This window comes from Panthera onca, chromosome D2 (genome assembly GCF_046562875.1).
Source record: "Panthera onca isolate mPanOnc1 chromosome D2, mPanOnc1 haplotype 2, whole genome shotgun sequence".
In the NCBI taxonomy this organism is placed as follows: Eukaryota; Metazoa; Chordata; class Mammalia; order Carnivora; family Felidae; genus Panthera; species Panthera onca.
The window spans coordinates 23991375-24135553 of NC_138349.1; the positions used below are offsets into that span (position 1 = coordinate 23991375).

Consider the following 144179-nt stretch of genomic DNA (forward strand, 5'->3'; position numbering starts at 1 on the left):
AAAAGGTTTCTGAATGGAGGGCACAGACTTTGAATGCAGCACCTTCCAGAAAAACTGCCATGCACTTGCTGTCCACCAAGTCTGGTGTCTTGCCAGGCAAATCCCTGTAACAGCCTATGAATAGGTCTGAAGGATCACTCACCTCCCTGGAGCCAAGCTCATCCACAAGGATACGGTTTATGCCTCAACTTCATCTACTCTCCCTTCTGGTATTTTTGTAGTTATTATGCAATTCAGTATAGCCTACTTGGCTAAGTACATTCCATTTCCTTGTGATTCATGAGTCCTGTCTTCCTATACAGACAACTCTGTGCATGATTAATCCAGGCCCTATTTGCAGAATCATTTAGCTTCATCCTACATCAGTTCCCTTAAAGACATTAAATATCAGTGCACTGTGTGTGTATAAAATACATTATGTGTATATAATATATATATGTGTGTATATATATGTTATATTTTATAATATGTTATATGCATGTGTATATAACTAATAGGTATATATGTAACAAATATACATAAACATACACATATACACACACAAGTTTGCTAGATGCTTTTCTGAAACAAATTCTATATAAAGACAACTTTGAAAGATTTAGTAGAATGTTGGAGAAATACAGTTAATAAACTTCTAAGTCTAGAGTTTATCATTTTGTCTTGATTTTTTTATTTTATTCTTTTCTGTCTTGATTTTTAAAAATATCTTTACACTTTTATTCCTGTAAAATGAGACAGTCCTGGAATCAGCTGTCCCTGGATGACAATAAGAATTTTCTGTCCAAAAGCATGAGTACTCTCTTAAGTTCTTTTCATCTCTTTGTGGATGTAGTCAGCCCAGGAGTCTAACTTAGTGCCTCTCCTCTACAGTACAATATAGCAGCTTATGGTGGCATAGCATGGCCCATTTTCTAGTCATTAAACAAAAACAAACAAACAAAATAACCTAATTTTTACAAAGAAATACTATGCAAATGAAATATAGTATATAGTTACATGTGGTAAAGCCTGTCATATTTGCCACTCTCTGCAAGATGCAGGCTTCTCCCAAATCCACTTTCATTTCTGCAGGTGCTGCATCATCATCACTGCTCCTGTATCAGATTTCTAGTATGTACACAGTATGAGGAAATAAGGAGATTTGGAGTTTCTTTTGATCATGTAACCTCCATGGAAACCTCCCCAAGCTAGTAACTCTCCATTTCTTCCTATATTTTAACGTTTCAAAAATAAAAATGACTCTCATTTGCCCCCCAACCTCCGCCACACTATGCAAACCCCCTGCCTGGTGTAATCAGGGCTAGGGTCGTACTCCAACATTAACCAAAGGAGAAGGAGGATACAGCAAGCTGTGCTGTGGGGAGGTATTCAGACTGCATGACAACATTGGTTGCTGCCATTACAGCCTTGATGGTAACTACAAACATACCCAGGTAATATCATGAATTTGAAAGACGAGGTTAAAATGTACCAGTCCTGTGTCTGATCTTAGAGCCAACCCTTCCCTTCTACTGGATCATTGGTTCTGAGAACCTAGGTCTGTTCAATGAACTTAGAGCCCCTACAAACCATGAAAGAAGGCAGAGTAAATATACTAAAATGAATATTCTCCATATAAGTCAACAGGTGTGTAAATGAGGGATGGCAAATGAATGCTGGCAAGAGCATCTTAAACTTCTCTTGCAGACCTAAAATGAGGCTAATTTCTGCATGACATATTTCTTATCTTAAGTAACAAATCCTGAATATCAACTTAGCAGAAGGCAAGATGCTTCTTGGTCATTCAATGTTAGTGAGATTGTCTCGTGAGTCTCCTGGAGTTTGAGGGTATTTCTACCATATCAGTTGTGTCTTTGCTCTTACACCAGCCATGATCACATAAAAGGAATTTAGTATTTCCTTTTGAATGGAGGATTTGTAAACATGCCCTAACCTTGCCTCCTTCTTAAAGGAATACAGAGGTCATGCAAATGGAAGTGTCCCTGCAGGCCTGTCCCAAGGATTCTTTAGTTATTCTCCTTCTGTTATTCTTGGACATTGAATGACGAAGATATCTTGACACTTTGTCACCAGGCACTACTTGCTCAGACCCACATTTCCCATCTTTCTCCTGAGGGTGTACAGCTTAGCTGTAAATCTCAGGCCACTCTGTATGCAGTCTGTTGAGCAGCACAAGAGAGAAAGCATTTGCAAATAAAGCATCTGTCCTCTCAAAATCAATCCATGTGCCCAGAGCTGACAAATCAGAGTATGTAAACACAAGCAGTGCTATGTGAAACAGACATGGGCTCTAACCATAGCAGAGGGTTATTTTTATGGCACTTTTTAGCAAGAATTACTGAAGTGAAAATGATTTTAGGGTTTTTCTTTGGTTGTTTTTTTCAAGTATGTATTCTCTTGAAATAAAATCCATATGGGTACAAAAAGTACACAAGTCAAGTTTACAACCAGATGAATTTTCAAAAAGTAAATATACTCCCTCCAACATATACACAGATCAAGAATAAAAATTATCACTCCAGAATTTCCACTCATTTCTCCTTCCACTTATTTGTTACTCCTCTCACTGGACAACTATAGTCCTGAACTTTAAACACCGTAGATTGATTATGTCTATTTTTTTAAATTTTATGTAAAGAGAATCATGTAGGATGTCCTCTTTTGTGTCTGACTTATTTTGCTCAACACTGTGAGATTTGTGTTTATTTTTGCTTTCATAGCTTATTTATTCTCAACTCAGTCTAGTTTCTATTACCTGAATATACCACAATATATCCATTTGGACATTTGGGTTCTCTTCAGTTTGGGGGCTATTAAGAATAGTGTTGGCGTGTGGTACCTGGGTGGCTCAGTCGGTTGAGCTCCAACTTCAGGTCAGGTCATGATCCACAGTTCGTGAGTTTAAGCCCCACATTAGGCTCTGTGCTGACAGCTCAGAGCCTGGATCCTGCTTCAGATTCTGTGTCTCCCTATCTCTCTGCCCCTTTCCTGCTCATGCTCTGTTTCTCTCTCTCTCTCTCTCTCAAAAATAAATTAACATGAAAAAAATTAAGAAAATTAAAAAAAAAAGAATCGTGTTGGTGTGAAGTCTTGCATGCTGTTTTGGCAAGAAAAATACACATTTTGATTTGTTAGGCACAAAGGAATGGATTTCTGGGTAAAGGTTTATGATCACCTCTGCTGGTTCATGAGAAATAATTTTCAAAAATGATTGTACAGATATCTTATCCTTCAGAAGAATATGTGATTCCCAGCTGCTTCATTTCCTCACTATTGCTTGGGACATGGTCCCCATTCTGGCAGGTGTATAGTTCCAGGCATGGTGACTTTAATACACATTTCCCTAATGATGAGGGAAACTGAGAAACTTTTCAATGTATTTTTGTCATTTGAACATCCTTTTTGTGAAGTGTCGGAGTTGTTTGTCCATTTTTAATTGATCCGTTTTTCCCTATCTTACTGATTTGTGCTGTTGTGTGTGTGTGTGTGTGTGTGTGTGTGTGTGTGTGTGTGTGTATCTTTTGCTGTACTCATCCCATTTTATGACTTCCTATGGTGTATTTTGATTAACATAAATTCTTAAAGGAAAATATTTCATTTTATTACCTCATGGTGAGCACATATTGTATCGTGTTTATGAAATCTCTGTTTATCATCAGTGTCATAAAAATACTTTTTTTTGTAAAACTTCTATGTTTTACCTTTTATATTTATATCTACAATCTATCTAGAATTGCTTTTATAAATAGTGGGAGACAGGGAATCAAGATTTTTTTTTACCCTATGTATATGTCTAGTTAATCCAACAAAATTTATTGCAAAGACTGTCACTTGGGCCCCAACACAGCAGGATCACTTTTTATAAACTAAGTAGGTCTGTTTGAGAATCTCTATCTCATGACACTGGTTTATTTCTTTATCCTTGGATCAATAACATAATGTCTTAATTACTAAAGCTTTTTAATAAGTCTTGATATTTGGTGGCATAATATTCCATATTTATTATTCTTCTTCAAGTTTATCTGACCTATTCTTGAGCTTTTATTTTCACATAAATATTAGAATCACTTTGTCAATCTCCAAAAAAAAAAAATGGCAATACTTTTATTGGAATTCTTTCAAATCTATAGAGAAATCTAGTAAGAAATGACATTTTTATAATATTAAGTATTCAATTCATAACATGATATATCCCTCCATTTATTTAAGTCTTATCTGATTTTTTTCACAGTAATATTTGTAACTTTTAGCACAGAGGTCTTACAAATCTTTTGTTAGATTTAGATCTATGTTTTGATATTTTTTGAAGCTTTTGTGATGGATTTAGTTTTAATCTAAGAAATCATGAGCTACAACCCGTATCTGAGAAAGATACTAGCAAACAAAAGTCAAACAGTGACAGACCCACTATTCACTAACAGGTCATACTAAATACCTCGTGTGGAAAGATGCATGTGTAAGGAGTATTGGGATTCTGGAATTAGGCTGCCAGAATCTGAATGTTAATTCCACCATTAATACACCTGTACTATTGGACATTTTATTAATAGTCCTGCACATCTACTTCCTCACCCAGAAAATGGGAGTGATAATAATAATAATACACACCTCAATGTGTATTGAGAGGCTTGGAGATCGTGCATGTAAAACATCTGGCACAGATTCTGGCACAGAGTAAGTGTTGAATAGATGATGATGATGTTGACAGTCGTGGTGATGACAGTGATAACGATCATCATATATTTGTGAGTCTTAAGACTTTTTTTTTTCCCTCTGTCACTGATCTTGTTCAGAAGGCCCTGGTGTTATCTTTACCTGCTCTAAGCATACATCTGTAGTTCGTGAAGATAATGCATGTGTTTTTTTCTCTGACAAACCACATTCGGGGTTTCAGCAATTTACCATACACCTCCTTGGCAGCCATGTTAATCATAATGCTATACTGATACATTTAAACCAGACAACAGGATTTAGGAAGGAGATCTTTATATATTTACCTCCAAAAGTGTGACCCTTGATGAGAATGCAAACCGGTGCAGCCGCTATAGAGAACAGTATGGAGGTTCTTCAAAAAACTAAAAATAGAACCACCCTATGACCCAGCAATTGTCTTACTAGGTATTTATCCAAAGGATACAAAAATACAGATTCAAAGGGGTATATGCATCTCAATGTTTATAGCAGTATTATGAACAATAGCCAAGCCATGGAGCCCAAATGTCCATCAACTGGATAAAGACGATATGGTATATAAATAAATACAAGGGAATATTACTCAGCTATCAAAAAGAATGGAATTTTGCCATTTGTAATGACATGAATGGAGCTGGAATGTATTATGCTAAGTGAAGTAAGTCAATCAGAGATAGAAAAATACCATATTATTTCACTCAAATGTAGAATTTAAGAAACAAAACAGATGAATGTATGGGAAGGTAGGGGAAAAAGGAGGGAGGGAAACAAACCACAAGACACTCTAAAAGACAGAACAAACTGAGGGTTGATGGAGGGAGGTGGGTGAGAGATGGGCTGGATGGGTGATGGGTACTAAAGAAGGGCACTTGTTATGATGGGCACTGGGTATTAATGTGTAAATGATGAATCACTAAATTCTACTCCTGAAACCAAGATTGCATGGTGTGTTGGCTAATTAAAATTTCAATTAAAAAAAAAATGTGAAGCTTGATTCAGATTGGAAAAAACTACCCCTTAGAATGCTTTGAAATCAGTGGAAATTGAAAGTGCATTTGGAATCACCTTGGAAGGGGTTAGTAAACAGGTGTTTCTATGCTGTTCTCTTTGCATACTTTTTTTTTTCCTGTTTGTACAAAGACAGTTCCCTAGATGCATAATATTTTACAGATTACCAATTTATTTATTTTTTTAAAGTAGTCTGATAGAGATTGAAAGTCTAACTCTACTTGTATTTTAAAATATCCCCTTTAAGAATTTCTTCTGTTTCAACCAAGCCTAAATATGCGATGCTATACATAATAAAGCAGAAACCCTTGCACGTCTCTGCGTTTGCCTCTGCTGCCCCCTTTGCCCAAACTGGATGGCCCCATCCTCAGACACTGTCTGGCAAAGAACTGCCTTTCAATCACAAGCCTCGCCTCATCTCTAAAGTCCTTCCTAAACTAAGGTGTTTTCTTTCCTCTCCTACCACCTTATGCTACATGATTATGCTTATACATGCTTATGCTATATGCTTATGCAATCATAATTAAAACTAAAATATGTTGATTCTTTACCACAGGGCAAGCACTGTCTTAAGCACTTTACAAATAACATCCCATTAAGTCCTCGCCAAAAGCTTCAGAGGACAGACACCATTATCCTTGTTTTATATATAATTAAATACAGGCCCAAAAGCATGAGTAGGATTTAACGGAAACAAGTTCCATTTTCAGGATTTAGCTTAAAGAAAGTCCGTTGCTCTGAGATTCTTCTCTTTCTCATTGGTGTGTGAAGGGGAGAAAAGGGAAATAAGAGGGAAAATCCCTTAAAAATAAAGATATTTTCCAACAGATTGGTGAAGTGTGTACCTCTGAGTGTGTGTCTGTCTGACATGCACAGGCTCACCCTGGAAATTGTTATTGCTTTTGTTGTTTGCCTGTTAAGTCTCTTGAATCTTTGTACTTTTCACTCCCACAACTCTCCATGAACAAGAGACAGGGCCAACCCAGCAATGACTATATTACTCACCAAATGTGGTACATGTCTTTTGGGATTTCTGTCTGATCTAAGCCCCCCTATTTGTGAAAACGCTTCCATGGAAGGGGGCTTCTGTCGTGTTTGCGGCATCAGGCACTGACTCCGTGGAGGCCAAGGCGATTTATCCTGGGTATTTAGAAGCAGGATTCAGAGGTACTGGTCAGTTTGGGCAGGTTCTAAAATTGGGAAATTAAATTTTGAGATCAGAATGAGAGTGGCCGCATTTGGCATATTCACGCTAAGCACAGAAAGCCACTTTAGAGAAAGTGTATGATCCTACCTCACTGACAGAAATCAGAGACCAGAAGCCATGTGTCTCTAAACAAAGTGAAATAATAGTTTTGCTCCTAATTTTCTATGTGTTGCTTCAGTTCCTCATGACCTAATATTTACTGATTTACCCCTGGAATATCTGAACTATTCCCTAGATTCTTTCACCATCACCACCCTCACTTACATCACTTTCTTTTTGTATGTCAATTTGATGCTTTTCTGTTACTTGCAACCAAAAAGAGTCTTAAACATCACAAGACCATTCTTGAGAGAGCTGTCTTTTGTCCCTCCCTCACCTTGGAGCCCTTCCCAGACTGTCCCTTGGCAAACCCATGGAGGAGAAGAGGGACTCCATGTCAAACTCTGGCACCCTGGTCTTGCTGCTTTTCTCATTTCTTTCACTTCTGTCTGTTTCATCCTGAATGCACTCAGTGCACTCATGCTTCAAGTTTAAACGTTACTACTTTGGGAAAATGTGCAGCTGAAAACAGAAATCTGAAGATCAGGTGAATACAAATAAACCATTACTAATATAATCCACATAATAATACTTTCTCATATTTATTTAGGATTGTATAAGCATATACTTCACAGGGTTCACAAACCAATCTTGACATGGTTATTTTGTTTCTCAATTTTTGTGTGTTTGCTTCCAATGTTGGCTTTCTGGTAAGAAGGACAGAGTTGTCGATGCTACCTTCCACCCCCCACATAAAGACCAAAGTGTGGACAGTGTAGGAGTCACGAAGGTCTCAGCTATTATCCCTGTTTAACAGAGGGACATTAATGTACAGAGAAATGACATAATTTGCTCCTAGAAATATACATGGAAAACCGGTATAATAATTCTACCCATTCTTTTTTTTTTTTTTTAACATTTATTTATTTTTGAGACAGAGAGAGACACAGCATGAACGGGGGAGGGGCAGAGAGAGAGGGAGACACAGAATCAGAAGCAGGCTCCAGGATCTGAGCCATCAGCGCAGAGCCTGATGCAGGGCTCGAACTCACGGACCGCGAGATCATGACCTGAGCTGAAGTCAGAGGCTTAACCGACTGAGCCACCCAGGGGCCCAATAATTCTACCCATTCTTCAAATTCAGTGCTTCCATGTCATGGTTGCTTTCTCTAGCTATCGCAGTAATCTCTCTCTGTTCTGACATTTAGAGAGCTTGAACCCAATCGTTCAGGTCTCAGTTCTAGATTAGCTTCTTCCAAATGGGTTTTTCTGGAAAAGTATTTTTTTATGTTTTATTTATTTTTGAGACAGAGAAAGACAGAGCATGAGCAGGGGAGGGGCAGAGAGAGAGGGAGACACAGAATCTGAAACAGGACCAGGCTCTGAGCTGTCAGCACAGAGCCCGACGCGGGGCTCGAACTCACAGACCATGAGATCATGACCTGAGCTGAAGTCAGACGCTCAACCGACTGATCCACCCAGGCGCCCCATGGAAAAGTATTTAAGAGAATATTAGGTAGAATTCCCCAGGGAAGCCATCTGATCCTGGACTCTTATTTGTTGGGAGACTTTTGATAATTGATTCAATTTCTTCACTGGTTATGGGTCTGTTCAAGTTTTCTAGAGGAAGGGAGCCAAACCATAAGAGATTTTTAAAAAGTGAGAACAAACTGAGGGTTGATGGGGGGGGGGTGGGAGGGTGGGTGATCAGCATTGAGGAGGGCACCTATTGGGATGAGCACTGGGTGTTGTATGGAAACCAATTTGACAATAAATTTCATATTAAAAAAAGAATGTTAGATAATACTGGGGGGGGCGGGGAAAGGTGTGTGTGTGTGTGTGTGTGTGTGTGGTAAATGTGTGTTATCCCCTCCTATAAGCCAATTAAGACAGACTTGAACAAATTGCATTTATTTACTGTAGGACTTCTCAGAGGCTTTTATGTGTTAATATGCCCTGTGATTTATAAAAAACAAAAACAAAATCAAAAACAAACAAACAAACAAAAACCTATAATATCAGGTGATTACTAGACCCTGGAGTTGAGAAAAGTCGGAAATGGGTGTCTATCATGATTTCTTAAAACATTATTTCTGGTCAAGCCACTTTCATTTTTTCCCCTCAAATTACTTTGTGTGCATGTGTGTGTGTGTGTGTGTGTGTGTGTGTGCCTATGTCTGTGTCTGTGTTTAGCCACAACATCTCAAAGACTTAGAAAAATTACCGAAGTTACCCAAGGCTTTAATAATCTTTTATGGGCAAGGTTTCTAGAAAAATTCTCAAAGAATCATAGAATTGAGGGACTTATAGGGATCTTAGAAAATTATTTCACTAATGTTTTACATATAGTAGTTGTAGAATAACATCCCCAGTCTAGAAATGGTAAGCAACTTCCAAAATTACTGATGTAGCTAGTGATTGAACCACGGTGAGAATCCAGCTCCCCACCCTGGAGGCTCGTTCATCTTTCTGTCACTCCCCAGGACAGCTCACACTGTATTGTCTGGAGATGAATTGCTTTCCAGGGCCAGGATCCTTTAGAAACCTCTAGAACATATGCCTCATAGTCAGAAGAACTGAGCCGTGAATGAATCGGGTCACCCTTTCCTCTACTTCTTCCAGAAATAAGAGAAAGCCTTACTGCTTTTTCCCCATGGAAAATCAGTAACTTAAAATTTTAACTGGCAAATGAAATTTACTTTAGGACCACGGAGTGCGGGTGCAAAACAGTTATTGCTGTGTAGATTTTAGCATCTTTCCCAAAAGAAAACAAAACGAAACAATCAACAAACAAAGACATGCCAGCTTTACAAAATGTAGAGTAGAAATAGGAAAAGGTAGATTTCTGGAATGATAAGTAGCTAAGGAGTGAATTCTGAGCCCCATTCAAATAAATTTCAATCTGTGTAAAAATGTTTAAAGGGGGGAGGGGACCTCTACTCAGATTCATGATTTTTAAAATAAAAATAAGCAGCAGGGTCTATAAAGAGTTTTAGGAAGAGAGACTGACATGAATTCAGAGTTTGGGAAGGTATAAAGACAATGACTGCAAAGTTTCTCAATGAAAACAAGAAAACAGATGGTGTATATTTACACAGACACATAATGTACTGATTAATGGCTAAATGGCATCATTGTACGCGATAAACATTTTTTAATACATGGTCTTATTAATCCTCAGGGTATCACTGTGCTAGAGATCCCCGTGGGATCCCAGACCAGCATAATCAGCAGCACATGGTAGCCCATTAGAAATGTCAATTCGTGGTCCCCACCCGAGTTTTTGGGAATCTGAAACCCAGCAATTATCTGGTACCCAGAACTGAGCTCTCCGGGTGATTCTGCACACTAAAGTTTGACGATGTCTGCACTGTGTCCATCCTAAAGATGGGAACGCTAAGGATGAGGTAAGTCATATAATTTGTCCCAACATCACCCGGTGTGCATGTGGCGGGGGAGGCATTTGGACTCAGGTCTTCCTAACATTCAAACCCATACTCAGAAGGAACACAATCTGTAAACAATACAATGGATACAATCTACAACCTTCTTTGATGCAGTGTTTGTATTTCTGGCTTCCACGGAGGTTTGGCTCCTAAGCAAATAAGGTATTAGGATGGAAGCTGAATTCTCCCAGGAAAGGGAACAAGGGAAAGAAGGTAATAAAGCCTTCCTACCAGGCCACAGAAAGAGACAGCTGCAGAATCTATTCACCTCCATGAAACAACCCACCAAGAGGGAGGCGTTCAGCAAGGCAATTGGGGTGAAAGCCCTGAAAAATGCCCCAGTCTTTCCCTGCCGGGTTTATGAACCGCTTTGGCAGGCTAACAGCAGCACATTATATGTAATTGCTGGTTTACTCTACCTTGTCTGCCTTTTATTTTCACAAGGAATCCTTGTTATTCAGTGGAATTAGCAAAGGAATCCATTACATGCTGGCTACAAAGACTGCACAGTATTTATTCCAGTAATAAAAAGTCTAATTTTGCAATAACATGGCAATCTTTGGAAAGCGCTGGCTGATGGAATCCAAGTCTGGCAAAATTAGCCTCTTTTGGTGGTGCTTATTATTATCGTGCCTATGAGAAGGAGGGGGGGGGGGGTGCTGCTTGCCAAGTAAGCACTTTTACAAAACAAAACAAATTCTCTTTCACAGAATCCTAAATGGAAAAAATGGGGAAACTGCCATCAGGCTGAGAGAGCCGAAACATCAAGGGGGCGGGCTCGTGATTAATGTGGCTGAGGCTCACTGCATTTAGCGTCCTTGGCAAGTGCACTGCCTAGTTTGCCACCTGGTCTTACTCCTCCCTTCCTGAGCCATCGGCAGGTGCCTGGTGCCATCAACACGCCTGTGGTCTCTCAGAACCCGTTGTGATTCATGAAAACCGACCCGCACTAAGCGATTACAGAGTATCAGAGCTTAAAGGGACCTAAGAACCTGCCTCTTCCAACCCTCTTACTTTACAGGTAACTGACAAGTTATCAAAGACACAGCTCCAGGACTTTAAATCATGTCTCTCGGGTGTCTTTTCCCTTTCTTTTTCTCATAGTTTCATCAATTAATGTTGTTTTACACATCACCATTTCTCCATAGAACAGCGTTAACAGCAGATCCCTAGACCACATTAAAGTTGTACGGTAGATTCCAAATTCCTTATTTCATCAGCGGAAATCCCAGTGGAATTCATTGATTAGGATAGCAGTTGCTTCTTTCTTGATCTGAAAGATGTTTTAAAATTCAAATTTCTAGGCTGACAAAAAACAGCTGTGCATCTCTGTCTCAAAGTCTGCCAGCGCTAGACTGAGGACAACTTATTTTTCTCATCCTCCCCAGGCCCCCAGAGGCATTAACTACAAACTTGCTCGCCTTTGTTTCTGAAACAATGGCTTTGGTGCTCAAAGAATTTAATAAGTGTGCTGCAAAGCCTTAGTTTTGATTGCCAGAACACGAGACTGATCTGTTGCGACTGCATATAAAACTAGCATTCCAATTAACCCTGAGACCCTAGAAGCTCTGAGAGGCAGCTACATTCCAGAGAAAGAGATCCCCTCTAAAACACAAACTCGGACTGCTACCAATGGGAGGCGGCATTCTAAAAATTAACTGCAAACGACTAACCGCTGTCCAAACTAGAAACAGTGAACATTATAACTCACCTAAAATGGTAATGAAAATGTAGACAGACACCAAAAAGGGAGTAGGTCTTCTATTCTTTCAGGCCTCTTCTTAATTTAGCAGCTACTTCTGAATCTGCACAACCTGAACCCCAGAATTCAGAAGGTATGCGGCGCGGAGAGGTGAATTTGGGGAGCGAGAAGCCACGGAAGGTAGGGAGCCGCTTTTGCAGGTGGAGAGAGGAGCCGCTTTTGCAGGCGGGGGCCAGATACGGGAAAAGCACCCCTCCCCAAAAGCAGCTGGAGAGAAAGTGGAAAATTGGAAACAGCCGCAGGGACTAAACTAAAAAGGGAGAAAGGAGAGGGTTTAAATTCCATTAAGACTGTAAACACGGGGAGCACAAAGGCTGCAACTCTGCAGCTCCATACCTGGTGGTGCTCTGGTGGGAAGGGCGAATCCCCAGGAGCAGAGTGGGGTCCGGGAGGTTCTTGCGCCACACGGGGAAAAGCGGTTCCAGTGCTGGAAGGACATTCGTTAGAGACTGTTGAAGCCACGTGGTCCCAGCAGACCCCAGAAAATGGCCACATTCGCTGGTGCTGGGGCAAGGTCATTAAGGGTGGAGCCTGGTGCCAGACGTGTGTTGTGATTTTCCATAATCCCTGAAAAGCTGCTGCTATACTGTCTCGCGAACTTTTTCTGGGGCGGGCTGGCACCTGGCCGCAGTCTCGGGGCACCATCAACAGCAGGGTCCAGCGGGCGTTCCTGGGTGCAGCCAACATTCGGCCATTGCTCGTTTGGCCATTGCTCAGTGAGATCCTCCCGCAGAAGGGTGGAAAGCATCCAAGCCTCAGTCCTTCAAAAGTAAGGGCCCGGCCAAAATAGCCGCATCTGAGACAAAACTCGGGAGAGAGGTACTGCCTGGGGCCTGGTCACAGAGAGTGAAAAAGCAGGAAGTGGACGAAAGCTGAAGACAGAGGACAGGTGGGAATTGCTGACCCTGGAGAACAGACTGGGTGGCTGGGAGACGCCATCTTCACCACACCCGCACAGGCGCAGACGCACCTAGGAGCACTGCAACAATCCACCCCAGTAGGTTAGCAGCGCCATCTAGTGGAGAGCGGGGCCATTACACTGAGCCCCGCCCAACTGGGCCAACTTTGCTCTTCAAGAACACAAGTCTCACCGCCGGCTTGGTTTATGGACTATAAAGCGCTACCTAGACGGACTTCTAGGGGAAAACGAAGCAATTTCAGCCCTACGTCAATCTGTTAGTAGGTTCATCTATTCAATTTTCTTTCTTTCTCTTTTACACTTCTTTTCTTTTTCTTGAATACAGAGGAGAAAAAATTCATTTTTTCAATTTTTATTACAAATATCTTCTTTAATTTTTATTACTATATTTTTTACTTTTATGTAATTTTTTCAAATTCTATTTTACTTCCATCATTTTCTTTTAGTCTACTTCAGTGTATTCACCTTTTCAAATTTTCAATTTCCTTTTTTTCCTTTTCTTTCCTTTTCTTTTTATCACTTTTTCATTTCTTTTCTTTTTCTTGAATGCAGAAAGAGAAAAATTTCATTTTACTTTCAATTTCTAGTAAAATAATTTAATTTTTTTACTATATTTTTTGCTTCTATGTATATTTTTTCAAATTATATTTTACTTCCATCATTTTGTTTTAATCTACTACAGTGTATTCACTTTTTCAAATTTTCAAACAATTTCCTCTTATTTTCCTTTTTGTATCTTTTTTCTCTTTTTCATTTCTTTTTTCTTGAATACAGAAAAAGAAAAAATCATATTAATTTTTAATGTTTATTAAAAATATTTTCATTTAACTTTTTTCTACTATATTCTTTACTTTTCTGTAAATTTTTTTCAAATTCTATTTTACCCCCATCATCTAATTTTAGTCTACTTCAGTGTATTCATTTTTTCAAACTCTCAAGCGATTTCCTTTTTTTTCTCCCCCCCCCCCATTTTTTTCTCTAATCTGTCAAACCATTTTCAACACCCAGACCAAAACACACCTAGGATCTAGCATCATTTATTCAATTTGTGTGTGTGTGTGTGTGTGTGTTTAATTTTTAATTCTAATATTTTTTTTAATTTTAATTTTTTAAATTTTAATATTTCTACCTCATTAATTCTTTTTCTCCCTTCAAAATGACAAAATGAAGGAATTCACCCCAAAAGAAAGAGCACAAAGAAACAACAGCCAGGGATTTAACCAACACAGATACAAGCAAGATGTCTGAACCAGAATTTAGAATCATGATAATAAGAATACTAGCTGGAGTCGAAAATAGATTATAATCCCTTTCTGCAGAGATAAAAGTAAAAAGTAACCAGAATGAAATTAAAAATGCTATAACTGAGCTGCAAACATGGAAGGATGCAGCAGCAGCAAGGATGGATGAGGCAGAAGACAGAAACAGCGATATAGAAGACAAACTTGTAGAGAATAATAAAGCAGAAAAAAAGAGGGAGATTAAGGCAAAAGAGCAGGATTTAAGAATTATATAGATCAGTGACTCATTAAAAAGGAACAGCATCAGAATCATAGAGGTCCCAGAAGATGAAAAGAGAGAAAGGGGTAGAAGGGTTATGTGAGCAAATCATAGCAGAAAACTTTCCTAACCTGGGGAAAGACACAGACATCAAAATCCAGGAAGCACACAGGAAGAAATAGAAAGCTTGAACAGACCCATAACCAGCAAAGAAATTGAATCAGTTATCAAAAATCTCCCAACAAATAAGAGTCCAGGACCAGATGGCTTCCCAGTGGAATTCTACCAGACATTTAAAGCAGAAATAATACCTATCCTTCTCAAGCTATTCCAAGAAATAGAAAGGGAAGGAAAACTTCCAGACTCATTCTATGAAGCCAGTATTACCTTGATTCCTAAACCAGAAAGAGACCCCACACAAAAAAAAAAGAAATACAGGCCAATATCCCTGATGAATATGGATGCAAAAATTCTCAATAAGATACTAGCAAATTAAATTCAACAGCATATAAAAAGAATTATCCACCATGATCAAGTGGGATTCATTCCTGGGCTGCAGGGCTGGTTCAACATTCGCAAATCAATCAATGTGATACATCACATTAATAAAAGAAAAGATAAGAACCATATGATTCTGTCAATCGATGCAGAAAAAGCATTTGACAAAATTCAGCATCCTTTCTTAATAAAAACCCTCGAGAAAGTTGGGATAGAAGGAACATACTTAAACATCATAAAAGCCATTTATGAAAAGCCCACAGCTAACATCATCCTCAGTGGGGAAAAACTGAGAGCTTTTTCCCTGAGATCAGGAACACGACAGGGGTGTCCCCTCTCACCATTGTTGTTTAACATAGTGTTGGAAGTTCTAGCATCAACAATCAGACAACAACAGGAAATCAAAGGCATCCAAATTGGCAAAGATGAAGTCAAGCTTTCACCTTTTGAAGATGATATGATATTATACATGGAAAATCTGATAGACTCCACCAAAAGTGCTAGAAGTGATACATGAATTCAGCAAAGTTGCAGGATACAAAATCAATGTACAGAAATCGGTTGCATTCTTATACACTAACAATGAAGCAACAGAAAGACAAATAAAGAAACTGATCCCATTCACAATTGCACCAAGAAGCATAAAGTACCTAGGAATAAACCTAACCAAAGATGTAAAAGATCTGTATGCTGAAAACTATAGTAAACTTATGAAGGTAATTGAAGAAGATATAAAGAAATGGAAAAACATTCCGTGCTCATGGGTTGGAAGAATAAACATTGTTAAAATGTCAATACTACCCAAAGCTATCTACACATTCAATGCAATCCCAATCAAAATTGCACCAGCATTCTTCTCGAAGCTAGAACAAGCAATCCTAAAATTCGTATGGAACCACAAAAGGCCCCAAATAGCCAAAGTAATTTTGAAGAAGACCAAAGCAGGAGGCATCACAATCCCAGACTTTAGCCTCTACTACAAAGCTGTCATCATCAAGACAGCATGGTATTGGCACAAAAACAAACGCATAGACCAATGGAATAGAATAGAAACCCCAGAACTAGACCCACAAACGTATGGCCAACTCATCTTTGACAAAGCAGGAAAGAATATTCAATGGAAAAAAGACAGTCTCTTTAACAAATGGTGCTGGGAGAACTGGATAGCAACATGCAGAAGGATGAAACTAGACCACTTTCTGACACCATTCACAAAAATAAACTCAAAATGGATAAAGGACCTGAATGTGATACAGGCAACCATCAGAACCCTAGAGGAGAAAGCAGGAAAAGACCTCTCTGACCTCATCCGCAGCAATTTCTTACTTGACACATCCCTAAAGGCAAGGGAATTGAAAGCAAAAATGAACTACTGGGACCTCATGAAGATAAAAATCTTCTGCACAGCAAAAGAAACAATCAACAAAATAAAGGGCAACCAATGGAATGGGAAAAGATATTTGCAAATGATATATCAGACAAAGGGCTAATATCCAGTATCTATAAAGAGCTCACCAAACTCCACACCCAAAAAACAAATAATCCAGTGAAGAAATGGGCAGAAAACATGAATAGACACTTCTCTAAAGAAGACATCCAGATGGCCGACAGGCACATGAAAAGATGCTCAGCGTCGCTCCTCATCAAGGAAATACAAATCAAAACCACACTCAGATTTCACCTCATGCCAGTCAGAGTGGCTAACATAAACAAATCAGGAGACTATAGATGCTGGCGAGTATGTGGAGAAACAGGAACCCTCTTGCACTGTTGGTGGGAATGCAAACTGGTGTAGCCGCTCTGGAAAACTGTGGAGGTTCCTCAAAAAATTAAAAATAGACCTACCCTATAACCCAGCAATAGCACTGCTAGGAATTTACTCAAATACAGGAGTGCTGATGCATAGGGGCACTTGTACCCCAATGTTTATAGCAGCACTCTCCACAATAGCCAAATTATGGAAAGAGCCTAAATGTCCATCAACTGATGAATGGATAAATTGTGGTTTATATACCCAATGTTTACTACATAGCAATGAGAAAGAATGAAATATGACCTTTTATAGCAGCGTGGTTGGAGCTGGAGAATGTTATGCTAAGTGAAATAAGTCATACAGAGAAAGACAGATACCATATATTTTCACTCTTATGTGGATCCTGAGAAACTTAACAGAAGTCCATGGGGCAGAGGAGGGGAAGGAATAAAAAAAGAGGTTAGAGAGCGAGAGAGCCAAAGCATAAGAGACTCTTAAAAACTGAGAGCAAACTGAGGGTAGATGGGGGGTGGGAGGGAGGGAGGGTGGGTGATGGGTATTGAGGAGGACACCTTTTGGGATGAGCACTGGGTGTTGTATGGAAACCAATTTGACAATAAATTTGATATTTTAAAAAATCTAGTAAAAAAAAATCCAGAAAGCACAGAGGACCCCCATCAGATTCAAAAAAACCTGACCATCAACAAGGCATATCATAGTCAAATTCACAAAATTCTCAGGCAAGGAAAGAATCATGAAAGCAGCAAGGGTAAAAAAGTCCCTAGCCTACAAGGGAAGACAGATCAGGTTTGCAGCAGACCTATCCACAGAAACTTGACAGGCCAGAAAGGAGTGGCAGCATATATTTAATGTGCTGAATCAGAAAAATACTCAGTCACAAATTCTTCATCCAGTAAGGCTGTCATTCAAAATAGAAGGAGAGAGGGGCGCCTAGGTGGCTCAGTTGGTTAAGCATCCAACTTCAGCTCAGGTCACAATCTTGCGGTCTGTGAGTTCGAGCCCCGCGTCTGGCTCTGGGCTGATGGCTCAGAGCCTGGAGTCTGCTTCGGATTCTGTGTCTCCCTCTCTCTCTCTCTGCCCCTCCCCCGTTCATGCTTTGTCTCTCTCTGTCTCAAAAATAAATAAACGTTAAAAAAAAATAGAAGGAGAGATAAAGTTTCCCAGATAAACAAAAATTAAAGGAGTTTGTGACCACTAAACCAGCCCTGCAAGAAATTTTAAGGGGGACTCTCATACACACACACACACACACACACACACACACAGCAACAAAGATTAGAAAGGACCAGATGACAACACCAGAAACCAACTCTACAAGCATCATAATGGCAATAAATTCATATCTTTCAGTAGTCACTCTAAATGTCAATGGATTCAATGCTCCAATCAAAAGACATAGGGTAACAGAATGGATAAGAAAATAAGATCCTTCTATATGCTGTTTACAAGAGACCCACTTTAGATTTAAGGACACCTTCAGATTGAAAATAAAGGGATGGAGAACTATCTATCATGCTAATGGTCAACAAAAGAAAGCCAGAGTAGCCATACTTATATCAGACAATCTAGACTTTAAAATAAAGACTGTATCAAGAGATGCAGAAGGGCATTATATCATAATCAAGGGATCTATCCACCAAGAAGACCTAACACTTGTAAACATTTATGTGCCAAATGTATAGCACCAAAATATATAAATCAATTAATCACAAATACAGAGAAACTCATCGACAGTAATACCATAATAGTAGGAGACTTCAACACCCTACTCACAGCAATGAACAGATCATCTAATCAAAAAATCAACAAGGAAACAATGGCTTTGAAGGACACACTGGACCAGATGGACTTAACAGATATATTCAGAACATTTCATCCTAAAGCAGCAGAATATACATTTTTCTCCAGTGCACATGGAACGTTCTCCAGAATAAACCATATACTGGGACACAAACCAGCCCTAAGCAAGTACAAAAACATTGAGATCATACTATGCATATTTTCAGACCACAATGATATGAAACTCGAAATCAACCACAAGAAAAAATTTGGAAAGGTAACTAATACTTGGAGACTGAAGAACATCCTACTAAAGAATGAATGGGCTAACCAAACAGTTAAAGAGAAAATTAAATAGTATCTGGAAGTCAATGAAAATGATAACGCCACAAACCAAAACCTCTGGTCATAAGAGGAAAATATATAGCAATCCAGGCCTTCCTAAAGAAGGAAGAAAGATCTCAAATACACAACCTAAACTTATGCTTTAAGGAGCTGGAAAAAGAACAGCAAATAAAACCCAAAACCATCAGAAGACAGGAAATAATAAAGATGAGAGCAGAAATCAATGCTATTGAAACCAAAAAACAGTAGGTAGAACAGATCAATGAAACCAGGAGCTAGTTCTTTGAAAGAATTAACAAAATTGATAAACCACTAGCAAGTTTGATCAAAAAGAAAAAGGAAAGGACCCAAATAAATAAAATCAAGAATGAAAGAGGAGAGATCATAACAAACACAGCAGAAATAAAAACAATAAGAGAACATTATTAGCAATTATATGCCAATAAAATGGGCAATCTGGAAGAAATCAACAAATTCCTAGAAACATATACACTACCAAAACTGAAACAGAAAGAAATAGAAAATTTGAACAGACCCATAACCAGTAAGGAAATAGAATCAGTAATCAAAAATCTCCCAAAAAACAAGAGTCCAGGGCCAGATGTCTTTCCAGGGGAATTTTACCCAACATTTGAGGAAGAGTTAACACATATTCTCTTGAAGCTGTTCCAAAAAATAGAAATAGAAGGAAAACTTCCAAACTCTTTCTATGAAGCCAGCATTACCTTGATTCCAAAACCAGACACAGACCCTACTAAAAAGAACTGTAGACCAATTTCACTGATAAACATGGATGCAAAAATCCTCAACAAGATATGAGCCAACCGGGTCCAACAATACATTAAAAGAATTATTCACCACAACCAAGTGGAATTTATACCTGGGATGCAGGGCTGGTTCAATATCAGCAAAACAATTAACATGATTCATCACATCAATACAAGAAAGGACAAGAACCATATGATCCTCTCAATAGATGCAGAGAAAGCATTTGACAAAATTCAGCATCCTTTCTTGATAAAAACCCTCAAGAAAGTAGGGATAGAAGGAGCATACCTCAAGATCATAAAAGCCATATAAGAATGACTCAATGCTAATATGATCCTCAAAGGGGAAAAACTGAGAAGTTTCCCCCTAAGGTCAGAAACAAGACAGGGATATCCACTCTCACCACTGTTATTCAACATAGTATTGGTAGTCTTAGCTTCTGCAATCAGACAACACAAAGAAATAAAAGGCATCCAAATAGGCCAGGAGGAGGTCAAACTTTCACTCTTCACAGATGACATGATACTGTATATGGAAAACCCAAAAGATTCCACCAAAAAAAGTTAGAATTGATTCATGAATTCAGCAAAGTTGCAGGATATAAAATCAACGCACAGAAATCAGTAGCATTCCTATACACCAACAATGAAGCGACAGAAAGAGAAATCAAGGAATTGATCCCATTTACAGTTGCACAAAAAAACCATAAAATACCTAGGAATAAATCTAACCAAAGAGGTGAAAAATCTATACACTGAAAACTATAGAAAGTTTATGAAAGAAATTGAAGAAGACACAAAGAAATGGAAAAAGATTCCATGCTCCTGGGTAGGAAGAATAAATATTGTTAAAATGTCGATACTACCCAAAGCAATCTACATATTCAGTGCAATCCCTGTCAAAATAACACCAGCATTCTTCACAGAGCTAGAACAAACAACCCTAAAATTTGTATGGAACCAGAAAAGACCCCGAATAGCCAAAGCAATCTTGAAAAAGAAAACCAAAGCAGGAGGCATCAGAATCCCAGACTTCAAGTTATACTACAAAGTATAATCATCAAGTATATATAATCATCAAGATAGTATGGTACTGGCACAAGAACAGACACTCAGATCAATGGAACAGAATAGAGAACCCAGAAATAGACCCACAAACGTATGACCAACTAATCTTTGACAAAGAAGGAAAGAATATCCAATGGAAAAAAGACAGTTTCTTCAGCAAGTGGTGCTGGGAAAAGTGGACAGCGACATGCAGAAGAATGAACCTGGACCACTTTCTTATATCATACACAAAAATAAACTCAAAATGGATGAAAGACCTAAATGTCAGACAGGAAGCCATCAAAATCCTCGAGGAGAAAACAGGCAAAAACCTCTTTGATCTTGGCCACAGCAACTTCTTACTCAACACGTCTCCAGAGGCAAGGTAAACAAAAGCAAAAATGAGCTACTGGGACCTCATCAAAATAAAAAATCTTCTGCACAGCAAAGGAGACAACCAGCAAAACTAAAAGGCTACTGACAGAATAGGAGAAGATATTTGCAAATGACATATCAGATAAAGGGTTAGTATCCAAAATCTATAAAGAACTTATCAAACTCAACACCCAAAAAACAAATAATCCAGTGAAGAAATGGGCAAAAGACATGAATAGACACTTTTCCAAAGAGGACATCCAGATGGCCAACTGCACATGAAAAAATGCTCTACTTCACTCATCATCAGGGAAATACAAATCAAAACCACAATGAGATACCACCTTAGACCTGTCAGAATGGCTAACATTAACAACTCAGGCAACAAAAGATGTTGGTGAGGATGCGGAGAAAGAGGATCTCTTTTGCATTGTTGGTGGCAATGCAAGCTGGTGCAGTCACTTTAGAAAACAGTATGGAGGTGCTTCAAAAAACTAAAAATAGAACTACCCTACGACCCAACAATTGCACTACTAGGCATTTATCCACAGGATACAGGTGTGCTGTTTCGAAGGACACATGCACCCCCATGTTTATAGCAGCACTATAAATAATAGCCAAAGTATGGAAAGATCCCAAATGTCCATCGATGGATGAATGGATAAAGAAGAAGTGATATATATATATATTTATATGCACATATACAGTGGAGTATTACTCAGCAATCAAAAAGAATGAAATCTTTCCATTTGCAACTACGTGGATGGAACTGGATGGTATTATGCTAAGTGAAATTAGAGAAAGACAAAAATAATATGACTTCACTCATATGAGGACTTTAAGAGACAAAACAGATGAACATAAGGGAAGGGAAACAAAAATAATATAAAAACATGTAGGGGGACAAAACAGAAGAGACTCATAAATACAGGGAACAAACTGAGGGTTACTGGAGGGGTTGTGGGAGGGAGGATGGGCTAAATGGGTAAGGGGCACTAAGGAATCTACTCCTGAAAACGTTGTACTATGTGCTAACCAATTTGGATGTAAATTTTAAAAAATAAAATATAAAATTAAAAAAATTAATAAAAAAATTTAACAGCTACTTCTTAAAGAATAAAGAATAATTATTTCATATACCTTTTGGGGGATAAAATGCATAATCAATCCTTATGATTTTAGTATGACTAAATATCAACCTACCTTATAAAATTTATATTGAAATTAGTAAGCCTAGGGGTGCATGGATGGCTCAGTCGGTTAAGGGTCCAACTTCAGCTCAGGTCATGATCTCCCAGTTCATGAATTCAATCCCCACATTGGGCTCTGTGGAACCTGCTTGGGATTTTCCCTCTCTCTCTCTCTACCCCTCTCCCACTTGTATGTGTGCTCTCCCTCTCTCTTTCTCTCTCTCAAAATAATAAATAAGCTATAAAAAAAATTAGTAAGCCCAAATTATCTTAGATTCTATCCAGAGAACATCGAAGTGACATATTGACTCCTAATTTATGTTTATGATGAGGAATTAATGGTGTTCTTGTTCTCCTGATCACTGAAAGAAGTAATATATGAGTTGGGCTTATGAAAGCTCCTGTCTAGGTTATGGCCCTTAGTAGTCATTAGTAATACTTGTGTTTGAAATTTGTAAGTAATTCTTCATAGCATCTCAGTTCAGTCAATCAATTCATTAATACCTCTAATATAGCACAGCTCAGTTGAAGGACCATTTAGGTAACTTGTGTGTTACTAACAGTTACCTAACTGGTGTGTTTGCTTGTTTGTATTCACATGCTGTGGCCTTTATACCCCACAGCTTGGGTCCCTAATCTTTTCCCTCCCTTTTGACCTTCCTTGTGGCCTTCTGGAGAACATCATGGCCTTCAATAAAAGTTCTGGAATAAAAAGGCTGCATTGACCCACTAAACTCCACTCAGATCCCTTGCATATTATCAGGTCTGTGGAGTCAGTGTTAAGTGCTTCTAATAGCTTAGCTGTGTGACGAAAGGAAACTGTTGTATTTCAGAGCAAGCTCTCAGCCATCCCTCAGAAGGAACAGTTCAGAATCGAAGTGACATTTAATGGAAAAGACATACAAGGAACATGAAGTATTAGTTTCTTGGTAACTAGTGCCCTCCTAACCCACACAACCCTACCCGCTGCACACACACATTAACACCCATACATATGCCAATACACACACAGGAAAACATCTTAGAATAATAAAAAAAAATTGGTAACTTTTGTTATTAACACTATTAAAATTATAGTTATTTATGTTTCACGTAGATTCTAGGTGTTTCTACAAGGGACCATGACCCAAGGAAAATCTCGTGCCTCTACTTAGCGAGACGACATAAACAGTAAGGAGTAAGTAGCTCCTTCATTTATCTTAATCTGGACAGGAAAAAAGTGCCCACTGGTCAGAAACGGATGCAAGGCTTGATGCAAACAACCCATTCTAAAAAGAGAGGATCCTTTCACTACATGGTTCTTCTCAGATGATATGAAGAAATCTGTGATTTCTGTAAGGGATGGAAGAAATGTAATTGTGAGTAAACGAGCATGCCAGTAATCCCTTTTGAGACTCTGCTCTAATGAAACCACAACAGGAAGCATAAGAGAGTGTGAAGCTTAAATCACCGTGCTGTTCCCTTCCCCACATCCTTGCTTTGCAACAGCCTTGCTTTTTAACTGCTCCTCCTGCCACCCACATAACAACTTATTCATGTGTAAAGGTTGAAGCTGCATAATTACGGTAGAAACACAGAAAAGCTACACAGCCTGATGTGTTCAGCACATAATATTGGAGGGAGTAAGGGATGATTTATACACATGGAGCAAGAAGAGAGAAATAGAGACAGAGAGACATGAGAGAGAAAGGTGGAGGGTGTTGAGATTCTCTGCTTTGAACAGAATTGATTTCTGCAAAAAAAAATTTTTTAAGAATAATAAAAATAAAATAAAAGAAAGTTTGTGGCTCTGCATCTGATAATGGCCACGAGTTAGCAACTAGGCACAACTAACCCTATTATAGGGAGAAAGTTCTACTTTCCAGACATCCAACTACCATTCCTCCAAAGACAACACATGGTATCCTCTGATATTTTTAACTCAAAAACATGGATTCACTGATCTTAGGAAGATTCTTATAAGTGATCTGGTTTAGAATTTCCTCCCAGGAAAGGCACTCATTTAGGCACACAGTAGGGACAAAGTAACTGCTAGTTGAATGAAATGAATTGTACCTAGTGACTAATTATGTCAGAGATGTATTGTTGCGGTGCTTTAAACTATATATATATATATATATATATATATATATATATATATATATATATATATTTGGGGAGAGTTCCTGAAGTTCTTTAAATCATGGAGAACTGGTCACTGCTAATGAATTGGGAATGGGTCCTGGAAGATATTACTTCCAAGAAAGAGAATATAGATTGGCTAATGGTTGAAAACCACTTTAAAGCAGAAATTGTATGGCTAGGTTCACTTTTGTTACAAATACACAGGAAACCAGTGCCTGAGTATAACCCATGTATTATAGCTGAAAGTAGACCCTGATGGATGAGATGCCGGGTATTTATATTATGCATTCTTACAGTAAATTCTTTTTTTTTCTTACAGTAAATTCTGTTTGCTTTTTAAAGAAATATAATGACACCATATCATAATTTATTTTCTAAATGTTTATTTATTTTGAGAGTGAGAGAGAGTCAGAGAGAGAAACAGAAAGAGAGTGTGTGTGTGTGTGTGTGTGTGTGTGTGTGCACCAGAAAGGGAGGGGCAGAGACAGAGAGAGAGAGAGAATCCCAAGCAGGATCCTCACTCAGTGTGGAGCCCAATGCAGGGCTTGATCCCACAAACTGTGAGATCATGACCTGATCCAAAATCAAGAGTCAGATGTTTAACCAACTGAGCCACCCTGACACTCCAAGCTTCTATAAGCATAATCCCAGCAGCACCATTGTACTTCATGGAATAGCAGACAAGTTTCTCGAGAGCAACTGAATGAAAACTCTCAACACTTTGGCATGACATTTATTGATCCCTTACAACTAGTCCAATTTGAGAGACAAAGGAAGGGTAAGAAACTAAAACTCCAAGGAATATAATATTAGGATCACAAGAAATCTTATGATTTATTTTATAGGAAGCATTTATATTACAGCTGACATTAAGCCCTCAAATGATGCCTAATTCTGTAAGTGAGGAGATCGATGCTCCCCAAAGAACCAACTCTATACCTAAACCCCACTTCTGGATCATTTTTTAGAACTTATTTGCCATTTTAATTTTCTGAATTAGGAAAATGTAATCAGAGTCAACAATGCCCACAATGTGTGAAGGCAAAATTCTGGCTCCTGTTCACTGGATATGTTTGTCAGTCTCTGATCATTCTTCCCTAACTACTATTTATTTTTTAACCTAACTTATGGCACAATATTTTAAATCTATGGGTGTCTCTCTCTGTAGAGATTCATTGGCTCCTCTGAAACTAGAAATATAGGGCTACCTATAGACAAAGACATTCTGGGCTTAGAAATGCTTTTTGCGGTGGGGCAGCAGGGGGGAAAGCCTGGGTGGCTCAGTCAGTTAAGCATCCCACTCTTGATCTCAGCTCAGGTCATGATCTTGGCTCAGGTCATGATTTCACGGTTCATAAGATTGAGCCCAGTGTAGGTTCCACACTGACAATGTGGAACCTGCTTGGGATTCTTACTTTCCCTCTCTCTCTCAGCCCCTCCCCTCCCCTGCTCACTCTTTCTCTGTCAGAATAAAATAAACTTTAAAAAATGCATGCTTTTAGGATACTTGCTCATTTACAAAGCATTCACATGGGTTTCAATGGATGGACTTAAATGAGGAAAGGGTAATATTGATCACCCATGACATGATGATGACGATGGCCATAGCAGCTCACATATGTTTCAACCACTGTGCTAAGTCTATAATCATCATGACAGCTCTGTTATTACTCTCCATTCACAATGGAAACCAAGCTTTACAAAGTTTAAGTAAATGTATGTTAGAATCTAGGTCTAAATCCAGATATGACTGATTTTATATGCCCTTGATCACTATAACATGTTACCACCCAAATGAAGAAATCAGAAATAGTTTTTATGCTCCCACCAGCTACATCAATGGAAATTTCCTCAGAAATTCTCTTCCTGATGCTTTTCCTCCAAAAGGTATAGAGATATTCTTATTTCTTCTTATATTCTTCCTTAGTTTTCTTGAAAGCCACACAGTGGTGATGTGACATTGATCTTATTAATTAGGCAAGGAAATAGAAAGAAAACAGTATGATTAGGGTTACTGATGAGATATAGAACTAAATTACCCAAATTTTAGTCCAGTTTCCTAATTTGGGTATCTTCTCACAAAGAATTATTTATATACATATACAAGTAAATACTCTTTACTGTTTAATATTTTAGTTATAAAATTTTCCATTCCCAAAGTTATCAATAAATTACTGCACACCTGCCTTTCTTAAGCATGCTTATGGGTAACAAGGCTGCAGAGAAAATGAAAGTTTAAATAAAACTCAATGTTTGTGTGAAACCATGAGAGTGGAAATGAAATGTTCCACTTTTCTTTGTGACAGTGGAGGTATTACAAGACCCACAGGATTTCCCAACCTGATCCAGTTATATTGAAAATTCAATCAATTTCTAAAGACTTGGAATTTGTAGAATTCATCTCATTTCAGAAATCATCTCTTAATGTTTTTTGTCAGTCACATTATTCCTTTGGCATTATTGTCTAAATATGAGATGACCCACTGATGTCCCTCTGGCTCTACCAGGGGACTGGAGTCAGGTGGAGAAGGAGAAGAGGAACACTGGATCACAGCCTTGATCAATATCCTATATGGACTCCCGGCAGGACAAAATCCTCCCAGAAAACACTCTTACTTTCAATGGAGCTTAAACAAAGGCATTTCTTTTCTAATATTAACTTGGAGGACTCTAAAAAATGTAAGGCTTTTTATTCAGGGGGGTGGTGGGTAGTGGTTGAGATGGTGACGGTGCTTGAATGGAGATGTTCACTTTTGATTTTATTATTTTAACATTATACTTAGTTTTGTCACAGAAGTAACACATACAGTAAACCCTCCAAACAAAGCAGGAGCACTGGGAATAACTAAAATAAAAAAAAATAAATAAAAATCAAAATTATACTGAGACCATACCTATCTGACACTTATTTTTGTCTTTGCTCTTTTTTTCCTCTTTATTTATTTATTTATTTATTTATTTATTCACTTATTTATTTATTTTAAGAGACAGAGCATGAATGCTGCATGTGAGCGGGGGAAGAGGCAGAGGGAGAGAATCCCAAGCAGGCTCTGTGCTGTCAGCTCATTACGCAGAGCCCAATGAGGGACTTGATATCACAAATCTGTGAGATCATGACCTGAGCCAAAATTCAGGAGTCTGTCACTTTACCAATGGAGCCACACAGGTGCCCTGTTGTTCAATCTTCTGAGCACTTTAGATGGATTATTGTATCATTGAATCTCCACAGCTAACCCAGAAGACAATATTTTTACTGTCCTCATTTTATGGATTAGAAAACCAAGGGTTAACATGCTTAAATGTTTCATCTAAGACTTCACGACTAGTACATTGCAATTAAGCTATAACTTCGTACTTGTGTACTTTCAAAGTGAGTGCTATCAACCACTATTTTATTCTGGTTTTTTTTTGTGATCTTTGTTATTCTGTTTTCATTCAATCTCTCAAAATATGCACTCCTCCAAGCTAGCAACAGCACAAAGGAAGCCAAAGATACAACTTTGAGTGTAAATGTGATACTAATTTTTACCTAATTATTTTTTATAGCTTACTACTTCTTTTTAACTCACCTTTTTCACCTCCTTTACTAATTCCCTTGCCCCTCACATCCCCTGCTTCTGGCAACCACCAGTGTGTCCTCTGTCTCTATGAGCTTACTTCTTGTTATCATTCTTGTCGCTTAGACTCCATGTATAAAGAGATCATATACGTCTTCCATATACTTCCAAAATGAGTGCTATTAACTACCATTTTATTTTGTATATCTATGTATTCCATAGGAAGGATGCCAGGTCCCATTCTAAAGAGGTCCATCAGAGTTCCATCAAGGAAAGAAATGCAGACCAATCTAGTCTCCAAAGAAATTCATTCCAGTGGGAGAAATCACACATAAGAAATTCCAATCCCAACAAAATATGTAGGAGAAAGTTATGTGCAGAAATACAGGCTGTGTCCATAAGAGCCACCTTGGTCTTTATTCTGCCTGCCTCTAAATTTCATCTTAGATTCATAGCTCACACATTTCTAATACACCAGATATTCCCAGAAACATGTAATGAATGGATAGAAAAAGCTAGGATTTCTTCTCCCCTTGAAATATATGCAGAACTACCATTCATTTCCCTCCTGCTCTTCTTCTGCTGAATTCCAGGATTGAGTGAGATTTTGTAACTTGCTTCCAGAGTGACTGGAAATGGAAATTAAGAACGAAAATTAAAAGTTTTCAATTTCATCTTTTTTTCTTTCTTTACTTCTTTCTCTATGTTAGACATACTTTTACCTCCACTTCTTTCTGGACCTCAAGGACTTTCATATCTAAAAGCAGGAAGTAAGAAAGGTGTGGGACGGAGAGAAAGAGTAAAGTTTCTTTATTCCAGTCAACACTACCTCAAACAGAGATAAAGTATACTACTTTTTCTCTCATCGTAGTCACTGCCTCTTTAAGGCAAAAATAATGAATTTGACACATCTCGTTCACTCCACTACTTCTATGAGATGTTGCTTAGCAACCATAGGACATTGGTGAGAGGGAGATGTTAGAGCAGGTTGCAGAAAGAAGGAACTATCATTAACTCTGCAGATGTTAAATATGATCCATCCCTTATCTTCCTTTCTCTCATGTTACCTACTGGTCAGTTCAGACCCAGAACTCGGGGGTCACTATATAGTCCTTTACCCTTCAAGCCAGTGATCTGATCAAACCAAAGAAAAGAGATCTTTCACAGAGCCGAGGGACTTTTATGGTTACAAATAACAATGACCTGTATGCATATCATACCTCTTATTTTTCTCACATTTTTCAGGTGAGAAAAAAAAATAAACGAAAAACAAAATATTTCAGTAGTTTCAGTGGCTAATTTTCACTTTGCAGTTGGACCTATCCTCTTGCACATAAAATGGACTTGACCTCATTAGAAACTGATCCTATGAATTTTTGAGTCCATGGGATAACAACATTGGACTATTTCTATGAGATCCTGATTCTGCCACAGGATTCTGTTTTTATTGTTTTATATATTTAATGCTCTGTACACATCAATAATTATCATTAACCTTTATTTGACTATTATCGCTTGATGATTTCAAGTAGTTCTACTTTTTAGTTATGGAAATAGTCAATTAAAACAACTCAAAGATCATAAAGTCTGGGAGATCAAACTTACTTCATAAAATAAATGGTAACCAAGAGCACAAATTTTATTGTGTATTTTCTATGTACCAGGCTCAAGGCTAATTGCATTAGTAAAGTATTCCATTAAATTCTCATAGCAACCCTTTAAAGTAAGTCCTATTATTTTAGCCACTTTTTCAAAAAGAAACAACGGCTTACTATCTTGTTCAAGATCATAGCATTTTCAGTGGTGGAATGAGTGATTGAGCCTAAATCTGTTCACCCTAAGAAGCCAAGCAGAGAGCCCCACTGCCATTCTTTCTAAATGTTGACTGCTACACAACTTATTCTTCTAAGATAATAACAAAGGAAGGGAGGGAGGGAAATATATTATTACCTGGTAAAACCATGCCTTCATCTTCCAATAATCGTCTAGAAAATCATCATCTTACTTCTAGGTGATTGAAACAGGACACATAAGTGTGAACACATAAAAAAAAGATATTTATGGTATGATAAAAAAAACCACGCTTTTTGTTTGTTTGTTTGTTTTTGTTTTTTAGTCAGAACTAAATTCAGATCGGGTCTCTACCTAACTCTGTTTCCACAGTTGGGCTCAGTTTTTTAATCTTTCTACACTTCAGAGTCATAATCTATAAAATGGAGATTGTGATCCTAGCTTTGTATAGGCAATTGAGATTATAAAGTAAAATTGCATTCTTCATGTCCTATGCATATAAGACATCCAACACATATTGGTTAATATTATTTTTAGAAAATAAAATTATGGGTAAATAAGGATCTATGAAAATCTTAAATAGGACAGTAAGTAATCTGTGTTAATGGTATGAGAAATCCACAAAACCTGTTTATGACTGATTTCCATGGCTCTGTAATCATTGGCTCTTATGTCATTTTCTAAAAATTGTATAACCAACTCTTCAAATCCAAAAAACAATCTGTGAACACAATAATCATCCCTTCTTAAGAGCACACCTTCTGTATGGAACACACTGTGCTATAGTCTATGTTCAATTCAGGTGCAAATACAACAAAGGGCCTTTCATGGAGGATTATAACAGAGAGAAGGCACACGCACAAGTAAATATGACAAGACAAACAAACAAAAGTGCTTAACTGAGTTTATTTAGAGAGGAAGGTTCCACTTCTGGCTGACATGTCAGGAAAAAGATCCTGAAGGAAAGAAAATGTGAAGGAAGCCTCTTTAGTGGGCATTTGTAGGTGATTTGGTGGTGGTGATGGTGGTTGTTGTAGTGGCTTTTTGCCCCCTCCATACAGCAACAACTTTTACCTTCTGCATAACAGGATCTTATGATCTTATTTTTATTTAGGGGACTTGCTCTCCCTCAGTTTCAGCCGTGGTGATCTGGTGGTGTTGACGCCATCTGGTTATGTGTAAGCAGCGGGCAAGATCTGCACCAGTGCGAGAGTCCATGTTCCAGGCCATGATATTGAGTTCAGGTATAGACACATAATTCATGACAATCAGACCACTGAGACTCACTCTGGCTTTGACCCAATGGAAAGCTGCCTCCCTCTTCTGTATGACTAGTAGTATCTTCCTATTGCTTGACAGTGTTTCTATGTCTAGAATCTATTCTCATATCCCTACTGTTGATGACATCATTTAAGCACTGAGCTCAGCCATGCTTGAAGCTGAGCCTCCACCTTTGGACTTAACTGGTATATTGTATTGTATTGTATTTTATTTTATTTACTTACTGACTTATTTATTTATTTACTTATTTATTTAAGAGAGCAAGGGAGTATAATCAGAGGAGGAGCAGAGAGTGGGAGGGAGGGAGAGAGAAGGAAGGGGGAGAAGGGCGGAGAGAGAGGGGAGAGAGAGAGGGAGAGGGAGAGAGAGAGAGAGAGAGAGGGAATATTCTTTAAGAAAAAACACATTTATTTATTTTTAAGAGACAGAGCAGAGGGCAGGCAGGGGAGGGGGAGAAAGAAGGAAACAGAATCTGAAGTAGGCTCCAGGCTCTGAGCTGTCAGCAAAGAGCCCAATGTGGGCCTCAAACCCATGAACCATGAAATCATGACCTGAGCCCAAGTTGATGCTTAACCAATTGTGCCATCCAGGCACCCTGAGAAAGAGAGAATCCTAAGCCTCCTGACTCCAGCAAGGAGGCTGACATGGGGCTTGATCTCACGACTATGAGATCATGACTTGAGCCAAAATCAAGAGTAGGATACTTAACCAACTGAGCCACCCAGGTGCCCCTTAACCCGTGTATTTTAAGTATGTAAGCCTATATGTATTTTTCCCTACCCATTTTTGTTGCTTTTGTTTTACTTTTTGTCAGCAGTGATAAAGAACCTTGCTTATATTCATAACTGATAAAGTTTTGAAGAAGAAGTAAAATTTCAGCACACAGAGTGGAGAGAGACATATTGGTAGTGGAAAAACTGTAGGCAAGGGCATAGCCTGGGCAAAGTGTCCAGGGAGTAGCAATGTCAGGTCACCAACCTGCTCTTCTGTTAGCAGCTGGAACATTTACTTCCCTTCAGGACAAAAGCTTTAGGTTGGCTTCCTCACCCCAGACAACTCCTGCTGCCTGAGCTGCTCAGACCTGCTGAGCCGTGTCCCCTTCCCCTGGTGAGGAAGAACGTGTTCACTCTTGTCACTGACCTAAAAGACTTCCATTGTCATGTGGTTTAGTGTCAGGGACTTTTTCTGCCATCTCTAGGATTCTGGCAGCAGGTTTTTCACATGGTTTTCAGCCTTTCCTCTTTAGCCATCTGGACTCCAATGAAGAAGAGAATTCATTTAGTGTCGCTGCATAAAAAGGCAGCTGTGGTCCTATCAGATAGCCTCATAATATTAATCAGGTGTGATGAATCTTTTGTATTCACGTTAACATGCTAAACCTGAAAGGGGCTGGAGACATGTTCATCCCCCAGCAAACAACTCTCAGGGAGAGATGGAAGGAATGACAAACACCACTGGCAGGTGCACGAGGATTATTTTCTTATCGAGATATTTCCTCCTGCGTACTTGTCCTAGAGAGTTTGGTGAGGCGGTAAAGCAAAGTGTATTTACTTAGAGAGAGGGAACACAGACTCCTGTCTGCCAAGTGGCAGTTCACTGCCTTTCATTCCTCCCTAAGGCATCAGCCAAGGGTATGGAGAAATGGCCATATTCCGTAACTGGACATTAATGGAATGCCTTTATTCTCCCTGTTCTGAGTCAGAACCTGACCCACTCATTAAAGACCCAGCTCTATCTCACCTCTCTGGTTTGGTCTTCCCCAAACACGTCAGCTCCTACAGGTGGAGGGAGCAAGGATGATGCGTCACGCATAATCTGTCTTCAATAACACAGTCATTGGTAAATTATTCCTATTTTTCACAAATTATAGCCTACAGGAACATCATCCTCACTGTCTTTGCTATGTACTTTTTTTATCAGGAGAAATAGGGGGAGGGCCACCATGAACATGGTCAGAAATTGTAGGCATGCATGGTCAGAAAATCTCCTTTTCTATTTTCTACGTCCCAAATCTCATAACAGCTCTCTCCTCCACTCCTACCCCCATGTCCCAGCTTTCACTTGAACTGCAAGAGCCTCCTCTATACTATTGTCCATCCCTCCACTCTGGACTCTAACCTACCCATAAACCTCTCCAGTGCTTCCAAATGTAAATGGAATCATGCCACACCAAGGCTTATAACCCTCCAATGACTTGTCGATGTATTAATAAGACCCTTGTCCACCAGCTACTCTATGATCTGCCCTAGCTATCTCATACTCATTTCCCACCCCTCTGCCCTTTGCTCCTTCATTTGCTCAGTAAACAAAATGAACTTCTCATTATTCCTTGAACACATTAAGTAACTCCCAGTCTAAAGGCTTTGCACTCACCATCCTGAGGAATGTGTGTCCTCCAGGCATTCACATTGTTTTCTCCCTCACCAAACCCAAGGCTCTACTCATAGACCAAGTCCTCAAGGAAATCTCTGACAATGCTATTTAAAATGGCACCTTCAGGGGTGCCTGAGATGCTCAGTTGGGTAAGTGTCTGACTTTGTCTCAGGCCACATCCTCACCATTGGTGACTTTGAGCCCTGCGTTGGGTTCTGTTCTGACAGCTCAGAGCCTAGAGCCTGCTTCAGACTGTGTGTCTCCCTCTATCTCTGCCTCTCCCCCTCTTACACTCTGTCTCTCTCTCTCTCTCAGAAATAGACATTAAAAATTCTTTTAAAAATTAAAAAATAATAATAAAATGGCACCTTCATTTACCCCAAGGATACAAAACTACAGATTCGAAGGGGTAGATGCACCCAAATGTTTATAGCAGCATTATCAACAATAGCCAAATTATGGAGAGAGCCCAAATGTCCACTGACTGATGAATGGATAAAGAATGTGTATATATTTATACCACATATATATAATGGAATATTACTCAACGATAAAAAGAATGAAATCTTGTCATTTGCAATGATGTAGATGGAGCTAGAGTGTATTATTATTAAGTGAAATAAGTCCATCAAAGACAAATATGATAGGATTTCACTAATATGTGGAATTTAAGAAATAAAACAGACAAACATATGGGAAGGGTGGGAGAGGAGAGAGGGAAACATACAACAAGAGACTTTTAAGGATAGAGAACAAACTGAGGGTTGATGGAGGGAGGTGGGGGGTTAAATGGGTGACGGGCATTAAAGAGGGTACTTGTTGTGATGAACACTGGGTGTTGTATCTAAGTGATGAATCAATGAATTCTACTCTGGAAACCAATATTGCACTGTATGTTAGCAGTTAACTAACTGTATGTTAACTAAAAGGTAACTAATTTAAAAAAAAATAATAATAAAATGGTATCTTCACCACTCATTATTCCTTTATCATCAGGGAAGTTGGTATTACTTGACATTATCTGACTATACAACTGTTTAATCTGCCTCCCCCACTAGGATATAGGCTCCATGATGGCATGGATATTGTAATGATTACTACAACGTAACAGCACCTTGAAAAGTTTTTGGACAAAGTAATTATTCAATATTTATTGTTGAAGAGCATCCAGCATAATTTATCTATTTGAAAGCCAATAATGTGTTTAGCATGTAATCGTCAATTGTGTGTTCCCTGGAGTAAAATAAACAATGGTATACAATTATGACCATCTATTTATAACAATAACACTGATGCTTAGAATAACATGCGGAGCCCAGCAAGCACTATATAAGTATATACATATGAATTTAATATGTAATACTATATAATACAAGTCTCTGAGGAAGGTACTATAATTTTCCCATGTTAAATGAATGAAAACCAAAGCACATGTAGTTTAAGGGATTTCCCCAAGATCATGCAGCTAGTACAGAGCAAAACCAAGAGGTGAAGCCATGTAAGCTGGCTCCAGATTCTAGAATTCTCACTAGAAGGCTATACTCTTTCATATTACTAAATTGTTTAGCATAGAGAATGCTATATAGGACAGTGATTCTATCAATAGTAATTAATCAGCTATCGTCTTTATTGTTCTCTTTACCATCTCTTCTTATAAACCCAACCAAGATAATACGCTTGAGCAATACCTAGGTCTTCTGTAACCCCACAGTGCTACACACATAAGATGTGCACAGTAAGTATCTGTTGATTGTTTAAAATTCAGATACTCTAGAGGGACTGAATCTTAACAGCTACTTAGCCTGTATCTTTATTGACTCCTAGCTAAGAGCAGAATCCTTAAAAAACAAAACCCAGAATAAGCACCTAATGGTAGTAGAAGGAGAAGGGGTATGTGAATACAGAAGGGAAGAGAGGTAAGCACTTAGGTCAAGTTTGATGTGCTTTAAGTTTTGCTCTTGGAGTTTCATATTTTATTTCTCTCCCTTTCTTTTTTGAGTAAACACAAAATGGGGCAGACCATCTCTTTTAAAACAAATGTATCTGGAGTCAGAGTTTCTGGAATGGTAGAAAACACTGCGACCAATTCATATTTATGCATTAGCACCTTCTCACACTTCTGTGAACTAGGAGTCTGCCTCCATTATGGATTTTTCACACTACTGCATTTTCCTGTGACAACACCATGCCAGACATCAACATTACGCATATTTTCAAAATCTATTTTGAGAACGAGTGGTTTTTCATTGAAAATGTTAGCAATAACAAATGCTCAATAATCATTATAGCTCTTTCTTGCTGAAATATCTAAAATGGTGACATAAATTGAATTAGTCATTGATAATAATATTCATATTATGTTATTTGACCTTTCCTATTTGGCATAAGGTTATTTTTTTGAGAGCAGTTGCAATGGCATTTATTGGACAATTCAGAGGTCTGTTAGAGCTAATTTTAACCTTTTCTCCTATTTAAGCAGTGTGGATAAAAATGTTTCTTCTTGGAAGCTACTTAAAAGTTTTCCAGTAGATTAATTCGCCTTCCTTCTTCTGTGAGCAAATATTATATTCTGTTTAGGAGGTCATGAGTCAGAGATGTGGAGATCTAAACTAATGCTGATGTGAAAATTTCAGCTATGACCCCAGAAATCTTCCTCAAAATGTCTTGCCTCAATAGTTGGAAACGATATCCAGGATAAGAACTGAATTCACCAGCAAGGACCTCTTCGGTTGCCCCGAGCTTCCTTGTGATTTGCAGAAGCAATGCTTTTTTGTTTGTTTGTTTGTTTGTTTGTTTGTTTATCTGTTTATTCTCCCTCTAGATTTCTTATTTCTCTTTATATTTCTTACCCTATCCACAACCATAGTCCTTGGCATTTTCCTCCTTTCTTCCCTTCACTTGCTACCTTCTCAGATAGAATGAACTTTATAAATTCTAACTTGACTCCTCTCCTCTGACTTAAGCCAAAGAAATAACATGGAATACACAAAGTTTCACCTTGAGAATGCTCGATTTAAAAAAAAAACAATAACATTGTTAGCTTTAAAAAAATCAGCTAAGTGTTAAATACTGAGGTAAGATTATATGTGCATGTTTTAGATATGTGTATTTGTGTGCATATATACATATATATACACAGGTCGATATGTATGTAGACACACATGTACAATATATATGCATATTTGTACACATATATTTATCTTGCCTTGCCTTTGTGAATGAACAAAGCCTAGTCATGTAGTACAATTGAGACAAGCAATGCCCTCTTTAAACACCTGGGGCCTTCTCTATATCATGCAACCACAAATGTTCGATTGAGTCAATTTAGTGAGAAAATCAGGCAAAGCAGCTATTTCACCATACAGACAAAACATAGGCTAATTAACTTTTCCCACTTAACTTGTTTGGTATCATACAGACTTGATTCTGTAACAAAAAGCTAAGAGTATATATAGCCTGTTTGATATTTACCAAATGGCTATGTCAATCCTCTGAAATTCTGTATGTTATTACAGGAGTATAAAGCTATTTTCCAGTGAAAGTTCTATTGCATATCATTGTTTTCAAGATGGAATGCACAAAATATTAAGTTGTGTCTTAAAAATACGTGACTCTCTTGATATATACCTGTGAGTATTCATGTTCCTTCTCAGCTCCATCAGGCTAAGAGCTCCATTTGCCTGACTACATATTGAGATAGAAATCTATACTCCCTACCTTGCATTTTTCATCTCCCATTTATTCCTTAGCCTACTGAAATCTAATTACTTCTTTCATCATCCCCTCCAACACGGCTCTCTCAAAGGTTAGCAAGAATCTTTGAATTGTCGGATGCAATGGCTTTTTCTCAGCCTTTATCTGGATTCGAGTCTACATAACTTGACTGTTGGAGTACCTCTTGTGTAAAAATCTGGCATTTATGGAATTGCTCTCTTCTTTTCCAGTTCTGTGGACAATCTCTCAGAGGCTTACACTGGTTCATTTATCTCAACCTGTTCCTTAAGAGTAGGTGTCAAGATAAAGTCCTGTTCTTTTACCTTCATCTCTCCTCACACAACACCATTTTTGTTCATAACTAATGTTAGCCATTTCTAGATATGAAATCTCTGCCTATGTGGGTAGCATGACAAATACAAACCTTCAGCCTGGATCTGTCTCTGAACTACATTTGTAGTTTTGAACTGCCTGCTAGGCATTGCTATCTGGATATCCTATGGACACTAACTATGCTTGTATATCAAATCCTTTATCCTTTTTCCCCAGATGCGATCTCCCACCTATAAAGGGTAAATAGATATTAATATGCTCTACATTAATTATACTCTTAAGAGTTAACACATACTGAGTCCTTCCAGTATTTTAAGAGCTTTATATATAACACCATTTAATCTCTGCAGCTACCCTTCAAGGTAAGTTCTATCATTATAATTATTTTTAATGAGACACAGAAAGTTTTCTAAGGTCATCCAGCCAGATAGTAGCAGACAGACCTTGACTTTTACCTCAATCTGGCTGAATGTGTGTTCTGAAAATCTACACTATTCTGTAGAAAGGTGGGGAAGGCAGAGGGAAAAAGAGGAATAAAGAAAGACTCCCACTTAAATAAAAAGTTGGCAGAAATATACTATTAATTGCACTCTGATTTTCTGAAGTGGAACTGAAACTTTATTTATTGAAATCTATGTTGATATATTCACTATGACTGATTTTGTATTGAGTGACATGTGTCTCAAACTTTTTGTTTAATTGTTGTAACTTTCTCTTTGAATGGAAGCCAATTTGATATCCATTTGGCCTCCATATCAAGAAAATATGTTATATGCATTAGCTTTCCTCATTTTTAATTCTATTTATATATAATTGTAGAACTTAAGAGCTAAAAGGGATATTAGGAGTCATCTAAGAAAATCCCTTTACTCTATAAAGGGGCCTAGAGTGTTCAAGTAACTGTCCACAGTCACAGACTAAGTTCGTGGCACAACCAGGAATACAACCCATATCTTAAAATATCCAGTCCGTTGTTTATTCTACTGTGTCATATATTTTTTCATAACATATGTACTGCTTGAGAATAATATTGTTTTTAGTGTTTAAAGTCCTTATTCACAATTTGAACCTTATGCTACTTTACACAGAGTTTTATCCTTTCTTAATCAGCACTTGTTGGACACCTCCTATATGCAGAGATTTGTTTTAGTATTTCCATACAGCTCTTAGCATGCTTTTTGTTTGTGAAGAGCATGTACAGGTTCAGGGGAGCTCAGCATGGATTCTTCTAATAGCCTGGGCTGAGATGTCCCTTGGCTGGGCCCAGGAGAAGGGACCTCATTAGAGACAATAGAGTTAAGTATTTGGGGAGACAGCATGTTCAGTGTGGCTGAAAAATGAGGCGGGCGGGGCGGGTGGGGGAGAGATAGAGTTCAAGTTGACACCTGTAGCGCTTCTATGCTTGAGTTATTCCCAGATGGTGCAAGTACAAAGAATGGGCACCATCACACCTGAGGAGAGAGAACCATGCATCAGTAGCTTCTAGCTGGTGGCCACCATGGCATGGCTAAGGCACCCATTCTTCAGAACCTAATATGAAAGCAGTCAAACATTCTGCATCTCATATACCAGATAATGACCCCCCCCCCCAATAGTGCGTGCCTTTGGTCTGTACAGATTATAACACAGCCAACTACAATTACCACCTGATTTTTCTTTTCAATGCAACATTGCTTTATCATTGACCAGGTACACAATGTGCAGAACCATTTTATGAATTTCCTTTCATTTAATCCCTATAAGAGCCAAAGACCTGAAGTAGGGCATGAGCTATTACTCCATTTACAGATAAACAAATTGACTGAGTCATAAACTAATGGTTAAAAAGAGCTGACTCTGGCTCCACGACTAATTAATTCTAGCAAACCACTTACCTCCTTGGAATCACCTCTTCTTTTCAGGGTGCCTTTTATCTTAACATTCTGAATCTAGGATTCCCAAGTAGATGGTATGGTTGTGATATTCTTTTTTTTTTAATGTTTATTTATTTTTGAGAGAGAGAGAGACAGACAGACAGACAGAGTGCAAGCAGGGGAAGAGCAGAGAGAGAGGGAGACACAGAATCTGAAGCAGGCTCCAGGCTCTGAGCTGTCAGCACAGAGCCCGACGTGGGGCTCGAACTTGCAAACTGTGAGACCATGACCTGAGCTGAAGTTGGACACTTAATGAACTGAGCCACCCAGGTGCCCCTGACACTTTTATCCATTCCCTCTATTTTTATTTTTTGGGGGAGAAAGTAAAGACAAAGGTCTAACAATGTTCAAAATTGTTTGACACTATCTAATCCTGGAGTTCTTGTCCAAAGGCAACATACTCAAGAGAGGTGAGCATTTCATTCTTTTCCTGAGAAGAAAGTCAGATGGAAACACCAAACTTTTGTTTTGAAGCTATACTTACTACCAGGGACTGATTTGTGACCAAGTGTCTGCAGGCATTTAGAAACATAATATTTAGAGCTCCAACACCATTCTTTGCTTCTCCAATCTGGTTTTAGTACTAGATGAAAAGAAAAGAGCCATTTTGATAGACTATAGGTAACCTTACCCACTTCTATTCTAACTATTGTCCATATGCAAATGTCAATCTTACCAGGTAATTGTAACACAAATATAGCTTTTTATAGCCTTTTTTTTTTTTTTCATTTACCTTCACATCAAAACCATGCTTTTTAGTGTCCTCTCTTCTGGCTACATACTTTTACAACTAGTTAATGCATTATAACCTAGTCTGCCATTCGTCATTGTTAGACATTTTTTTTTCAACCTCTTTTCAGTTGTTATCGTAAACAGTCCTGAAATGCCTATTTTCATATCTATAGCATACATGGTCTTTTGTAACAGGAGTTTCCTTTAAGTAAGTTCCCCAAGGTGGAATTAATGGGTCAAAGGCAAGCAGCATTGTTACCGACTTCTAAAATATTATCAAGTTTCTTTGTAAAAGCAATATAAATAATTCAGAAGTATGAATTCTCACTAAAGAGTAGTTATCTAATTTTGCTTGAACCATAAGCAAAATTAGAAATCACCAAAAGCTGAGCGTTTTCAGAAAAAGGGAATGCTGTTTTCTTTTCTAGTCATAGGGAATCACCATAAGGTCAGTTACATATCACTTAGTGTCCTAGGTAGAGACTCATTCTCTAGGTGTAATAGTAGAATGTGGTTAATTGACTTACCACTACAAGTTCATCATGATAGGAAGTAAGAAGTGGAGAGAGCTTTGTTTTGTTTCTGTTCCCATGAAAGTAGACTGTGACAAAGACTTGGGCAGACTTTCTCTGAGAGGCAGTCTCAGGAAGCACAAGTTGAGGGAATGGTGACAGAGGAGCCAAGAAAGGTATGTTAGTGTGTGAGTGATGCTTTGGGACCAGGCCTCCATCCCCTCTGGGAACATTCAAGTGTCTTGAAAAATGAACTATGCAGTTGTCCCATAGAAGTTGGGGGAGGCGGGGTACTTGCTTATGAATTTCAGTCAGGTTGCCATTAGTGTGCCAGAAATCCAGCACTTTCAGGGTGGCCTGCTCCCCTAGACCTGAAGAAATCTGTCAGTCAAAAAAGCAAACATACAGGCCCATGTGGTAAGAAGCTATCAGAGTGTTCAGGAAAGATCCACTGAAGCTATAAGTGAGATTAGAGAAGGCAGTGCATGTGGGACAGGTCATGGACAGCAATGCTACATATCTGAGAATAAGGACCTCCTACTAACAGTGTTCCACCAAGGGAAGAATGGATCTAAGAGCTGTGCTCATTCCTTTGGGTGTTTACCAAGGCTAAAGAAAGTTCCAGGCACAGTATTATGGTCAAAAACATAAGATCTCTTATACAGTTGGTATAAATGTTAACAAATCAATTAAGCCAAAGACTCAGTAATAACATATAATTATTTTAACTCAGTTAACACAGAATGAGATATTCTGGCTAAATGAATTTTCAAGTTTGACAAAAATACATACCTACCTACCTACCTACCTACCTACCTAATTCTGGTTTTAACACTTGATGAAAATAACTTTCCACAGTCAGAATTACTTTACTTGTTTCAATAAGAATAGTTCAGTAAATGTGAGTAAATAGTTGTTTGATATTTTGGAACTTGTAAAGCATTGAAATAACCTTTCTGAGACGTTAATTTTCCTGATCCATGGACTCATGTTAGAAAAAAGTGTATGGGAATATGAGTAGAATGTGAATTGAGTCTACATACTCAATTGAGGACATACACTCAGTTTTTTAAATATCCTTAACAAATCTTTATTTATTGATTTTTATAAACTTTTTAATAAGAAAAATGTACAGACATGAGAAATCATCCTTTTCCTATTATACTCCTTTAGGGTTTTATCCTAAAGTTAATAATACATGGAAATACTTGCAACTTCAACTATTCTCTAAACAGGTGTCCAAAGATAAATTAGAACAGTTAGTAGAAATAACGTGAAAGAAAGAGGATGGTTTTTTGGGCTTGAGCAAATTAAGCTAAAAATGTGCAACACATTAGAAAAAAAAAGATAACTTTGTCCAATAGAAGAGAGATTAGTCCTAGAATAATTATACAAAAATCATAATCACAGGAGAAAAGTTGGCTGTGCCTCTCCACACTCCACGAGGGCAGAGGGAATTTAAACCAGTGAAATGTTGAGTATTGCATGGCTGTTTGAAAGGCTATCCCTGCTGTGGAGATGGACAGATCAGGCTGTTTTTGTCTCACAGCATTAAATCTAAAATCATCTCACTTACTGTCCTTTCTCTAACTCCATGCTAATCAAGCAGCCTTCTGATTATAATTTGGTTTCCCGCATTGGTCTGCCTACAGGGTGAGAATGTGCTGGCCATACTTATGCAAGTATTCCAGTCCACAGGGCGACTATATTTCTCATTGCAAATTAATGGATTAGCATCCTTATCTACATCATTTTCATGAAAAACTGGAGCCCTCTTGTGATGATATAATTTGGCTTGTTTGCCCAGAAGACAGAGGTCCAGATATCGTGTCATCACAGGGTGGCCTCTCTGTGGGGTTTCTCATGGAATAGCCATTGAGCCCCACTCCCTAAACTTCAACAACACTCTTTCCTAAGGCTTCCCATTTAAAACATGTGTTTGTTGTTGTTCCTGATCATTATTAGCCTGAAAATTCTGGCAGGTAAAACTTTCTGCTGAGCCCTCAAAACTTCAATTATAAAAAATCCAAAAGACCTATATCCCTTATAATTACCTATTTTAATACTTCACTGATGAGATGGAAAAAAGGAAAGGATGATTTTTTCCCCTTTCTTGGCACCATTTCTGAGATCATTCAGTAATCTCACACAAAACCCAGCTCCAAACCTCCTAAAAAGAGGAAATATCAGAAAGAAAGGGACATGAGACAGACCATTTTGTAGCTTGGGAGTATTTGATATCAGAGACTCTGGAATATCACTGTCTGGATTTGAATTCTTGCAAAGTTATGTATGATCTACACCAAGATACAGGATTTTTTCTATTCTTTAGTTTCCTCATCTGTAAAATGGGGACATTGATAGCAGCCACATCACAGGATCATCATGATAGTTTGATTACAGAATTTTTTAAAAATTAAATGACCACATGGTGTTTTAAAATTCTTGCACTTACCAAATGTGTTAAATGAGTGGCATAAAATTCTAGACACTGGACTAGTGGCCTAAAATTCCAGACGCGAGTACTTGACCTACAAGATTTATAGAACTTAGATCCAAATCTTCAACACTACTATTCCTGGCAGCTGCTGTAATGCAGTAGTGACTTTGAGCCTCTTTTAAACCCACATTAGAAACCTCATTGATTCATTTTCTAAGGTTTCCAGGAAGCAAGGGTAGTATGTGTGCACAGAGGATTTGTTGCTGTGAAGTGCTGTTGGATATACTCCCAGATCTGCCAAGAGGTTCTTCCTAACTTGTCTTGATCTGCAGACCCTTATCTATTCTCTCAGGTCCAGCATAACCAGAAAGGCAAGTAACAGGTAAATTTGTTGGCCTCTGAGATTCTTCAGTTCTCAGATATGGATTCTGATTTATGTCTATTCATGAACATCCATGCAGTTGACCTCCTCCCTCACTGGTCACTGGTCTCAGAGAATGCTGAAGCTTTGCACCAACCAGCTGAGATTCTTTCAGACAACGTGAAACCTGATTGCCTGCTGTTGCTCTTGGGTTACGTTGTCAGTTCCCACAATTTGGAACAAAAGTCCCAAAGTTTTATACTGGTGCTGTTTAAGCATTTTATTATCTGTGGGTAATAAAAGCCTGAGATACATTTTATCTGATCTATAAATTTTACTGCTATTATACTAGTAGACTACATTAGAAGAGGGCATGTTCAAAAAATAATAATTTCCAGGGCTCTTGGAATTTCCACTGACTCAGACAGTGAAGCATCCAACTCTTGATCTTGGCTCAGGTCATGATCTTACAGTGTCTGAATTCAAGTCCTACATCAGGCTTTGTGCTGACAGTACAGAGCCTGCTTGGAAATCTCTCGGTCTCTCTCTCTCTTCCCCTACCCCACTTGTGCGCTTGCTCTCTCTCTCTCTCTCTTTCTCTCTCTCTCTCTCTCTCAGTCTCCCTCTCTCTCACAAAATAAATAAATATATTTTTTAAATAATAATAATCTCCTTAGCATTCTTTGGACTTGTCTGCATCCTGGCTTATCAGCAATGGTTACTCTACACATCTTCAGTTAAATATAGATAGCCTACTTGGGCATTTTCCAGATGATAGAAGGTGAAAGACTAAATATAGAAGTGTTCTGTCTTTCCACATTACTACATCGTGCATAAAGTCTGTCAGTAGGCTTGTGCCAGGTATGGTCTTAAGTATCGAAATTGGAAGTATATCAGCTGGGGTGGATGTTTGCCAGATTCAATGTGACATAAAGTATTTTAAAATTTGTACTCATGACTCTTGACGTAATGTGCTATTCTGTCTCAATTGAGGGAAACAATTACATTTCAGTGTTATGTAGATAATTGTCTTTTCACGTTAATGTAAATCAAACCTGCACACCCACCCTTACAACTTGTAATATTACCCTTGTGTAGTAAAAGTGAATCTCCTCATTATTCCCTAATACGCAGGCAAGCTGGGAAGCCCCACTTTAAAAATATATGCAGTGAGAGCCAAAGTTATTTTCACAGAGGTATTTATTTTTACTACTCAGGTTATAGAAGAGCATCACGCTTGCTTTCTAATGTGCCTGGCTTTTACACCTGATAAACCTAAGTTATTCTGTAAAATTCACAGGAAATGAACACTTATTTTTGGAAGAAGAGTGAATTGGGAGTAAGAAGAAGAGCCAAAGGTATTAGCTCTTCATCAGAAGCATCTGTGATTCTAACATCTTCCCAACTCCTGCCAACCTCCTCAAATTCTTGGTTCTCCAGGATACCTTTCTTCCATAAATAGAAATGATCTTGCAGGAAAAAAAAATCTATCTAGCAGTTCAAAACGACTATACAGGCAGCACATTTTTTTGTTTTTGTTTTTAGTTAGTGGCCTCTTCAAACATCACTGGAATGCACCTGTGGTCCCCAAAAGCAGCCGAAAATTTTATCATCAAGATGGGTTCATTGGGCTAAACGTTGCTGTTCCTCATCAAAAGCACATATCACTTGAGGGACCAAACACTGCCAGTAAGATCTTGGTGAGTGTATTAGTTGGCTCATCTAACATTTGCTGAGAGTTTCCTACGCAGCAAGCATTGAACTAGTGGAAAGGTGGCATTCTTAGGTATGTGCATGCCTTTCCCTGAAAAGTCCTGCTCATTTTGCCCACAATAGCAGGTTCATGTTCAAAGTTTATATGCAGGAATTTGCTGTGGTATAGTGGCAGAGCAGGCCTTATTTAAATCCAATTCACGAACTATTTAACAATCAGCAGTCCATGAACTTAACTCCTTGACCTCCTTGGTTCATTTATAAACAATTTGCAGTGTTGCTTCAGTTCTGTGTTCGGGGAATAAACTGAAATCTATTTACCAAAATGATTAATATCCACCCCTACTCAGTGATATGAAAAATATATTAAAAATTTATCTTTTGTAAATAACTTGTTTGCTTGAAAAATCAGGTATATTAAAATGGCTGAGAAGATCTGCTTTTTGTTATCTGTGTCCAATGAGTCCTGAAGCAGAAGAGCCCTTAAAGATGTTCAAGTTCACCCCCCTTATTCTATGTGTAAGAGCTGAAAGGACTGGGGACTGACTCCCCCCCACTTCTTCCAGGAACTCCTTCTACATCCTCAAACACAAGTTCCTCTGAGAGTTTTGCAACTATTAGTTTCTCTTAAGATTATTTCATTCCTAATTTTAGTGAAGGGGAAAGCAAAACTCATAGGTGTCAAAAATAATGGAATGGCCTTCTTCTCTGAGTCTAGTTCACTAGGAAAAAGGCAAAGTTGAAAGTTCTGTAAGTTCAGTATGAGCAATTACTAACATTTATACTGTTGCTAAAGTGCTTTGTTTTGTTGGATACATCTGTGTTCCACTTTGTGGACTAACTAAACCAGGATAGCTCTTCTTTTCTGCCATGGATATGAAATCCAACAGGTAAAATTTTTTATCTCATTTTATATTTTTTTTCTACCTTAATGAATAAATTATTTAAACTTTGCAAAAACACTATTTTGGGGATCTGGGTCTTATCTGTGCCACCACTGACTTGCTTATGATCATAGGTATGTCACTCCCCATCTTTGGGACTCAGTTTCCTCCTTGATATAAAGAGAGAGAAAGAACGGTCCCTAAAATGCCTTCCACCTTGGAAAACTCAGAGTTGTGATACTCAACCACCAAGGCCCCTCCTCGGTTCTTTGGCGTAATACTGGGGACAGTCTCAGGGATTTGTATTTATTTATATCTGTGTCTAAACATCGGTAAGGTTTTTTTGAGTTGTTTGATAGGGTCAAATCTCTGAGCAAAAAAAAAAAAAAAAAGAATTAAAAAGAAAAAAGTTCAAATCCTTATCTGCTGCCTCCCGCTCTACGGTTGCCGATTCATTTTTAAATTAAATTTCTATCTTATTTTTCTTCTGCTTTAAAAGTATTTTTAATTTTTTGGAAAAAGTCCAAACTTATTAACAAGGCCTCTGAGACCCACTGAATGTGGTCTCTGAATATCTTCAGGAACTCCCCTTTTTTCTTTTCTTTTCTTTTTTTTTTTTTTGAGAAACTCACATTTTTCAGACTCCTCTAGCAAATTTCTGCCTTTCTTTTTCACATCCCAGGTACACTTAAATGTTCTCCACTCCTATTTCAGCTTTAACATGCTGCCTTCTCCCTTGTGGCAAGGACACTTATCCCCGGTGCTTAGCCAGGCCGACCCCTACACATCCTCTACAGTTCAATTACATTGGGGCACATTTCCTAAATGCCTTACTGCCCACAGAGACGGGTCCAGGTACTTGTCTTATTGTGCTGCTGCAGCTCCCTGCATTCCCTTCTCTCAGGTCCAAACCTTCAGTGCAAGTGTCACTTGCATTTCTCATTCCATTTTATTTTCTAAAAAATTGTTTTAATATTTATGATTGAGAGAGAGAGAGAAACAGAGAGACAGAGCAAGAACAAGGGAGGGGCAGAGACAGGGAGACACAGAATCTGAAGCAGTCTCCAGGCTCTCAGTTGTCAGCACAGAGCCCTTCACAGGGCTGGAACTCATGAACTATAAGATCGTGACCTGAGCCGAAGTCAGATGCTTAACTGACTGAGCCACCCAGGTGCCCCTCATTCCACTTTATTTTCTGATGCAGCTTTTAGTTCTCAGTATAGCGAAGTAGGTAGAGGAGGTAAAGCAGTCGCTCTGTAAGTATGTGTGGCATGAAAGAGCAAAGGAATGGAAGCAAAAAGATGCTTGTGAGAGCTCAATAATTCAAAGGATCTCTCTCCATATCCCAACTAGCTAAGGTGTTCTACAGATTTCCCTAGGTTACAGTTCCTCCACTGGATCACTAGTAGGTGGTCATCAAAAATGACGGCACCATCTCCATAATGGTCCCGATCTCTATCCTGGGCACAACTTCCTGAACACTTCTAGTAAACGCTGCTTGTATTAGGCCATTCTTCTGCTCCAGTTTGTTCAATGTCTCCCTGTTTCCAACCATTTCTATTGCATTTCTTTTACTTTAGCTGGCATGAACTATCCTTCATTATTACAGTCCATGTAGCCCATTCTGTAATCCCTTTCTCCTGTTCAGTCAGTACCATATACTTCAAACAGTGGGACCCTGTAATGTCACATCCACACGTTAGTGGTTATTCCCATTTCTCTATATTCAAATATGATTATCTGTTTAGTGTGAGATGTTCCCATTCCTTTCCACCAATCCCAACCCTTCTCACCCTTTAAGATCATTTAAAAAAATTTTAGAATTTGATTATTTTTGAGAGAGAGAGCAAGACAGACAGAGCATGAGTGGGGGAGGGGCAGAGATAGAGGGAGACAGAATCTGAAACAGGCCCCAGGCCCTGCACTGTCAGCACAGAGCCCAATGCAGGGCTCAAACTCATTAACCAAGAAATTATGACCTGAGGCAAAATCAGATGCTCAACCAACTAAGCCACCCAGGCGCCCCTCTTCAAGATCATTTTAATTGAATACTTTGTTAGACTCATTGGTTAACATCAAAAAACTTCTACATCTGAGATCTCAAACAGGTATCACCTTTTTCCAAATTCAGCCCACCGAGCTTTTTTTTTTTTTGACCCACAATAAGCTTTTTAAAAGGTTAATTACCAAACAGTAAAAAAACAAGAGCATTTGCACAAAAGTAAGGATTTGGGATAAGTAAGGATCTCTCAAAAAACATCAGAACGTTTGGCAACAGTGGATGATATCAAATGCCCAAAGAGCAGTAATCATTTGATACTGAGATGCACCCTCCACCGTTGGATGGTCCATTACCTCTTTACTTACAACCATTCTCAGCTAGCCCTTCTTATTCATATATGTTAGTTGCCTAGCCTCTGTATGAGTTTGAGGTCCTTATATAGGGTAGTTTGGGAGTGTTGTAAGAAACAAATTACCCACTGAATCAAAGACCCTGCTCATCATGAACTCCCCAGCAAACGTTTATCTTTCCACAGTTTTTTTTTTTCTCTTACTGTTATTCAGGGGACACCTGTACTAAAAGAATTTATTGTCTCTGGTTTTTGTGTTTCTGGGTTTTTTGTTTTGTTTTGATCTGTTTTTGTACAGAGGATTCACATACCCTTGGTTGCCACTAAGATAACAGGGAGGGACAATCAGAGATTTCAAAAGTCTTCAAGCTACTGCTTAACAACATATGCTCTCTTAAAAATACAGGAATTTATAAAAATGCCAACTGTTGGAATTTTAATTTTCTGTTATAAATTATTTTCACTCTCTTTTTTTTTTGACAGCTGAAAGCTGACACACATAATTATTTCTTGTTAGATATTGAATAGAAAGGCCTGGAAGATATTGTTGAGGCTGTTCAGCGATGAGAGAGGACAGGAGACCCATAAGTAATGAAGGCTTTCCTTCATAATAGCAATATTGTTGTTCATACTATGTGATAATTAGTTATTAGTCAAAACACAGGATAGTTCTGATCTGTGCACAATGTAGAGAGTACCTAGAATTTATTTCATCATGTTATTTCTGCAAATCTTATTTGTGAATACCTTTCAGAGTATTCAGTGGAGAGTGAACAATGGCTCGGTCAGGACACAGAGAAGGTGATAACCTCACAGTTGGAAGATGTAATTTATTCTTCGGACACCCAGTATCAGCGAAATACATGAGAACTGAGAGGTGGAGGACTTGGACATAATATATTGAAGCATTTTCAAACTACACTCAGTTTCTTCAAATAGTCTGGGTTCCCCCAGGAGTTAGTGACTTCTTGGTAAAAGAGATGATTGAGAAGACATTTGATGGTCAGTTGTAGGTGACTAGGTACTGAAGCATCCACTATGGGTTCGACTACAATTTCTCATGTCACTTCTAGACCATAGTTGTGTAAGACAATTCTGTCTCTCAAACTATGAAAATATATCCATCCACATTTATTAAAATGTTCATAATGGTCTACATAAGGTGTTGGAGTTTGGAGTATCTTTAATTTCTGTAGACTTTCTGAATTTTTAAAATTAGTACACACCATTTCTTAAAAAGAAAAAAAAAATCACAAATCCTAAAGAGAAACCCCTCACTGTTTTCTTTGGATTGGCTAAGGAAGCCAGCACCACTACTTGAACTTAAAACATCAAAAATAAAACTATGAATTTTTGGAATAGCTAAATGTTTTATAAAAATAGATGAGATCCTTAATGCAGTCTCCAAACCTAATTTAAAACCATCTTCTCCATAAAGTAAGTCCTGGTTATCTTAAACAACAACCCAGCCTCTCTCCCTCTAGCATTCCCTATGGCATATCCTATAGCTACCACCTGTTTAACTACTTATGACCTAGAATTAATTATCATCTTCTGTGTATTTGTTCTGCCTACTCAACTAGACTGTAAACTTTGAAAGAGCTGCCCCATGACAGCAATTAGCAGAACACTTAATAGACTTGTACATGTATAATTTAAATGTTTCTAGTGTGTGTATTATCATTTTCCCAACAAAGATGACCATATCTCTGTCAGTTTTTTTTTCATCTTTAGAGAATTATAGATCTCGTTCAATTGCAAACAATACCCAAATGACAGGTACATTGAAAAGCATTTGCCTCATAAACCTCATAAAGGTTTATGCAGAAATACTGACTTTTTTTTAAACAAAAGATATTTGATAGTCAGTAATCTTTCCATTGTGTGTGTGTGTGTGTGTGTGTGTGTGTGTGTGTGTGTGTGTTTCCCCCAAATACAATAATGAAGCAACAGCCCCACACAATAACCAGGAACTTATTTGCATTACCTTTAAGAATGAATTATATGAATTGTAGTTTTTTCTCACCTTCTGTCACCAAGCTACACTACTCCGTTTTGGTTAAGGTAATATTCTTCTCTCTTTGCTATTCTTCTCTTTTCTTTTCTTTTTTTTTTTTTTTTTTTTTTTTTTACATTACCAGAATACAAACTAATGAGAAAAGAGAATATAAGATATACTTGAAGGGTATACTGGAGATAAGGGCTGTCACCCTTCAGAATTGATGATTGATTGCTAGATAGATAGATAGATAGATAGATACAATAAAAATTTAAGAGATGTTTTGTAAATTTATGGTTAGGGGTATAGTTATTGCCAAAAGATACATAGAAACATTGCTTTGGTTTCTATTAAACTATATTTTTTAAGAAAACTATGTATATATATTTTAATTTTTAAAAATATTTTAAGTCTAATACAGTGTTATATTATTTTTAGGTGTACAATATAGTGATTCAACAATTCTATACATCACCCAGTGCTCATCAAGATAAATGTACTTTTGGGATCTTGGCTGGTTCAGTTGGAAGAGCATGCGACTTGATCTTGGGCCATGAATTCAAGCCACACATGGGGTATAGAGACTACCTAAATAAACTTAAAAAAATGATAAGTGTAACCTTTCTTAACCCCCTTCACCTACCTAATTCACCTATACTTTAAATGAAGAGTATTGCACTAGACCAGGGTTAATGCCAATATTGGTCTTTCTCAGTGTGCTTCCATCTTCATAATCATTTTCATCTCTGGATAAAATAATTGAAGCCAATCAAGATCATCGAAATTTTTTTCTGAAGAAATATTATAGCAGATACTTTGGTGTAGTTCAAAACAGCCAATTTTCAACCTTCACCCCAGGAGCATGTAGATAATGATTGACCAGTGTAGGGTACTAAAGCCCAGTACTTGCCTCAAGACTTACACTCAATTTACACTTCAGAGGTTTCCAGGGGATCAGCCTAAGGCTAGACCTCATCTGAACCCATATATTTACTTTTTCTTCCCTTCTCTAATCTGCTTCGCTCCCACACAGTTATCTCCATGAAGTACTCCTTTGACAAACCGGTTACACACAAATCCCTATTCCAGTCTCTTCTAAGAAACGAAACCTAAGACAAGTAACATTAAAATTCGATTGAAAGAACTAAACTATGTATTTTGACAATCAATCTTCGATAATAATATCCACAGTAGGTAAGAGTATTTAGGAGAATCATAATGGATAGGTAATTGAAGTCTTTACCTTGGACCGATATCTCTCAACCAGAGCAATTTTGCCCAACGGGCAACATTTGACAATGTATGGAAACATTTTTAGTTGTGGGAAATGGGGTGAGGGGAAGGACGCTACTAGCATCTAGTGCATAGCCGTGAGAAATGCTGCTAGAAATTTGCATTGCACATGACATCCTCTTCCAACAGAGAATATCAGGCCAAGAATGTCAATAGTGTTACTATTCAGAAACTCTGCTCTATATCCAACATAGTTTTTAATTCCATGCCCCTGGATGCATGCGTGTGAATGTGAACGTGTCTATATAGATTTTAAGTTGCACTACATTGGCCCTATTTCAAATCTAAAGAAGGTGCATCCATTTTTGTTTCCCTTACATCATGGATTTTGATTAAAGCCCTACAATTTAAGAGTACAAAAAAATCTACCCAGACATGGCTTGGGATGCATTCAAAAAATATATCGGGATACCTGATTGACCAAATCAAATGTTCTTTTCGAGCAGGTATCTTATTTTTTTTCACTGAAGTAATTGTCACTTTCCTCTTGCTTTGTCCTACTTCCCACCTCGTGTGATAAAAGGACTAGCTCATACATGGCCTGCTTTGAATCATATACCTACAAGACAAGTATTTGGGGCGGATTTTGTTTTGTCTTGTGTTTTGTTTTTATTTGCTGGGCACAATGAAGTTACAATATTTTGTTATAAATGCACTTATGTATCTATTATGTATTTATGAATACATGAATGTACTGATTTATACATATGTTCTTGTCATTTTCTACTATTAAGGTCGTTAACATTAATACTCTCAAATAATTGAATTCTTTTCTTTTTGGCAGGAGGAAGTTGCATTAAGTTTAAAATTCCATTTAGCGAATCCAGAATTGGCACCATCTTAGCAAGCCAGGGCATACAGACCACATACCCAAAAGGAGGCAGTGAATGTGACTTTTGCCACCATAATTCCTGCCTGTGACCAAGCCCCGTCCCGTTGTGTTTGAAAGATATCCTTCAGCTCATCCCATCAAACCATGCAGGGTGACTTTGAAAGGGCTGACTCCCATTTGTGTTGTTCTGAATCCATCTGACACTCCAGTATAATAGATTCCTCAGAGTATCTGAATGCCAACCGATGAAGGAGGCGATGGTGGACCTACAGCTAACAGCTACCTCGTGGCTTTTAGTGGGGCTGCCCAGAATCCAGTAAAAGCTTGGCTTGTGGGAAATGGGGCACTGCAGAGGCAGCTGAGACAAATTCGATTCATGAAAATCCAAGTTTACACAAATGCTGAATAATGGACAAATTATAGAAAATAATTATGCATGTTGTGGATTTAATGATAGAGTTCCTTTAAATTGCATTACCCAAGTACATTTACAATATAACTTCATTTAAAAAAAAAAAGTCATACAGAACATTCCAGGAAATAGTTATTTTCAGGACTAAAATTATAAATTACAGAAAGTGTCGAGAGAGACCTTATTGATCACGCAGCTTAAATTTTAACATTTTAACCATGAGGAAAAGTGCTCAAAGAGGTGCAGTACCTAGTAGTCCAGATGCTTTCAACATCATGGAAACTTTGATTTGATAGTGTCTGTTTTTATAAGTGGTCACATATCTAGAGGGGCTTGGTCTGAGATAATGCTAACTTTCCTGCGCTAAGCTTCCCTTCCTTTGGAGGATTTACACAGCCATTGTTGACTCTGAGAATCACGACTCCCTAAGGGCTCTTTCACAACTCTTGAGTCTGTTATTACCTTCAATGCCAAAATTATCAGCCTTTCTAGGGAGATAATCAATCAACCTGATGGTTCAATAAGTGCTTGTTAAATTGCATTGAACCAAGTTTGTTCACCCATCCATCCACCTGTGTTAGACTCTGGGGATACCATGGTGAAAAAATATAAAGTTTAAGTAGACCAGATACTCTCTTGATGAGTTTTTGTGGCACAATTCTAATGCAAAGGCTAGCAATGCCCGTAGGACTCCAAAACACTTCCCTCATCTGCTCTCTGAAGTTTGAAACTCTTTAAAAATTAATGGACATCCTTGGGAGGCAACAAGTTTGCTAACAAGCGAAGTTGTTTACACATTTAACTGGAAAAGAAAGTGAGAGTTGACTCAAATATCAGGCTAAACTCCTGGTTACATATACATTTCTCTGGGCTTCAGTGGTGCTTGTCTGTGATATAACTCTTCCTCTCTCTAACAACAGACTCAGTTTATTCAGTTATGGGGGTTGGCCAGAACCTCATCTGAGCCAATGCAATGTCTTCAGCCTTTGACCATATTGACTGATTCAAAAACAGGTTCATTATCCATGTTATACCAGCCAAGGCATTCTCTAAGACTTTTAAATTGTGATCTGGGACTTTCTCTGAACCTAGAGCTGCCAGTGGCCCTATTCCATACCAAAAGAAGAAAATGTGGGCGTCTGGGTGGCTCAGTTGGTTAAGTTTCCAACTTAGGCTCAGGTGATGATCTCACAGTTCGTGAGTTTGAGCCCTGCGTCAGGCTCTGTGCTGACAGCTCAGAGTCTGGGGCCTGCTTCGAATTCTGTGTCTCCCTCTCTCTCTGCCCCTCCCCTGCACATTCATTCTCTCTCTCTCTCTCTCTCTCTCTCTCTCTCTCTCCCTCCCTCCCTCCCTCTTTGTCTCTCTCTCTCTCTCAAAAATAAATAAACATTTAGGGGCGCCTGGGTGGCTCAGTCAGTTAGGCGGCCGACTTCGGCTCAGGTCATGATCTTGCGGTCTGTGAGTTCTAGCCCCGCGTCGGGCTCTGTGCTGACAGCTCAGAGCCTGGAGCCTGCTTCATATTCTGTGTCTCCCTCTCTCTGACCCTCCCCTGTTCATGCTCTGTCTTTCCCTGTCTCGAAAATAAATAAACGTTAAAAAAAAAATTAAAAAAAAATAAATAAACATTTAAAAAAATGCGAAAAAGAAGAAGAAGAAAATAGAACTGCCAGTTAGCCTCCAAGAAGTAGAAGGAGGATCCATGCATGAGAATGTCTATGTCTAGAAATTATTAAGGATTATCAGGTGATTAAAAATACACATTTTAGAGCCAGACTTCCTGGGTTCAAATTCATAGGTTTCTGCTAATTCTGAAACCTTGAGAAGATTATGTATCTACTCTTTAGCTCAGTGTGACTTTAAGTATGATGAGAATACAGTATACACCTCATAGGAGGACTAGGTCAGATTAAAAATGGCCTCAGATTCTTTGATGCTCTTCTCCCTGATATCTGGGAATACTCTGTGATTGCTTCAGAACACAGAAAAAGTAGCATTGTGCCAGTTTTGTGGCTCAGGCCTTAAGAATCTAGCAGCTTCTACTGTTTCACTCTTGCAACATTCCCTTTTATATCCCTTAGTCAACTTGTAGGAAATTCAACATCCTACTGGAGAGATCACATAGAAAAGTTCTGAAACTGTGTGGAAAGTAAAAAGGGCCCAGCTGAGTCCAGTCTTCCAGTCATTTATCACCAAGTGAATGTGCCTGGAACCATCTTGGATGCTCTAGACTAACCCTGACTTAGTGGAAAACTATCTAGTGACTCGAATCGCTGCTATATGGATCCATGACCTGCCTGAATTCCTGACCCACACAAACTTGATATAATAAAATGGCTGTTGTTTTCAGCTATCAAGAGGACAAAACCAGAATCATTTTAAGATTAAATGAGTTAAAAACAAAGTTCTATGAACAATGCCTGCCAATAGCAATGTTTGATAAACTAATTACCATTGGCATGGTTCTGGTCTCTTCTGAATTTGATTAATTCACTTCTTACTCAAGAGTGAGCATTTCTTCTTTTAAAAATCCTCTAATTTATCTGTAATCTATTTAGAATTGGACTCTTATCATTTGTCTTCAAGTGGGTCCATGCTAATACAGTATTTAAGATTCCTGAGATTCTAAATCTGTGTGGATGGTCCATCATACAAGTCACACAGAAATATTTTTTTTCACTTTTGTTCTTTTTAAATCTCCAATTTTTCTGTTATTGGCAACAAATCTGTGACTTCATAATAAAACCAAAGTAGTGGTGCCTATGTAGCTTAGACAGTTAAACACCCTACTCTTGATTTCAGTTCATGTCATGGTTTCACTGTTCATGAGTTCAAGCCCCTCATTGGCCTCTGCACTGACAGTGTGGAGCCTGCTTGAGATTCTCTCTCTCTCTCTCTCTCTCTCTCTCTCTCTCCCTTTCTCTGCCCTTGCCCTGTGTTCTCTCTCTAAATAAACTTTATAAAAAAATAAAAATAAGATAAAATGTAAAAACAAATTATTCAACCCCAAAATGTAAAAATTCATAAGTTCTGCCTGTTACTTTTGTATTATTTTGGTTTTTCATTAGTATATTATTTGTGGGAAACAGAACTTTCCATGTTATCAAGTATGTCAACAATGACTATACCTTTCATGTTCTTCTTTACCAAAACAGTGAAACAGAGAGAAAGAGAGGAAGAAAAGAGTAATTAGTTAAATGGAGAACAGATATTAGTTATGGTGGTAAGCTGACTGAACCAAATAGTAGTCCTCAAGGTTTTGAGGAAACTGAGTGAGTGAGTGTATACACACCTGTATTATTAGGAGATCTCAGATGCTATCTCCAAACCCCAGCCTTGTTTGTAAAAGTGAAAGCAGGAAGAAGGAGATTTCATCCTACATTTTTAGAGGATTCAAACACCAAATGTTTCTGTTTCTGGATGGGTTTTTGAAAAATGTTTTCCTAAAAATGCATCAATATGTTTGCTTTGGTTTGTTGTCTTTTCTACGTGACCGTGAGAAATTGGGGTGGGAAGTGGAACCATGGGGAGAAGGGAGGGTGCAAGAGCTGTATTGATTGATTGAAGGTGATTCAGGCCAGAGGACCAGCAGAAGATAGATAGATGATAGATGATAGATGATAGATAGATAGATAGATAGATAGATATGATATGATATAGACATAGTCATAGACATAGACATAGATATGCCATTTAAACCTACATGAAATGGGTGTTCTTGATGATGGGCACATAAACCTCTGGTTCTCTTCTACACACACATTCATGCATCTTGTGAAGGAGGGGACCATTCTCCCAATTAACCCTATCACTTGCTCACAGGATCATGAAGGCTATTTTATGAGAACAAGCAATTTTTAGGGGAAGAAAGAGTTGTGTATTAGACATGATTAGTTGTCTAGACAACATCATTTCCCCATTCTTCTTTCCTAACAAAGATTCTTAGGTAGCCTTTGTACCTGGAGGAAGATGATCTCATTTGGAGTTTTTAGGGTAGGGCTGATTGGCAGAAGGAAGGTAATACTCTTAAATCAGTGCCTGATCTGGACTTGGGCATCTAATTTTGTCCAATATGGTTGAAGGAAAGAAAAATCATTTATTCTGTAATTTTGAAAAAAAAAGTTTCATTTTAAGTTTTTGGCTGCTTGATGGGAATAAAGAAACAGGTAATCCAAATTATTACAGGCAACCATCTTTTTACAATTCAACTATCCTGAGGTTTGAGCCAACAGTGAAATTGGAAGAACAGAGAAACCGCCCCCTAATAATGTTACTGAGCTGTGGAATTAACATACCCGAATCCTGCCCTGATATGGAACTTTTTATACTTAAAATTTCATTTTCATAATCTTTAAGGCAGTTGAAGAAGGTGTTTCTGATACTCATAAACCAAAATCTCCCTAAATTAGGAAAGAAATGACATTTGAATGCCATGAAACCATTTCTTATTTCCTGCAATTAACTTTAACATGGGGAAGAGAAAGTAAAAGAGCATATAAGGCCCCAGGATGACACAAGAAAGGACAGGAACAGGAGACCTGAAAAGTCACAGGAAGTGGAGACTAGCTGAGCTTAAAGAAAACCACCTTGAATTCACAATTTCCCAAGACGTTTTAAACCTAGCTAACTCTAGACAAGAGGACTACTTCTTTTATTCCATTATATATATATATATATATATATATGTGTATATATATATATATATATATGTATATATACATATATATATATATATATATGGACTACTTCTTTTATTCCATTATATGGAGATATATATATATATATATATATATATATATATATATATATATATATCTATCTCCATAACATGTACTTGGAGAAGTCAAAATCATAGAGACAGAAAGTAGAATGGTGTTTGCCAGAAGCGGAAAGGAAAGGGAGGGCAAGGGAGTTAGTGTTTAATGAGTACAGAGTTACATACAGTCTTACAAGACAAAACGAGTTCTGGAGATAGATGGTTGTGATGGCTGCACAACATAATGAATGTATTTAATACCACTGACTACACATTTAAGAGATGGCTAAACTGGTAAATGTTATGTGTATTTTACCACAATAAAAACTAAGAAGAGAGAAATCCCCACCATGTACTAAGCCAAGAGAAATACAAAAGATACATACTTAGCAATCTAGAAATCTTCAATATTAAAAAGTCCATAATAAGCTCTAAATTTTTAATAGTTCCTTCCACTTACATCATTTCATTTATTCGTTAGAATAACCCTGTGGGCATGTATATATTTCCCCATTTTATAGAAAAGAATCAGAGACTATGTTTCCATAGCCATATAAAAAGCAAACTGTGAAGGTAGGATTTCAATCCCACTTTGTTTTTTATGTTGCACTATTCCCTCTGGAGAATAGGAGATTAAGATTCACCATCCCAAATACTCTGGGTATTATAATCCCATTTTGTAGAGGAAATCTTTAAGCAATATAGTGATAATAGTACTCTCCCAAGTCCCAATATTTTGAATGATACCAAGAGAGTAAAAGATATTTTGGTAGGACTTAGGTTTTTGTTAGATGGAGGGAAATGATCCAACATATGATCTGCAGTCAGGGAGCTGAAAGAGAGAAAATGGTCTAAACTGAGATTGAATCCATTAGCGGCAGATTCTAATGAGAGCACTCCATCAGAACCAGCATCTTACTGCCTGGAAAAAGACCAGAACAAATCCTTTGCTTTATCACGATGCCTTATTTTTTTCTTTTTTCCTCAGAGTAGAAGTGGAAGACACAATTTTGAATCACAATTCCTGAAAACTGTTAGTGCACTAATTATCAGTGAATGAGCTCAGCTGGTTGCAAATAAGACTGACAGGAAGCAGTACTAATTGCAACACAAATAGCTAAGTAATCATGGAAGGACAAGGGAAGGAGTTGGATACTGAAGAACAGAATAGGCAAAGGTACCATGGATCATCATTAGTGGATCATTTGTGATTTTTTTTTCTTTTTTTTGGTATGGCTCCATTTACCTGTCATGGCTCACCTAAGACTTTTCTATAGTTGACCATTGTCCATAGGTTAATATCTAAGCAACTTAACATGCCATATATAGCCTTTTATGATCTAGCTCATGTCAAAATCTCTGTCTATTCTTATCTCCTTCTAGCATTATACATAGTTTCCTAAATTTATCAGATCTGTTATATCTTTAAGTTTTCATTATTTCTATTTCATTTGCCTGTGACATTCTCTTTACATCTCTTGGAATATTAAATCTTAATATGCCTCCAATTCTAACCCATTCAGATAATGCTAGATACTCCACTTCTGGATTTCCCTGTTGTCAACATTACTGAAGATCTTTTAAATATTCTATTCATATATTTTTTTTAATTTCTCACCTTCATGGGCAATTCCTGAAGATAGCACTGTGTTGCTCACATTGAGTTCCCAGTACCTGATATGTCATAGTTACTAAATAATTATTTGTTGGATAAATTATGAATGACTTTATTCACTTTATTCACCTTCTCATGAATAACTTGGCTGTCAGGAAGGACAGAATTTTCCTCACTGGGTGAGTTTAGAGGTCATATAATTCAAGGAATATTTTTGCATTATAAGCCTATGATTCAATGTGTTACTAATAAAAAATTAAATTGCATATACCTTATTGTTAGAGATGGCAGATTGAATACATATATTTCTATTTAAGCCATTCCCTAAGCCCCATAAAGATGACAGAAATGTTTTAAAGCATGAAGTAATATGGAATAAAGCAATGGGGATGAGAAAATAAAAAGATTTTTGGTACCTGGAAACAAATGAAAAATAAAAACTGACTTAGGAGATCCAAGAAATCTGAATTCTGTGCTTTAAGTGGGAAAGCCAAGAAAGAGCATTACACATGAATCTCTAATAGGTGTAGGACTTGGGGAGAACAAGTATCTTGGAAGTGAGGATTAACAGAAGACTGTGTTGTTTGAGGATCTCATTAGGAAAGAATAAGATCCACAGATAATCCACCCCACTTTGTAGAGTCACATGGCTGATGAGTTGATGAGTAGGGCTTTTATTTTCTACAGAGAGTGAAGTAGGTGGTATTTATATTTGGGTTTCCAGACACATTTGAGTGAGGAAATCCATTTTTGGAAAATTTAGAAAAAAAGTTTTTTTTTTTTTGTTTTGTTTTTTTAAGAGGCAGAGAGAGAGAATTAAGCCAAAGTTTCATAGTGAATGCTGAATTTTCTTTCCAGTCTTCTCCTACATGGTTTCCAGAAAACTAGCAGCCAGTTTAAATCCTCCAAATGAGAATTCTGAAGCAGTTCTCCTCTGGGATATATGACCAACTGGAGCTAAAGGACTGAAAAACACTGACATTAATGATTCCCAAAGAAATAGCCCTTTCAGATGATGTTAGAGTTAGGATGATATTGACCATCTCCAATCAAATGCCCTGGGTTTCTGATCACCTCTTTGTTCCTCACTCTCTAATATGAACAAAAACAAGCCTAGACATTTGAAACAAGCACTGGATGTGGAAAACAGATATCAAAACCAAATGAACAAATAACTCTTCTCAACTTTAGTACTATGAGTAGTTTCTTTATTAATATTCTCAAAAAGATAACTAGACATATTGCAACTGTGAAGAACAGAAATATACCTAAAGGAGCATGCAGACATGAATATAGATGAGATCTTGATGATAGAAAAAAAAGTTAAAAATAATAATACATGTAGAACATAAAGTTAAGGAGAAGAAAAGCGATGAAGGATAGAAGGTAAATGATTCAGGAAGTACAATGTCTGTATAATAAGTTGTCCAGAAAAAAAAAGACAAAAGCAAGTGGAGGGAGGATATCATCAAAAACATAATTGTTTTTTCTAGAACTGAGAGATAAGGTTATACAGACAAAGAAATCAAAGAGAATTACTGCAAGTTTGAAAACACAAGTGATAGAAAGATCTAGAAGCTTCCTGATAAGGAGGAAAAATATTTACATAAAGACTTATAAATAATAATGCCTTAGGATTTCTCCCATAATAGCAACTTCAGCCATTAGAATGTAGTAGAAAAATATCTTAAAAACTCTGAGAATTTTTTTTTTCCGAAGTAGAACTACATACTCAGATTGTCAGGATACTTTCAGCTGTGCCAAAAAAAAGAAAAAAATGTTACCTGTTAAATACTCCATCAGGAAGCTACTAGAAAATCTTTGTTGTATCAATATGAGGAAGATAACCAAGAAAGATAACCAAATATGATGTAGGAAATTGGCGAGCCAGCAAAAGAGGTAAAAACTGCCTTATGATGATGTTTTAAGGAGTTTGCACAGTGACATTTGTTCAGTAGTTTTAGAGAGCTACTTTTTAGAATGGAAATGGTTGGAAGGGAATTCATGGGGTGCCTGGGTGGCTCAGTCAGTTAAGCATCCATCTTTGGGTGAGGTCATGATCTCATGGTTTGTGGGTTCAGCCCACATCAGGCTCTGTGCTGACAGCTCAGAGCCTGGAGCCTGCTTCAGATTCTCTGTCTCCCTGTCTCTCTCCCTTCCCCTACTCATGCTCTGTCATTCATTCTCAATTTCCCTCTCTCTCTCTCTCTCAAAAATAAACATTAAAATTTTTTTAAAAAATGACATTCATAAAAATTTAAATTCATTGAAGGTACCAGGAAAAAATTTACTCAGCTGACGAAGAATCCGGATTGGATTAATGATTTCCTTCTCTACAGGAAAGGAAAACCAACCATGTAAATACTATACATCTCATCCGTAAACGGTATTAACAGGGTAGGAATAAATTAAATAATAAACATTAACCTATTTTTATGTTAAAACTATGTCAGAAGGACGTGAGGCATGGGTAGTCGGAAGGGTGGTGAAAGACAGATGCATTCTTATCTTCCATAACAAGAAGTTAAGAGACTTTTTTTTTTTTTTTTTAAAGCACTAGCAATATAAGCTTTATTTGGAGTTTTTTTTTTTTTCCTTTTTTCCTGTATGGTGTTAATGACTCTTTGTCATGTGTTCAATCAGCAAGAAGCTCTACATTCTTCAGCTTGACATATAAGTCAAGCTTATCACTATCCAAGTCAGTCGAGGGACATGGGACGTTCTGAAGGAGCAGAGCAAGCACGAGACTCACACCACTCCTGTCCCAGCTGAGTTGATAGAACTTGGTCACATGGCCATTCCTAACCACCACAGAGGTTGGAAATGGAGACCAGCTGTGTATCAGGGAAAAATAGGAGGACACAAATTTTGGTGAACAGTTAGCATTTGTGTCACAATTTGGAAAACGATTTGGTTCTTTAAATTAAGTCCCTTGGACAGCCTATTGTTTCAGCTTTGATTTTGTTCTAAAATGAGAAGCAGATCAGAGGGAGTTGCTAAAATTGACTGATGATTAGATTACATTTATCTGGTGTGGTTTTTAAATTATAAAATTTCATGGCAGTTACAAAGTACTTCTTGTCTGGAGTCACTCTGTTCTACGCTCCCTTTAGTGGAAAGTCAATGGTCCTTCCTAGGAAGACAAACTGTAAGTTAATTAGCATAATCCTAAAATAATGGCAGAGAAGGTGGAATTATTCTTATTTTACATATGAAGGAACTGGATTCCTGAACAACTGACAAGTAGGAAGTTGGTCATTTACTCATTCATTTCTCTAATGTTTACTGAAGTATCTATCTACCATAGGCCAGTATGGCAGCAAACACTCCAGACAGAACTTTAATCCTAGGAGGCTGTCTACTTTCACATATCCTATCTCATCAGTTATGCTGAAATAAGCTCTCTGCAGCTATCCAATCAGGGAGCTTCCCCTATTTGCAGAGTCAACAAAAGTTGCAAATTCTCTTTGGGAAAATGTCTGTGAGTCAAAATCACACCCCTTTTTTCCCTTAACAGCTTTTGACAGATGCTTCAGACCAGTGTGGAAAGAAAGACACACACTTTCTCTTTCTGGATCTCCACTGTTTTCCCCCAGTGATTACAAAGGCACTTTTTTTTCTGGCTGCCTTCAAGACTTGTTAGGCTTGTTCTCCTATTCAAACAGATGTGGGATAGTCTGGTCTCCTAAGTTATGACACTCATCCAGCTGCCTGAAAATCGGCAATTGTTTCTTTTCCTTCATTTGGGAAAACATCACCCACCAACATCCCTACTGACTGTTTAATGATGTATGCTTAGCTGGTGCTAAGTTTAAGTGAAAGAAAATGTCTGCAGAAGATTCTGCACCGAAACTTGCACTGAACATGAGAACAATTGCAGGGAACATGGGAATTCTAGAAGAGTTCTCCTCAAGGGGTAATCATATAATTCATCATCCAAAGTGGGATAATTTGAGAATGAGAGGTAATGCTGTTAACACCAATGATGCTGAGACTACAAGTATAAATAGCATTCTGGACCAAAAGGAAATGTGAGCATTCAAGAGTGACTTCACTTTCTTTATGCATTGATGAATGAATGGATGAACAAAATGTGGTATATACATCAATGGATACTATTTAACCTTTAAAAGGAGGAAAATTCTGGAGATAGATGGTTGTGCTGGGTGCACAAGGTGAATGTATATAATGCCACTGAACTGAATACTGAACGGTATACTTAAAGATGGTCAAAATGATACACTTTATGTCACATATATTTTATCACACACACAAAAAAAATGATTGACTTTGCTTTATTTATTGCGACTATGTTAAAACTAGAACCAGAGTTTCCCCAAGGACTTTTATTCTAGGCATAACACATTATGACCCTAATTAAAGGTCACCAAAGTTAGGATGTAGTTGAATCACCCACTGTTTCCCTTTGTTATCATCATTTGAGGAAAAACATGAAGAGTCCAATGGACTCCTGAAAAAGCTGGTCAGAGAACTCAGCCAGCCTTCCCACCTCCCTACTCAACCTAGATTTGAGTACAGCCCAGATGTTAGTGAACATGGCAGGCAGAAAATCTTTAAGAGAGCAACAATCTGCTGGCTTCCCCCAAACAAACTCTGCTTGATTTGCCTATCTCAGGAAGTGAGGCAAACTCTGTCTTTCCTGAGGGTAGGAGGCTCATGAAACCAAGAGGAAAAAAGATCTAGGAGACCAAGAGGAAGCAGACCTACATGGTCTGGGTCTCAGATGGTGTCCCAATATGCCTTACTATTAATGTTTCACAAATATCAGGTTCTGTTCAAGCTCAACAGTCACACCAGAGGCCCCCACACTCTATACTCTTTTCCTATAGCCTCTTTGACACACAACAAACATTTTTCTTCCTGTTAACATCTGATATTGGGAAGTATTGGATTTTCCTCTTCACCTTGTGGACCACCATTTTCTGTGCATGCCAATCTGTTTCCCATTTACTCCCAAGGCAGGGCACATAAGGAAGAACCATTTGGAATGCACATTATAAAGAAGGAGCAGGATTATGGCCTTGAGTGCCAGTTGAGTCATTCTGGCACAGTCTCAGTCCTGCAGTCGACTTACCCTTATTCTGATGTGCATTGTTGATTAACTGATTCATGTGTCTATGACGTGCCCCATCCTACAGCCTCAACTTTAGAGCAAGCTCCTAAAGGACCTACACAATATTGTTCACTGCTGAATGCCTCTTTTCATAAGAATCCATGCCACCACACCTTAGGGATTCCATAAATGCCTATGCTCCTGGGGCATTAAGTCCCTGTATATGCCCAGGGCATGGCCAGGCCCCTGCTGCAAGGAAACCTATTATTTAATAACAATCTATAGATTTTGAAGCAGCTGGTGTCAGGAATGCTTCCTTACAGGCCCTGTGGGGCCTCTGGGAGGAAAGACTTTCAAGAAGATTAGAGATGAATGTGTTCTGAAAGACAGCACACAGTTAGCCTTGACTGCAAATTGGGCATTTTATTGCATTTGTCTGATGGATAATCACAGATAAAGACTTTGATCTTTATCCCCATGGCAGCAATAAGAAAAAAAAAAAAAAAAACAGGAACTCTGCGTACTATCTTTTATTTCTTTTCTCTGCAGTTCCCGGAAAACAGAACCTATTAAAATGCTCAGAAGAATCTCTCTGTTGTGTTCTTAAGCATCAAATCAAATGTCGCTGCGTGTTACTGCCCTGCCACCATCTCCCACCAAGGCCATGGTAAGAAGGAAAGTGGGAAAAGGTAGGAGACTCTTCTCTCCCTCAGCAGAAAAAAAATCATGGATGGGAAGAGGAAAAATGTTGAAGGGAAGGGGAAAGGAAGTATGGAGGATTGAATGTTGAGTATCAGGGAAAAAATAAGGGGAAATAATTAAGGTGGAGGTTGTAGCATGGCAGCTCCAGCTCCATGACCATATCGGGGCTTTAGTCCTCTGACAGCCTATGGTCTGGAGTGTCAAGGTCAGGAAGGTTCTTCTTCCCTGGCAGTTGAACCAAGTGAAACATTCCACGGTCAAATTTGAGAAGTGAATCAAAACAGACCAAATCAATCAATCAATCAATCAATCAATCAATCGTTCCTCATGTAGGGAAGCAGTAGCCAACTCCAGGGAGCTTGATATCGCAACATGGTGCTTCTTCCATCCCATGATGCATTTAAAAGACTCCACTTGCTATCTAATCAATATGATTAGTGATAATGTTCATTAAGGACAAAAGGGTAACTTTCATTATAAAATGAAGATTATACGTTAACTTTTATGTGTCCTCACAAAGGAATGGGCCAAGACCAAGTGCTTCTTCAACACTTGAGATAAAGTCTATTGTGCTGACGTGCTGTGTGTGGTGAGGCACAGGCACTCTGGCGTGCTAGCACACAGGACACATCCTGGGGGATGGTGTGGGCGCAGGGCCACACGTATTCCATTCTGATCTGAAAAAGAGACTTAAATTTAATCATGTGCCATTGTTTCCAGAGAGGACTACACACAGATTCATTTTTAATGTGAATTTGTGGGCATTTTACATGCCCAACATATTTAAAGTCTTAATTGTGTATCTGAATTTCCTCATGTTTTAATATACAGGCAAACCCCAGAAATACTGCGGGTTCAGTTCTAGACCACTGCAATAAAGACAATATCACAATAAGAAGAGTCAAATGAATTTTTTGCTTTTTCAGTGCATTAAAGGTTACATTTACACTGTACTGTGGTCTATTAAGTGTGCAAAAGCACTATGTCTAAAAACAATGTGTGTTATCTTAATTAAAAATACTTTATTGATAAAAAAAAATTCTAACCATCTAATGAGATTTTGGCAAGTTATATCACTGACCACAATCCCACCTTGTTTTATTGTGGTTTACTTTGTTGTACTGAACAGATGCTGCATTTTTTACAAAGTGAAGGTTTGTGGCAACCTACATCAAGCAAGTCTATCAGTGCCACTTTTCTTTGTTTATTTATTTATTTTGAGAGAGAATGAGTGAGTGAGCAGGGAGGTGCAGAGAGAGAGAGAGAAGTAGAGACAGTCCCATGCAGTTCCGCTCTGTCTAGTGCAGAGCCCTAGGTAGGGCGCAGACCCACAATCTGTGAGATCATGACCTGAGCCAAAACCAAGAGTTGGACACTTAAGCAACTGAGCCACACAGACCTCTCTGGGCTCCGTTTTCTACATGAATTTGCTTACTTCCTGTCTCGGAGTCACATTTTGGTAATTCTCATAAATTTGAAACCTTTTCATTACCATTACATTTGCTATGGTGTTCTGTGATGTTACTACTATAATTGTTTTGGGACACCACTAAGTGCATCCATATAAGACAGTGAACTTAACTGATAAATGCTGCATGTGTTCTCACTGCTTCACCAATCAGCTGTTCCATGTTTCTCTCCATTTCCTTGGGCCTCCCTATTCCCTGATACACCACAATATCAAAATTAGGCCAGCTAAAAACCCTACAATGGTCTCTAAATGTACAAGTTAAATGAAAAGTTTCACGTGTCTCACTTTAAATCAAAAGCTAGAAGTGATTAAGTTTACTAAGAATGGCATGTCAAAAGCCAAGATAGGCTGAAAGCTAGGTCTCTTGCACCAGTTGCACAAACTGTGAATGCACAAGAAAAGACTGAATGGAAATTACAAATGTTGTCCCATGAACACATGAATTTTAAGAAAGTGAAACAGTCTTATTGCTGATATAGAGAAAGTTCGAGTGGTCTGGATAGAAGATCAAACCAGCCACAACATTCCCTTAAACCAAATCTCCAATCAGAGAAAGGCCCTAACTCTCTTCAGTTCTTTGAAGGCTGAGAGAGGTGAGGAAGCTATGTGAGAAATGTATGAAGCTAGCAGAGGTTGGTTCATGAGGTTTGAAGAAAGAAGCCGTCCCCACAACATAAAAATGCAAAGTGGAGAAGGAAGTGCTGATGTAGAAGTTGCACCAAGTTCCAGAAGATCCAGCTAAGATAATTCATGGAGGTGTATACACTAAACAGCAGATTTTCCATGTAGATGAAAACAGCCTTATACTGGAAGATGCCATCTAGGACTGTTCTAGCTAGGGAGAAGAAGTCAGTGCCTGGCCTAAAAACACAGGCTGACTCTCTTGCTAGGCACTATTGCAGCTGATGATATAAAATTAAAGCCAGGGCTCACTGACCATTTTGAAAATCCTAGGGCCCTTAAGAATTATGCTAAATCAGGGCACCTGGGTGGCTCAGTCAGTTGAGCGTCTGACTTCAGCTCAGGTCACGATCTCACAGTCCATGAGTTCGAGCCCTGTGTCAGGCTCTGTGCTGACAGCTCAGAGCCTGGAGCCTGTTTCAGATTCTGTGTCTCCCTCTCTCTGCCCCTTCCCTGCTCATGCTCTGTCTCTGTCTCTCAGAAATGAATAAATGTTAAAAAAAATTTTAAAAAAAGAATCATGCTAAATCTACTTTACCTGTGGGAAGAGCTCAAAATATCAACATCAGCAGGAGTTTGGCAGAAGCTAATTCCCACCCTCCTGGATTGTTATACGGGGCTCAAGACTTCAGTGGGGGAAGTAACTGCAGATGTGGGGGAAACAACAAGAGAACTAGAATTAGAAGTGGAGCCAGGAGATGGGACGGAGCTGCTGCACTCGCATGATGAAATTTTAACGGATAAGGAGCTGCTTCTTATGGATAAGAAAAAGTGGTTTCTTGAGATGGAAGCTACTTTTGGAGAAGATGCCGTGAAGACTGTTGACATGACAACAAAGGATTTCGAGTATTACATAAACAGAGTTGATAAAGCAGCAGCTGGGTTTGAGAGAATTGACTCCAATTTTGGAAGAAGTTCTACTTCTGGGTAAAATGCTATCAAACCGCATCGCATGTTACAGAGAAATCATCCGTGAAAGGAAGTCAATTGATGCGGCAAGCTTCATTGTTGTCTTATTTTAAGAAATTGCCACAGCCACCTCAATGTTCAGCAAATGCCACCCTGATTAGTTAGCAGTCATCAACATCAAGGCAAGAACCTCCACCAGCAAAAAAAAAAAAAAAAAAAAATATGAGTTGCTGAAAAGTAGGATGATGGTCAGCATTTTCTTAGGAATAAAGTATTTTTTTAATTAAGGTATATACATTGTTTTAGATGTAATGCTATTGCATATTTAATAGACTATAGTGTAGTATAAACATAACTTTTATATGCACTGGGAAACAAAAAAAATCATTGTACTTGCACTATTGTGGTAGTCTGGAACTGAACCTGAATATCTCAAAGTTATGCTTGTAACCTTAACATTGCAACTAGCCTATGCCTCACTTGACTTTTGAAATGCGCTGTATGCCTGTTAATGTTAGACAGAGGGGAAGGTCTTAAGGTGAAAGGAATCCTTGGTTGAAAGGTAAATTGCATGGAATGTTAAGAATTGCCAGTTTTGGGGCGCCTGGGTGGCTCAGTTGGTTAAGCGACCGACTTCGGCTCAGGTCATGATCTCACAGTTTGTAAGTTCGAGCCCCGTGTCAGGGTCTGTGCTGACAGCTCAGAGCCTGGAGCCTACTTCAGATTCTGTGTTTCCCTCTCTCTCTACCCCTCCCCTGCTCATGCTTTGTGTCTCTCTGTCTCTCAATAATAAATAAATGTAAAAGAAAAAAAAAATTAAAAAAAATTGACAGTTTCATTCCCCAGCTCTTATTTATTTTTGAATGGCAGTACCAGTCCCATACCAAATCATTAGGTGCCTCGTCACTGGAACCACATATTTAGCAAATATAATTTGTAGCAGTAGTTAAAACTTCTGGAAAGAAAACACACCTCTAAGGTGGTCTCAGGATCAGGTACTTCCGAGATGATTTTTGAATGACACATGTAAAAGAATGACCCCTTGTGGTAAGAAGCCAAATCTACATGATTTAATTAAGACTGCTCTAACTGGGTTGGGCTGGAAATGTATTCAGACAATTATAAAGCAACAGGAAGCTTCCTGGTAGAGAGCACACAGCTGCCTGGATTTATTTCTTATAACCTAACAATCCCACTGGAGTAACTCCAAAGACCCCATGCCCCATAGAAGCCTAGACCTAGGCCATGTGCTTATAGGGAACTTTCTCCTAACTTCTCTCTCAAAACAGCAACACTTTGCACAGTATTACTTCTAGGTACCCGTCCAACTTCTGCCTGAAAAGTTCCAGTCACAAGACACATTGTAGTGGGCATTTATCTTTTCTCCCCTTGCATAACAATAAACTAACTATTTCTTGGGGGTGGGGGTGGGGGTTCCCCATGTGCCTAATCTGTGGGAAGGGGTAGGAAGCAGAGAACATGATTTCTTAATATAGACATGGGATATGGAAGATCCTTTTTACAGCTAGGATCTAAACACATGAACTATGAGTTAATCATTATATATTCCTGCTCAGGGTTACAGATCTGGAATGAGAGACAGTGATTTATACAGCGGCAGTGGAAATACTCAGAGCTGATGTCCAGAAGATGTGGTTGTGTCTGATGCATCTAGCATATGTGATTTGGCCGGACTATTTCATCCCTTAATTTTGTTCTGCCTTAATTGCACTCCTTTCCAAACATCCTCCTTTCAACATCCTGTAACATACAGTGACTCCTCTGCTTAGACATTCAAAGTTAGTTTCTCTTCCTTGCAACCAAGAATCTTAATGTCCCCTGTCTACTTCATCACCAGGATGATGAACAACTTCATGTTACATATTGTCATCAGACCTGGTGCTACCTTCTTCTGCAGTTCGACATTCCTTTGCTATAAGATGAGATTATTTTCTTAATGTTTATTTATTTACTTTTGAGAGAGAGAAAGAAAGAGAGAGAGGGCATGGTAGGGGCAGAGGGAGAGGGAGAGAGACAATCCCAAGCAAGCTCAGTGTCTTCGGTGCAGATCCACCACGCGGGCTCAAATTCACAAACTATAAGATCATGATCTGAGCTGAAACCGAGATCATGACCTAGGCCGCTTAACCAACTCAGCCACCCAGATGCCCCTAAGATGAAATTCTTCTTAAAGTGTTCATGTTATTTTTTCAAAGCCTTAGTGTCTCCATATTAACACTTCTAGAAGGATAGAAAACCATCTATATCAAGTTGAATAACTAGAAGACAGTTGCCTAGATATTTTAATTAACTTGAGGTGATGGTGCTGTTATTATTGAAGCAAAGGTTCTTCTCGTAGTATCTCATAAAAACTTGTTGACCATATAGTGCCCCTAACCATTTGGGAATAGGCAATGTAGTGGCCTCAGTCAATATCAAAGGTATAAGATCTTTCTATTCCTTCCACGAAGGAATCTTCTCTAATATTCTAGTTATCTAACCGGCCACTTTTACCTGCCTCCCACCTATGCATTCCCTATCTAACCACCAAGAGCATTAAAAGGTAAGATATAAAAGGGAAACTGTCTGTTTTTTCCCAATATATGCCTCCAGAATCCCTGACTTTCTTATGTGAACTAGAACCTTTAAACCTTCCAGACTCATCGGGGCACATATATATCTTGAAGAAAGGTGCCCCATATAAATCAATAATAGTCCCCTCTAAGTACTCGAGACATAAAAGTAAGACTGGACCAATGTTATATAAATCTTCCATAGGAAAAAAAGAATACAAGTGAATGGCAGAATTATAATTAGATTTCAAACACAAAAAAGGTCCAAAACTCATCTTGGAAATCTAGGAAATTAGAAGTGGTGTCATACATCCAGAAGGATTTCAAGCCAGGAGAAAAGCAGGCTCTGACTAGCTAACAATCCTTAGTTCTATACAAGCCGTATAGTCAGGATGGCTCATTCCAACTCAATTTGACTCTCTTTCTTTTTAAGCCACATTAAAACTCTTAAAAAATTCTATCCAGAGTGAGACATCTTTAATTCTCATTCCATATGGAGGATTTGCATTCTGAAAATCAATAATATCCAGAGTTGTCAGAGAAAAACTCTGTTTTGTGCACAGGAGTATCCTTACTACCTCAAGAAAATGAACTTGAACAACGTAAGTTTTGATGTTTTACGGCAAAGATAGGTTAACTAGAACACAAGTGTTACTACGTTATTTTCATGAGTCTTCAGATTACCATTGCTTCCATGTATTTCCTTTTCCAATCTTATAAACAAGAAATGAACAGCCTCCAAACATCTCCCTTTGCTTATTTAAAATGCAGTCTCTACTGGTGAGAACAGTGCATCTGCTATAAACCTACAACCCATTTAAACAGAGCTTTCAGAAGCAGTCAATTGTCCTATTGAACAAATATGACCAACGTTTCTGTAGCCGGGCATTACTACTACACATTCATCAGAACACAAAATATTATGTCACACTGAACCACTGTAGAAATTAGAATCAGAATGAGTTGTGTGGGTGAAAAATTACCAAAAACACTCAAGTGGCCTCATAAGTATAAAAACATACTGGATATATTGATAGCAAGATATCTGTAAGGAGTCAAATTCTCAATCTACAGAAAGCAAAAGAGAGACAAAGTAAACATAAATGGTCCGTCAGCTGCTAGACTCTCTCTCTCTCTACCACAGTGCTTCAAACACACACATAAACCCAAACATCAAACAATATTTACCCTCATGTTGAATAATCATGACTCAAAATGTACACACGCCCACATGAAACACACACAATTTAACCCTACTCCGGGCAATGCCTTGATGCGCTCTACATAATTTTCTCACTTTTGTTATTATGGAGGAATAATGTACACATCACAAAATGCATCCATTTTTTGTGTACCGTTGGATCAGGTTTGACCAATGTTTACACCTAGGTAGGTGTCACCCAAATCATGTTACATCCAACAAACCAAAGCGTTCTTCGGGCACCTTTTTAGTCAGGCCTCTCTCCCACCCAGGCAACGAGTCCTCTAATCTCTTTCACCAGAGACTAGTTGTGCCTGTTCATAAACTATATATAAATGAAAGCATAGCGTATGTACTCATTTGTGTTATCTGATGCATTTTGCCAAATTCATTTTACAGCTCACTAACAGGTTGCAACCTTCAGTTTGAGAAAAAAAATGCTGTAATGAATACCATAAAGTAGTGTGCATCTGATTGCTTGATGTGCTTTTAAAAAAGCAAATTCTCAGGCCTCTCCCACAGAGTTTCTGATTAAAATGTAGATTACTGGGACCTACTCCAGCCCAACTAAAGCATACATCCTAGTGTGGTTCTGATGCAGGTTGTTCAAGGACTACATTCTCATATGTTTTATAGCCAGGTTTTTCAATCACGCTCAACAATGCTTCCACCGTGTCACCACCTCTATCCTGTCTAAGAAAATACAATGACTCCTCGTTTACTGCCTACTGAATCAAACCAAAGTACCTTCACCTGCCACATAAAGCCCTCCATCACAGGTCTTGCTTTCCTAACCGATACACCTTTCTACCGCACAGCGACAAGAACCTCCATGGTCATCAGTCTCCTTAGTGACCCCCACTGCCCATTTATCCTCACACTGCAAAATCTAATGCTAAACTTTGCCTGCATTCAAGAACCTATCAATGCTCTTTAAATTGAATCACAGCCTCAGATTTGTATTCCCTGGAAACTGTGTTAGTGGTGGGTAGGCCTGGAATAGCCAAGTGTGTAAGGCATCACAGCTTCCTTGAGGCGATTGATTGACTTGTGTTAATTCTCCTCCATAAAATGTGCTCTGTGCTATTTCTTTGTTAGAGAGAGCATCCTTTGGCTCTACCACCTTGTTAGAACAATGGTACTATGTGGTCTCCTGGGTATATTTGGAAACATATTGGTCTCATTTTTCCTTACGCTTTCTTACTCTACAAATAGAAGAAGAAAACAACCCCAATTTAACCCTTGAGTTATGGCTAAAACAAAAGCTGGAGAAATACATCACTAAAGGCAGAAGGAAGGGGGAGACTAAAGGGAGGAGGCTGGGGAAGCTAATGGCAAATTTCAATTTATAGTCCTTATGTTCTAGTCTCTACTCTCAGACCCATATGAGACACGGTACAAATTTGTGTTGATACCAGAGTTCAAAGCACTCTCTCAGTTATATTCATTCATTCATTCATTCATTCATTCTTGCTTTTAATCATCTACCACATAGTTTTGAGTTTCTATGATCTCTCAGGCACTTGTCTAGTTACTCAGGCCACGGCCATGTGTAAAACAGAGTCTCTTACATTCTAAACAAAGGAACTTACATTCTAGGGCGAACAGGCAGACAGTAACCCTGTAAATATACAGAGCAACAGAACATTAAGGTAAGGAGGAAAAACGAATGCACTATTCACAAATGGAGTTAATGGAAATTCTCCTCACTAAGGTAACGTTTCACAGACTTGAAAGGGCTGAGAGAGTAAGCTATCCAACCACCTAGAGAAGTTCAGGCAGGAAAAAAAAAGAGGAAATGTAAAAGCCCTAAGGTGGAAGCCTTGTTAGCATTTGACTAACACCAAGGAAGCTGTTGTGGGTGAGCTCAGAAGAGTACTGTGTCACAAGAACACAAAGGGCCTTGTAGGCCCTTGTAAGAACATTGTCACTGAGTCAATTAAGAATGAAATGGAGAGTTTTGAGCTGAGGTACACATGGTGCATTTTGCATTTTCATAGATTTTCTCCTGCTAGTGTGTTGAGAATAGACAAAAAGGGGAAAAAAAGAGTCATCAAGGGAGGCTAATATAGTAAACCAAGTAAACAATGATGATAACGTGCATCGGTGTGTTTGGATTAAAGAGGCTAAAAAAATGAGAATTAGAATATATTCTGAAGGTGGCAATGACAAGATTTGTTGAAGTGGGAGGCACAAGTAAGAGAGGGTAGTCTAAGATAAGTCCAAGGTTCTTGGCCTGAGTGGCATGAGAGACCAGGTTGCCATTTATGAGCACTGCTGTAGGAGCAGGTGTAGGAGGGTCTAGAAAGTAATTTTTGACTATGTTAAGTTTGAAGTGCCTTTCAGATATCCAAGTGGTGATATCCGGAAGGCAGCGTATATAAAACTGTAGAGTTCATGTGATATGTTCGGTTCAGAGATACGTCTTGGATTTGTCAATGTATAGATTCCATATGATAGTCATAAGATGCGATTGTTGTACAAAGAGAAGGAATGATGCCCATGGAATGGGCTCTGGGCCATTATCAATATATGGCTGTTAGAGTAGTGCAGAGAAGCCAATAAAGGAGATGGAAAAGAAATGTCCAATTATAGAAGAGAAGAAACAGGAGGATGTGGTGTCCAGAAGTCAAGTGAAAAGGGTATTTTAACAAGGAACATGTTAACAATATCAAATGCTCCTAGAGGTCAGTATGATGTGGACTGAGAATTAATTGCTGAATTTAACAATACAGAATTCATTGGATTTTAACAAGAGCAGGTTTGATGAATGTGTAAATACTTACAGAAATGGGTTGAACAGAGAAGTGGAGGAGATAAATTGCAGACAAAAATTATAAATAACTCTCTCAAGGAGATATGACATAAAGCAGGTGGAGAAATGGAATGGTTGAACTATGTGAACAAGTAAATAGGAACAAGATATACACATATGCACATATATCTCATCTTAAAAAATAAATATATGATATGTTTGTGAGCTTAGAAAATCCCGTTGAGAGAGAAAAAACTACAGATGCAGGAGAGAAAGAGAGGAAGAGAGAGAATTCCTGAAGTGGTGTACCTAAGGAGGGGACAGAAAATGGGGTCTGGATAATAGGAGAGGGGATGGCCTTTGGAAAATGGAGAGCTCACCTGAAACCAGGAAGAAAAAGTGAATTTGTGAGTGCTGATGATGAACTTATGGTCAAGGGATCCCACAGAATTTTTCTTGTAATGCCTTCTGTTTTCTCCAGGAAAGAAAAATTGAGGTCATCAGTTGAAATTCAGGATGAGAAAGAAGGCATTGGAGAAGTAAGAAGAGAAAGTATGAGTCCTCCAGGATGATGACAGAGTAAAAACAATTCCAGGCTGCGCTGAGGGCCCCCATGGCAGTAGAGTCATGAGTGTGCAACGTAAGTGGTACCACGACTGGATAATCCTGCGTGAGTTCACCCTTATCATCCCCATCTTGCAGATGAAACATGCTCTATGATGTAATGTGAGCTGCAGAGAGCATATAATCGGCATCATAACCCAGGTCCTACTTCACACCCCCTACCTACATGTTTTGTTTTGCCTTCAGTTTTGCACATGTTGGTTGTATTTCCCTAAGCAGGTCTGAAACCCTTCTGGGATGGTAGTATGTCTCAGATGCCACTGAGGCTTTTACAGGACCCCACACTGTAAATGACATAATGTGTAATTCCATCATTCATGTCTTTAGGAAGTTTGTATTTTCTGGCTATTAAAGTTATGGCAGATAGAAAACCTTACTGGGGCTTATTCCTTTAGAGAATGCTTTAAAGTGATTATTCCCTAATTATGGAGAAAATCAATCTATGAAAAGGACAATCAATATATGTAAAGGATAGCATGAGTGATCACCCTTCCCCCTCTCTAAGAGTTTGTATCAAAGAGGAAGGAGACTCCAGATAAGAGCACCCTTTGTTTTAGACAGAAATGGCAATGGAATATTATTTTATTAAACTTACAGTCATAAAATTAAGAGCTGGATTTTTTAATTCACTCATGAAGAAATAGCTCCAAAGGTTTTAGAGAGGTCGTTAACTGTCACTGATAGAAAGTCGCATTGGAGTCCATGTCCTTGGTTCTCAGTCCAGTATTTTTTTTCCTCTAATATGGAAGAAATGTACCAGAAACTAAAGATTTTATCCCTGTGCCCATTTAGGTAGCCAGACTACCTAGCTCTCTCCTTCTCTGGCTTGGGTGTGAAGGACTAGACAGACTCTTAACTATAGAGAACAAACCAATAATTATTAGAGGGGAGATAGGGGGAATGGGTGAAATAAGTGACGGGGATTAAGGAGTGCACTTGTTGTGATGAGCACTGGGTGATGTATGGAATGTTGAATCACTATATTATATACCTGAAATTAATATTATACTATATGTTAACTACTGGAATTTAAATAAAAACTTAATTTAAAAAATATAATACATTTCTGAACTCTCTAACTTGGCCCAGTGAATGTTAACAATGAACTCTAAAGAAGTTCCTGATAGGTGGTCTTTCAGGGCCTTTTGCATTACAGATGTTATGGGCCCTGCAATAATAATATAAATATTAATAGGAAAAAAAAGAGTTTGAGCTTTGTCTGCATTGTAAATAAATAATTTACTCATGGGACTGGATGAAAACCAGACACAGCCTCATTGGTGTCTCAAAAGAAAGTCAGAATTAGTCTTTCTATTTAATCTGACTGGGTTTATTCTGAAGCTGATCAAAAAAAAATTTTTGAAAACATCTAATTCAAGTCACTGGGCTAAAACAGGTAATGTATAACAATGAATTTACCTATATTCCAGTGTCCAAAAGCTTTGGTTTTGGAGAAAACAGACTTGGAGTTGAGTCTGTGTGTGACCTACTCATTCCAGGATACAGCAAAATGGAGTTTACTTCTTTGAGCTAAGCTTTATAATCTGTGAAATAAAGATAATGATATTGGGCTCTGGTTTCTGGTCTAGCATGTAAGAAGCTTAGAAGTCTTCATTCTGTCCTAAGAACAAGTAAAAAGCTGAACAAATTGAAAAAATCAATAACCCTTCTTAGATCTGGCAAAGAGGAGAGGTTACAGGGCAAACCACTGACCCCAAAATTGGAGAGACACACAGACAGATACAGAGATTTATGATTTATCAAAGCAGAAACATCTTTGGGAAACAGTATAGAGTAGGAAAATCTGAAATGTAATTAACAAATTACTGGAGGCTTAGTGTGAATAAACCTAAGGGATAAAAATTTCAAGGGACCAGTTCATGGAGGGGGCTTTCACAATTTGGGGAGTTTAACCTCCAGGAGACTTACTAGGATCTCACAGTGAATAACAAAGAAAAATCACCTCATGTTTCCAGAAGGGAGAGGGGGAAAGGAACAATTTTGAAACATACCACAATATTCTATTCTTAACAAGGTCTGTTCCCCACAAAAACTGTTTTATCAGAGCCTAACTTGCTGGAGTTTATCAGAGCCTCAATTACTTGGGGAAAGGAAATACCTAATTCTGGCACCCTCCAGACATCCTATCCCACCTAAGGTTGGAAGTGGGGTAGAAGGAGAGGCACTGAGAAGCAGGGATGAAGTTCACAGTCCAGGGGCACAGCCTTACCAAAAGACTGATACCAAGTCAAAAGACCAAAGAAGGCTTCCTCTCCCCCGTATACTTTATCATTACATTACTAAAGGCCTATTTACTGCAGTTCCTTTCACCCAGCACATCATGTCTGCCTCTCAACAAAATATTACAAGGTGTGCTAAAAGATTTCAAACAAAAACAAAAACACAGCTTGAAGAGATTGAACAAGCATCAGAGCCAGAGTGAAATGGCAGAAATGTTCTAATAATCAGACCAGGATTTTTTTTTAACTATGATTAATATGCTAAGGGATTTAATGGAATAAGTGGAAAACATGAAAGAACAGATGGATAATGTGAGCAGAGAGATGAAAAGTCTAAGAAATAATCAAAAAGAAATGCTGGAGATCAAAAACACTAACAGAAATGAAGAATGCTTTTGATGGGCTCATTAATGGCTGGACATGGCTTTTCTCAAAATAAAATAAAACCAAAAACCAGTTCTTTGAAAAGATCTATAAAATCAATAAGCCTCTGCCGAGGCTATGAAAAAGAGAGGAAACACAAATTACTAATATCATAAATGAAAGAAGGAATTACTCCAGATCCCATGGACATTAAAAGGACAATAAAGGAATATTATGAAAAACTCTATGCCTAAAAAATTGATAACCTAGATAAAATGGGCCAATTCTTTGAAAGACACAGCTTTCAGCACTCACACAAAAGATAGGCAATCTGAATAGGCTTATACCTATTAAAGTGATTGAATAATCAATAATCTTCCAAAATAGAGAGCACCAGGCCTAGATGGGTTCACTAGTGAGTTCTAAGAAACATTTAAGGAAGAAATTACATCAAATCTCTACAATATTTTTTTTTCAGAAGATAAAACCTGGGGGATTGCTTCATAACTCATTCTATTAAGCCAACATAACCCTAATCAAACCTGGACAAAGACATTACAGGGAAAAAAACTAAAGATCAATATTTCACATGAACACAAATACAAAATCCTCATCAAAATATGAGCAGATTGAATCCAACAGTGTATAAAAAGAATTATGTACCACAACCAAGTGTAATGTATCCCAAATACACAAGGCCAGTTCAATATTCAAAAAATGAATTAATGTAATCCATATCAAAAGCCTAAAAAAGAAAAATGACATCATCATTTAAAGAAGTACAGAAAGAGCATTTGACAAAATCCAACACTGATTTATGGTTAAAAATTATCAACAAATTAGGAATAGAGAGAAACTTCCTCAATTTGGTAAGGAATACCTACAAAAACCTATACTAAATGACTAGAAGCATTCTGGCTAAGACTGGGGACAAAGCAAGGACGTCCCTTTTCACCAGTGCTTTTCAACATTGCACTAGAAGTCCTAGCTAATACAATAAGACAAGAAAAGGAAATACAAGGTATACCATTTGGGAAGAAAGAAAGAAAAATAGTTTTGTTTGCAAATGATATAACCATCTGAGTAGAAAATCTGAAAGAATCAAAAAAATAAAAACTCTTGGAACTAGTAAGCAAGTTTTAGCAAGTTATAGCAAGTTTTCAAAATACAATGTAAAGTACAAAAGTCAATTACTTTCATATTTACCAGCAATGAAAAAGTGTTATTTCAAATCCATTATACGATACCATTTACATTAACACTCCCCAAAATAAAATATTTTGCTATAAACCTATCAAAATATGTATAAGATCTACATGAACAATACTACAAAACTCTATGAAAGATATGAAAGGAGAACTAAGTAGAGCTCATGGCCAGGAAGACCCAATAATGTCAAGATGTCAGTTCTTCTCAATTTGATCTATAGATTCAATGCAATCCCAATCAAAATCCAGGTAAGTTATCTGTGGACATTAACAAATTGATTTTAAAGTTTATTTGGAAAAGAAAAAGACCAAGAACAGTCAGTTTGATATTGAATGAGAACAAATTTGAAAAAGTAACATTGCCCAACCTCAAGACTTAATATAAAGCTTAATATTGTTTATTATATAAAACAATAATCAAGATAGTATGGTACTAGTCAAGGAACAGACAGATCAATGGAACAGAATAGAGATCCCAGAAATAGATCCACATAAATATAGTCAACTAATATCTTTGACAAAGATATTAATCTTTGACAAAGCAGCAAAGTCAATACAATGAGGCAAAAACAGCCTTTTTAACAAATAGTGCTGGAATTCTGGACATCTACATGTAAAAAAATGAATCTGGATACAGATCTTACACTCTTAACAAAAAATTACTCATAATGGATCATAGAGCTAGAACTAAAATGCAAAAGTATAAAACTCCCAGAAGATGAAATAAAAGAAAACCTCAATGCCTTTGGATATGATGATAAATGACCTTGGATATGGTGATGACCTTTTAGATGCAACACCAAAATCAAGATCCATGAAAGAAATAATCAATAAGCTGCACTTCATTACAATTTAAAAATTTTGCTCTGCAAGAGACAAAGTCAAGAGAATGGGAAGATAAGCCACAGACTGAGAGAAAATATTTGCAAAAGACACTTCTGATAAAGGACTGTTATCCAAAATATAAGGAATCCTTAAAACAATAAGAAAACAAACAACCCAATTTAAAAATGTGCCAAATATCTTAACAGATACTATACCAAAGAAGATATAGAAATATCAAGCAAGTATATTAAAAGCTGTTCAACTTAATACGTAATTAGGGAATTAAAACTTTAACATGAAGCACAACTACACACCTAATAGAATGGCCAAAGTCTTGAACAATGATAATGCTAAATGTTAGTGAAGATATGGAACTCTCATGCATTACTGATAAGAATACAAAATGATACAATCACTTTGGAAGACAGTTTGACAGTTTCTTACAAAACTAAACATACTTTACACAATCCAGCAATCACAGTTTATTTACTCAAATAAACCAAAAACACAAGTCCACACAAAAACCCCATAAGCATGTTTATAGTACCTTTATTTATAATTGCCCAAATTTGGAAGCAACCAAATTATCCTTCTGTAGATTAGTGAATAAACTATGATAGGCAAAGACAATGGAATATCGTTCAGTGCTAAAAATCAACAAGCCATTAATCCATGAAAATACTTGGAGAAAACTTAAGTGCATACTACTAAGTGAAAGAAGCCAATCTAAAAGGACTACATACTGTATGATTCCAACTAGAAGACATTCTGGAAAGGCAAAACTACGGCAATAGCAAAAAGGTTAGTGGTTGTCAGTGGTTAGGCAGGAAGGAGATACCAAAAGACAATGCACAATGACTTTTTTGGGCAGTGAAACTATTCTGAACAGTAGTGCAATATTAGATACATGTCCTTATACATTCATCAAAATTCATAGAATGCACAACACCAAGATTGAACTCTAATGTAACCTATGGATTTTGGATGATAATTGGTTCTAGAATTTCTGCTCTTGATTCTAGCTCATGCTAGATCTTATTTACGATTAATCATTTAATAACTAATAACCTAACCAGATTTCAAATTCTATGAGGACAGTAATCCTATCTGTTTTTCTCACAGCTCAACACCCATCACCCTGCACAGTATGGGCAAAATAAATATTTGTTACATAAAAGCATATGGAAAGTATCAGGCAGATAAAATGAATAATAGTACAATTAGATGACATTTTCACAAGAATTTAATGAAAGGACCACTAGAAGTGTGGGAAGGTTTAAAGGAGCCATCAAATTATGTTAAGGCACCTAGCAATTAGCAGCAAGGAGAAGACATTCCTATATCTAGACCAGGAAAAGCAAGAGGCAGGAACAATAGTATCAAAGTCTGGTGATAAATAGAGCAGTGGGAGAGTTGCTACCTGTAAGGGAATGAAGTTATAGAGGGCAGAGGCCAATACTAGAAATGTGCACCAACGTAGGCAGGAAGTGGGCAAGAAAAACATTCCTCCCTCCTCCTGAATTACAGTCTCTTTCTTGTGATTTATTAGCTAAACCCAGTGGTAAACTAGACAGCAAGAATGAGTAACAGAGGTCATAAAAGTCGGTCTCTCAGGGTACCAAAGCAGGCAAAGAACAAATATTTGGGAACCAGAGAAGAGGAGGTGGGCAATGGAGAATAATAAACACAATGATATTATTAAGGAAGGGATCTTTGCTATCTTAACAGTATATTATGAGAATAAAATGCAAATACATGGAAAGACTTGATAAAGGAGGGGTAAGAGAATGTTTTCGTCTGTTCACTCTTCAAGCATCTCCAAAAAATGAGATGCTGGGTAACCTGAAAGACTTGGAACACCATCCAGAATATACAGAATTAATGACATCTTGCTGTAAAGGACTGTCTTTCTAAATTGCTAAAGGAGTTCAGAAGCCGTGTGTCCTTTGGCATCACCTTTAATCTAAATATACTCAGCAAGAAAATGAGACAGCTCAAACTTCCTTCTTCCTCTCCAGCAGTCCAGCCCAACCACTGCTCAGTTCAACCAATTAGCAATTTGCAGGGGGAAATGTGAACAAATTAATGCTGATGATTGCAGGCCACTAATTGGCTACTGGGCTGTCAGAGCAGTTTTGCAGTTGCTAAATCAAATTGATAGCTAAAGGCCGTGAGCTGTTCAGCTGTCTGTTCTTCTCATTTGGGGCTTCAAGGCCAGGGAAGAGGAGTGGTTTACCATGGCATTCTGGTCAATCTGTCAAGACCAGCCCATCATCCCCATGGCTGTACGTGGCCAGTGTATTTACCCATAATTGTGAGGCTGGTTACAAGATTGTGGCTCCGGAAAGGCGAGAAACTGCCACTCTTGGGGAGATGTTGTCATCCTGTCTGACAGGCAGGGAGTCATCTGAGGTGAACAGTAAAGCCAATACACTTGTGGAGAAATAGTGTGACTTTTTGGAGACCACACAGTTGGAGGCTAGAGTGAAAGTGGAATGTGTCACAAAGGAGGGGAACCAATCAGGGGAGGAGCTCAGAGGCAGGATGCCTGGGGCTGAGTCCAGCCAATGCATCCAAGTCACTGTTTGCCCAATGGATATCTTTTCCCATCTGATAAATGAGATGATTCATTAATGAGCACTGCTGAACTTGACAGAGGAAGACATACTACTGGCAATAAAACATTTTTTAAAATGTATACAAACTTACAAGAAATTAAACATCAAAATATGCACTGTTCCTTTCAAAATAATCCACTTATGAATGTATATTACTTAATCCAAAGATACTGTAATTTCTCCAGTCATGACTGTGCATTTTTTTTTTTTTTTTGCAGAATCACCAGAAAAACAAATACTTGCAGCTCATAAAAACAAAGCAAAACTGAACAAAAACAACACTTCCTAATGGTTTAAAACAGTATTTCCTGAACAGAGATACTTTTGTACCACCTTTATCCACCTTGGGGCATTTGGCAATGCATGGAGACATTTCTGGTTGTTACAACTAGGAGCGGAGAAGACAAAGATGCTCTTAACATCTAAGGAGTAGAGATCTAGGGGATGCTACTAAAACTCTTACAAGGCACAAGGTAACCCCCACAACAAAGAATCCTCCAATCTAAGATATCAATAGTGCCAATGTTGAGAAACGCTCATTCACACTGATTTCCTTCAAGGGGAAATATGGTTGATTTTGGAGAAGTTAGAGCTAAGTTTGATGATTGAGGAAGTCAATTAAGCCGGAAAATGCCATTTCTGGAATAAAATAAGGGATAATTACAGAGTAATGAGACTAATTTTCTTACCTGATAATCTTCAACATGGAGTCCAAAAACAAACAAACAAACAAACAAATTCCAAGCAATATTGCCATTCACTTATTAATCCTTCCATTCATTAAATATTTATTAAGCATTTAATATGTGCTAGAAACCAATTAGCAAAACAAAATTCTGATACTGAAAGAGCTCTTAGTCTAGAAGCATCCAGGGTAATGTACCTGGCTGTCTGGTAAAGTAAACCCTTTTAACTCTTTCACTATTGGGTTTTCCAAAGGTTGTTTCTTGTGAAGATTACATAAATTAAGAGACACAAAATATTTCCAACAGTTACCTGGCACAAGGTAAGCACTCAATATATGCTAAATATTGACTATCAATATATTTTAAGATAACTTCAGTTATCTTAGTGCTCTTTTATTTATTTACTTATTTACTTATTTATTTACAGTTTATTTACCTATCCTGGGAGAGAGAGAGGGAGAGAGGGAGAGAGAGAGGGAGAGAGGGAAGGAGAGGGAGAGAGGGAGAAAGAGAGAATCCCAAGCAGGTTCTGTGCTGATAGTGTGGAGACTAATGTGGGGCTCAATCCCATAAACTGTGAGATCATGACCTGAGCTGAAGTCAGATACTTAACCAACTGAGCCACCCAAGCACCCCTAATTATTAATATTAAAAATGCAATAACCAGTAATATTTTCTAAATGGATTCCTTTGAGGAATATTCTTTAGAGGTATACCCTTGGTCATCCTTGTAAATATATATAGCCAATTAAGCATTTTCTTTTTTTTTCTTTACGTATTTGTATTTATTTATTTTTTAATATAATTTATTGTCAAGTTACCTAACATACAGTGTATTCAGTGTGCTTATGGTTTTGGGGGTAGATTCCCATGATTCATTGCTTATATACAACACCCAGTGCTCATCCCAATAAGTCCCCTCCTTAATACCCATCACCCATTCTCCCCTCTCCACACCCTCCCCCACCATGAACCCTCAGTTTGTTCTCTGTATTTAAGAGTCTCTCATGGTTTGCCTCTCTCTCTGTTTTAAACTATTTTTTCTCCTTCCCTACCCCCATGGTATGTTAGGTTCTATATTAACAATGTTTTCCATTGTTAGTGGAAATTAACAATTTCATTACATTACAATACTATTACATCCTCACTAGAGATGGTTAGATCAGGAAAATACAAAAACAAAAACAAACAACAACAGCAACAACAACAATAAACCTGACAAGCATTTTATAGATATTTGCCTAGCCTTTCTGATCTGGAAGGCATTATACAGGTTAATGTCTTGGATATAAAATAATATAATCAACTATATCTACCTTCATTTGACATTTAATAGGGAGACAAAGCACAATAATTAACCATAGAAAATTAGCAAAGGCAACAAATGGCAGAGAAATTCAAGAGGGGAGGATCCGTATAGGTATAGGTTAGGAGGAACATCTCGAGAGGATGGTATTAAAAGAAATACGAACATAAGAGACAGACAGACTTTGGCCTCTGTTTTTCTCATCTACGAAGGTCTCAGGAAAATACAAGAGTATCAAATCAAATGACTTGCAAAGAAGGTGCCAGAAAATTTTGCAGTAAGAAAATGTTGCAATGGAGTTTCTTAAAGACAGAAGAAAGGAAGGGCCTGAACCAATTGGAAACTAAGAACTCAGTCTCACTGCTGATTAAGAATTTTCTTAGACTGAGTAGATGGAGTCATGGAGGCTTCCCAGTGGCTCACTGGAGAAGCTCAGGGCTCGATATGTTATGAACCTCAACATTATCATCAGAAATGTGGCTTCTTTTCTGAGATAGAAGCACCTGGCTGATACTTTCTGAGACTGGACACAAGCTCAAGATTCATGAGTGTCTCCTGGAATATCTGTTTAGTGCTAAGCAAAAGAAGGGCTAGAAAAGGTGATGTGTAAATCAAATCTCTGCATACCAAATTCTACTTGAAATTCACAAAGGAGGGTCATTATTCAAAAGAACTTTGTAATAAACCCTTATGAAAAACAAGTAAGGGGTTTTTGAGATTGTCCCAGCTCCACCATCGTCTGGCTGTGGGACTTGGAATAAGTCATTTCAACCCACTGAAGCTTATAAGGACTCCATATTATAGATGAAGAGACTCTTTCCTCTGCTTCTCCCAAAAGATTGAAGCAAACCTCAAATAAGTTAATGTCTGTGATATTGCTTTGCAAACTGTAAAAGGGTGAACCACTTCACTTTCATGTAGACGTTTATTTTTATCCACCAGGTTGTTTACAACGAGACTGTTTCCTACTAAGCGGAGTCACTTTTATAAGTTAAGACAAATTTGAATTTTGCCAACATTGTATAATTTCACCCAATTATTTCAGCCTTCTCTGTTCCCGAAATGGTACCACTGAATTAAATTTGGAGCAAGAGCTCAAGACCTAAACGCTGTGAGTCAGTCCCTTCACCTTGAAAACACAAGGAAAATGATGTCAGAACAATTTGCTCCATAGAATGTTGGCACAATGGAACAGGCTAATGAATGGGAAGGCATACTTAAGTGAATACTATTATGCTGTTGATTTATAGGGAAACAATGTTAATTCTCTTTTTCTTCCTCTAGTTATAAATTTGAGTTGAACTTTGCGTTTACATGAGGAAGGCACATCTTGGCTAGAATTTACATCACTTAGAACCTCTTCCCATTCCCAACCACACATTCTCCAGCATGTATTTATTTGTGAAAGAACCTTGTAGAACATCTTCATGAAAAGAGAATACAGGCGCCTGGGTGGCTCAGTCGGTTAAGCATCCAACTTTGACTCAAATCATGATCTCATGATGTTCAGTCTGTGAGTTCGAACCCCACTTCAGGTTCTCTGCTCTCAACACAGAGCCTGCTTCAGTTCCTCTGTCTCCCTCTCTTTGCCTCTCCCTTGATTGTGTGTGTCTCTCTCAAAAATATATAAACATTTTTAATTAAAAAAAAAAAAAATAAATGCTAGGGATTGTCCCACCTTTACTATTTTCTGAGTATAGGAAAACAGACAAAAATCTCCCATGCTGCCATTTATCTATCAGGGACAGTGATAAAATTCTACAATTCACAGGATCTCTTCTAAATAAAACCTATATGTTTACGCTTTGAGGTTTCCAGGAAGTAAGGAACTCAAATAGTGATTATTCTTAATAGTGTTCTATTAAGCTAGTTCCAGACTGTTTGGTCCCTGGCAGGAATTACTTGATGAAAAGGATGAACCTAGGAGAGTTCTAGCATATCAGCAGTCTAATTGCTTTATAAGTGCTGTAATGCAGTTTCAGGAAGCGATGGAATCCAACGAGCCCTCAAAGTGAAAAGAACTACTGTCTATCCCCTCCCCTTTCCCTCTGATTAAGCTCCTTGACCATGGGTTAGCTGGAGGCTCAGTGTTCACAACAAAACTATCCAAACTTCTATTTCATGTCTTAGTATCTTCCAGACAAAAAATGTGCCCCAAACAGCACGTCTGGTTCTTCTTCGTGATGAATTTCAATGTTTCGTCTTTAGTCTCAAATATCTGCCTGTGTGAATCTGTGTTTGATTTTAGAAAGAAAGAAAGAAAGAAAGAAAGAAAGAAAGAAAGAAAGAAAGAAGAGGAAAGAAAGAGAGAAAGAAAAAGTCTTGCACTCACTTCAGCAGATCATATACTAAAATTGGAAGGATACAGAGATACATATGGCCCCTGTACAAGGATGAAACACAAATCTGTGAAATGTTCCATATTCCTCCAGGAGATCAGCACCTTTGGGAATCCCCTTCACTCTCTTTCTGAAAAAGCTGTTCTTAGGAAAAGACATGATAAACTCATTCACTCTCAAAAAAAAAAAAAAAAAAAAAAAAAAAAAGTCTATGATCCAAAACTGCCAAATACCATAAAGTGAAATGAAGGATAAGACACCAAGTAGAGCCACAGCCCACACATCTATCATGGAGACAGGGGGCAATGATTAAGCACCTTGACATGTTACTTTGAGGATAATCACAACAATCCCTGATAATGAAAGAGCATAGTGTGCAGAGACCTTGAAATCCATTCCTTTTCACCTTTGTTCAGTCAACCTATGAATCGGCTCTCCTGTCTCAGACACTGTTCTAGGTTCTAGGCTGCAGTGGTGATAAATACATTAGCAAGGTCAGTGCTTTCTGGAAGCTTAAAGTGTAACTAGACCAATTGAGGAGGTAGGGGCAATACATGAATGAACGCACAAGAAAATACCGGTGGCAAGAGCTGAGAGGAAACCAAACAGGCTGATGAGATTTGCTCCCCCATGAAAAGCCCATGAAATGGAGCCCCACGCTGAGAGCATGGAGCTTGCTTGTGATTCTCTCTCTCTCTCTCTCTCTCTCTCTCTCTCTCTCTGTCTCTCTCTCTCCTTCTCTCTCCTTCTCTCTCCTTCTCTCTCCCTCTCTCCCCCCACCTCACGTGTGCACGCAGTCTCTCTCTCTCTCAAAATGACTAAACCTAAAAAAAAAAAAAGAGGCCAGTTATAGGCCTCAATTTACAAGGTTGTTTTGAAGTTTTATTATTTTTTTTAATTTTTTTTAACGTTTATTTATTTTTGAGACAGAGAGACAGAGCATGAACGGGGGAGGGTCACAGAGAGGGAGACACAGAATCTGAAACAGGCTCCAGGCTCTGAGCTGTCAGCACAGAGCCCCAGGCGGGGCTCGAACTCACCCACCGCAAGATCATGACCTGAGCTGAAGTCGGCCGCTTCACCGACTGAGCCACCCAGGTGCCCCTGTTTTGAAGTTTTAGAAAGATAACTTAATTCATGTAGCATAGGACCTGGCACATAATAGGCAGTGAATACGTCTTAGATATCATTATCATTATGACACGTCCCAAGAAATTCAGCTCATAATAAAATAAGATGGACAGGAAAACAAAACTTGCAAGAAAGCAGCAACTGTTTTGCTCATAGTTTTTAGAACTTTCTTTTGCCAATGGCTGTAAAGTAGTGAAGGGAATCTATTCCTAATTACAATATTTTCTTTATATCATTTTATTAAGAAAAAAATTACCTCAGGGGCACCTGCGTGGCTCAGTCGCTTAAGTGTCAGACTCTTGGTTTCGGCTCAGGTTATGATCTCACATTTCATGAGATCGAGCCCTGCATCAGGCTCTGCGCAGACACACTGGAGCCTACGCGGGATCCTCTCTCTCTGCCCTCTCTCTCTCTTTCACTCTCTCTCTCTCAAAATAAATAAGTAAACTTAAAAAAATTACCTCAAACTCATTCATAAGTATTGAAGAAATATTTAAGAAATATTAATTTGTGGAGGAACTTCTGTATTGGCTTGCTTAGGATTGCCATGTAGTCTGTCCAGCTTTGTTTACACTGAATGCATTGCTACAACATCCAGAATTTTGCTTATTTTAACCCGTGCCATCTCTCCCCATTCCCCAATTTCTAAATACACGGTATCTCTTCCAATTGTGTGGTCGGTGTTTACCAGGCTTGTTATGGCAATTATTTCTGTGTCTATCTGGATTCCTGACCTCAAGGAACACTCGCCAGAGAAATGAAGACAAGCCTCACGGATGTGTGCAACCACCATAGAACGTCGCTTTGTCCCTTCCACAGCATAGGGTTAAATAAATGCTTGACACAGGAATAGTGTTTTCTCTCCAGGGAGTGAACAGAGTGATGAGAAATTATGCCGGAGCTCAAAGGGCCTTTTAGATACCTTCACTATGCCCTTTTATTGATCAAAAGGGATATGAATTGTTTTTCTTCCTTGAGCCCAGGGTCTAGAGAGTTCTCCTGTATTTTACAGTAATATTCCTGACTTGTGAATACAAATGTAGGTTTCTGGTTGGTGACAAGGTAACTCCGTCGAAACTTTAAATCAGCAAGGATTTTTTTTTTCTGAACCATATTGAACGGGGACCTTGAATGGATTTCTCTGTTTCTATGAGCATTAAACCAGGAGAGCATCTTCCATTAGTTAGTTTATTCTACTGATTGCTTGTGGGTGTTGCTAAGAAGCAAGCAGACAAGCTGGCTGAGTGTTTCTTTCTGCTTTGCTTCTTTTGTTCTGTGTCTCCTATTTATTATATTTGTTTAATGTGATACCTACTAACGATATTGCAGCAAATCAGCTTTGATTGAAAACTCCTGCAGACCCATATTTGCCTAAATACAGTCATTTATGTAACATCTTTCCTCAGAAAGGAAGAAAATGAGGGAATGTGTGCTCCGTTAACCCCCAACCTGGGTATCTTTCTGCTTTAACAGTGCAGTTAATAACTGCCGTGGGAGCAAGGTTACGGTGGGGGGAGCAGTTCCATTTGCAGCATCTTCAAAACCCACATTATAATGATCCATTCTACCAGGTCCCTAGGCCTTGAACCTGCCTACCTCCCTGACAGTGCACAGCCTTTCCACGCTGCAATCCTCAAGGACTGCCAATGGACTACAGATTGGCTTTCTACCCTATTAGCAGTTAGACAAAAGCCAGGCTTTCTTCTCAGCCTACACACTCCCTACCTCAAGACTCATTTTTAATCAGTTACATTTTACCTTAAACTTTGAAATTTTGCAGCTAAACTGCCGTGTAGAGTCAGAAGCTAAGGAAGCGGTTTACATCATGAATGTTAGTCAGAAATCGATGTTCTGTACAGATACCATCAGCCCTATTAATATCTACTAGCATCATATAAATCTTAGTTAATGGGTTGTCTAATCTGTATACTTTTGCAGTGTGTTCTAGTCTAAAGTGGTGCCCTGGCAGCATTTTCTCTTGTCGGAGCAACATCAGCCATATAGAACTTTCCAGTCCAGTAGGACAACCCCCCCACCCCCACCCCACAAACCTTTATACACAGAGCATGGCCACCACCATCTAAAATGGTTTGGATTAATAGTTTTTTCGTTAAGATCCAATAAACAAGCTTCTAGGTCCACGCAAGCTTCTTACAGCAAAAGCTCAATGTTGCCATTCATCATTGCCACCAGAGAACCAGAAACTCCATTTGTTTTCTCTGCTGCTGACAAATGTAATTTATAGGCTTTAAAGACCTAATTATTTTCTGCAATGCAGGATTAAATCTGAACACTTCTTACTGGTGGGGTGAAAGAGGTAGTAGATATCTTGGAAATCTGGGGCCTCTCAACGCTATGCCTCAGATTCTCAGATGAGAGGAATTAATAGGGCTAAAATTACAAGTTCAGGCCAATACAAAAGGAGGACAAAAAATATTGTTCTTATACAACCAGTGCCGTGGAAGCATGTACTGCTGGTGCTCATTACAGTGCCCTCATACCTTTTTGGAACATCTGTCCCTTGATGTCCCTGTTGCTTTGAATCTTGTCTAGCGCCTTTTCAGGAGGGCTGATTTGCCTGCCATCACAGACAGCTAGAATACCTGGAAGTTTACTTTCTTCTCCCTCCCCAGGCATTCCTTAGCCAATGACTAATTGGTCAGAGGAAATTAAAACCTATTCTCCCTTGCCTTGATGATTCAGAATGAACTCGGTTATAATTCACACCCCAGAGTTCCTCTGCAGGATGACTGGGCCTGCTTCTTTTGCTGAAATAGCTTCCTTGCTTGGTCTGCTTCCCTTTCCTTGTCTTTGATTCTCCATTTTGACAGGTCTCTCTGGAGAGCACTTCCTAAAGAAATCACTTGACCATCTATCATAGTCTCAGAACCTGCTTTCGGGCCTCCTCTCCCAAAATACCCACCAGCTAGCCCCATTATGGACAAAGTGCCAGTGAGACATTGAACAGGAATGTTGGAGGAATATTGTTAAGAAGACAGTCAGCAATGACAATAAGTACTCACAATCTGAGTTGTACCCGATTTAGAGTTTAAAATTGGCCACGGAGAAAGTTGGTTTGATACATGAGAGCTTCCTGGAGAAGCCAACTTTTGGTCTCAGGTGGGTCTACATTTCCTGCACCTGGGCTATTATCTAAGAAGTGGGCTGGCTAGCACAGCATTGCTCAAACACAATGTCAGGAACCACCTGATTTCCTAAAACAGCAAGTGCAAGCACATTCCCTGGCCTTGAAGTTCTCCTGATCTTTCTTTATCTCCCATCTAGCTAAATTTGATTTCTACATGATCCACCTTGTGTCCTCTATGCCCCAATCTATTTTGGCTCTTTGCCCCCAAAATAGTTCCACTTCATTCCAACCTCAGTATCTTTGTTCATAGCTTTTGTCTACATAAAATGCTCTCAATTTCTGCCAGCCACTAATCCACCATAATTTAATTTTGATCTTCAGCTCTCATCTTTAATTCTTCTAACATATATACATCTCTTCCTTTCTCATTGGCAAAAACTCCTTTGCCAATTTCTTACCCTCCAAGATTGTAAACTTCTTCAAAGTAGAAAACACCTGCCTCTTGTTTTCTTTCCTTTACTGATGAGCATAAGGATGTTAACACCAGTCATGTTTTAAAAGTACAGTTACATCTATAATATTATTTATAAATATATACTAAATGATATAAATACTTACATTTATATTTGTATAAAATATTTATGCACATAGCCTGGAACGAAAAATCTGGCTTTTATGGAGTTTTCCAGAATTATAATCTGAAGATTATGGGAATTGTCTTCAAGAAATACAGCTTACACTAGGACATAAAGAAGGGCTAGATAGACCTAGGAGATAACCCTGATTCCACTGAATTATCTACTCTTCCACTTTATCCTGAGCCTGATGCCTAAAATCTATCCTTTCTCATGCATAACTTGGGGATAATCACTGTGTTCTTCTGGTGTAGTGCTCCTGAGCTGGGTAACACATTGAGCCATCTACATTAATAATGACTCCCTCATGGGGGCCCTTGGGTGGCTCAGTCGGTTAAGCATCTGACTTCAGATCATGATCTCACAGTTTGTGAGTTCAAGCCCAGCATCAGGCTCTGTGCTGACAGCTCAGAGCCTGCTTCATATTCTGTGTCTCCCTCTCTCTGTCCTCTTACCCTGCTCATGCTCTCTCTCTCCTTCAAAAATAAATAAAACATTAAAAAATTTTGTTTTTAAAAATGACTCCTTTATGTGTTCATCATTCTTCTCCAATATGAAAACCTCACATGACAAGACAACTTACCAAGTGAACAGACTTGACTTTCAGGCACAGCAGTCTTGTCATGTGAGGATTTTCTCCCCCAAAATGTTGCCTACATTCCCGGTGTTATTTAATTGGGAAACACTTTACTTCTGTTTTCTTTTGATTCTTGATTAGCTTCATTTCAGAAAACCAAGTTAGGAATGAGTGTGCTAATTTAAGATGTCAGGCCACTGGGGAATTCATTAGAGACCAAGAAATGGACTCAAATAACATCAAACATTTTTTTTAAATCTCCTCCACCTCTTAAACTGCAGGAAGTAAAAGTCTAGCTAAATCCTTTTGTAGGTCACTTGAACTTAAACTGCAAGGCTAGAGGGGAAACTTATCAGAAGCATTAATGAGCCGACAATATTTATCTACAAACAAACTGAGAGCAAGGAAATTGATCAAGTTCGTCATTCCAATTCCTTTTTCACTCTGTTCACATTGAGAATACTGGTTTCTAATTTTAGGGGTGCATTACTATACCATGAAAAGTTTGTATCTTGTTTGTCTTGGATGACTTCACCATGTCTCTAATTTTCTTGTCTAGAAAGTGGAGGAAATCATATCTGATTATTTCCTTCCCTTCTTGGTTCTACTGAGAGAGACCGGTTTTTAAAACTTTCATTTTAAGCAATAAAATATTCTCATAACTTTAAATATAATAAGAAAATGTCAAGGAATTATGGTGTGCTCTGATAGTCTTGGATGACAGCTACTATTTAAATATGAATTTCCCCTCCTAGATTTTCTGTACCTTTATATTGTTGTGGTGAAATATATTTCTCATGTAGGAGACTGCAGTATATGCCTGCTTTTTATATGTGAGGAGAAGCAATTAAGAATTTTATATTATTTTATAAAGACTGTACTTTATCATTCTGAAAAAAAATATATAGATGTGGTGTGAGCACATTGCATCATTTTAAATGATGGCAACTATCTCTCAGTAACTTGTTTTGGGGAAGCCAAGCAATATTTTAAAATGTTAGATGTGCTCTTTGGCAAAGTGAGCTGATGACGACAGTGACCCTAACACTGGTTATGACCACAGACTAAGCTGCTTAGTCCCACACCAGTTGTGGAGGTACGAGGAAGTTCAAATGATGGCCGAGGATGATTTTGAAGTGTCCCCAACTTCAAAATTTAAAAAGAGCCAATATTTGCTGAGCACCTGCTATCCACCAGCTTTTATGGTTTATCTCACTTGATTCCTGCAACACTCCTATGAAACAATTATGGTGATTATCCCTATTTATGTAGGAGGAAATGAGGCCCCCACAGGTAATTATTTGTTTAAAGTGTCATTGCCAGCAAAGGTCTGTGTGAGACTCCAAACTAAGCTGTATGACACTACACATTTCTCTCCCCTAACTACTGGGGGGGGCCTCTCATGAGCAGCTGTGTTTCACCCACCCACAGAGTAAAGGAGTCAGATGTTCTACACGCGGGACTGTATTATACAAAACATGTATCTACCCTTACATCTTAGTTTAGGGGATGTTCCATTTTAGCAGCAGAAAAGTATCTGTTACTTAGAATGTCAGGGAGGGGGCTGATGAAAAGTAAGAACAACTCAGGACATAAGGAGATGGGGGAAGAACAGCAAGCAAGTATCTCTTGGCCAATTTCTTATCTGGAATAGAGAAGTCAGTTTGAGGTGTATATGAAACAAACTTTCCAGAACATACTGATCCAATAAGGGGAAGGAGAATCGCTGACTATTGGACAAGTTGACTTATCAAGTTCAATATTTATACCTGAAGAACTTCCATACCCTTAAGCATTCTCTTCTGCTCGTGTTCCTTTTACATTGTCATTAGATGCAGATATGGCAGAGGTAACCATTTCTGAACAAGGCCCTGAAAGATATTAATGAGATACATCCAAAATGGTTATTTGTTTTATCATTTACCCTTTAGCTAAGGAAGGAAAACTTCTGTCTTCTGTCTAAAATGAGTGTTCCATTAAATGAGCTCTGGATTTAAGTGACATTGTATTTGAATACACCTGACTAGTGTATGGATACCACTACTTTGAGATACAGAAGAGGTGCTTTGATAGTTTAAGAACAGACATGCCTTGAGGTAATGTGTGTAGAGAGTAAGACACAGTCTGACATAATTTTATCCCACTTCTCGGTACATGGTAGTGATGTAGAACCAGAGGACTGTACAAAGGAAGGACCACTTTACTGAACGTGTTTGCAATAGGCTGAATAATGCTCCCCTCTCCCAAAAATGTCCACGTCCTAATCTCTGGAACCTGCATGTGTTGCATTATAGGGAAATAAAAGGAATTTGCAGATGTGATTGATTTGAAGATCTTGGATTAGGAGATTATCCTGGTTTATGCAGGTGAGTCCAGTGTTGAGGAGAAACACAGGAGAAATCAGATTCAGAGGAGATGTGTTGGAAGCAGAGATTAAGGTGGTGCCTTTTGAGATTGCAATAAGAACCACAAGGCAAGGAGTCCTTGTAGTTGGCTGCTGGATGTGGAAAAGGGGAAGGTCATGGCTTCTCCTCTCAGACCCTCAAGAGGGAACCAGTCCTGCTGGCAGTCTTCTCTGTAGGGTGCCTGGTGTAGGAAAGGAAGGAGGATACCACCATTTTTTTTTAAACTTTTTTAACGTTTATTTATTTTTGAGACAGAGAGAGACAGAGCATGAATGGGGGAGGGTCAGAGAGAGAGGGAGACACAGAATCCGAAGCAGGCTCCAGGCTCTGAGCTGTCAGCACAGAGCCCGACGCGGGGCTCGAACTCACGGACCGCGAGATCATGACCTGAGCTGAAGTCGGACGCTCAACCGACTGAGCCACCCAGGCGCCCCTGACACCACCATTTTTAAAGTAAGAAATATTCTGCTCTGGATGGTAGAGTTACCCATCTCCTCCCTCACTGATCTTTTTCCCTTGACCATGGTCTTACATGAAGTTCTGGATTATGTGCTGAGACCTCACCACCCACCGTGGACTCCTCTTCAGAAAGATCACACATGTTTCTTGGGCAAATAATGCTAAAGCTTTCTCTCCAAGGGCCAGCTTCCTACATGCATGAACACATGGGTAGTGAAGGGAGGGTAGAACCAACTAGCTCAGCTGTTTTGAAATCAGTTCACAATCTGTTATGCTGAGCATTGCCCAAGGCCCGTCTCCAGCTCTTTATGGGAGCCCACTGACACTTAGCATCTTACCAGGTGACTGGGAGTTTCTCCCACTTTATTTTACTTTCAATCTGACTCCTGCTCTCTGTCTTCCAATATTTACTCAAAATAAATGATCTACTGCTGGCTGCCTTTCTTGATTTGCAGCACTATTGTAGTGTCATTATTTTTACATGTATTTTCTTACTTTAATATCTTCCATCATCCTTTCACATTGAATACTCTTCTTTAGATCTTTATTCTCCATAAGAGAGGTAGCCTGATATGCTTTCCTTTGGTGGTGAAGCCTTTCTGGCTTCAGCTATCCGCTGTTTGTTAAGAAACCCTAAATGCAAATCTGTAGTGTAGCCATGACTCCCCTGAACTCCACATCTATGCATCCAGCTTCTGCTCAGCAACCCTGCATGGGGGCCCCAGAGGGACGTTGCTCATATCTCCCCTTCTCAATGTACCCTCTGCTTCCCAACCACAAAGATGAGTGAGGAAGAAAAGATCATCAACAAAACTTGGACATTAGGTCTTATCCTTCCCTCACTCTCTTCTCTCTGAACTCTCAGTCACCAAAACACAGTGCTTTTTTTTTCTTTTTTCTTTTTCCTTTCCCATGTCTCTGTTACCATATTATTCCTTAGCTTTGACCCCCAACCCCTGTTGCCTGAAATACTATGCACTTGACTCTACTAAGGCATCCAACCTCTAGATTCCACAGTCATCTTCTCAGTGTGAAGCTCTGATCACTCTCCAACTTACATCTTTAAGTGTTCTCATCACTTGCTGGCTTTTGGTGAGTAGATACTCCTGAGTCAGGTAAATAGATACTGCTGCATCAGGTGAATAGACAAGACACTGTTGACTCCACCATATTCTTCATAATCTGATCTCTACTTGGATGGTCTTAATGTGACCTCTATATCCAGCAAACTAGAGCTTTTATTTAAAATATATAAGTGTGCCTTCCCACTTCCATACCTGCAGTGTTCCCTGTATGAGAATTTCCTATACACTCCTTCCCTGTTCCACCTGGAACAACCCAAACTCTTCTTTCAAAGCCCCATAAAACTCCTTATCTTTAATTTTATATTTTTTAATCTTATCAGGCTGAAGCCATTTGTCCTTTCTTTTCATTTCCAGAGCCCTCTATACTTCTTGTATAATTATGATACTATTCTTCCTTGTATTATATATATACATAACCTAGGAAATAAGTTTCTGTAGGACAGGGACCATTCTTTCACACTTCAGTACATTGCACATTTTTAAGAGTTCAATAAATTTAGACTGAATTAATTAGAATCAACAGTGCTTTTTAGGGTTCCTGAAAGTACAATTTGGAATAGTAGCTAATATGTGCTTCCTTTTCACAGGTCATGAACATATGGGAGTTAACACATTACTTAATTCATGCAGCAACAAGAACGTTAGAATGACAAATTAAAAATAGATTCCCATAGTTAACATATGTAGTGAAGAGAATCAACTGTTATTCCAGAAGTGAAGTTGTGTCTTTTTCCTCTGCAAATTGTTCTCTGTACGATTATGTTAGATCAGCATTTGAATTTGTAAGTTGGAGTTTCTAAATAACTTGACCAGACCTGCAACTAAGTCCTTGAAAGTACAATAAAATATGGTTGATTTAGATTATTGTATTCTTAGTAGATGTCATTCATATTAATATAAATAAATAGATTTTCATCTTAATTCCTGATGGATGCTTAAGGATTGGAGGGCTCTGGAGCACCTGGGTGGCTCAGTTGGTTGAGCATCGAACTCTTGATTTTGGCTCAGGTCATGATCCCAGGGTCATGGGATCGAGCTCTGCATCGGACTCTGTGCTTGAGCATGAGCCTGCTAAAGATTCTCTCTCTCGCCTGCTCACTCTCTATCCATACCTATGTAAAATAAAATTTAAAAATATATACTGGAGGGCTCTAGTTTAATCTCCCTGAAAGCCCCAAAACGTCATCACCAATCAACAGCATTTACACATTTTTCTAATAAGCATTGTTTTACAGGCATTAGCTTTTTAATTCTTAACACAGTGTAACTTTATAGATGAGGAAACAAGGACTAACAGAAATTTGAATATTACCCAAGCTATCAGAGCTAACAAACTCTAAAGCCCAGATTCAGAGATGTTTTCCTGTTTGCAGAGCACATAATCTACATAAACATACTTACTCCACTAGAATTCCCTTCTTTCTTTGATGTCCCCTTGTAATTCAGAGACAGTCCAGGTGGTTGTAAGCCTGTATATGAGAAAGGTTAAAAGCACCATTAAAATTTCTATTGATTGATCTGGAGAATCAATGAATCAAACAGACACAGATCTACATGTTCTATCTATGTAATATGGAAATTTATCTAGATTTTATTTCTTTTCTCTCATCATTAGAACAGTTTTGGATAGCTAGTGAAAGGAACCATATATGGTGCAATCTCTGTTAGATTTTTGCTTTTGCTTCTGTTCTGCAAAAGGAGACCCAGGGGGGCTCTTGAAATGTCTACACCTGCAGCTTGAAGAAAGCATCTCAGCCTGGATGAGCTCCTCTGAGAGATTATGCTCACCCATCTGTTTTCATAAAATTTTAACACCAGACAGCAAATTCATATATTGTTTTAACTTAATTTTTATTCAATCTGTTGTCAGAAACCTGACTTCTGCAATCTGGAGGCAGGTGTGTAGTAAGGAACACACAATGTGGTCTCCCCATGCTTCCCCCAAGGAACTGTTCATGAACACACAGACTCTCCACACGGCAGTAATTAGGACTCTTGCTAGATGTAGGCATTGATTCCTGGAGCTTCTCCTTTACTCTGCAGCAGCCTAGAGGTGGAGTATTTCCTTCTTAGGCACTACAGTTCTCATTACTCAACCCAGGCCAAGCACCAGAGTTTTTACCTCCCCTTGGTTTCTAAAATCTAGAGCCCAGAAGGATAAGCCCTCACGCCTTCACTTCACTGCCCCCGGCCGACCACAGGAACCATGTTTGCTCTACTCCTTGGAGTTAAAGCTCCCGTGGTGAGTGTCAAATTTATGCCCAGTGCCAATGGCCTCTGGCATTATTTTAATAATTTTTCTCAGTGGGTAGAAAGGGATATTTTTACGCAGTTTTTACTTTATGCAGTTCGACTTTTCAGGAAAGTTCCCTCAACATTCAAATCTCATGCTGTTTTCCTTTCAGTCAGCCACAACATAGAGTGCTGTGGGTGATTTTGTCCTCTTTGGTATTTTTTTACGTGTGGATCAAGAATAGTAGGGTAGCTATAACTTCCAAAACTCTCTATATAAGAGAGGCCTCTGGCCCTTCATGAATCTCTAAATAATCAGCTTTTTATATGAAAGTGTTGTATCTCCTTCCAAGCCAATCCTCATCAGGAAAGGTGGGGGATGGAGTTTGATAAGACTCTTGCATGTGGTTGGGATGGAGCTGTCACTGAAACTGATGAACTCTTACAATTAATAGTAACTATCCATTATCATTATTATTCATTTTAAGAAGGATGTAGGGATGGGATTGGCTCACATATGAGACCAGTATTAACATATTGGTAGAAGTTACATGACCCCAGTTGTAAAAGTTAGAAACATAGTTCTCAATGCTGGGAAGCCTGTACAAAAATGCCCAGACTCAGACTCCCCCAGCACCAACACTTCGAAATAGCAGGAAATGGCAAGGAAACAAAGCGACTCATGCTCTCATGCAGTGGTTCTCAAGCTTTGCCTCAGAATGACCAGATGGATTTGATAAAACCAAATTTGGTTTTGGTTTTGGTTCCTGGGTCTGACCCCTAGAGCTTCTGATTCACCAGGTCTGGAGTGGAACCCAGTAATTTTTCCCAGCAAGTTCCCAGGGGTGCCTGTGCCCCTCATCAGGGCCCACACCGTCCTTGGGCTCCTCCAGCTCAGAGGCACATTGGAATCACCCGGAGAAAATTTAAAAGACACAGTCTTTGAGGACAATTGAATCACAATCCCATGACTAGATCTGACCATTTAGCGATTTAAAGATTTTCGTGGGTGATTCTAAAATATACAGAGGTTTGAGAACCACCACGTAGAAACATACAAGTCCCACTTACTGTTGGATGTGTTCTCCCCTTATTCATTGCATTTCCAGGACCAGACCGTGCCACTTTCCTCGGTCTTGGATCTTAGCGTGTCAGGCACCAGCTCTAATCAATTTCTCAACTTCTCAAACCTAGGCAAGAAATTTAGGGGACTATAACACTCTCCATTGTGTTTCTGGCAGTGGGCAGTGTAAAAAAAATAGCAATCCCTCTTAGAAAGAGAAGTGTCTTCTCTATCTGTCCCCACATCTCTCTCTCCCTCTCCTCTCCTCTCCTCTCCTCTTTCCACTGGAAAGATTACCTTCTTTGGAGTTCAGTACTAGCTCTGTCAGGGGTCAGGCAAGGACACTGAAGTTGCTGCTGGGTGACACAGAGGATGATACCCATTCACAAAGTGCGTTCATAGCCTTCCAGCCACAAAGGGTGTCAGCTAATTGCTCTATACTGGAGAGGTACCTCGAGTCAGAAATTCAGCTGAGCTAATTGGCAACTCCATTATTTCTGCTGAAAATAATGACTTGTGGCGCTGGCACTCAGCTGGAGAGAAGGTACCACAACAGAGTCATTAACTCTGCCCAGCACCAACCGGTTCTCCTTCCCCTCTGTAGCTACTCACTGCCTCTCACCTGCCCACTTAATGGGTCTGGGATGGAAGTAAGCAGGGCAGGTGATAAAGCTTGAGCATCTCTCCTTATATATTTTCAAGTGATATGAGAAATGCCCTGAGCTTGGGCATGTGGATGGTCAACCAAATAAACAAAATAAATCATGTTGTCCAAAAGACAGAAGAGATGCTCTTTCTTCAATAGCCTAGGAGCTAGAGATTCAAGGACTACAGAACTTCTGGGGAAAGGTGGTTTTGGACACTTCGTAATTCTCTGGCTGATGACGAAAGATCATTTGGGTGGAACAGCATATTCCCTGGATTCATTTTGGGCACCCTCACAACTTGAATTTTTCTGACTCTGAATGTGTTGGCCTCTGAAATCTTGACACAGTTCTCTTATGTACTTTAGAAAGAAGCTGGAGAGGAGGGGGAAATGCAGTAAGCCTCATTAGCAGGATTTTCTCATGGCGTTTTATTTTTAATAACCTATTTGTAACTTTGTCTAAACCAGAGTTTTTCAAACATAACTCCTGACATTTTGGACTGCGTAATTACTGTGGGGCTTTGCCCTTGCATTGCAGGGTGCTACAATCAAGGATGAGCAACATCCCTATTCTCTACCTACTAGATCCAGTAGCAGATAATCCCTGCCTACCCCCACACCCCTCACTGCCCCCTACCAGTTTTGACCACTAAAAATGTCCCCAGGTAGGTGGGAGGTGGGCAGTGGGAAATTGTCACTGTTGTGAACCACTGGTATGAAAGAAACATCACATATTCCTCTAGACAAGTTTCTTGTGGTTTCAGAAATGCTGGCACTTGTAAGGAATTTTATACATTAAAGGTGGTTTGGGGTGTATTTACTTATTTGATCCGTACAAGTGATATTCAAAGATAAGAGAACAGATGATACCAGGGGCACCTGCATGGCTCAGTCGGTTAAGTGTCTGACTTCAGCCCAGGTCATGATCTCACGGTTTGTGCGTTCGAGCCCTGCATCGGGCTCTGTGCTGACAGCTCAGAGCCTGGAGTCTGCTTCGGGTTCTGTGTCTCCCTCTCTCTGTCTGTCCCTCCTCAACTCATGCTCTGTGTGTGTGTGTGTCTCTCTCTCAAAACTAAATAAACATTAAAAAAATTAGAAATTAAATGTGATTGATACACTTGTCCAAAAGCCCTGCTTTCATCTAGTTGTTCACTCTGGGTTTGCAACAAGTCTCAAGGTTATAAAAGTTAAGTGAGTTGCCTAAGGTCACAAAAGCAGTCAGGGAAGTTGCTGCCTTCTTGCACAGTCTACATAAAGCCGGTTCCTCTCTGCTCAGTCTCTTTCCATGCTATCATTTTAGCGAATTCATATAGAACTTAAGTCAGCTCTCCTGTCTTTCCTAGAGAAGACAGTGCCAGAGAATGGAATAAGCCCGGAAAATGGGCTAGTTATTATATTCAGTAAATAAGCATTGGGCATCTCCTTTTGGCAAGACATTGCAAAATGCTGCCTCTCTGGAGTTCTCTTTATTTTTTTTTAAGTTTATTTATTTATTTTCCCAGGGCAGGGTCCAATATGGGGATGGACCTCACAAACTGCGAGATCATGACCTAAGCTGAAATCAGGAGTCAGCCGCTTAACCGACTGAGCCACCCAGGTGCCCCTCTTGAGGTCTCTTATATAAACTACTTCTAGACACTATCCAAAGTTCAAAAATGTATCCGGGGTGGAGGGAATCTGGTACATGCATGCTTATGATCTGAATCTTCTTAGTAAACCTCTTTATATTCCTATATTTGAATTGCTATCCCATTACTCGTACAAACCTTATTAACCATTCATGCGTAAGTGAACACACACCTCACCACAGCACTTAATTTTCAAATAGTCCATTCAGTGCTTTACTCCATTTATGGAGGCTGATCCACGAAAAGAGTTGAACTTTCTTTTAACTTCAAAGATGTAGCTTTTGGCTTCATTATTATGATGGGTTACTTCTCTGAGCGAAAGGAAGAGCAGGTGATTGTGTTGACGTGTAAGAGTTTTTGTTTTTTAAAATAAAGACCTAGGATTTTGCGTAAAAGGATTGTTATTTCTCAGTGGTTATGGCTTGCCTAGGTATGAAAACTGTACAGTGCTTTCACTTTCCAGAGGCTATGAGGAGGCCTCCTCTAACTCACCACATATTGATTGGAAGAGAGCTGAATAATGACAGGATAGGTCTTTAGAGAAGTGACCTTAATTTACGAAGGGACAGGGATCTCCGTGGGTCAACTGTTAGCCCTGAGTCTGGCTTCCATGTGCAGCTACTTGGCACCATTATATAGATCAAGCTGTACCAACAGACCTAAGCAGATTTTTCTGTCATTTTTGATCAAAGTTGTCTGCTCCAGGATTTCATTTATTATTTGTCCTGTGAGCCTTCCCCTAATCTCTCATCCTGAGTGGGAAATATCAGTCAATGAGCCACGAGGAATTACATCACTTTAAAAGTGAATTTCAAACTTCAAAAGAATCTGTTGAACTTTTATTTTAAAAGCTGCAGTTCTCTGAAAGGAGACTTGGCAGGGGTATTTTTTTTTTCTTTTTGAAGAGGTTTTTGTTTTGTTTTGTTGTTGCTATAACCCAAGCGAAAATATACACAACCGTCTCTGAGGACTTCAGCAAATATAATTTCATTTCTCAGCATTAGCTAAAAACTAGAAATGAAGAAAATTCATATTTACCTTTTTTCTTTGCTTAATAGATCAACAGGATTTTCACTTTGAAAAATGTCAAACTGTCCTAATCCCTCACTGCATATTTTAATTTACAAATCTTTTATTTACTTGTTTTTCTTTCCTTTCTTTAGCTAGACTACTGCAAGCTTTGAGTTTTGTACTTACCCACTTAGCCCCAAATCTTTTTATTTCTTTTTTTTTTTCGTCTTTAAGAACTTCACTGGTGCTTTTTACCATTTTTAGTTGGAAAAATGAACAAAGCTTTTGTAGATTGTGTCAGCCTCGTGTTAAGCTTTCATTTATGGAGTGACTTTGAGATTTGAAACAAGGTAATTGGCAGAGTAGTGAACACTGTGGGGAATGTTTTACATGAGTAAAAAGAAGGGAAAGTTAGTTGACAAATATTTGTTTAACAACCGCTGTGTTCGGAACCCTGTGTTCAGAAGTTCAATGGGCAGAGACGGTGCAAAGGAAAGAGAAGTGCTGAGAGGCTTACTGCTTAAATGGGGGCCTGCAGACCAAAAGGACAAGGAGAAATAATTTACAAAGTCACACAGCAAAAGTCCCGAGTTACATAAGACAAGGAGAACAAAAGAAACAAACTATAATGGCAGGATGGGTAATCAGCTTTATCCCCATACGCCTGTGCTCAGAACATGGCTTCATCAGCTGAGAGCCACATGGACTTGAGAAATTTACCTACTCTCTGAGAATGTCACTTTCCCATTAGTGATATGGCCTTAATATTCTTTATGAAACAGGGTCAGAGATAACACCTGTCAAGTGTCATGCACGGTACCTGGTGCACACACGCGCACAGGCAAAGCGAACATGGGACCCGGTGTGGTGGTGGCCATGGTGGGTGTCATGTCTATCACTGGTTTTAGTGCTGCTACTACCAGAACCACCCCTGCTTTCGTTACTACAATTATGACTTTTTTTTTCTTTTTTCTAGGTTTATTTATCTTTGAGACAGGGAGAGCATGAGCAGGAGAGGGGCAGGAAAAGAGGTGGACAGAGGATCTGAAGCAGGCTCTGCACCGACAGCGACAAGACAGATGTGGGGCTTGAACTCTTGAACGATGAGATCATGACCTGAGCCGCAGTCAGAGGCTCACCCAACTGAGCTCATTCAGGTGCCCCTACTTCAATTATGATTTTAATCACTTTATTCTTCCAATCATTACCCACCCATTTGGAAGGAACCATAATACTTCACTTTTGGCTATGGAATGTGGAACTGCGCATAGGTGTTTTGAACTCCACCTAAGAACCAACCTGAGGATTTACACTGAGTCTTACATTTTGGAATTCTAGAAATCCTACTTAGGAAAGTGGTCTAGTTTTCTAAGTAAAGGAGGAAAAACAAAAGCCAACACACAAAAGGTCAAACTAACCTCACTGGAGGTGAAATGCTAGGGTATCAGCAATAGTAGCTCATACAGAACAGCATAATAGTCACCATTTTTGAATCCTCGGAATGACATAATCTGTGTTAAGTACTTTACAGAAACTACCTCATGTACCTCATAGCAATCTTATAAGGCAGAAATTAGAGTTTTTCCCATTTACTAATAAGAAATTGCAATTGGGAAAGCCTACTCCAGCATGGTCATATAGCGGGCAACAGAGCCAGAATTTTAAAATCAGTATCCATCAACAAAATATTAACTGCTATTCCAATGCCCCCATTACTAATCTCCAATCTTTCTTAAATGAACAAGAAATATGCTTTTATGTGAATTACTTCTGAAGAAGGCCACTTCCATTCTTCTCTCTCTATTGATTTTGTCTTGTTTTACATTCACGACGTGGCTTGTTCTGGACCTCATCCTCAAATCCTGAAGTCGCCTTCATCTCACAAGAAACAGAGGGATCTAAAGCAGACCACGGCTTCTTTGTTATTCTGAAGAACCAAGTCATTGGATGGCTCCCTAGCAGACGGAGTTAAGCAAACAACACCTCACGTGTTTGGTGGCCCAGCCTACTTCTGAATGCTTGATTTTGCAACAGCAGCAACCAGCACCAAATCACCCAAATAGTGTTATATCCCTGAGCCATAGTAAAAAGGGTGATTGCACTGGGCTCTTTACATAGTGGAGAGTTGTTTGGTTTGTATTTACAAGAAGAGAAATACTTTTTAAAATGTTTATCCCTTTTGTGCCTGCCATGCGTCTGTCGACATTATTTTCCATGAGATTACAGGATACCTTCTTGCCATGACAGTATCCAATACTACATAGGTTCTGACAAAGGAAACCAAAAACAGCAAAAGATGCAAGACATTGGGTACAATCTCTGTAATGGACAGAATACAGGTGCAGGAGAGTGTTGTTCTGTTTTAGATAATCATGTACTATATATATATATATATATATATATATATATACACATATATTATATATATATACATATATATATACATATTATATACATACATATATATTATATATTATAATAATTAATTATATATAATTATATAATAAACTAATATATATTAGTTTTAATATTAATATATTTTAGATATTATTATATAAAGGTATATATCTATATACTTATTATATATATTATTTATATATTTTTTAGATATTATTATATAAAGGTATATATATGTTATTCCTGTCCTTTAATTGGACTCTGTTGGCTTAAAAACATCCATAGTGAAGAGTGAACTCTTCCCCCTTGAAAAGGAACAAAACAAAACAAAACATGATTCTAATGACAGGAAGCTGAGACTGCCCCAGGCCAGGTACTTTCAACCAAGGAAAATAAGCAAAAGTGGTGAGAGGTTACAGAGGCACCCAGGATGGGGGACTCTCACTATCTGGTGATTTGGCTTGTGTTCCATAGTGGAAGCAAGAAAGAGTATGTCATATTTTAGAAGACCCCCCGCCCCAGATATTAGCACTGTTTTATTCAGGGATAAATTTTAATGAAAGACTGCAGGAATCTCATATACATGATGCCATCACAAGCTCACTTCCCTCAGGAAAACTTTGAGTTTCTGTACTTGCTGCAGGCAATTTGAATGTGGAGTCAGTAGGGAAGAAAAGTTATCCTAAGTACCAATTATGCCTTTGGGGCAAATTACAGAAATAAGAACTGTAGCATTGACCTGTGTATTTTGTTTCCGTGTTTGCCATGCATATACATGCCTATATATCCATCTATTTCTATAGCCATCTTCTTTTTTTTAATTGTTTTTTAATGTTGATTTATTTTTGAGAGAGACGGAGACAGAATGCGAGTGGGTTAGGGGCAGAGAGAGAGGGAGACACAGAATCTGAAGCAGGTTCCAGGCTCTGAGCTGAGCACAGAGCCCGACACGGGGCTCGAACTCACGAGTTGTGAGATCATGACCTGAGCCGAAGTCGGACGCTCAACTGACTGAGCCACCCAGGTGGCCCTCTATAGCCATCTTTTTAACTAACTTTCTTCTTCATTCTTGCTTGGCCCCATTATTCGACATAGGATGGTCTATCAATGGTTGACTGTACAATGTAGCCCACAGTTTACAGAACATTAAGACGGGATCATTGTAATGGCCGGAAGAACACTCCCCACAGATCCCCAACTACAGGGAGTGTAATTGACCAAGATCCTCAGCTGCTGTGCTCTGAAATCCAAAACTGCATTAGGGCGGAGGCCATGCCTCACATGAACTGTTCCAAGCCAAAGACTGAACGTGACAACAATACGAAAATAGGCTTTTTCCTAGGAGGCATGCAGAACTGTGGCTCAGGACTCCTCAACAGCTCTCCTGAACTTTCCTTGGACTGCACAGCAACTCAAGATGCTCCCACTCAACCTCCCTTGCCCCTCTCCTCCACTGAGGTAGGCAATGGGTGTCAGACCTTCATCATATCCTGACACCTCTCCCAACCTCTCCTAGGTCCCTCATTTTCTTTTAAAGGGGTTTCCTGGGAAACCCCTTGAATAATTAATCTATAAATGTTTTTCTATGCATAGAATCGTTGCATATTTAATTCCATCTTGTCCTCTGTTTTCTAAACTAACGCAATCATTCAGAAACTAAGAAAAATGAACATCATGCAGAGATTCTGGGTTTAGAATAGGACACAGTAACTGTGAATTTCTGGGATCAAATTTCTTGATCAGGAAGTAAAAGAGTAGCATGAGGAATGGTATGTTAAGTTAGGAAGAAACTGTCTTTCCTTTCATATAAGAACTAGAAGATGGAAAGAAAGCAGCTGAGGGTAGTCAAAATGGCAGCTTTTACAAATAATGACTGCCAGCCTCTTTAACCTCTTTTCTCTAGGTTTGATCCACGGTGAGTGGTATGGAGGGTCTGACGTTGCTGGTGTCAGCAGTACAAGCTGAATGTATGTGCTTAGCAACAGCAGCATGAGAGTTTTCAGAGACCATTTGCCAGCAGCCCACCTGGTATCATTCTTGATGCCTAGCCAGTGTCCCCGGCCCTCCAGCATTCTCAGACTGCGTGAGCTTTCATGATTCCTGCTTTGCTTCCAGCTTCCATCATTACTTCCTCTTGTTTGCAAGTAAGAACGCTGATTGTATCAGTCCAGGCTTTTAATAGGAAACAGAGGATGCAATCAATAGGATAATTGAGGGTGGTTTAAAGAAACACTGTTGACAAAGGTATAGGCAGTGATAAGAGAAAACTACCAAGGAGAGTGAAGTGCTGTGCAGCTAGCAATAGCAGGGAGTCAATATCCCTGCTCTTCTGAGGAAGCTAGGACAGGAAAGATCACCAGACCTCAGAAAGAGGGCTGTGGCCACAGGAGACAGCTCCATTAAGGAACAGGATGTCTCATGGAGGAACACAGCCACTGCAACTCACAGCTCAACCGTGAGGGAGCTGGGGCCATACAAAGTGACGCTCTTTCCTCTCACCTTCTAGTCTCCTTCTGGAACCTTACATTGGTTCCACTCAACTAGAAGATGGGAGGCAAGTGGGACTGTCGACACTATTCGTAAAGATCAGCATCCCCTGGCAGACAAACGGGTGGAAAATGGCGGACAGTAGATATAAAGGAAGAGAGCATATCTGGTATGCTGTCAGAGAACGGCAAATGCTACTGCTTTGGGTCGAGCTTAACTTAAAAAGTTAACATGTTCTTCTTAACACATCTATAAGCAGAATACTCTGGCAGCATTGACCTGATTCATTGATTATGAAGGGGCTTTAAAATTTTTTAACAATGTAGAGTTTATACCAGAGAATTCAAAAGGATTAGTGAGGCTATCACTTTACCCTTAATTTGAAAAATACTTTCACCAGATAGAAAATTCTGTATCGACGGTTTTTGCAGCATGTTAAAGATGTCATTCTCTTGTCTTTTGGTCTGCAGTGTTTCTGAGGACAAGTCAGCTATCCTTCCTATCACCGTTCTTCTGTCTCTAATATATCTTTTTTCCCCTGGCTGCTTTGAATATATTCAATTTATCTTTGGTTTTCAATGTCTATGGATATATATGTAATTAAATACATATTGAAGTATATGTACTGACATACATATACGTATGTATATATAATGTCAATTTTAAAGTTCAATTTTAAAGTTGTTTTCGGAAGAAACACATATCCAGACCAAGTTACTTTTTTATGCCAGAAGTGGAATATCCATTTGTAATTTATTTTGTAAGAATACACATTTTTGCCAAGAGTTTTAGGAACTGCTCCAACACTGCTTTGGAATAAACCATTCTTCTAAATCTAGAAATTCACTTTGTTGTATAAATAACAAATATATATACTTGAATCTCTTTCTGATCTTTAAACTTTGCCACTGGTACAATAGGTGACTATATTCTTTTGATTACTGCCTGTATAATGTATTTTTAATATCTGGTACTGGATACCATTACTTCTCTTTTACTAATTTATGCATGCATATATTATATATTTCTTCACAAATTTATTTCTATATAGTATATTTTTGTTATTATGAATTATATATTCAGTTACATTACATAACAAGGTGTTAATTGTGATCAGAAGACTGTGGAATTTTGGAGTGATGCTAAATTATCATTCCATTTTTAATATCTTTAATTATATCACTTGTTTTCCATATATATACATATATATACATACACACATATATATACATATATATATATAATCATATCATCTGCAGGAAATGATGGCTTTTAATTCCTTCTTTCCAATTTAAATACCTCTTATTTCTTATAAAATGTAACCTATGGAATGGGAAGAAGTATTTGCCAACCATATACCTGATAAAGAGTTAATACCCAAAATATATAAGGAATTCCTGCAACTCAGTAAAAAACTAATTAAAACAATGGATAAAGTAAGTGAATAGACCTGTCTCTAAAGAAGATATACAGATGGCCAAGAGATAAATGAAAAGTGCTTAACATCGCTAATCATCAGGGAAATGCAAATCAAAACCACAGTGAACTATTTCCACCTACTAGGATGGCTATTATCAAAATAACAAAAGATAACAAATGTTGGTGTGGATGTCGAAAAAGGGACACCTTGTACATTACTGGTAGGAATGTGTATTAGAGCAGCCACTATGGAAAACAGTATATGGAGGTTCCACAAAAAATTAAAAATAAAACTACCATAAGATCCAGCCATCTTACTTCTCAGGATATATCCAAAAGAATTGAAATCAGGATCCCAAAGTGATTATCTGCATCCCTATGCTCATTGCAGCATTATTTAATTTTTTTTAAATCTTTATTTATTTATTTTTGAGAGAGAGACAGAGTGTGAGCAGGGGAAGAGCAGAGAGAGAGGGAGACACAGAATCCAAAGCAGGCTCCAGGCTCTGAGATGTCAGCACAGAGACCAACGCTGGGCCGGAACCCAGGAACCGTGAGATCATGACCTGAGTCAAAGTCTGACGCCCAACCTGCTTTGCCACCAGGCGCCCTGAATTGCAGCAGTATTTATAAGAGCTAAGACATGGAAGCAATGTAAATGTCTGTGAACAGATTAATGGGTAAAGAAAATGTGGTATACACACTCAATGGAATATTATTCAACCTTAAAAGAAGTAAATGATGGGGCGCCTGGGTGGCTCAGTCCTGTAAGTGACCGACTTCAGCTCAGGTCATGATCTCACAGCTTGTGAGCTCAAGCCTCGCAAGGGGCCCCGTGCTGACAGATCAGAGCCTGGAGCCAGCCTCGGATTCTGTGTCTCCCTCTCTCTCTCTCTGCCCCTCCCATGCTTGCAATCTGTCCCTTTCTTTCTCTCTCTCTCTCTCTCTCTCTCTCAAAAAAAAAAAAAAAAAAAAAGGAAATGCTGCAATTTGCAACAATATGGATAAACCTGGAAAACATTATGCTAATAAGCCAGACACTAAAGGACAAATATGACATGATACTGCCTACATGAGGAATCCAAAATAGTGAAACTCCCAGAAGCAAAGAATAGAATGGTGGTTACCCATGCCTCACATGGAGGGGACACAGAGAGACACTCACTACAGGGTACAAAGTTCTGGTTACCCGAATGAATAAGTGATAGACATCTATTATATGGCATATTGCCTATAGTTAACAATAGCGTATTGTGTAGTTAAAATTCTGCTAAGAAGTTAGATATTATTTGAAATGTCCTTATCAAAAGAAAAATAATAATAATGGACAAAAGGTCAGGAGAAAATTTTAGGAGGTGTTGGATAAGATTATGGCCTAGACTGTAGAGATGATTTCATGGTGTATACTTATCTCCAGACTCATCAAGTTGTACACATTAATTATAGATATCTTTTTGCATGTCTAAAATTTTTTAATTAAAAAGCTACACACGGTTATTTCAAAATTTTCTGTCCGTAGGTTCTAAATTATTTTGATAACTCTGCATTTACTCATTCTCCTATTCACATGAAAAATTGGGCTGTCGTTCCATGTGATATCCTTGTTGGGTTTTAGTATCTACATATACTGGACTTCAACAAGAGAATTAGGAAACTCTTCTCTTTCTATGCTCTGGAACAGGGAATCAGGGAAGCACAACTAAAAAACACTGTAGACCATTTCATACATATCAGAGAGGAACAATAATTAAAATGTTAACATTAAGTAAAATGTATCAATTCCATGTTTGGGGGAAATATGTAGTCGTGCCTCTGCTAGCAGGAATATAAATTTGTAGCACCAATTTGGAGAAGTTAGTAAATCCTGGTAAATATTAAAATGCACATACACTACAAGCAATCAATTACACTCTCAGGAATATAACAGAGGACTTTTTACATTTGCTTGTAAAAAGACTTCATAAAGGCATGATTTTTTAGCACTACTGTTATAAAAGAAGATCCTGAAACAACTTGAATATCTATCAATAAGAAAGAGGATAAACCAATGATGCCATAGTTATAGCTGAAATAATTTAATTAAGTTAAAGCATTGAGTATCAGCATAGTTAAATATCGTAATGTGGAACTTAAAAAATGTTACAAAAAGATAGGCACAGTTTAATTTCATTTACATAAAAGGTTTAAAATATGCAAAAAAATTGTATATTTTTGGAATAAAAATGTAGTTAATCTATAAAGACATGCATTAAATTAGGAATAGATGTTGGAATTTAATGCCTTGTTGAATTTTTAATGCCTTTCAAACATTTATGGAAATAGTTTTCTTCTTTTTTGGACTACAATTGTGAAATATACCATTTGATCTGTTCTTGAAAGATCATTTCATTCCTGTTTTGAAACACATTTTAATTGCAACTATTATTTTAATATGTTTCTAGATTTTATTTATTTGGAATTTTTACATTGACATTCCTAAAAAAGAATAGATTACATTGTTGTTTTAACATGTCATATTAGCAATAATATTATACCAACTTTATTTTAGAAGAGTATTGAAATATTTCTTTTCATCTATGTTCCAATGAGTTTAAATATTTCTTTATATATTCCTAAAGTTTCAGTAATATATGCCTACAGAGCATTGGCCCTGGTACTCCTTTAAGAATAACATTTCAATAATTGTCCACTATTGCTCTCCTTGGCTATTTTATTTTATTCTCTTCTGTGGGTAGGTTTACTAATTTATATTTCCTAAGAACAGTACTTCTTTTGTGTGGATTTCGAATCTATTTGCACAGACTTGAGCTGAGACATTTTAGTTTAGTAACATCCTCTATATCAATATTTATTTTCCCATTCCCATTTCTTATTTTATGTGTGTGCTTTCTCCCTATTTTATTTTTAATTCAATGTATAATCTATTTTCTTTTGTTTGGGTTTTTCAAATGACAAGTGAATAGATTTATTGTTTTCACTATTTTTCCCTTTTCTAATTAATTTTTTTTACCCCCTTATTACATTCCTTCAACTTTATATAGGTTTTATTATTGGTCTCTTTCTAACTTATTGAAATGCTTAATTTGTTTTTACTTTTTATTGTTTGAATAAAATATTTATATTATTTATATTTTTGCATTGCTTTAGCTCTATCTCATATATTGGAATAAAAGCATTTTCAAATTTTACTTTCTGTAAGTTCTGTGATTTCAGTTTTTATTCCCTCTCTGTTCTGTTTTCTAGTTTTATTAATTTATTAATTTTACTAAAGCTAGTTATCTGTGTTAGTTCCACCTTTTGGAATGCATTGAGGTATTCTTTATTGTTTATTATAAGATCAATTTTATTAATATCCCAGGGCACTTGAAATGTGCTTTATTCTCTCTTTTCATAAAATATATAAGGCCATGTTTCAGATGCTGTGTCTCCCTCTCTCTGACCCTCCCCCATTCATGCTCTCTGTCTCAAAAATAAATAAACGTTAAAAAAAAAATTAAAAAAAAATATATAAGGCCAAAGTACCTGGATTCTTTTAGGCCATATTAATTTTTTCCTTTTTTAATCTACAATCTCTCTGGAACATAGGTGTGATTTGACATTACCTTTTAATGTGTTGGCTATACCCTCTACTTAGTGTTTATTGCCAAGAGAGTTTTAATAATATTTAATATTTTATAATAATAATAAATATTATCATAAGGGGATATAATGTGTTACTCTTTTTAGAGAATCTGAGGTCAGTCAATAGAATTACCACTTGCTTATCACCTATGGAGAGGTGTTCTAAAGAAAATATCGAAGACCAGTATATCCAGTAATTCCTGTATTTACTCTGGTGAGAACGAGCAGACTTGTTAAAATTAATAAACATACAATTATACAAATATGCATACAATTTTCCTATTCCCTGAATTTATTCCCATTTGTATAAGGCAGTCTATAAAGGGTAGTAAGCACCAGTGTTACTTATAAGACTGGCTTATATGCTGTTATAGGTCAGAATGAGCAAACCTTAAAAAGTCCTTCCTAGGGGCGCCTGGGTGGCTCAGTCGGTTGGGCGTCAGACTTCATTCAGCTCAGGTTACGATCTCGCAGTCATTGAGTTCGAGCCCCGCGTCAGGCTCTGGGCTGATGGCTCAGAGCCTGGAGCCTGCTTCCGATTCTGTGTCTCCCTTTCTCTCTGCCCCTCCCCCGTTCATGCTCTGTCTCTCTCTGTCTCAAAAATAAATAAAAACATTAAAAAAAAAAAAAGTCCTTCCTATTTTGGTATCTTGTATACAAAATGAAATAAAATGCACATTTTTAGACTCATTATACATTTCTTTTTTGCAATGTGCTCATTTGATCTGGGAAGGGTTCAGATGTGGCTGCATATTTCAGAGTCCTGGAGCACCAACACATATTTTAGCTGCTGGTTAGAAATTGGAAATGTGGAGAACAAGAAATTTGGTTTGTCTGTGTTTATGGAGGAAAAGACATGAGCTCAGAATCAGCAGAGAGCAGGACTCGATTTCACCACTATCACTATCTGAGTGACTGCAAAAACGAGACCCTCTCTATCTCCTAGTTCTCTCATCTGTATAATAGGTTTGATTGCCATATCCCTATACACTTTAATGGACTCATTCACAAACAGAATTTTGACAAGTCTGAAGCCAACTGAATTCATAATGGTGGTACTGCTCCCTCCTAACCCCTTCCCTCAGAACAGATGAATCCGTCTTCCTCCTGCCTGGACCCCAAATGCTTTATGAATTAGAATTTCTAGTGAAATAAACTTATGTTTATCTTGTGTGCATGTTTAGAGACTTTTCTTTAACATGTCAGTTACCAGCTCAGAGCCAGGGTGTTTACATTCCAAGTTTATCTTCATAGAACTACAAATGCTTTGGACGGTAGCTGAGGTCAGCTACTCAGACACGTCAGCGCCTGACCTCCCAGGGTGGTTTAAAGCTTAAGACATTTAAGAATCTGTGCCTGTATTTCCTTTCATTTCAAGAGACATGCAGTTCTCACATGTGACTTTTAAAAATATACTTGTGAAAATTTAGTAAACTGTGTCCTCCAAGAGCTTCCAGGCTCCATAGTTAATCTTGCTCTTTTTCTCATCACCAAAACACCCTATCACAAGCACAGTCATGCAGAGGTCCCATATGAGAGCTAAGAAGAAAATGGAACTTTCTAGAGTAACATCTATAGTACCGAACACACCAGCCTTATATTTGTAAATGCTTATTTATTTATTTAAGCTTATTTATTTATTTTGAGAGAGATAGCACAAGTAGGGGAGGGGCAGAGAGAGAGAGAGAGAGAGAGAGAGAGAGAGAGAATCCCAAGCAGGCTCTGCATTTTAAGTGCAGAGCCCGATGAGGGGCTCGATCCCACAAACCATGAAATCATGGTCTGAGCCAAAATCAAGAGTCAGATGCTTAACATTCTGAGCCACCCAGGCACCCCTACATTAGCCTTTTAAAAAATAAATAAAAAAATAAAAAACTACTAGACATAGTGAGCCCATGTGATAGAAGCCTAAATACTCAGAATTAACTGCCTTAAAGAGATTGAAAGGGAGCAGCCTTTTCTTTTTCTTTTTTTTCGTAAGTTTATTTATTTATTTTGAGAAACGGAGAGAGGAAGAGGGAGGGAGGGAGGGAGGGAGGGAGGGAGAACTCCAGGCAGGTTCCGCACTGTTGGCACAGAGCCCAGCATGAGGCTCGAACCCACAAACTGTGAGAGCCTGCCCTGAGCTGAAACCAAGAGTCTGATACTCTAGTGAGTCAGCCACCCAGATGCACCTGACATGCCTCTTCCAAAACAGTGAATGGGATACAGGAGACACGTAGGCAAATAAAACCAGCATTATGCATGAAGGGACGTTCCACAGGGAATGACAGAGTGCTAATGCTTATTAATCTTTTTGAGTTATTAGCTTGCAAATACAGGGTAAAAAAAAGCATTTTATTTCCTTTCCTATGCTCAAGTTATCTGCTTTGTAAAACACAACAGAACCAAATCCAATAGCGGAGGTTCTACTTTAAATTGATCGCCTGTATATCATATTCTTGTAATATATTTATTTTAATATAAAAATGTACTGAGTGCGTGTGGTTAGAGTTGTGTCCGTCTGGGACTTACATTACCTTCATGTCATAAGCATAACAAAACGTGGATTTTTATACACCAATAGCACAGACATTCCCTTTTTTCATGTTGTATCTTTTTATATATTCCATAGCTGTAAGTTAAAAATGGCAGAAGTTTAAGTCCCCTTCCTTGGGATCACCATCAAGCTACAGGAACTTTCTGAGTGTCCCCACCATGGTTTGCTCATCAGCAGAAGAGCTTATAAATATCAATGCATTTTCAGCTACTGTGTCTGAGCAAGGAGGATCTGGGAATATTTAGGTGGCCGAATGCATAATAGGACATCTTTCTCCATCTCTGTCAATTCTGATTTGGGAAAATAAATCCCTTCTAATTCTGAGCAGCTTCAAAAAAGCTATTTATTGTTAACAATTATTCTGGGGCTCTAGAATATCTAGGCAGCTGCAATGTCCTCACAGACCTCAGCTATTTGCCAGGATCTGTGACGTGGGTGCCACAATTGTGTTCTTAATGTTTAGTCTCATTAAATTCGCTTTTTGTTTTGGGAGTTATTGTATTCATAAGACCCTAGTTTTTTAACAGGCGTTCATGCACACCCAAACCTAAGTGTTTAATGGAACATAGGTGACTCTGTTAACTATCATAGTCATTATGTAGAATAATCCATAAATAAATAACATGAAAACAAGTCATTTTTACATTCAGATGCTTTTTCCCCTACCCTCTCTCTCCTATTTCTGTTCATAGTTGCTGTTGAACATTACCCTGTCAACTCTTCAAGTATTTGACTACAAAATATGCTTGGTAAATAATGTAGGGAGATTAACTAAATGGCACATAATTACCACAAATTTAGAGTCCTGTAAAAGAATATATTTTATCCATGATTAGAAGGCTTACAGACTTTCCAAATCCATTTTAATATATTTGACAGTAAGCCATGGGAAATTTTAAACAGCAGACAACGCTTATTCAGAATTCATAATAACTCAGCCTTAAATTATTGTATTATTAAAGACTGCAGCATATGAAGCTGCTAATTTGTTTCCTTTTCCTGAACACACATTCTGCTCCCAGCACATTGTTACCACCCTCCCACCACCACCAACTATAAACTTTCCTATGCTGAAACCTGCAGGAGATTGGAATTTAAGTTGATTTTCAAACTTTGCCACTCTAACGAGATAGATCCAGTTCTGGTACACACTCAAACAAGTCAATTAAGTAAAGCAATGAAGCAGTACAGGAAACTCCACATTTTTCCTTTCCTTTTTTTTTTTTTTCTTTTCTTTTTACTTAATTGGTGCCAAGGAAGGTTGGGTGCACTATCTCTGGCAGGGGAAAATGTCCATGTAGTAATTGTCTGAACAGCTTTGAAATGTCACTAGAAAAACTTTATCTCCTCGTCACAGGACTGGGATCCACAAAACTGGTAAGGCAACTAGAGAGTCCCATAGAAACTTGAACTATTCTTTTAAAAACTGGTCATCAAAAGGATCAGAATTGATGAATGTCGTATCTGCAGACATCCTTTTTACCCAAAACTGTATGTTCATATTGGAGCAGCAGACAGCATCCCTATTCAAACCATGACTCCTTGATACGGACACTTTCACCAGTAGCTTGTGACAGTAATCACCTATGACTCTGCTGAGAGTTTTCTCTGGCCACTCGGTTCTGCTCAGTCAACACACAGGGAAATCCAGCCCTGCTGGAGAGCTGATCTCCCAGCAGTAGCGCTCCCCAAGTGGGAGCTAGTGAATCAGCTTCCTTGCTATGTGAGGGATATGGGCTGAATATGTCCCATCCCCTCTCCCAAAGGGCCCCAGCAAGGTGAACAGCAACCTGCTAATTAACACATTCTGTCTTTGGCTTCCTTCCCTTTCCTGTCTCATGCCCCACTTCTCCCACCAACAGTTCTGGGGTCACTCGTTAAATAAAGTATTTGCAATCAAACATATCTCAGTATTAGGGAACCTTCTTAGGGAGTCCAGATGTAAGACAGAAGCCTACTATACCTAAGGAGAACAAGAATATGGATTCTGGAATCAAAATATCTGGGTTCAAATCTTTGTTTCCATAGTAGTTGTCGATTTGGAGAAATATATTTATCTTAACATTGCTTTGCTTCAGTTTGTGCATTGTTGGGGTTAACACATGGAATAATGTATGTAAAGCACACTTAGAATAACGCCTGGCACATAGCAAATATGAAAAAAGTTTTAAGTTAATATTAATTACTTTTATTACTATTAGTGTTACAGCCACACAGGGGGCTAACTGCTAGAAATAAAAGAAGCAAACAATGATAAATTAAATAAGATAGATATCCTGACTTCCATGTTTAAACTGCTCCCAATCTAAAGGAAAGGTAGACACACAAAAGAATAAAATTGATTATAACTTTATAAGAATTGTATATGAAATATGGTTTCCCTTTTTTTAATGTTTATTTTTGAGAAAGAGAGAGACAGAGTGTCAGTGGGGGATGGGCAGAGAGAGAGGGAGACACAGAATCAGAAGCAGGCTCCAGGCTCTGAGCTGTCAGCACAGAGCCCAACATGGGGCTCGAACTCACGAACCGTGAGATTGTGACCTGAACCGAAGTCCGACGCGTAACTGACTGAGCCATCCAGGAGCCCCCAAAAATGTTTCCTTTTATCTTCTGTGAATATTTGGATGAATTTCTACTTGCCAGGCACATAGGCCAATCTCAAGGGATAGGTGAGTATAAATATAATTTTTGTTATTCAAGTAATATACTATAAAAGGCTTACAAAACTAACAAGTAAAGAATACCTGCTTTAAATTAAATTTAGTAAACATAGATGCCCTGATTTAATGATTTGCATATTTTGTGTGTCAGAATACCTTAAAATAAGGTTATCCTGCGTTGAAGCAAGTCTCATAAGCCCCTGCTCGAGCCTCTATTCATGACATGGTATTCCATTCATCCAGTAGGTAAAGATGCTCCAAGGGGAAAATACTGTCTGCCAGATTAATTGCTGAGCTGATTCAATCATTCTATCAGGACTTTTTTGTCATTTACTCCTGGAAATACTGAAAGACAGTTCTCAAAGGAAGCTTTCATGTCCCCAAGGATAGCACCTTTACACGATGGCAAGGAAGAGATAGACAGAGGAGAAGGATGCCGACAGCAACACTAATAAAGTGTACAGACCACTCCACTGTGCCCTATTTTCTCTCTTCTGAATTAGATACAAACATACCTAGTGGAAAATCTTAATGAGGAGACTTTGTTACCCATTGGGTCAGGACCCAGGTGGCTTCATGCTGAACCTGTGCTTGGTTCTGGGATGGAGTCCAGTGTCAAATGCCATGTGGGAGAGTCAGTATATTGGGAGGAAAGTTGAGCGGCTCCCTGGCCCCAATCCAGAAATGAGCGTGACAACAGCAGCACGGGCTCTAATTAGTAGGCAAAATTGTTTGTTCCTCCTGTGTGCTGTCTCCTTCACTTCCTCCAGTCACCTCAATGATAAAATTAATAATAAATTTTAAAAGAGAAAGATAAAGAAAAACAAAGGTTTTATGACCCTGGTTCTCATCAACACCTTGGAGCGGAGTGCCTGTAAGGCATCAGACAGCAGAAAGGACAGGGTGTTTGCCCTTTAAGAGATGCCTTTATTTTCTAAAGGATGTTTATAGACTGACTTTAGCTGGCTTGAACTCACAGGTGTGACTGGCTCTATAGATGATCAGTCCCTTTAGTCCCTTTGAAAACATATGCATTTGAAGCTTTTCTTCCCTTTGAACATGGAAGGCTGATAAAAGAAATTTTGTTGTTGGTAACACGGAGACCTGCCGTTCTATAACTTGAAAGCCCACCTGCACTTTAAAGTGGAAACCTCAGCCCAGCCCTTGGGGGGGAAAAAAAATTAAAAAGAGCAGTTCTGTTCTGCTTTGAGAAAAATCTCAAGTTTCAAGAGTGAATAATTAGGGAAAATCACAGTTCTGCCTTGCTGCTTTTTCCATCTCTGTGTTCTCCTTGCAAGACCTTGACGTTATTGGAAATCATGGTCTATTCTTCGCTTCTAAGATTATGCAATTCAAATTGTGGACACTCCCTAATGGGAGTGAACAAACCTCTGAGTCTGGCATCTGTGCCACATGGTGTAGAAGCTCAAGGTTAGACAATCCATTCTCAAAAGCATACTCTCTTCCCTCTCTTCCACGTGCATCACAAGGTGACTTTGTCAGGACTTAAGGCAACTCAGAAAATAGCTTTTCCTTCTAATTAGTACAGTATTTCTTTCTTAAACTACTTTTGTTTTTCTTTGTTTTGTTTTTTTTTTAATTTTTTTAATGTTTTTATCTATTTTTGAAGGAGAGAGAGAGAGAGAGAGCATGAGCAGAGAAGGGACAGAGAGAGAGGGAGACACAGAATTTGAAGCAGGCTCCAGGCTCTGAGCTGTCAGCACAGAGCCCGATGCGGGGCTGGAACTCACAGACCGTGAGATCATGACTTGAGCCGAAGTCGGACGCTCAACCGACTGAGCCACCCAGGCACCCCATAAACTACTCCTTTTGAAAAATAAGTAACTCATCTTAGATCCAGCCGGGATCAAACCTTTCAACATTCACTAACCACACACCCTGGTCCTTTCCTCTTTGCTTCTACTGTTCCTTCTGCTTAGAATATTTGTCTCATATATTCTTATCCATTGTCAGTAATTTTATTGTTTTGTCCTTCAAGTTCCAAATCATCTGATTCTTCTTTCATGAAGCCATCTTGATTTTCCCAGCGAGTGGGATCTTTCCCTCCACACTGAGCTCATGGTATGCTCTCTTTTCTTTCGTTTACACTGCACCCTACTCACTTCTCCTGCTTGTACAATCCGCCGTGTTTGACTGAGAATCCCTCCGTGACAGTGTCTCCCGAAATATTTTCATTGAGATCTGAAAACCAATAATTACTGTTGCACTCACTTACTAGAATATGTATTATATGAGGAAGTTATTTTCTCCTTTGGTCATATTTCTCAAGGTTGGATATGCAAAACCTCAATGAAAAACAGCTGGGTATTGCCAAGATCCATGGGATATTCACGATGCACAATTTTTGTTTGTTTATTGGTTGGCTTGGTGGTTTTGGTGGTGTCTGTGTGTTTGTTTCCTTTTTGGATGACTGAAAACATTGTAATGTGCTTGTGGTGTCCAGCTTCACATCTACCTGGCCCCCCTCTGATTTGAGTCATAGGGTTGTGAACCATTCTGTGAGGGCTGCCCTTCCAGGGCTCACTGCAAATTTCTTTCTGCCTCACAGCCTCTAGAATCTAGCTCAGCCCAAGTGAAGGCAGAACCCACAATTGCAGGGCTATTAAAACCGTTGGGGACAAAGCTCAAACAACGGGGGATGAGAGCTAATGGATAAATACCTGAGCCTCTCACTTTTCGTCAGGTATTTCTGGGAGATGTCTTCAATACCTCTCAGAGTCTCCTGTAAAATGAAGCCTTCCTTTCCTACAGAAAAAACCATGACAATGAAAATTTGACTGGTTTTTCTTACTTTTTTGTCTCACTCTCCTCTACTCCTTTATTCCTGCTTAGAAAGATCACTACCCAAATGAAATACCTACATCCAATCCCTTGCATAAGGGAAAACCAAACTAGAAATGTAGAAATGGCCCTAGGAATATCAAAATGGAATTCTGATATTAGACCAATTTGATGCCCACACAGACCCCATTGCTGATAGTGGTGTAATGATGACATGTGATGTGTTGAAATACCACAATTACTGAGATTCTTTTGGTAGCTTGGCATATACCACAGATATAAGGCACACGTTAGTTCCTGCAGTAGTTTTGGCATTTGGACAGTTAGGGTGCATTAGCAATTTTAAGAATTGTGGAGTTGGTTGGCTTTTAACACCTTAAGGGAAGAAAATGGCAAGATTCCTTCAGACAACTATAGCTTCAGGGCATGCTGTGAAAGCAAGAAGAATTCTTAGCAACATTAAAAAGCAAACAAACAAACAAACAAAAACCCAAAAACACTTCCTGTAGCTGGAGGGCGGCCTATTTTAAACATCATGGCAGAGGATAAATGTAGTCCTGGACTAAATTTTTTTCCAAAGTGGGTCCAACGGGTGTGTGGGCTCATCAAGTGAATATTTTCCTGGTTTATTATGTTGTTCATCAACTTTACGTGGAAGAAAAGATGGATTTAAGTAAGGAGTCCATAGAGTCCATCTCCCAATTGGGTCAAGGACCTAGTATAAGCAATTCTAAAAGACAGAAAAAGAAAGGTCTAAGGAAGAGGCATATGGATGGATCTAAAGATATGGTACAAAGTGTGCCAGTCTCTGACCCTTTCTTCAATGTCCAGCAGATAACCTCCATTGTGGATGAGGCATTAAAGAGGCAGGTGGATTAAATAGCTCATCCAGTGGATATCTACCAGTTTCTGTCCTCAGCCACTCCAAACCTTATGCAATGGGGCCATGAAAGGAGCAGCCATTGTGGAAGGGGTGGGGCTCTAAATGGGCTTTCTCAATCTACTCACCGCTGCTGATAAACGCCCAACCTGTAAACAACAGTAACAGAAGCTGAGTGATTAATATGGGACTATCCCTCAAGAAGACCAGACAGTCTTTGGGTAGCAGGTTGACTTCATTGAACTCACTCAAGAAGTAGTGGTTCTTTCTCATTAAAAATGACAACTACTGGGGAGCCTGGCTGGCTCCATCGGAAGAGTATGCAACTCTTGATCTAAGGATCACTACATCGGGTGTAGAGATTACTTACAAATTAATAAATACACTTAAAAATGACAATTATTTCATATATTGGTTTGGCATCCCATCCTACACTATTCTGCCAGCCCCATTATCCAAGGGCTAACTTAGTGACACAGATCCAATAAAATATTGCTTTGGATCAAGAGACTCATTTTATTTTTTTTAATTTTTTATTATATGAAATTTATTGTCAAATTAGTTTCCATACAACACACAGTGTTCATCCCAAAAGATGCTCTCTTCAATGCCCATCACCTACCCTCCCCTCCCTCCCATCCCCCATCCCCCCTCAGTTTGTTCTCAGTTTTTAAGAGTCTCTTATGCTTTGGCTAAGAGACTCATTTTAAAGCAAGTGAGAAGTGACAATGGACTCACGATCAGAGTATTAACTCTTCCCACTATAATATTTATCACCTCGAAGCAGATGTCCTGATAGAATTTTAATAAATTATTAAAGCCTCAGCTAAGGCACCAGCTATTGGATGATGCATTATGGGGTTGAGGTTGTCCTCAAGGATGCTGTATATGCACTATACTAATAGCAGAACCAAGAGCTAAACTACATCAGACTGGAAACCTCAAGGTGGATATATAATTGGCCCTTCTTTCCATTACTCTCAGAAACCAATTACAGAATTTGTGCTTTCTGGCACAACAGTGTTAAACTTTGTGGATTAAAGTTCCTGTTTTCTGGCTAAGAAAATTTCCACTGAGAAACACATTGAGAATTCTATTGAATCTAAAGTTACAAATCCTGCCAGATTCCTTTGGGCTCCACCCTCAGGTAGGACAGTAGGCAAAGAAAGATTGTAATGATCAACCCTGCATATCATGAGAAGCTGGCACCGTTATTATATCGTAGAACTGAGAACTTACTAAAATATATTTTGGGGCTTTATGTTTGGTCTCAACAGTGAGTGGGAAATTAAAACAAACAAAGTCTGACAAGTGGAAGAGAATGGAGGGATTATCTCTCAAGGATGAAGGATTGGTCATCACAGCATGTAAGCAACCCTATGGGCTGATTTTCTCCTTTGAGTTGAGGGAGATGTAGAATGGGTGATGAAGGAGGTAAACAGTGAATATCAATTTCATTCTCAGAACCAAGCAGCAGGAAAGCTGATAGCACATTCAGTTAAATTCTGTGCACTATTTTTATTCCTTTGTTTCTTTAGCTTTTTTTTTTTTTTTACTCCCCTCAGAGGTCCTTGCCAAGTTCATCTCTCATTGGCAATACCAGCAACTCAATAGTGAACCTTATACTATACCTTTATTGAACTGTCTACTTTCTATGCCTCACTGCCCTCACTCTTGCTGCTGCTTCCTGGAATTATTTTCCAAAGAAACTACCCCAAATCAAGTCTATCTCAGCCTCTGCTCTTGGCAGCATCCAAACCAAGGCAAATACAATCTTTACATTTGATAGACACATATATTTTGAAATATGACACACATACTACATAATTTCTTTTTTTTTTTTTAATTTTTTAAACATTTATATTTGAGGGCAGGGGCAAAGAGATAGAGGGACAGAGGATCCCAAGCAGGCTCTGCACTGACAGCAGACACCCCAGTGTGGGGCTCAAACTCATGAACCGTGAGATCAGGACCCGAACTGAAGTCAGACACTTAACCAACTGAGCCACCCAGGTGCCCCTGTAATTTCAAAATAAATTTTTATTTTCAGAAAATCTATTGTGCTTATGGCAGGTTGTTCTGATTGTGCTCTGACCAAGTTGACTTAAACATTTCCCCCAGCTAAACCAAACTTTAGACAGATTTCTTTCTGCCTCTAAGCCCCTGACTTCCCTTTCCTCAGATGACTTACTTACTATAGAAAACTTGTAATTTCGCATTATTTATTTGTTCCTTTGAAATGTAATCTTCCAGCCTCTTGCCAGTTTTACAACCCAGGAATGTCCTTCTCAAGGACCTGGGGAGATATCCTTTTGAAACATAATCATCAAGGAAAATAGCACCCCTATCTCCAAGTCTCTGGGAGGGTAGGACTTAATTGCTGTGGGTGCTTCCTTGTAAAATGACCTGCTGTCACAAAGATGGAGAAAATTTACTTTTCCTTTGGGTGAAGCCAATCAGCAAACACAGATGGCCTTAAATTTTTCCCACCCTAGCTCTTAAAAACTCTCCATTGTCCTGTTTCAGCAACATTGAGTTCAGTCTGTGGTCTGGTCTCTCCTCTATTACAATAGCCTTGAATAAGTCTCCCATGCCTGCTTAACTTTACTTAGAACAAGGTTTGCTTTGAGTTCCGAGAATATCCCAGGACACACACGTCCTCTGTCATTGAATCATTTTGGGAAACTATAACAATGAAGGTAACAAATGGATTCCTCTTGAGGGCAGATACTATCATACACTTACTTCTCCCACAAGGCCCAGGACAAAATGAGTGACACAGCATACATATGTTCACTATGTTTGCTAAATCATAGTATATTAGGTCCAGCTACCACCATCTCTCTCCTGGATAAATGCCGCAACATTTCACCTCTTCTAAGCATCAGCCTTACTAGAACAAGAGTCGCGTGACTACAAACAGCACGTTGATGACATCTCTTGCTCTTAGTAAAGTCCAAATGCAACAAGATTTGCATGACTCACATGATCTGCTCCCATCTTGCCTTCTAGCTTCTTCATGAATCATGCTCTTTCTTAAAATGTATGCTTCACTCAAGAAAGTAGTTGCACAAATTCCTCATCTTAGCACATACTGCTCTTCCCATCTTGAAAAATTTTCCTCTCCTGTCTTCATTTGGGTCTCATCCTTTAGGTCTCAATAAAGACATTACTTCCTTTGAGAAGTCTTTTGAATGGCCTGAGCTAGATGTTCTCCACGTATCACTGCACCTCCCTGTGTACCTCTTTGCCTCCACACCTCCTCCTCTCTTCCTCCAAACTGTGAGGATCACAGATCCCAGCCTATGTAGGCATGAAGTAAATAGGTGCCAAATAAATGATTAAAATATCTGCCTCCTGGGGTGCCTGGGTGGCTCAGTTGCTTAAGCATCTGACTCTTGATTTTGGGTCAGGTCATGATCTCATGGTTCATGAGTTCGAGCCCTGCATTGGGCTCTGCGCTGACAGCATGGAGCCTGTTTGGGATTCTTTCTCTCCTCTCTCTCTGCCTGATCCCCCTCCCCCAAATCAATAAACATTTTAAAAGATAGTTAAAAATAAATAAAATATCTGTCTCCTTATAATAGTCAAATATTACCTTCAGCTTATTAATATTTTATCTGATAGACAAGGCCTAAAAAATGGCAAAGGGGATAAAAGGAAGCTTTACTTTAGAAAACAGATTTATGGCCTAAGATAAACTTAGAATTTGAGGAGGCTTTATTTTTGTTCCATTGCTATGCCTTTTGAGAAATTACCACAAACATGGGCATCTACGTTCTGGTCTCTGATTTAATACAAGAAAAGATGTTTCCCAAAGGATAAATCACCCAATGGAGCAGAATAATAGCAAGACTCTGTAAATTGTAACAGCAATCTGTTAAAGTCAAGAGTCATAAAAACAACTTCCATGGCACATTCATATACCAAATTTCTTCATGTTTCAACACGATGAAGTTTGCACTATCATTCCCATTATACAGATGAAAATATGAGGCTCAAAGATCTGTGAAGCATGGCCCTGAGTCAAGTAGCTGCTCTAGCAATGGTCCCCATCTTGTGACTTGGCCTACTGTACCTTACTCTACACTGTGGAGTTGTAACTCAGCTTGACACTCTCCTTCATTCTATAATATACATGCCCATGGTTAGTTCACAAGCAAACTACCCATCCCAGCCCTTAGGTTATCTTCTATTAGCATTTAATTTGTAACCCCATAATTGTTCAGTTTGAAAGGTATGTGGCTTTCTATCCTAATAGGTGGAGTTTTTAAATATCTGCCACAAGAAGCAAATGCAAAGCCCCACAAAAGGCTGAAAGTAGCCCCAGTGTCTTTCTGCGTGGTGTTAGATCAAATATTCATACATAATTTGTGAGGAATAAACTTAGGAATTCCCTGAGCTTGCACCGATGGGTTAACAAGGCATAAAGAAATAGAAAGCCACAGGATGAAGGATCCAAGATTAGGTTAAAATATATATATATATAATATATATATTATATATATATATATATATAATATACATAATATATTAGGTAAATAGGGCAAAGGCCCCCAATATCGGACAAAGGTATAGAAATAGGAAATCTCAAGATGGAAGCATCCAAAATGAGGTAAACAAGATTAGGTATTCAGGGCAGAAATGCCCCCCCCGCCCCCCGCCCCCCGCCCACAATTTAGTACTATAGCAGAAAGCTGCTTTCACAGGAAGGAAGGACCAAAATAGGTAAACAGGTAAACAGGGCTGTAGACACAGCAGGGCTAAGTTGTCCAGAGTAGAGCTAATTTGCAAAAGAAAGGTGCCTTGTTGACCCTGAGGTTACATGCACCATCTGTCTTATCCCCTAGGCTAGCTAAGATAAACAGACTAGAGCCTCATGCCTGCCATAAACAACCATCTACCCGGCACCAGGTCTTTGTTTTGTATTGACTCAAACCCCTAACACCCCATATCTTCAAAACCCCCTTTCTCACACCCTTGAGTTAATGTTCACAGTTTCACTGTCTCTTTGTGCATGTCCATCACACGTGTAAGCCTTCTGATCCTAATGAAAACAGAGCAAGGACTCTTACTCAGGGCTCTTGTCTACTCCCAGACATCAGCCTCTCTCTCGCATTTCAATCCTGCCTCCGCTCTCTTGCTAGACAAGAAGGAACTTCTTCCCAGAGTTACAGTAATTGCCACCAGTGTTGAGCTCTTTTGAATGGCTAGAACCAAATTGCCATTCATAAATTTGTTACTCACAACAGCAATAAGTACTTATAGGAAGACAAGAAAAAACAGATGTGAGAGAATTAAGCTACGCCACGGACGCAAGTCTCATTTTTTGACATTATTATATTTCCTTTTATTTAGTAACAGTGTCTCATCCTAATGTGCTCTGGAGACTGAAGGCTATAAGGCTATTCTAAAGTCTACAAGGGTATTCTAATTTTCCACAAATGAGTGTATATATGTATACACATGCACAGACAGAAGAACCAGATATGACCAAAGCTTGTGTAAATTAAAAATACACAATTCAGGGGCACCTGGGTGGCTCAGGCGATTAAGCATTCAATTTTGGTTCAGGTCATAATCTCGCAGTTTGTGAATTCTATCCCTGCATCAGGCTTTATGCTGTCAGTACCGGAGCTTAGAGCCTGCTTCGGATTCTGTGTCTCCCTCTCTCTCTGCCCCTCCTCTGCTCATGCTCTGTCTCTCCCTCTCTCTCTCCAAAAGGTGCAAAAACATTTTTAAAAAATTATGTTGAAAACACACAAAAAAAATCCACAATTCATCTTTTTTAAAAGCTGTATTGAAGTATAACTGATATATTTTTTTCACTGGATACATTTAATGTGTACACATTGATGAATTTTAACATAATGCATAGTACTGTGACACCATCACCACAGTCGAGATACTAACAATATCCACTACCAAAACTGTTCTTGTGTTTTTTTGTGTCTATGTGTGTCAGGAATACTTAACATAAGATCTATCCTCAACATATTTTAAATTGCATGAGACCATATTGTTAACTATAGGTACTATGTTATACAGCAGATATCTAGGACTCACTTATCTTGCATGACTAAAACTTTATACCCATTGAACAACAATTCTTCATTTCCCTTCCCCCAGCCCCTGGAAACCACCACTCTATTCTCTGTTTCTATGAGTTTGACTATTTAGATACTTCATATAAATGTAATCATGCAGTATATGTCCTTCTATGGCTGGCTTATTTCATTTGGCATAATGCCCTCCAGGTTTATCCATGTTGTCACAAGTAGTGAGATGTCCTCCTTTTTAAAGTAGAAATAATATTCCATTATATGTATATGCAACATCTTCTTTATTCATTTGCCTGGCAATGGATATTTAGGTTGGTTCCGTGTCTTGGCTATAGTGAATAATACTGCAATAACGTGGGGGTGCAGATATCTCTTCAAGATCCTGATTTCTATTCTTTTGGATATATGACAAGAAGTGGGATTGCTGGGTCCTATGGTAGTTCTGTTTTTAATTTTTTGAGGAACCTCCGTATCATTCTCCATAGTGACTGCGCCCAGTATATATTCTCACTAACAGAGAATAAAGATTCCAATTTCTCCAACACCTATTGTCCTGTTATCCTTTGTTTTGTTTGGGGTTTTGTTTTTGGGTTTTTTTTGTAATAGTTATCCTAATACATGTGAGGTGATATTTCATTATGGTTTTGATCTTCATTTTCCTTATGACTATTGATATTGAGCATCTTTTCAAAAACCTGATAGCTGTTAACGTGTCTTCTTTGGAGAAATATCTATTCTTTTGTCCATTTTTAATTAGGTTGTTTGTGGATTTTGGGTTTGTTGTTGTTGTTTTGATGTTGAGTTGTAGGTGATTCTTACATATTTTGGATAATAACCCCTACCAAAAGATGATTTGCAAATATTTTCTCCCATTCATAAGTTGACATTTTAGTGTATTGCTTGTTTCTTTTGCTGTGCACAAGATTTTTAGTTTGACATAATCTCATCTATCTTTTTTTTATTTTGTTCTCCGTGCTTTTGGTATAAAATCTAAGAAATTATTGCCAAGACCAATATCAAGAAGATTGGCCCCTATGTTTTCTTGAGGAGTTTTATAATTTCATGTCTTATGTTTAAGTCTTCAATCCATTTTGAGTTGATGTTTGTGCCCCACAATTTGTTTGATGGCTTTCTACTTTATTTTATTTCCCCTTCTTCCCTTTATCATTGCTTCCCACAAATTCCTGTTATATACAAATTTCCTTGAAAATTAGTATTATTATCATATTTCATTTATCAGGTTCTCAGTGTGTGTTGGGCACTCTAATATTATATATATATGTGTATATATATATGTGATAAATATTATATATTATATATATGTGTGTATATATATATATATATGTGTGTGTGTGTGTGTGTGTGTGTATGTGTGTATAAATATATGCATTTTCCCAATTAAATCCTCCACAACCCTAGTAAGTATTTGTAAATCCCTCCCTTTATAGAAAAGGAAACTGAGACTTAAGATGTTTGGAAACTTAATTATGCTATATAATTTCTTTTTGAGATTGTCAGTCTTTTATTTTTTTTCAACATATAAAATTTATTGTCAAATTGGTTTCCATACAACACCCAGTGCTCATCCCAAAAGGTGCCCTCTGAATACCCATCCCCCACCCTCCCCTCCCTCCCACCCCCCATCAACCCTCAGTTTGTTCTCAGTTTTTAACAGTCTCTTATGCTTTGGTTCTCTCCCACTCTCACCTCCTTTTTTTTTTTCCTTCCCCTCCCCCATGGGTTTCTGTTAAGTTTCTCAGGGTCCACATAAGAGTGAAAACATATGGTATCTTTCTCTGTATGGCTTATTTCACTTAGCATAACACTCTCCAGTTCCATCCATGTTGCTACAAAGGGCCATATTTCATTCTTTCTCATTGCCACGTAGTACTCCATTGTGTATATAAACCACAATTTCTTTATCCATTCATCAGGTGATGGACATTTAGGCTCTTTCCATAATTAGGCTATTGTGGAGAGTGCTGCTATAAACATTGGGGTACAAGTGCCCCTATGCATCAGTACTCCTGTATCCCTTGGGTAAATTCCTAGCAGTGCTATTGCTGGGTCATAGGGTAGGTCTATTTTTAATTTTCTGAGGAACCTCCACACTGTTTTCCAGAGCGGTTGCACCAATTTGCATTCCCACCAACAGTGCAAGAGGGTTCCCGTTTCTCCACATCCTCTCCAGCATCTATAGTCTCCTGATTTGTTCATTTTGGCCACTCTGACTGGCGTGAGGTGATATCTGAGTGTAGTTTTGATTTGTATTTCCCTGATGAGGAGTGACGTTGAGCATCTTTTCATGTGCCTGTTGGCCATCCAGATGTCTTCTTTTGAGAAGTGTCTATTCATGTTTTCTGCCCATTTCTTCACTGGGTTATTTGTTTTTCGGGTGTGGAGTTTGGTGAGCTCTTGTCCGATATGTCATTTGCAAATATCTTTTCCCATTCCGTTGGTTGCCTTTTAGTTTTGTTGGTTGTTTCCTTTGTTGTGCAGAAGCTTTTTATCTTCATAAGGTCCCAGTAGTTCATTTTTGCTTTTAATTCCCTTGCCTTTGGGGATGTGTCAAGTAAGAAATTGCTATGGCTGAGGTCAGAGAGGTCTTTTCCTGCTTTCTCTTCTAGGGTTTTGATGGTTTCCTGTCTCACATTCAGGTCCTTTATCCATTTTGAGTTTATTTTTGTGAATGGTGAGAGAAAGTGGTCTAGTTTCAATCTTCTGCATGTTGCTGTCCAGTTCTCCCAGCATCATTTGTTAAAGAGACTGTCTTTTTTCCATTGGATGTTCTTTCCTGCTTTGTCAAAGATGAGTTGGCCATACGTTTGTGGGTCTAGTTCTGGGGTTTCTATTCTATTCCATTGGTCTATGTGTCTGTTTTTGTGCCAATACCATGGTGTCTTGATGATGACAGCTTTGTAGTAGAGGCTAAAGTCTGGAATTGTGATGTCTCCTGCTTTGGTCTTCTTCAAAATTACTTTGGCTATTTGGAGCCTTTTGTGGTTCCGTACGAATTTTAGGATTGCTTGTTCTAGTTTCGAGAAGAATGCTGGTGCAATTTTGATTGGGATTGCATTGAATGTATAGATAGATTATGCTATATAATTAAATAAATATTAGAGAAGGGTTTAGAACTTAGACTGTCTTCAATACTCATGCTATGATATTACCAGGGTCTTGCCGTAAGATAAAAGAAACAAATTCTGGCTAGGATTTTAGTCTTTTTCCAACCAAATACCGCTCCATTTTAACAGGTCATAATGACTTTCCCTCTAAGAAGTATATTGATATTGGTAAAAATTTAGGCATTGTAGTATTAGAGGCAGGAACCCTGTCTGGTTTCTTTCAACATAATGGTAGGCACACAGATGCCTCTTTGCATGGTGGAGGTCAAAAGCACAAGTTGTGGTGGCTTGATGCATCAATCACCAGAGCTGGATCTGGAATGAGAACTGCCACTTAAATTTCAGTTCAGCACTGATATGCACAGCAAATTGCACCTGTCTTTCAGAAAGGCTCCTGTACACCTAGGTGAATGTGTGAAGTGCTGAGTTGGGTGCTTTGGAGAACACACACATGATTCAAATAAAGACCTTTTGCGAACATGGGGGAAAATGAAATATCTAAATACATAACTGTTGCACAATACGGCACATAAAAATGCTACCAAAAAAAAGTTTATGTAATGGTAGTGAACATTCAGGGGAAAATGGCACTGCTTCTGAAGCCATGTTTGTAGGCAGTGAAACACTGGTTTTAGAGCCACACAGATCTAGCAAACAGTCCCAGACCCTCAATCTACATTTTATGTAAAGTGAAACATGTTACTTAATCTCATTGTGCCACTACATCCTTATCTATAAATTGGAGATAAAATTTATTCTTTATGTTGGAAATATCTATTAAAATTATAATTTTATAATTTTATAATTTTATAATTGTATATATACATATATGGAATCTAGCATAGCCCATGGCATACTGTAAGAACTTTGTAAACAATACTTTCTTTCCAGAGTCTATGGAGAAATAGCAGGTTAAGGAGCCTAGAAAAATTGGGAGGATTTGTTAGAACTGATACGTGTTTGTTACGTGAGAAGAGGGAAATAAGTTGGATATAGGCAGAGTGGAAATCGTAAGGAATGTTAAAAGGTAAGAACATGTGAGTCACAGGTGGGACAAGTTTTTGTCACATTTGAATGCTACAAAGGAAAATCAAGTTGGAAATGTAGCTTATGACGAGATGAGGGATGGCCTGGCAATAGTCTAGGGAGTTTGGGAATATGTGTGTGTATCACATGACAGGTTATAAATGGAGCACAGCATATCATAGTGTCATGATCATGCATTTGCCCCAGGAAAACTAGTACAAAAGCAGTACTGAAGACTGATAAGAAGAGGAAATAGGTTGTAGGCCAGGAAATCACAAAATCAGCCAGAACAATGTTCCAGGCAAAACTACTAAATGACTAAATTTGGGCAATGACTGTGTAGATGAGGTCATTAGGACAGTACAAGATAGTGGTTGGCAACAGTATAGAGGTAAGATCAAATATTACATACTGGCATTTTGACATTAAGATTGGCAACACAGTGGTATTGGGAGAAATGATTGCATTGGAATGTACCATAAGGTCTGGAGAAATTATCAGTTTCTGGGTGTGAACTTTTAAGTTCCAGAAAAATTTATAAATGTAGGTCAAAGGAAGGCAGGAAGGAATACAATCCTTAGTAAGGACAAGAGGCTGAACATCTAAAAACATTAGGCCCCATCTACATAGAAGTCAGCATGAAAGTTGTGGGGATTAAGTGAGGGGATAATAGAAATAGATTTAATTAAGGACAGGTCCATACAATATACATTTGAAGTACAGAAGGAGAGAAGATTTGAGATTGAGAGTAATTTTAGAAGTAGGATAAGTAATGGAAAATAAGATATCATGACAGCCAGTGTAAGGTAGTTACAGGAGAGATTTTCAGAATTGGACAGGAGACAAAAATGATGCTAAGCCAAGTGATCATTGTCTTTGTTGGTGACTTACCTTCACAGAAAGAGAACTATTATGGACTAGTAATATAGAAGCCAAATTGTAGAATTTAGGAATAAGTGAGTGGAGAATACATGAAGGTAATTAGTATAGAACGATAATTTCTAACCAGAGGCAATTTTGCTCCCAGAGGACATGTGGCAATATCTTGGAGATATATTTGGTTGTCACTCTGGGGGATAGATGGACTGCTACATCCTAGTGGGTAGAAGCCAAAAATGCAGTTCATCATTCTAAAAACCACAGTGCAGCTCTACACAACTATCTGGTCCAAATGTCACCAGTGCTGAAGGTAAGAAACATGAGCATAGAATGAAAGGAAGAGACTTGTTGGGGATGTGAGAGAATAAGATCAAAGTATGTTGCTAACAGCGCCATTAGGTAATATTTGCAGATGTAGGTAAAGTAGATACTGGAGAGAAAACATTAAATATTCAGTTGAGAAGAGCTTTAACTGGTACAACAGTATCCACGGTGAGATGAATATGAGATTAAATCAAGGACAGGAGTTTAAGACTCTCCAGGTTGGAGCTTCACTATCTCTTGTATTCAAACAATTCTTCAATCACACCTATTTGCCCACTCCCTTGACTACCATTTTCCTCATGTCCCAATTTTCCTCTCACTCAACTTATATTCTAGGACCATCATTATAACCACTCTTGCAAACAACTATAACTCCTTGGATCTTCACTTTTTCCATCATCTTCACCTATAATACCACCAAATGTTAGTAAAACCATAATGGCCCCACTTTTGATTTATAGTGTCGATTTTAAAATGGGCTCTACTCATTATCTAACACTTTTCAATAGCATGTGTACACTTCCAGTTTCTGAAATTATTTCATACATCTTCCCTCTTTAAATTTTGTTTGCACTTTCCCTTCCTCAATCTCAGCTGATGACATAAGTCTCAAACTTCATTTAGAAAATAGAGAAAAAAACTCTGAGTTTCTACCACATAGTTTTCCACCTAGCTGCATCTACTTCGAAATCTCTGCCTCTTCCATTTGCAACAAAATAACTATCTTGCTCTCATCAAAGATCAACCCTTTTACCTGCACACTGTATATTCTCTCTATCCTCCGTATTCTTCCCTTCCCCTCCTCCTTTTCCTTCTCTTCTCTCCTATTCTACCTCTCTCCCTCTCTGTCCCCTCAAATATTTATCTAATACAATTTTCTTCCTTGACTTATATATAATCCTTTTACTCTCTACTGAAATATTCCCATCAGGATATTAAGATATCTTTTTTTTTATACTATACGTTTTTAATACTTTTGTATATATATAGCATAGTATATTGGTTTTTTGTTTGTTTGTTTTTGTAAAAAGTCCTTGGTCTACAAACCCCTTCTTTTACTGCCCAACTACTTCCCCTCTCCCCTGCAGATCAAAGTGAAAGAGTTTTCTATAGTCACTGTCTACACCACCTCTTTTTTTTATTCAATCCACTCCAAGTAAGCCTCATAACCAACATTTTACTTAAGCTGCTTTTTGTTGAGATCAATAATCATGTCTATTGTACCAAATCCAGTAGTCCTCAAATACTCTCTCACTATGTGATGTGATTATGTGGTGACATTAACCATTACTCCTTGAAATATGTTCTTCTACTGCATTTCAGAGCACCACACTAACCTCTACCCTCGGGCCGTTCAGTTTGGGTCACCCTCCTTTGCTCAATTTGTAAATGTTTTTGTCCTCTACTCTATTTGCTTCTTTGCCAATACACTCCCTATTCCTCTTTGGCTAATCTCATTCAGCCAAATACCACTTGTGTACCAATATAGCTCAAATTTATAATCTCTATTTCTGACCACTTTACTGAGCTCCAAACTCAAAGTTACCGACCACTCGATACCTCCTCTTAGAAAGTTAGTAGATATCTCAGAATTATAATGGGCAAAGCGAAGCTATCCATTTCATCACTATCAAGTGTGTTTTTGTTCTCTTTCACATCTCAGAAAAAGCATCCAGATTGAGGGATATAGGCTATAATCCTGGGAACCCATCTTTATTTATTATTTTTTTCTCTCATCTCCCCCATCTAATGCATCAGTGAGTTCCATCAGTAGTACATGCAACACACATCTTGAGCCTCTCTACCTTCATTTCTGATATGCTGGACCATCCACAATTGTCTCGTAGACTACTTCCATAACCTCATAATTGGTTTTCTGTTCCCCTTCTGCATGAGAACAATCCATTATTCTTCAGAAATAACAAATAAGCTTTGAAATTTAAATCTAATCATTTCATTATCTTAACAAACAGAACCCTCCATTGTCTTCCCAATGCCTTGTAATCAAAACCAAACTCCTCACCACAGTCTTAAAAGATCTCCATGCCCCTGCCCTCCTTTCCAACCCTTCTTCCTCTCTCATCTCCCCCAATCTACTTTTATTCTTTGATTCTTATGCTTATAACTTTGGTTTTGTTCACTGGAACATGCTAGGCTTAAGGGTCTCTATTTATTATTTAATTGTTTTTAATGTTTATTCATTTTTGAGAGACAGAGCATGAGCATGTGCAGGGGAGAAGCAGAGAGAGAGGGAGACAAAATCTGAAGCAGGCTCCAGGCTCTGAGCTGTCATTATAGAGCCTGATGTGGGGAGCAAACTTCTGAAATCATGACCTGAGAGGAAATCTGATGCTTAACCAACTGAGCCCCCAGATGCCCCTAGGCTTAAGGCCTTTATACTCATTGATTTAACTCTCTAGAATATTCAGTCCCAATATCATCACATGGCTGATTCTTTAGCATATTAGCTTAAGCTTCATCTTTCCTGATAACTCTCTGTGAAGGAACTCTGTACACACACAAACACACACACATTCCCTATCATAATATCATTTATTTTCTTTATCATGTTTGTCATTATCTAGAATTATCTTATTCAGCTATTTGTTTTTTAATAGAATATATCTTGTTACAATTAGAATTCAATCTCTGCAAAAACAAGGACTTTGCTTTCTTATTCCTTTGTATCCTGAGAGCCTAGAACAGTGTCTAACACATTTGATTTGAGGACATATTATCATAATTTGTATATTTCATTTCAAAAATTACCCAAAAAATTTTTAAAAATTGTTTATTTCTCTGAATTGGAGGTAAGGCTGACAGGATGTATTTTTAGCAAGATGGAAGTAAAGTTGTAGACATGCCTGCCGATTATTTGACCTCTATCTTGGAACTGTGTCTTATTCATCTGGGTCCTTTCCACCAATCGCAATGCCTACCTTATGATGAGTACTTACTTAATATATCCTTAAGGAACTTGGAAAGCAGAGGGTGAAGTCTTTTGCAGAAGTCAGGTTTGAAGCAGGAGAGTGAAGGCCTCAAGAACAAGTGGCATGGATAATTTGAGAAACCTCTTGCACTGAGGTTAGATATCACAGATTTGCAATAAAGTAAGAGCACCAGGCCACCAGTGCAAGGATGCTTTGCTCTCTCCAAACAATATCAGCATACTTTACATAAGGGAGTTCTTAATAAGAAACCACAGCTTAAGAAAATTAAATATTAACAGATTTACTTTCTCCATTAGCAGTCTATTGTTCCCTGAGCACTGTTTAAAAAGTCTTCAAATTAAACAGAACCATCTTTGTCTCTGGAGCCAATCTCAGCCTGGTAATCATTTTCCAGGTGTAGGACTGGAGGCCTCTGTGAGGTGTCTATGCATACCAGCATCAAGCATGGTTCTCACATGCGTCCACACAAGAGTTGGCAGCAATTGGCATGTGGGGAAGAAACACTGGCCCTAAGGACTGAATAACCCCTTGTCAAACATGTACCTGCCAGAAAAAATTGAAGACTGGCTTCAAAAAAATGGAAAAAAAAAGAAATCATCTTTTGTCCCTTTCAGCATTTTCAGGAAAAGAATACTTACCCATTGGCAAAGTTACCCCAGTATTTTAAATTCTTTGGACATCAAAGAACACTGAACTGGGTAGAACAGGCTCTTGAAAGTTTATGTTTGTCATCTTTCTGCATTTCTTACTCAGGGGCTTAAACACACACATACACACATGTACACACACATGCACACACAGTTTGAGTGACCTCTATGTGTATGGCATTGTCCTCATTGCCCTCTATAATTTGGAGAATTCAGAGGAAATATAATATGTGTTGGGGTCTCTAGTTATGATGCAATTTGTTTCCTGGAGCTAGAAATCAATACAGCAAGGCATAGCACTCAGGAACTCCAGGGTAGAGCATTTGTAAGAAAATTAGCTATAATATAGGACCAAATGGCAAAGAACCAATAGCCTCTGGAATTAATCCATAATCAGAGATTAAAGTCAAATATGGCAAATCCAGTCTAGTCCTCAAATAGGAATCCATACCTAAAGAAGCATGATCAAGAACACAGTGGAGTGAGAAACTGTATAGTGGAGATTATAAAAGTGTCAGAGTTCCCTCCACCCAAGGTCTCTCTTGGAAAGTACCCTAAGAAGAACAGAGCAAGACCCAGACCCTAAATATTATAGCCTGTAGGGAAAAGGCAGGTTCAAAATGGGGTTCAGTCAGCCTATGCCACCTTTCCACATGTCTTCTCCTTCATGGAAAATATGTCTGGGATAAAGAAAGGGGCAGTAAAGGAATAATTCTGCCATAATACTAACAGCTAGGCCATCCGTCCATCCACAAAGGCATTACAGTATGGCACCTACGTTGGCCTGACTTGTCCATACCCAGTTCCATAGGAAAGTGGATAGTCTTCCAGAGTGGTTGGGATATTATTCAGCTAGCTGTAGGAAGCACAGATTTATTGAGATGACAAGCTAGAGAAGAAGACCGCTAAGTCAGTCCTAAGCACTGAGTCTGTCTTCCAATCAATGCTTTGCTGCCTATTACAAATTCCATTCCCGCTTCTCTGGAAGAATTATTTTTTATTACATGTGCCTTAATAGGTGTTCCTGAACTAGGATAAACAACTCTTCCAAAACAAGAGCTGATCTAGAGTCATTTAATCATTAGATTTGTAATTAACCCATACTTTGTGAAAAGCCCTATACCATGTGCTGGGGATGCAGCAGGGAAGGGCAAGGACAACAAACTTCCCTAGGAGAATTCTACAGAGAGAATGTAGCAAGTAAACAGGTAATTACAAGACGAAATCGTACTAAGGCAGCAAACAGCAGGGAGGCTTCCTAGAGAAAGTGGTGTCTGCCCTGATCCTGAGACTTCATAGGAGTTAGTTGGATGCAGAGGAGATGGGAGAAATGATGTTCTGTGCAGAAGAAAGAGTATGTGCAAAGCCTTGCAAACAAAATGGAAGTATGGAACATTTGAAGGACAGAAAGAAGTTTGGTATGACTGAGTTGTGGCATGCAAGGAGGTTGCAGGGAGGAAATGGAAAGAGACAAGATAGGAGAAGTAAGGGGATAGAGATCACATGGAGTCCTAGAAGCCTCTTCAAGGAGCTTGACCACAATGCCCTTTTCCTTCTCGGAATTCTTTCAATATTTACTAATGGTGCCAAGACCTTGGCATTTGATTCATTCTCTGGTATTGTTACCTGTGTTTGTATGTGTGTGTTTGTGTGTGTGTATGTGTGTGTGTGTGTGTGCTCATGTCCCCAGCTAGTGTATGAGCACCCAGAGGAAAACAATCAGCATTTCACTTCTTTAGGACTCTTTGGATGCCCTCCAAGTAAGAGTTGGATCAATATTTCTAATTGACTGGTTAATACAATGAATGTTTCATGACATTGAACTCATGACTGAGAATCAGATGGATCAAGTCACCATGAAGATTAAACCAGTAAGGCTTGGGGAGGGAGTGTCCACAAGAAGAGACAGAACAATAAAAAAAAAAAAAAAAAAAAGCAGGCAAAGTTCAAGAGAGAATATGAAAACATATATAATTAAATGTGAACAAATGTCATTAATATCTTTCACCCCTTAATGTGTGCTACTCAGTGTTTTAAGTTCTTTAAATGTATTCACTCACTTCTTTTCAAAATAATCCAAAGACTATTGTCTCCCATCTTACAGATAAGGAAACAAAGGCATAGAGAAAATAAGAAGCTTACCCACAGTGACACATATTAAGTTCTAAAACTGAGACTCAAAAGCAAGCATTCTTAGCTCCTCAGTGTGTACTTCATCCCTGGGCAACAGTGGATTCTACTACACACACACACACACACACACACACACACACACACCACGTAGAAACAAGCATGGACAGTTACATGCTAAAACATTAATCATATCCATCTCTTGAAAACAGGATTTATTTTTTTTCTTTTTAGTTATCTGTATTTGTTGCTTTTTTGTTTCTTGTGCCTTATATGTAGAATAGTGAACAATATGAGTGTTGAAGAATTTCAGAACATCAAATCAAAAAATAACCTTAGAAACCTTAATATCTAAGATCTTAATTGTAAAGATGAAATAACCAAGACCAAATGTAGCAAGGTGACCCATCCAGGCACTTTATCTATCCAGTGCCTGTTCTCTGCCAGATAGTTCATGCACTGAGAAAGCATAGTAAATAGTAACAATCAAAACAACCAAAACCATACCCCTCCTCTCCTGGAGCTCTCATCCCAATGAGGGAGACTGGCAATAACAAAATAAAACATAGTGCAAGGTAGAGATGAGTCACTGAAAATAAAGAAGAATAAGGGGTGGAGAGTCTTGATGGGTGGCCTCTCTAGAGAGAGTAGTGAGAGAAGTCTCAGTGAGAAGTGATATTCCAAGACAAACCTCGGGAAGAGCTCAGGGAAGCGTAGCCCAAGTGGAAACACAAACATGGGGAGCCTCCATGCTGACATGTGCCTATGGATAAGCAAGGGGGCCAGCACGGCTGGAGCCCAGTAAGGGAGGGAAAGAATATTAGACAATGTACTGGTAGATTATCCAAGAGCCAGGTCTTATAGGATGTGGTAAGAGCTCTGGAGAGTGTTCTAAGTGGGTTGGGAAGTCATGAAAAGGTTTGAAACAGGGTGACCTGATGTGATTTTTCTTTTATAAAGGATATTCTGGCAACTGTGTGAAAAGATGACAGTAATATGGACTTTGGTTGAATAGTGGTAGAAATTGTGAGAAGTAGTTAGATTTGCCAAAAGAATGGATGAAAGATATTAGAGAAAGAGAAGTGAAGAGGGACACCGAAATCTGGAGCCTGAATATCTAGACATGGAAGACAGAATTAAATATTAAACCTAGGTTTCTTGACTTTTCAACTAGTGCTCTATTATTTCATGGTAGTAGACAGAGGTCATGAAGGCATTATTAGTATCTCATCTCAGAGGAAGACAGTACATTTACAGTTAATAATTACTATTTTAAGTTTTAAAAAGCAAAAATAAAAGAGTGAGAGCACAAAAAGAAAAAAAAAAGAAACAAAAAGCATTAGAGAGATTTATTTCTTTACCCCCCTCCACCCTTAGAATTCAGATAATTATACCTTAAAAGCTTTAGAGAGGCAATAACAATTTCATACATAAATTGAAGTTTTTAAATTTATGTTTTTGGCTAAGCAGTGGCAGCCATTTTAAATCCCTTTGTTTTGGGGGTTAAGAATGGTGACATTTTGCTTATTTAAACTCATGGCTTGGTAAACTTGGATTTTAGCAGAAACATAATGCATCAGCTGTAGTTTGGGTGTGAACAGAGCAATTTGGAGAGCGATTGCTTTCCGATTCCTGGAATAGCTTTTGGACGCCGTGCTCACTCAGGCTAGACAGATTTCATTTATTCACCTTGTCTTCATCTAGCACCGTCTTTCTTCCCTGTCCTCAGAGATTCTGGCAAGCACAGAAACATCTCTCAGCTGGGCTTTTCAGAGCAGATTTGGGGAGGAATTGTCACTGCAGAATTGACACTGCACCAGAGTCCCCAGCTTGGAACAGAACCCCCAGTTTCCCTCTCTGGCCCAGAGGCCCGGGTTTTATTCAGCCAGAATGCGACTCCCATTGGAAAACCATCACTAAGCCAAATGCATCCAATCCAAGCCCACAATCATTTCACATGTTAGAATGTGAATTTATTACCTGTAATAACCTTTTGAATCTTCATTTCTTATGGGTCCAAGAGTAATGATGATTTTTTCCCCAGTTCTTTCTAATGCCACCTTTATTAATGCCATTACTGAGGTAATAGCCAGTGGAAACGAATGGAAGCATTTTATTTCTCATCTTTCACTCACTCTCCTTGATAGTGAACACGGAGCTCAATTAAAAGAACATTATTATGTGTTGTAGAGGACAATGGGGTGTTTAAGACCCCCTCAGTGAACAAGCAAGACTGGGCCTTGACTTTGCCCTTCATCAGGAAAATCCTAAGATGCTTTTGCATTTTTCCATATCACACTTTTGGGAACCTCCAAGATCGGGCCAATTTTCTAAGAGAAAAAGAATGCAGTTTCTAAATATCAGTCATCAAGTGACTTTCTAGCATAGTCTGCCTAATCCAGTAAGTCCTCACCTTTGCGATGGGGGAAGGAGAAAGCAGGGTTGTATACTGTCAAAGACCACACAGTTTGGGGGTAGGTTTTTGAGAGACTATAAAAAATGAAACAACATTTTAACAGTTGGGTGGGAATGCCACCAGTCACTTCTCTAGGCTCATGAAACCCTCTCCATCTTCCTCCTACAATCAAGTCAGACTCTGTTTCCTTGGGCAAAGTTCACACACAGGTGGGGTTGGGGTGATCAGTTCCTTATTCTTTGTGATGGCTGCACTGAACCAGCTGCTCGGAGGAAACAGTAGTGTTCCTGGACTTGGGGCAGAAAGAATGAGGGAAGATCTTAGAATGATTTGGAAATGCCTGACTCTGCCCAAAAGAGTGAGACACACTGGGGAGCTGCAGTGAAGTATACAGAGAGCCAGAAAACCACATATGCATTTTAAGCAGCAACGGAACGGCTGGGAAGTGGTATTTTCTAGAATTGGACAGGAGGGAAAGTCATTCTTGAAAAAAGCACATGAGCTTGAAAATTAGAAAGACTTTCATTAACCGTTGGTTCTAGTACTTACTAGCATCGTGACCTTGGGTGAGTCACTTAACCTCTCTGAGTTTCAGCATCCCAATCAATAATAAAAGCACCTAAGTCACCAAGTTGTGAGGATTAATATAAAGTGTTCATGCAAGACCACTTAGCCCTGTGTCTAGTGCATAGTAAGTACAGTAAGCATTTAATAAGTGTTAGACACTGCCACCATCATCATCACCCATACCAAAAATAGCAATTTTACTTTAGGGCTGCGCATGAAGGAGGGAGAATAGGAAGGACAACTTCTACCTAAAATGGAGACAAAAAGCCCAGAAAGACAAGTCCATTTAAATATAACAGGAAAGTGCCCTCATAAGTATTATGAAAAATGTGGCACTGACCCAAACCACTTGAAAGATTCTTTTACTCATCTGGCTCTCAGTGACCTTAGAGGTCACCTAGTGAAAGAATTTTAAAGATGATATTTTTTTCTCTCTGATACTATTTCCATCTATAGGGAGTGAATCACTAAAAAGTTCCAAGACTCATCCCCAAGCATCTAAGTCAAGCTCATCATTATTACAGTCATGGCCACACTGATATTTTATGCAGTAAAATACACAAAAGGAAAGGAAATCCCTGCTTCCTGTTCATCAGAGAAGAGAAAGCTCAAATTCAAGGGCAAGGGTTTACTGTCTGAGAAAGACAATTTATTTGGAAACAGAGAGAAAGCCTGTTGCTTTCTGATAGTCTATGGCTTACCAGTAATGCTTCCTTAAGAAAAACATGTTGCTTTCTTTTTAAAAAGAAAATTTTTTTTAATCTTTATTTATTTTTGAGAGAGAGACAGAGTGCGAGCGGGGGAGGAACAGAGAGAGAGGGAGACACAGAATGCAAACCAGGCTCCAGACTCCAAGCTGTCAGCACAGAGCCCGACCCAAGGCTCGAACTCACGAACTGTGAGATCATGACCTGAGCTGAAGTCAGCCGCTTAACCAACCGAGCCACCCAGGCACCTGATGTTGCTTTCAAAGGCTTGGTTTCCTCGTCAGTAAAATAGAAATAGTAGAATCAGAGAAAAATAAAGATGTGTTATCAGTAATAGATGAGAATTGACCAGAAATAAAATTTTTCCAACAGGTGGGAACTGCATAGTGATAGTGTGGGAGGTACTTTCCATGAAACAGCTTGTGTTAGTTTCCTATCATTGCTGTAATAATTAATAATAATAATAATAATAATAATAATAATAATAGAACAAAAGTAGTGGTTTAAAACAACATGAATTTATTCTCTTATAGTTCTGGAGGACAGAAATCCAAATCAATTTCTCTAGGATAAAGCCAGTAAAGTGCATACTAGCATTGTAAGTCTTCTGGAAGCTGTTTCCTTGCCCCTTCTAGTCTCTGGAGGCTGCCTACATTCGTTGGCTGTGACTCTTTCATCTCATCACTCTGACTTCTTGCTTCCATCCTTATACCTACTTCCTCTTCTATAATAAGTCTCCCTCCACCTCCTTCTGAGGACACTTGTGATTCCCTTTAAGCCCCATCCAGAGAACCCAGGATAATCTCCCCATCTCAAGACCCATGATATAATCGCATCCGCATGTCCCTTTTGCCCCATATGGTAATATTCACAGGTTCCAGGGATTAGCACGTGGACATTTGTCAACCCATCTCAGAAGCCATTTCCCTATTTCTTCCCTGTATAGTCAAAGGAACATTGGGCAAACATGCAGCCCAGCACCCTGGGATGCAGGAAGACAAAAACACATCAATTGTGGGATAAGGAGGGAGAAATAGGGCCACTGTGTAGTTGAACCTTAACAAAGACTTTAGAAGTCCAGATTTGAGAGGACGAAGATATGGAGGGTGGATATATCATAAAGTGGAAAATGAACTTTAGTCTCACAAACCATGCCGGAAACTGCTCAAAGTGAGCACTTCATCTCCCGAATGGCCTCAGCTCTGAGTGGTCTAATCTGTGTCCATGACTGGCAGCTACACCCTGAGTAACCCATCATGAGAGTTACGCCCCAGGCTGTCTTGAAGACAGACATGGACGTAAATATCCTAACTAATCAATAGTTGGAAATGAACCATCCAACAGAAGACAACATCTATAGGGCTGAACCTCTATATAGCGATTATTGACAAAAACAAGGCCTAGATGATGAAAACAAAGACTACCATGTTGTACGAGTTACGCTAACATTGTGAATGTCCAGATATTTACTTCAAATGAGCCGATAATGGATCCAGAATAATCAATATCAGATAGAGAGAAGAGGGCCCTTGAAAAGCAGTGAGGTCACTTGGCTTGTCAGAATATATCATTCCTGGAATTCAGTCATTCTGTGGTGTGCTCTTCGATTCTGGCTGTAATTCAATGTTGGTGTGTGTGTGTCAATATTCTTATTTCTACTTTAATTTAATTTAG

At 38.5% G+C, this 144179-nt stretch overlaps 1 non-coding gene across 1 annotated transcript; it reads left to right on the plus strand.

The window, feature by feature from the left end:
* Nucleotides 1–86891: 86891 nt before the first annotated feature.
* LOC132685666 (U6 spliceosomal RNA) lies at nucleotides 86892–86995 on the plus strand. The gene has a single exon (XR_009613255.2). It is a non-coding gene; the product is annotated as a U6 spliceosomal RNA (small nuclear RNA).
* Nucleotides 86996–144179: the final 57184 nt, after the last annotated feature.